General features: G+C 44.9%; 1 protein-coding gene and 1 long non-coding RNA gene across 7 annotated transcripts; both read right to left on the reverse strand.

Moving 5' to 3' along the window:
- Window positions 1–211: 211 nt before the first annotated feature.
- On the reverse strand, window positions 212–72,104 carry RCSD1 (RCSD domain containing 1). Of its 6 annotated transcripts, XM_070782360.1 has the most exons (8): window positions 71,860–72,104; window positions 29,198–29,352; window positions 20,984–21,085; window positions 19,788–19,877; window positions 15,293–15,364; window positions 10,576–10,779; window positions 7,311–7,949; window positions 212–2,090 (listed from the first exon to the last, which is right to left on the reverse strand). In XM_070782360.1, exons 2-8 carry the CDS (start codon window positions 29,231–29,233, stop codon window positions 2,058–2,060), a joined length of 1,176 nt encoding a protein of 391 aa, XP_070638461.1. In that variant the 5' UTR covers window positions 29,234–29,352; window positions 71,860–72,104; the 3' UTR covers window positions 212–2,057. The 6 variants fall into 6 exon arrangements, with proteins under 6 accessions (XP_070638461.1, XP_019841970.1, XP_019841972.1 ...); XM_019986411.2 differs by lacking the exon at window positions 29,198–29,352 and having other exon boundaries at window positions 71,860–72,059; XM_019986413.2 differs by lacking the exons at window positions 19,788–19,877; window positions 29,198–29,352 and having other exon boundaries at window positions 71,860–72,061.
- A 4,409-nt stretch (window positions 72,105–76,513) lies between these two features.
- On the reverse strand, window positions 76,514–80,996 carry LOC139180469 (uncharacterized). Its single transcript, XR_011564743.1, has 2 exons — window positions 77,898–80,996; window positions 76,514–77,497 (listed from the first exon to the last, which is right to left on the reverse strand). It is a non-coding gene; the product is annotated as an uncharacterized lncRNA (long non-coding RNA).
- Between the last annotated feature and the right edge of the window lie 53,108 nt (window positions 80,997–134,104).

The following is a 134,104-nucleotide window of genomic DNA, read 5'->3' on the forward strand; positions in this document are numbered from 1 at the left end:
GTCATTTTTATTGCTCCTTCATCTGCTACTGTAAGGTATGTAAGATAGAGTTTTATTTCTACATTCACATCCCATCTATTCCATTCCTTTTTCTAGTAAGGAAGAATGGCATATTTCCCCCTTTCACCACACACACCCACAGCCAAGCTCACATTCTCAAAACTTTTGCCTAAATAAGTGCATGCATATATAAACAACCCAAAGACATATATAAATAAATCCATGTATTGTTTAGGGGGTATACATCTCTGTGAAGAGATTAGATAGGTAGATAGACAGATAGTATATAGATCTCAAAATAACTGACACACATATCTCCCAAACTCTGCTAAAATACAAAACTTATTATAGTATCAGTCTTCACTAGATTACAAGATTTAGAAGCTACATTCAATTTAAAAATAGTTTTTGAAAAAATGTATATATCAAATATTCATACTATTCTGGAGTTAGAAAAACTGTAATGAGGTGATAAAAACTGAGGTACCAGTGGTGAGATAAGGCCTTTTAGTCTGGAAAACTACTTTTTGAAGTCAGAGTAGATAGAGTATGGTCTAAGAGACCTCCAGAAAAACGACTGCCGCAACTACCAAATCGTATGTTGAGATACTGAAATAAATCTGAATAAGAAGCAACTCTAAAGATTAAGATTTATTTGGACGAGTATCTTTCAGCAGGAGTGTGTGAAGGGGGGAGAGAGTATGTTAAGAAAGGGGTAGTCAGGCCCCCCCGTTCCTAGCGAAGCTTCCTGTACTCTCTCAACAGAACGTTTAAGCAAGAGCTATTCAAGGAGAACAGGCCAACGACCCACTCCATCCCTCCGGAGTCGGGGAGGAGACCCTGGGTTTCCATTCAAGTCAGGGAAGGATGTCCTTATTATGTAGGTTGCACATCATGATGCCCAGTGCACTTCCCAGGAGATATCTAATTCATGCTCGGGGCTCCCCTTCTGGAAGCACAAACGTTATCTTCCCAGGATAAACCAGAGGGCAGGCACTGCTCAGGTATCACTGCTCTGCTTTCAGGAAGAGGAAATGAAGTGCAGACCTGTGAAACCTCTTGATATTCTTCCTCCCCAAAGGAGTTGCTGCCTGCCTCTGCCTCCTTGTCCCCTGGCAGAAGGAGATGAGCTGAAAATTCCTAACTAGAGAATTACCAGATGGGAAAGCTCCTGGTAAATTACCAGATGGGATAGCTCCAGATGGGGAGCTTCCCTGGTGGCTCAGACAGTAAAATTGTCTGCTTGCAATGCTGGAGACCTGGTTTCAATATCTGGGTCAGGAAGATTCCTTGGAGAAGGAAAATCCTGGAAAATTCCACGGATGGAGGAACCTCACAGGCTACAGTCCATGGGGTCACAAAGAGTCTGACACGACTAAGCAAATTTGCTTTCACCTTCAAAGCTCCTGTCGCTGGAACAGACACATATTTTTAAATGTTTCAATAATTATCTCTTCTAGTCCAGTGTTTTCAAAATTGGTTGACCAGTCAAATTTGGACCAAGCTGAAAGGTTGTTTCAGGGTCTCCATACAATTTCAGGTCTTCTGTAACTTTACAGGATGTATATTTCCAGTGATACTACTTTGATTCTAGCCACCTGAAATGAGTTTTTACTTACATTTGAGAACTGTGAAAACTTAGGAGTAATAAAAAGGCTATCACTTTATATAAACTCAATCTGATTAGCTAAATGCCAGTCCAGTTCTGAGGTCAGCTGTAGGGATATATGGGTGTGGATCTGGGCCCCACAGGTTGACCAGTATCCCTGGGGAGTTGTCAACACAGCAAATTGTTTTAAATAAGTTTTCTTAAAAAAAAGAAAAAAAAAGTCCATCAAGTGACACAAACTCAAGCTGATCAAAGTCTTCTGCCCTCAGATCCACTCTCCATCTGCAACAGTGTGGAGGTTGGGAAATGGCACCCTGTGTCTTCAGGCTGACTTCAGACTCTCAGCCCATCGTGTCCTGCAATGGCTTCCTTTGCTGCTACTATGATCCTTGCTGCTACTTTCAAAGACATGGCTCCAGCAGCTTCATCACTAGAAGCAATGTGCTCTTCACATTTTAGTGTCCTGGACAGGGGTGTTGTCCTGAGAGCAAAAGAGGAAGGAATAAATTAGGAGGAGAGTAGGGAAATCTGGACACTCAGCTTGTCTTCCTGGGGATGCTAAGTCAGGTAACCATAGTAATAGTGATAATAATACTATGTGACTGACATAGTTTTTCATACTCATCAACACATTTATTCCTCACAAAAGCAGTATGAGTTTGGTACTTCTATTTACTCTGTTTTATAGGTGGGTTAATTAAGGCACAGAGAGGTCAAGTGACTTCCCCTAGGTCATAGAGCTAGCAAGTGGGGGAGTCAGGATTTAAACCCCGGGATCAGAGCTTGGGCTCTCAACAAGAACATTGCCTTTTCCTTGATGCTTGGCCTCCCATGTCCTCGCTGCCCTAGCTTCTCCCCTCATCACTCATTCCCTTTAATTTCATCATCCGGAAACACTGCTGAAGAATCAAAGAGAAAGAAGAAAAGTTCCTCATGAGCAGGAATGTATATGGGTAAAAAGGAGTTTCAGGTTCAGTTGAAAGTAACTGAAGAAACAAAGTAAGCAGCAGTCTGGTTTGGGGAGTGTGGAAGGAGGGGCTGCTGGGCCTGTGGGGCGCAGCTGGGACCATGTGAGAGCCTGGCTGGTGCTAAGCAGTCAGGAGAGGCCAGGAGGTGATGGGGAGGACCAGGTGCAGGCGTCATGATGCTGCCCAGAGGCCGAGAAGGGGCCAGGGCAGCCCAGCCAGCCAGAGGTCAAAGAATGGACGTGGTTTCTAGGGTGGGTTGCCAGCATCAGCTATTTCAGAGAGGTGAGGATGACAAGAGCAGAGACATGTCAGGTCTTTGGTGGATGGGAGGGCATGAATGAGCTTCAAAATCATTGGTAAGCGTGAGGGTCAGAGAGCAGAGTTGAGAGATTTATCTTTAGGATTAGAGATAAATGTTTGTAGGCAGAAAGGGGCGAGCTAGTGAGGTGCTAGAAATACAGACGGGTAACCGAACAGGAAAATCTTGGGCTAACCCCCTTGCTTAAAAGGCACACGTATGCTCTACAAATATCTTGTAGAAAAGTCCAGAAAACGATTGATACAGCAAACAAGAGGGGTAATCTTATCAAGGATAAAGGGCCTCTCCTCGGATTCACAGGGAAAAGAGACTCTTTGAGGGTGTGAGGCAGGTGACGAACAGGCCGGTCTTCCTTTTGGGTAAACAGGAGATGAGGTCATTTGCGAAGCAGGAGAGGAAGAGGCAGGCAGTGAGCTGGGGGGATGGGGATGAAAACAGGATGACAGAGAAGCAGTGAAGGGTGTCCCTGCAGAGGATGGACATGGTTCAGCCAGGTTGGCAAGAGTTTATAACAGATCCAGGCAGCATGGTTTTGTGCATTCCACCAATGACATTCAGGAGGTGGGTGTGAGAGTGACTGGACTTTGGGGATTAATACAGAAAACCAGAGCAGGTCCATGGTGAAACCAAGATTAAGGTGCAGAAGGACAACAAAAACATACAGAAGGACAGCTCATAAGTGACTGTCTCCAAGGGACAGGAATCATCCAAAGTCACAGAGCTCAAGTTGACACAAAGGATATCAGCTCTACTCATCAGAATAAACTGCTTCACAAAAGAACCTCTGTATAAATCCAGATAATTTATTTTGGTCTTCTCAAGCCTGGTCAAGGTTGGAACCAAAATACCTCAGGCAGTGGTGCCACAGGATTTCCCGGTGAGGACAATTACGATGTAGGCCCCTTGGGCACAGGCTTCCCCAGGGATACCATACCTGTCCCAGGTCTTTCCTGGATCAGGCAGAGGCAGCACACAATAAAGAAACACTGTTCCAGTACCACCCCCGCCCCTGACCTCCACATCTAACCCCCATCTTCTTTGATTGGTAGAAATATATTGATCAGATCAACTACATAAGAATATACTCAATGTCAAAGACTGTCAAGAGGAAGGGATAAGTGTATGCAGGAATTAAAAAAATATGTCCAAAATAACTGCAACTCAGCCCATCAAACCCAAATAGGACTGAAAATATGAACACTGAGTGATTTATGGTGATTATGTCTACTAGAAGAGAAGGCACAAAGAGAAAGATGAGGGCAGAGATTCAAAATTCATTCTCACAGATCACAAAAATTTACTGTATAGCACAAGGAACTATATTTGCTATCTTGTAATAACCTATAATAGAGAAGAATGAAAAAAAGAACACAGATGTATACACATATATATGTATAATCAAATCACTTTGCTGCACATCTGAAACTAGCACAATATTGTAAATCAATTTAAAAAAATCCATTCTCCATACTCCCATGTTGCTAGAATCTTGAAAATGAGAATTTATTCTGTGTACTATGTAATAAAAATTAGACAGCTTACCCAGTAATTTTAGATACAGGTCAGTTGGAAAATGATTCTAACATTTATTAATTTAGTTCATTAATTTATTAATTGACATTAATAAAATAGGCAAAGTAGGAGAAAGTCTTTGCTATGTCTTCCAGCTTCTATTTTACAATTACACTAGGAATCTGTAGACCATACCTTTTGTTTACCTGACCAAATTTTGCCAATTCTTAAAGAAGAGTAGATAAACTGAAAAGTCCCAGTGAATAGCATATTATTATTGGTTTGATTCAAGGGAAAAAGGGGAAGTTTGGATGAACAGTTTCTGGAAAAGACATTATTTTCCCCTGAGTCTTTTTGCTGTTCACTTGGCACCTCACACACATACCCGTATTTATCCCTGTATATTAAAGAATTTAACATACTAAATCCTCAAGAATTTTTTCAAGAAGTTATCATTCTTCAATTAAAATCTCCCTGGGAGTGGATGTGTGTTTGTTGCCAACACACACACACACACACACACACACACACACACACTGTAACTAGTACAGTGTTCTGCACATAGTGAGGATATGACACATGCAATTAAGTAAGAAATGAGATGCTGTTACGCTCTTGTAAAGAGGTAGCACCTCGCATTTAAGTAATAAAAAAATGAAAATCTTGAAAATCAAAAAATCAAAAATTTTAAAGTATTGCTATTGAGGAAAGAACATTCAAAAGTTACATTAGGACCTGAACACTAACAATTTGGAGTATAAAAACACAACCACAAAGAAGCGGGGCTGGAAGGGTGTACACACGCCAGGCCTTATGTAATCTGGGCACAGTCCTAAATGACAGCTCTCAGATGGCATTTGAGAGCTACAGGCTCTCAGTCTGTTCAACCAATTTTGTGCTTATAAATTACTTCACCTATTTGCTTCAAGGATCTAGATATTAACCACTGAAAAAACCAAACCAAACCAAAAACACTGGCAGGGTTGGGGTACAGCGAGGGTGAGAGTCAGGGAAAGCTTGGCAGGGGCCCCCATGCAGAGAAGGGCCTCACAGAGGGTTTGGAATCTGTGTTTTGAGTGCCCTGGAAGCCATGGAACAAGGGGGAGCAGAGGTGAGTGAGTTGTCTTCCTCCAAAGATATGTCCAATCCTAACCCCCAGTACGTGTGCATGTGACCTTATTTGGAAAGGGGATCTTTGTAGACATACTTAAGGATCTCAAGATGAGACCATTCTAGACTTAGGGTGGGCCGACATCCAATGACTGGGGTCCTTATAAGAGAGAGGAGAGGGAGTTTTGAGGCACACAGAGACAGACCATGAAGACAGAGTCAGAGGTTGGGGTGATAAGTCTTCAAACCTGGGAATGCCAAGAATTGCTGACAACCATCAGAAGCTGGAAAAGGCAAGACAGGATTCTCAGGGTTGCCAGCAGTCAGCAGAAGTTAGGAGAAAGGCATGGAGCAGACTCATCCTCCAAGCCTCCATAAGGAAGCAACCCAACCAACACCTTGCATTTGGAGTTCTGGCCTCCAGAACTGTGGGACAACACATTTGTATTGTTTTTAAGCTGCCAATTTGTGGTAATTTGTTATGGCAGCCCTAAAGACATGAGTAATTTTAGAAATTACTAAAATCTAGAGTAAACACACAAGCACACCTCTTTGGTTGCTGTACAGAGAATGGACTATGTAGGCGGAAAAAAAGGAAGCAGTAAGTCAGATAAGAGGCTAATGCAGTCGGAGGCTGATGGTGGCTTGAGTGAATGAATGAACTGATACAAAGGGAAGGGGAAAACACTGGAGGGTGACTTTGTTGATGAGATTGTCAGGGGTGGTGGTAGGGGATGGAACACAGAACTCTTCTTGTGGAAGGCTGGTCTTGCTCCTGAGGCATAGGTAGGTGAGGTTAAGGTACGCTTCCTGGGAGTGGTGGAAGGAGCTAGGTGAATAAATGCAGGCCCAGGAGGAAGGAAGGGACTGAGGCACTCCCCCTACCCATGTGCAGTAGGAATCTAACCCCTGTGCATGAACAGGTGGAACATAAAGTGTAGTAAAGCCGCTCAGTCGTGTCCGACTCTTTGCGACCCCATGGCCTGTAGCCTACCAGGCTCCTCCGTCCATGGGATTTTCCAGGCAAGAGTACTGGAGCGGGTTGCCATTTCCTTCTCCAGGGCATCTTCCCGACCCAGGGATCCAACCCAGGTCTCCTGCATTACAGGCAGACGCTTTTACTGTCTGAGCCATCAGGGAAGTCACATAGATGGAACATAAAGCCCCCTCTATTCATTTTGTGTGCTTTCTTTTTTAAAAATTATTTCATTTTATTTTTAATTGGAGTATAGCTTATATTAAAATTTTTTATTCTATTTTTTTATTGTAGTCACAAAACCTCCTTTAAAGGCCCAAATCAAAAGCTACCCTCACCCTGAAGCTCCACTGGCACTCTCCACATACAAATTGTTTTCCCCAACTTGTGCTCCAGGCTTCCCTAGGAGAAGCCCTGCCTTCTTTACTGCACCCTAAGGAATTGCTGGTCTCAGGTGCTAGACTGTGAGTTTGCTATGGAAGGAGAACCTCCTTTGCTCTTGGAATCCACCTCAGCAGGGAGCCCAGGCCCGGACACTACATCAGGAGGCCTTGATGTGTGGGTCTCAGTCATACCTAGAAAGATGCCAGGACTGCGAGGCAGTGAGAGGCAGAGCATAAGACACACTTCGCTTTCTGTTGCTCCCCATCAGTGACTGTCACTGATGTCTTATGTCTCAATCCAGCACCTGTGCTACTGCACACCTGGCTGACTGGTGACAGATATAAGGGGTAGGGCATGGGGAAAAGGGTGAGCTGGCCCTGCCCTGTCCTGGGGGTTGGGAGTGGGGTGGGAGGGACAAGCCGAGCTGCCCACCTCTGTCCTGGGGACCTCGCTGCTGGTGTCCGGCTGGGCGTGGGCTCCAGAGTTGGGGCTGCAGCCTGGCTTGAGGCTGGCCCCTTCATCTTGCTTTTCCTCGCTGGTCCCCTGCTCTGGGCTGTGGCCGCCCGCCCCTCCTCCTGGAGGGGGTTGAGGGGGCTCCTCCTCCACGGCTCCCTCCTCCAGCTCCTTTGTGTCTTGGCTGCTTTGTCTGGGCTCCTCCTCTTCACTGGCCACCCTCTCCTTCACCTCTGTAGGCTCTTCCGCCTGCTCTCCAGCCGGTCTCTCCTCTTTGGGGCTCCCACACCCATCCTCCGCCTCTGAGCTGGAGGCTCGGGCTGGATGCTGGCCAGCCCCCTCCTCAGAGCCCCCCGCAATCTTCTCCGGCTCCTGGGCTTCCCCCACGGCCCTGCTCTTCTCCTCCAGCTTCTCTGTCCTGCTGGACGTCCTCCTCAGAGGAGGGGATCCTGGGGCTTTGCTCTTGGCTGGGAACACCTCGTCCCCACTTTCCTCCTTGGCACCATTCTCCTGGGAAGGCTCCACGGCCCTGAACTCCCCCAGTTCCCCACAGTCTGACTGGGACCTTCGGAATCTCCGGGAGGGAGGGCGCCTTTTTATGGAGCCCCTTGTCCGCACCTGGAAGAAAGTGTTAAGGAATGGACATCTGTGAAAACGGCCAAGGCGAGGACGCATGTTCTTTCAATGCCAGTTTCACAAGCCCCACCTGAGGATCATTTGATTTTCCATGAGGATATAGCTATTTATTATAGGTAGAGCCCTATGGGATTATGGTATTATACGGTAACCTGCAGAATTTTTCGGAGAAGGCAATGGCACCCCACTCCAGTACTCTTGCCTGGAAAATCCCATGGATGGAGGAGCCTGGTAGGCTGTAGTCCATGGGGTCGCTAAGAGTCGGACACGACTGAGCGACTTCCCTTTCACTTTTCACTTTTATGCATTGGAGAAGGAAATGGCAACCCACTCCAGTGTTCTTGCCTGGAGAATCCCAGGGACGGTGTTCTTGCCTGGAGAATCCCAGGGACTGTGGAGCCTGATGGGCTGCCGTCTATGGGGTCACACAGATCGGACACGACCGAAGTGACTTAGCAGCAGCAGCAGCAGAATTTTTTCTGTGTGGATGAAGATAAAAATGCTTTCTATCCAATAAGAAAAGATACCCTAAGATTTTATTGGTCTGTAAAACATCAATCAGTTTGGTGTCTAACTTAGCAATTTTATTCTCACATTTGTTCTATTTAATTGCCTATAAATAACCAGTTCTTTGAATGAGCTTTACCACCTTATAGATTTCCTCATAAATTAACAAGTTGAACAAAATCTCTATTCATATTAGTCATGTTTTAACATTTTGAGGACGCTACTTTGACAAAGGTAAGTGGAAAGTGTGTGAGACTCAGAACTAGGCCTCACCTTCGTCCACTGGACTTCGTCAGAAGTTCAGTGGGCATGTTTATATCAGATGCCCTACTTTATTCACATGATCTGTCCTTTAAAAATTAATGTGCAAAGTAGGGACTTTTCTGATAACCCAGCAGTTAAGAGTGCCCCCTGTCAGTGATCCCTGGCTGGGAAACTAAGATGCCACACGCCACGTAACATTTTGCATTTGTCAATCCTAGTTTCGTCTCAGTGGTTTAGAATGCTATGCTATGCTATGCTAAGTCACTTCAGTCGTGTCCGACTCTGTGTGACCCCATAGACGGCAGCCCACCAGGCTCCCCTGTCCCTGGGATTCTCCAGGCAAGAACACTGGAGTGGGTTGCCATTTCCTTCTCCAACGCATGAAAGTGAAAAGTGAAAGTGAAGTCGCTCAGTCGTCACGGACTGCAGCCTACCAGGCTCCTCCGTCCATGGGATTTTCCAGGCAAGAGTACTGGAGTGGAGTGCCATTGCCTTCTCCAGGTTTAGAATGAGTGCTTGGTTTTAAAAGAGCTTCCCAGAAACTTTGCTGAGACCACAGAGAGGCTAGCCTCAGGCCTCAGTCTGAGCCATCAAGGCCTCAGTCCTCATGGCCTGCAGGGTTCAGAAATAATCCCATCTGCTCCCTCACTGCTGTCACAAGACCCAGTATTAGGGCTCTCCCCGGGGTTCCTCTCTGCCCCCAGGGGTCTCTCCATTGTTCTGGGCTGAAGGATCCCTATTCTGCCCCCAGCCAGCAGGCTCAAGCCCACCCCATCACCTCTTTGTTTCCTTGGGCTCTACCTGTTTCTGCATATTTGATCTCTTTTTCTTAGATGGATTTTCTGGAAGGGTCCAGAAGATCCTGGTCTCTCCATCCATAATTCTAAAGTCACATACATTTATTAATACCATTTCCTGGCATTGGAGCCCTTTAACTCTTAGCCTCTCCCTGGCTCTGGCCCAAATTTGCTGGGTGTATTGTTGGAATGTATTGGATTGTATGCACCTCTGATTCCCTGATTCTTACCTCCTTCCAGTAGGGCAGGGATCTGATGAAATTACACACTGAGTACCAGGCAGCATCCACAGAAACAAGCCTTGTTACACATCTTTTTGCAAAGGAAACAGTTTGGATGTGTGCTGGGGTGTGCGAGCAGGCTAAGTCGTTTCAGTCGTGTCTGACTCTTGTGACCCTATAGACTGTAGCCCTCCAGGCTCCTCTACCTATGGATTCTCCAGGCAACAATACTAGGGTGGCTTGCCATGTTCTCTTCCAGGGGATCTTCCTGACCTAGGGATCGATTCCGCATCTCTTACGTCTCCTGCATTGGCAAGCAGGTTCTTTACCACTAGCGTCACCTGGGAAGCCCTTTAACTAGGGCAAGATGTAGCAAAAATGATTTGAGCCTACTCGGGTCACTTGGGAGTATTCGAATCAAGTCAGGACAGGTCAACCTAGTGACCCTGTCCTCCTTTTTGCTGAGTCACTGCTTTTGACATATGTCTCAGCTGGGGTCAGTTGTGAATTCCCCCCTCTCTCTCCACAAAGGATGGAGAACTCGCTCCCTCCCCATGCCTGCCTTTCAGGTGAGGGGAGCAAGTTGCAGGGAGAGGGGATGAGAGAGACAGGCTAGGTAGAGGGTGATCTTAGTTCAGGGATCACTTGCCAGAAAGAGGAGACATATCTTTTGTTAAAAAGCACTCTGACCACAGCTAAGGTGTGTCCTCCTTTTTCCAGGACAACAGCAGGGTAGAGATAACTCAGGATTGCCCAGCACCCACGTTTCCACAGACATTATAAACAAAGACATTACAATACTTAGGACCCAGACAGTACCTTATTGTAACAGGGCAGATGACTGCCTTCAGGAGGCTGGTCAAAGCTGACGGGCACCTCCTCTGGTTCGCTGGGCCGAGATCGCACTCCAGGGCTGCTGGGGGTGGAAGGCGGGCTGTGAAATGGTGACACCATGGCCTTGAATCCAGGACTCTTGGGAGAGGCCCCAGGAAGCAGGGCTGCTGGATCAAAGACTAAATTGGCCTGTTGGGAAAGATGAGGAATTTCAGGTAAGGATAGAGAGAAGATGAAAGTTCCTACTCTAGCATGTTGATTTCCTGGCCTTAGAACTGACTGAGACTAGGTACCATGAGGCTTTTCTTACTTCCTAACCAATTATCCATTGTCACAGCACGTCCTGCTCCTGGAAGACCTGCTTACTCTCTCTACCTTTTGCTACCTGGCTTACTCCAGCCTGCGTTCCAGAATGCCCAGGAAGTACTGATTTGATCTAAGAAAAATGCATGGAACAGTCCCAATTTATAGACAAAGAGGCCAAAATAGCAACTGCCAGGACTTGCAGGCACCAGGATCTCACACTAAGTCAGCACCTTCACCATCCTTCTCATCAGAGTCAGGAGCAGTTACCACTTACAGGATGCCTCCTCTTTGCTGGGCATGTGCAGTTTCCCCCTCTACCCTACACATTCAGTTTTGTTCCCAAGGCACAAATTAGCCAAGTGTTTAAGGAATCTGCTCTGGGATTCAAGCCCGGTCTCGTTGTCCCTCAGCCTCCAAGTAAGTACAGGGTCTTCCTCAGTAGACAACCAGAATGATGGACAGAGCAGGCCACCAAGCCCCTCCAGGGCGAGCTGGCAGTGCAGATGCAAGTGTGTGCCCCAACCTGGGCATCACAGTGCAGTTGAAACCACACTACAATGAACCCTGAGGGCAAGCAAAGAGGAGGGGTTACCCAAAGGTAACCAGGGCCTAAGGGAGTCATGAGGTTGGTTGGGGGAGGAGGCAGGTGGTCCTAGATCTATCCGACTGCCTCAGAGAAAGTGCAGGAGGGATTGAATGTGAGTGCCCTGAGTCCTCTAGGATCATCTAGGGGAACGGCTCCTCCAGCTCTACCCTCTACGTTTCCAAATCATTGCCCAGCTGCATCGGCCACAGCAGGAAAGCCTGCAGCGAGGTCTGCTGGGAAGGGACCAGGCTTGAGGGCAGACGATGCTCTCCACGCAGACACATCTGACTCCAGATATCTACTCTTTCACCTGATAGCTGTGTGACCTACAGGGAGTTCAGTAGCATTTCCGTATCTTGGATTCTTTATTTGCTCAATTGACTGAGCCTGACCTTCAGAGTCTCTTATGCTCTGGTCCCATTACTCTCTCCTGTCATTATCTGACCCACACCCTCTCCCTCCAGACTTTCCTCGGTGTTACCCTCCTGTCAGCCAAGGCTCTGTCATCCTGAAGAGCTCCTACATGGTACTTTCGGACTTGCAAAGTATAGAACATTATACATGTTTAAGATGACATTAGTACTTCTATTGTGATTTTAAGGAAGAATTTATAATATAGACAAGATTGTGTCATGGTAAATTTAAAAATATAAAAGTTAAATAGTAACACTGTGAGCCCATGCCACGTCTAAAAGCAGGATATGGCAGGTACCAAGGGACAGGTTTGGACCCCACAGGCTGAGGGAGCTGATGTACTGGGACGGCTCGGAGGGCTTCCTGGCAGTGGGGAGGTTAACTGGGCATTAAAAGAGGTCTTCTTCCCCTTTCAACGTCAACCTGGGAAATTCTCTCTGTAAGACTGCTCACAGGCTTCGCTGGTGGCTCAGTGGTAAAGAATCCACCTGCCAATGCAGGAGACACAGATACGATCCCTGATCCAGGAAGATCCCATATGCCCGGGAGTAACTAAGTCCGTGCATCACAACTATTGAGCATGTGCTCTAGAGCTGGGCAATTGCAATTACTGAGCACAGCTAGCGGATCCTCAAGCCCTAGAGCCTGTGCTCCACAGCAAGAGAAGCCACCTTGAAGACCCAGCACAGCCAAAAATAAATCAATAAAATTATATATTAAAAAATACTGTTCACAAATAAAGTGGGTCTTCTAGCCAGTGGAAAAGTTCTTTTAAAAAAAAATATTTTATTTTTATTTAATTGGCTTCACTGGTTCTCAGTTGCAGCATGCAGAATCTTTAGTTGTAGCTTGCCAGATCTAGTTCTCTGAGCAGGGATCCCCTGCATTGGGAGTGCAGAGTCTTAGCCACTGGATCGCCAGGCAAGTCCCTTGAACTTTGAATTACGAACTTCTCCAATGAAGAAACATCATAGTTTCTATCTCATCCAATAGAATATTTAGAAGAAAAATTGAGCTGATGATGCATTTCTTAGTTCTTTTCCTACATAGTTCCAACAAAGTAAGGTTCCTAAGGGATTCGGCCAAATTATACACTGTTACTGACATTCTTCATAAGATTAAACCACTGGAGATCAAAACCTCATTCTCAGGTTTCCATGTTTCCCTAAGACACTTGTTAATGACCAGAAAAGGGGAATAAGACCAAAATTTCAAGGTACATAGTCTTCGTGATAATTTCTAGCAGTTGACTGAGGGCTGTGGTGGGCTGCAGGGAGGCGGAAGTAGGTGTCCTGCATTACACCCTTGACATCAAGGAGCGGGGTCTGAGTTGTGAGAGATCCCTGTGAGGTACATGAGAGCCCTGCAGCCTTCTATAGTGATGGGCAGCCCACCCCTTCCCTGCAACTGAGATGGAATCAGGGCTTTTCATGATGAGTTAAACTTCAGAAAGACTCTTTCTGATCCTTCACCAGGTAGGCTCATGACCCCAAACCAGAGGTGCTTTCCTTAACCCCAAATCAGGCTGGGGGCCAAATCTCTGGGCTCTCCCGTAGCTGGGAACTACAGAGGCTGTGACTACTTGTCCTGACACATCCCTAAGAATGGCTCCACAACAAGGTTGATGAACCAATTTCATTACTTGGACCCAGACAGGAGAATCCAGTGCAGGAGGGCCTTGCTGAGACTGCAGTGAAAGCTTGAGCATCTTCTACAGGCCTGACCCAGACATATTATGCTTGCTCCTCCTCTGCATTTCAGTTCACACTGTTCCCACACCAGGAGAACCTCCCTCCCTCCTTTCCAGCCACCCTTCTTAAGGACCAACTCAGGGAATAGGTGTTTCATAAAGCATTCATCAATTATTCCTGACCACTTGACTTTCTTCTTGCTCTATAATTCTAGAGCAGTGGATCTCACCTAAGGTTGGGGGCAGGGGGATGATTTTGCTCCCATGAGACATTTGGCAATATCTGGGGGCATTTTTCTTTGTCAGTTTATTGAGTGCTGCTGGCATCCAGTGAATAAGGACTGCTGCTAAAACACCTTGCAGTGTACAAGGCAGCTCCCTGAAACAAAATTACCCAGCCCAAATCATGCTGAGGTTAAAAAGTCCTGGTCTAGGGACTTCTTTGGTTGTCCAGGGGTTAAGAATCTGCCTTCCAAAGCAGGGAATGTAGGTTTGATCCCTAGTCAGGGAACTAAGATCCCACATGCCTCAGAGCAATTATGTCTATGAGCTGCAACTAGAGCAAGCCCATGCTGCAACGAAGACCCAGTGCAGCCAAATAATAATAATAAATTAAAAAAAGAAAAATCATACCAACTGTAAAAAAAAAAAAAAAAAAAAGTCCTGGTCTAAAGCAGTAGGAGTCGGATAGTTACCCACAATTTAGATCTCTGGTATTTACTCTCCCATATGTCTTTTATTGTATCATATGTGAAAATCTTGGCTCCCCTATTGGCTCAGATGGTAAAGAATCTGCCTGCAATGCAGGAGACCCAGGTTTGATCCCTGGGTGGGAAAGATTCCCTGTAGAAGGAAATAGCAACCCACTCCAGTATTCTTGCTTGGGAAATCCCATGGACAGAGGAGCCTGGTAGGCTAAAGTCCATGGAGCTGTAGAGAATCAGACACAACTGAGTGACTAACACTAACCCTTGAAAATCTTGTCTCCACAAGATTGTGAGATCAAGTGCAGTTATATGCCCCATTCACACTCCTAGGAAAGCCAGGGGGCACAGTGGTAAGGGCATGCCAGGTAACTGGCGACAAGGAAGGACAGGACGCTTTCCAAACAATGAATTTGGCCATAGTGGTGTGATGTCTAGCAACTGAATTTCAGCCCTGGATAAGGTTGAAGTGGTCTGTGGCTGCATTCACGCCTTGGAAAGGACTTGGCTATTCCTGGAGTGTTTCTTGCACTATCATGTCCTTTTCCCATAAGATATCCCATTCTCTTCAACCTCTGCTAGGTGCTGACATGAGTTCACATTTGATAGGGTCCTCATTTTAGTGTTTTGCCTTTAAGTAGAGCTTCCCATCGGAGAAGGCAATGGCACCCTACTCCAGTACTCTTGCCTGGAAAATCCCATGGACGGAGGAGCCTGGTAGGCTGCAGTCCATGGGGTCGCTAGGAGTCGGACATGACTGAGCGACTTCACTTTCACTTTCATGCGTTGGAGAAGGAAATGGCAACCCACTCCAGTGTTCTTGCCTGGAGAATCCCAGGGATGGAGGAGCCTGGTGGGCTGCCATCTATGGGGTCGCACAGAGTTGACACGCAGAGTCGACATGACTGAAGCGACTTAGCAGCAGCAGCAGCAGAGCTTCCCATCCTTCAGACATGCAAATGTTGGATAAGAGGTAGTGATAGGTAACCATTCTGGACTTACCTGAAGTTTCTCAATCAGAGGTGAGCTCTTCACTTTGACTTTAGGAGGGTGGTTTGCACTGGGCAGTGACTTCTATAAAAGCAAATGGACCAAAGCAACCAAATGAGTAAGGTGAAGGGAAGTGGGGTTCTGGTTGGAGCCCAGAAGCCACAATTGGAATGAGAACAAAAAGTTGGTTTCATCACTTCACCGCTTAGCTGCAGGAACTCACTTACCTCCTCGGGTACTAGGCACAGCAGGGGCCCCCTCCCCTCTCCCTCTTCTTGCCACTAACAAGACTACCTGACTCTATGCGCTGGAGCAAGCAGGACATCCAAACACAGGAGGCCTCCTGTTCCAGGAAGGATGCCTTCATGGTCATTATGAGGGAGCAGACTATGTCTGAGGGGGATAAGATCTTCAGCCCATGACCTTAACAATGTGGGAGAACAATTGGAGGGTTTTCAAAGGGCAAGTGACTATCCATTCGGTTTGACACAAATATCACAAGAAACCAGAGAGTTGGAGTGAAACCCGACAGAGGTATTATTGAAATCGTTTCCTTGAGCTAATAATATTTCGGGAAACCTCACCAATAGTGTTGTTTATAAACTATCATTTTCCAAAACATTGAATTTTCATTTTGATTAAGCAGACATTTATTGAGTACCCCCTACATTCTAGACATTGTGTTGGTTATATAAAAAAATGAACATGATTCTGTGAAAGTGAAAGTGTTAGTTGCTCAGTCATGTCCAACTTTTTGTGACTCTATGTACTGTATGTAGCCCACCAGGCTTCTCTGTCCAAGGGATTCTCCAGGCAAGAATACTGGAGTGGGTTGCCGTTGCCTTCTCCAGGGGATCTTCCCATCCCAGGGATTGAACCTGGGTCTTTGCACTGCAGGAAAATTCTTTACCGTTGGAGTGTACCTGCCCTCTAAAAGCGGTCGATGTCTGAGACATACATACACACGCACACACACACACACACACACACACACACATATATATATACACATATGAATATATTTTCATGCATTGAAGAAGGAAATGGCAACCCACTCTGGTGTTCTTGCTTTGAGAATCCCAGGGACGGGGGAGCCTGGTGGGCTGCCATCTATGGGGTCACACAGAGTTGGACACGACTGAAGCGACTTAGCAGCAGCAGCATGCTATTAGTTAGAGATATTTTTGTGATGAATATATGTCAGGTTTCTTGTCTGTTATTGGATTTTACATTATCTAAAAAGATTGACTCCTGTTTTGTGTAAAGTCCTTACAGCTTGATTCTCGTTCCACAGGTGTATTGATCTTCAACGTGCAGGAATGATGACAGTGATGATGATGATGGTGGTGACGAAGAAAAGGAAATTGATGACTTCCATATTGTTGGACAGAGGCCAGAGCAGAAAAAAACACACAGGATTTTCCTACATTTGGGGACATTGCTTCTTGGACCTATATTCTAATTTACTTGAATTATAAGAAGAATAATACTGACTTCTTATAAACCTGAGATATTTATTGAGGGAGATGACTTTAGTGATGGAAAGAGAGAGACTCACTCAACAGAACTCTCTGTGACCTTTTTTTTTAAGGCCCAGCACTGGGGGGCATGGTGCTGGAGTGGATCAGTCACTTGCTGGGACTCAGGAGGCCCCCTCCCAGCCCTTTCTGATGCTGGCTTTTTTCTGGGAGGGGAGCTGCACTGCAGGCAGGACCTTAGTTCCCTAACCAGGGATTGAACCCATGACCCCTGCACTGGGAGCTTGGAGTCTTAACCACTGGACCGCCCAAAAAGTCCCCAATTGGCTTTGACAGGAGCTAGATGGATGCCCTGGCCTCAGCCTTCCCAGCCAAGACCCAAGCAGGCAAGTGGGTTGGAATAAGCGATTCTAAGGCCTCCTGCAGCTCTCAGGTACCTCTGGCTCCATGAGTTTGCATCATCAGACGTACTTCCAGAGTGGTCAGTCTTTCAAGGAGCCTTGTGGCCACTGTGAGAACAGATTTGGTTGTTCTTAATTTCTGGGCTTTACAGTGAAAATTCACATGAGCCAGTGTTTTTGAAGATGCCGTTCTAGAAACTGCAGCAACAATTGTGCTAACAAAACTCACTTTATGTAATAACTCCTCTCTTCCATAACTGATCATTATCTTCTGAAGAGAGTGAAATTCAATAAACACCACCCCTTCCTCGTAGGACAGTGCTGGGAACCCAGCTCATGCCCTACAAAATCCTTATTGATTTGAATTGACTTACTAAACAGGAAGAACCCAGGAGCCACCAGTGCAGTTCCTAGGAACGGCAGCAAGTGGCAGCATTTCCTTTACTGTTTAACTAGCAGCTCCAGACAAGTAGCTGCCTCTCGCACAGTTGGAGGGATCAAGTCAACCTGACATTTCTCTATGTGTACGTATGTCCATATAGGACATTCTAACAGTGACTAGAATAATGACCAGGTTTTTCAGTCCTTCTCTGGGCAAGTGAGGCAGTGGCTGCATTAAAACACAGTATTGGGTGGGTCCTCCAGAGAGGGGTAACTCCAATACACCCTGGGGGCAGGGGCTGGCCTCACCATCTCAGGCTCCCGTAGGCATAGGGAGGGGGCAGGAATGAAGAAGAGATAGCAAGACCCCTTCAGCACTGTGCACTGGAAACCGGGAGGTAGCCTGACTGGGGCCTTCCCTGCAGGTCCCCCAGGCTCCCAGCATTAGGGCTTCTGCAGGCTGTACCACGGGAGTATGGAAGGATGATGGACAACAGCCTCCATCTAACCCAGCCAAACAAAGCTGGCTGCTTGTTTTATTTTTGTGTGAATTTCAAGGCGACAAAGAATCTTTGATATCTGGAAGCAATGTCCTTCACATATGCAAGCAGCCTGTCACCCCAGGACTTTCCTTCTAAGATCCAACCTCCCATTCATTCAGCCCTTGGCTGAACAGACCATAACTGCTGGTGGTGGCCCATGGAATGAAACATGTAAACTTATTTCTCCCAGAGCCACTAAACTAACCTGGCTCACTCCACTTTTATCCAGGGAATAAACATCCCCCCCAGCCCCCATGACTGGTTAGTGCTCTTGTCCCATTTTACAAAATAGGAAGCAAGCTCAGTGCAGTGCAGTGCCTTCTCCAAGGCCAAGTCCAGTCAGGGGGCAGCCTCACAGGAGGCTCCTAGTGGCCACAGCCTTGGCCTGTTGCCTAACACAGGCTCCAAGCCTAGAGGGCGGTCACGGGGAAGATGACCCTCAGCAAAGAGAAGTTGTTGATATGTATTTGGTCAGAATGTTGGCTGAGGAACCCACAAAGTCACAGAATCATAATGTGGGCATGTGAGGAGACCCCAAAAAAACTTAGTGTTTTTCAACTGTGCCTCTTGGGGATTTTCATCCCAGAAGATCTCTGTTCATTGTGTGTGTGTGGGGGGGGTGGTGGGGTGGGGGGGGGAGGGTAGTATTTCCAGAGCACATGGGGCTCTAGACACCACCCCCTTCTCCATTCCACTTGACAGGGAGCAGCTCTTTCTGATTTATCTGATGGGCTTCTGCTTATATGCCTTGGCTTGACAAAAAGGTTTGAACATCATTGATATACTCCAGATGTTTCACTTTATAGGTGAGGAAAATGCAGACAAGGAGAGGCTCACCCAAGTCCATGTGGCTACCGTGTCCATCTGTCATCAAGATGCTCACCCCCAAAAAAGACAGTGGGGAAAGAGGTGTCACAGTGGATATGGGGACTGGACTATCTTTGGGTGGCTTGCTCTATTTGGGGAATTGGCCTCCCAGGCTGGAGGATAGAACATGCAAATCTGTTTCTGGTGGGGACTGCAATTGCAGTGAAGGTTCATGGGCTCCTGGGAGGGTGTGGACAAGTTACTCTCACAGTTACAATTAGATAAATAAGGGTAGGTGAACATGCAGGCTGGGAATCCACTGCTGGCTATGATCTATGATACCAGAGCCTGTATTATGTTGGTAACATTGGCTATTTATAGCTGAGGGCAATGAGGCCTCCTGGGGGCTCTGGTTTTCTTCCAGTGATCTAGAATAATAGCCATCCTGTACAAGATACCACAGAAACACTCAATTATCTCATTGCAGTTCTACCTCATGTGAGTGCCGACTCTCTTTCCAGAAGCCTTGGGCACATGGAGGATCATGTAAGTTAGACCTGAGAATCAAACATGACTTTCATGAGTCCTAAATCTGATGTGATGTGGTAATACTCTATGGCCCATTCTCTTGGCTGAAATGCTCAGGCTGTAAAAATAGTGCTACTGTCCTTGAAAAATCATAAGGGAGGCTCGATAAGAGGGAATAGGAAGGGGCTTCATTTTCACAGTAAAGGAGCAGGAAACATCAAGAAAAGAAGGTTCATTCCTGAATCTGACAGGAGAAATTCCCTGCACAGCCTTTAAAGTCTAAAAATGTGAACTGAGTGCTTCTTTCCGTAAGAAGGAGAAAGCAAATCATAACCAGCATCTTTGGAGCCCCAGGGGCAGCAGCACTTACCTCCTCACCATTCTGGCCCAGCTCTACCTTGGAAGGGAACAGAGGGAGGGAGCAGGGCGGTTTCCTTCTGGTTGGTTTACTGGCGGGTGTCTAGAGGGCAGGGCGACAGACAGACACACAGAAAAAGAGAGAGAGCTAATCAGGCAACAGGGAGGAAGAGAAAGGAGTGGAAACTGGCTTTAGGAATGTTCAGGAATGTCTGATGGAGAAGAGAATGGAGGGAGGGTTGCACGTCTTTGCCAGTTAACTATCAAGTCACTCCAGTGAACTGTCTACCCATTCTGACTTTTAGCTCTACCCAGTGATCTCCTGCTGGCATCCTCTTTCACTTGAGATTCATCAGCCTGAAGCAACATTTCAAAATAACACTCGCATCCAGCTTCTGAGTACTGCCAGAGCCTTAGATCAGTACTCTCTCCTTCACCCTTTATAACATGCCTACTGCGTCTAGAAATTATGGATGGGTTTTTCAGATGGGAAAATAAAACCGCAAAACAACACATCTAAAAAAGCATTCTCATTCTCCCCAAGGGGCCATGATAAACCTCCCCCAACACTGGGGTGCCCTTTCCACATTCCACTTCTAAGGAGCTTCTCAGACTGTAGGACTAGAGAAAATCTGGCCCAGATTTCTTCAACATTACAAAGCCCCCTTTGACACTGTCCTCTCCACCAGGATTCTAGAATCCTCTGCTAACCAGATCCCTTCCCTTTCTGATCACTGCTTCCTATCTGAATGCACTTCCCTGTAAGTCCTTGCTTCCCAGTTCTCTGTTGGAATCTACCCTTGCTCTGAATTCCTAGCCTCAGGGGAAGAGCCTGGTGTGGGGACTTCTTTATTCTGCGCCAGCACAGGCCTGGCACAGCTGTGCAAGATCTAAATCTCCATCAGTGGGTGATGGAGCTGGATGAGCCCTGGGCTCCAGAGCCCCATCTCGGACAGCAGGCCTTTCAACGCTCAGCCGCACGTCTGCTCCCTCCTGGCCAAAGTATAAGCCTCACTCTGGTGAGGAAAGACCCTGCCCAGGCCCAGCAGCATGGCAACATTCCTTGCATTCAGAGAGACCCCTCTCTGACTTCGCTTCCTAATTTGGTAATCACTAAACCTCCTCCCTCCCCCTGCTCTGGGCCTGACCCAGACTTCCCCTTCCTCCAGCCCCCTCCCAGGAGAGGGGCTCTGATGCCGCCTGACTCACCTCCTTTGCAGCGGCTGCCTGCTCCCTGAACCGCCCAGCCAACTGGGCCACCGAGGGGGGTGCAGAGTCGTCCACAATGGCGTTGGTCTGTGCCGGCCTTTCCTGGCAAACCAAGGGGAAGCCAAAGTTAACCAGAAAATACACACCTGGCACTCTGAGCATCAGCACAAGGGGCCACGCGAGATGCCTGCTATGTGACAGTGAGGTCTTCTCCCAGCGTTTTGCAATTGGCTTCTGCATCAGAGACTTTAGAAACTCATTCATCAACTGCATTTTGTATGAATACTTACAATGTCCTCGGCCCAGGGTGTGGCTCTGTCGATCTGGAAAGGAATTAAAGTTGCCCTGGGGGTGGGCCGTGGAGGGCCCAGGGAGCTGGGAGGCAGGACAAGGCTGGGGTCCTCATTCTACAAAGACCTGGCCTGCAGAGGGCTCTATCAGAGACACTGTCTCCCCTTAGTCAAAGGGAGCTTTGAAAACTGGAGGCTGGCAAAATGCACTGGAGAGTCCAGTGCATGATTGTATCTACTAGGATGAGCAAATGCCCTGAATTGAACTTAAAATTTTTTTTTTTAATTTGTGGCTGTGGGGGGTCTTCGTTGCTCCATGAAGGATTTCTCTAGTTGCAGAGAGTGGAGGCTGTTTTTAATTGTGGAGAGCAGGGCTCCTCACTGTGGTGGCTTCTCTTATTGTGAAGCATGGGCTCTAGGGTGTGCAGACTCAGTAGTTGGGGTACAAGGGCTTAGTTGCCTTGAGGTATGTGAGATCTTCCTGTACCAGGGACCAAACCCATGTCCCCTGCATTGGCGGGCGTTTTCTTAACCAATGGGCCACCAGGGAAGTCCTGGATTGAACTTTTGACAAGTATTTTTGCATCTTATTTCTCCTACTTGATTGAGTGCTTGGTCGTAGAAACACTCAGAAAATATTTGTTGAACTAATAAACAACATGAGAGTCAAGTAGCATGGCAGATGAGAACCAGACTATCTGGATGTGACCACTGAGTTGCTCCATCTCCTTAGCTCAGTGACCTTGGGCAAATGACTTTCTCCTTCTGTACCTCGGTAGGGATAACACTAGCATGTTGTTCACTTGGTGGTTCTGCAGATCAAATGATTTACTATGTATCTAAAGTGTGGGGACAAGGCCTAGGACACAAGAGCTTCAGAAGCGTTGTTACTGCTACTTCTAAGAACCCTTGGCGATGACCTCAGTGAACCACGGTCACTGTTCACTCTCACGTGCCATTTGCCACCAAGGCTCATTCAATGAGTCAGCAAGCCCTGGAAACAGACACTTCGCTTCTGCTTTATTACATGCGGCCTACAAAATCACCTGACTTTCATAATTTTTTAAAAATGTCCAGTCTTGGAAACATTCAGCTTTGATTTTTGGTGACCACGATGATGGCATTTTGCACACAGGCTGCAAACCTCTCCACTCTACCTTCTCATGTCTAGCTTGAAACTGAGAGAATCTGGGTAGCAGTTGCCCAACAAAGACATCTCTGTCTTTCCATGGAGCTCATGGCCTACAAGCATGCTCCAGCTGCAAACTTGCATCCCTCCACACACACACCCATGTGCATATGCACACACACATACTCTCACATACATGTCCTACACCCTCCTTTTTGTGCTGAAAGTGTCCCTGAGCTTTCTTATTTGAGTGCTCCCTCTGAAGGAAATATCACTGGTAATACCATGACGTTGTCCCATTCGAGCAGGAGGGGCAACCACCTGCCCCACACTGACCTCAGGTGAAGTTGAGTAAGTGTGGGCAGAACTTTGAGAAGAGGGCTTTGCTTAGAGATAGGAAAGAACTGCTGGACACGGAGCTTCTGATCTGTGAACAGGCTGTTCTAGAGGAAAAGGCAGGTCCCTGCTGTAAGTCAAGTTTATCCCCATTTCAGCCTAAATATCAAATACTGATTTCAAAAAAAGATGTTAAAGGATTCACCTCTCTTCAAGATGCCAGAATTCCCCACAGCGCTGGAGAAGGGTGTGGGGAGCCTCAGTGCCCGCCCTGACGTGTGCCCCACACTGGCCATGCCAGGCCTGGTCAGAGGTGAACATCATGTCCTCCTGGAACAATGGAGAGGCTCCAGGGACAGAGCAATTTATTAATTGAGCTGCTCCTGGCAAACATGCTGGGCCGGTCCGTCTGTCTGTCTCTCTGTCCGTTGCTATTTATTGCTCGCGTCCTGCTGACAGTGCACTTTACCTCAGCCGCGAAGGCGCCAATCACCGGTGGTGCAGGAAGAAACATTCCAGATAAAAATAGAGCTGAAGGGGAATCAGAAACTCCGCCCTAACTTCCCTTCTTGAAACCAGGCTTGGCAAGGGGTGAGAGAACTACAAGCCTTCTGGAAGGACTTAGGACTTAAAAGCTAGGTTGAAGGAAAGATTGTGATATGTCTGAATTTGCTTTCCTGGAGCCCAGTGAATGGGTTTTCTTTAGAATGTCTATGGACTCCAGAGCTTGTTGAAGCCTGGCAAACCCACTCACCACCAGCACCTCTCCAGATGCTGCTTCTCGTTCTGTGTTGTGGAAGAGTGATTGATTGTTGCCTTCTCTCAGTTGGGCAGAAGTTCAGAGAGGGCAAGTAAATTAGCCCGAGTCACACAGGAGAGGCCAGACAGAATAATCTGAGAAACACTTGACTCCAATGCCTAATAATCCAACAGTGAACATCAGTTAAATAGCCTAATTTGTGAAGGTGCTTTGAAAACTGTAAAGTGATATATAAATCGTAAATCTACTATAAGCCACTGGGTTACACGGGTACGAAGGAGCAAGCATGGCTTTGGGGATGGTCGGGCACTGTGGTTTAGCCTGTTTGAGGCTTTGCCTGGATTTCTGCCTTGCACATCTGGCAGCTACCACTACTGACCTCTTCTAGTGGTTCAACATCATGCCACCTTGGCCCCAGGCAGGTGAGCAACATTTTTTCCCTCTCTCTCTCATCTCTCTCAGCCCTGAGGCTGGTTTGGGAAGGTCATGCTCCTACCTTGATTGTTCTTAGATCTGAGCATTACTTTAGTGTCTCTGCCTCGTCCCAAACTTTCCTGGGACCCCCCCACCCCACCCCCTAAGCAGCATTCTTTCTCTGTTCCAAAGTTATCCATTAAGTATTGAACACAGAGTCAGGAACACAGAAAGTCGTCCTCAAAGGGTGCCTTCTTCCCCACCTCCCATCCAACCCAGCTTGTGGTGTCAGGGTCTGGGCCCCTGCTCCCAGAGTCACTGACACCCTCAACTCCACCTGCACCCACCTCCAGGTCTTGGTCACGGTTTGGCCTCTGTGGATCCTTTCTTCCTGGGACCAATCTCCATGTCTTAAATCTATTTTCTGAACCCACTCCCACATGCGACCTGCTTTAGTTGACACTCATGCTTACAGATTGCAGCCCCCAACCCACCTTGCTGGGCCCAGAGCCTGCTGACCAAGCCCTTACTGCCACTGTTCCAGCCTGGCTCTGCCAGCAAGCTTGGAAACCACTCCTATGGTTCCCTCAACTTTGCTGAGGCCAGAAGAAAATCACCTCTGGAGTTTACTTTCTGTTTCTATGGGACTTTCTTCAGAGAACTGAGGAGCCCGTGTGTCTGGACAGCATGGAACTTCCCTCTCACTTTTGCCGTGATGAATAAATACAATCTGGATGCTGCCAACCATTCGCATAGTGGAAGCTTTGTGTACAGGACCAAGTCAGACTCTGCCCTGGCTGTGTCCATTTCCCCACCCTCCTCCTCGGCCCGGGTCTAAGTTTCTACCAGTCTGTGGTCCACGGTTTAGGGTCACAAGGCACCAGGGGAGGCCTCATCTACAGCGTGGGGGAGAATCAGTGAGGGGGTCTGCCTGGAGCCCGAGGAACCCCTGCTCTTAGCTAACAGGAAGGTTGTCTTGCTCACCAGAAACAGGACAGACAAGCCAGAGCCTCAAAACATAAGGTATGCTCGCTTCTTTGCTCTTTTAGAACTGCAGTGGATCTTAAGGTCACACCCGCTTCCAACTTACATCATTTTAAAAGGATCAACAGACAGTCTCTTTGGGAATGCCACAGTGATTCCTTCGTCTTTTTGTATGCTTACCTTACTTGAACTCTTCAATTCACCACCATGTTTAACCATTGCCATTCGGGAATGATGGAAAGGACAATGGACCAGGAACCAGGCTGGCCAGTTTGACGCACCTACCTTACTTAGAGCGGCTGCTACGTGGGAGGAACTGTTCTTATAGCACTTGATACGTTTTTCTCTCATTCTCACAACACCTCTTCTAGAACAGAAAGTGGCCCAGAATTGCTAACTCATTCTTCAAGTTAGTAAGTGCTGCATTATCTGGATTCCAAAGATCTCCTTCCACACAGACACGCTTTGTTAACTCTAGCCCTTCTCTTTAAGAGCTATCTCATCAGCAAACACCTCTGTCCTGAGCTCTGCGCTCAAGCAGTGAACAAGACCGAGTTCCTGCCCTTAAGGAGCGGCTACGCCAGCGAGGGGCGCAAACAGCAAACACAGAGCAGAGAAACAAGTAAGAGAACTTCAGTGCCATGAAGAAGAGAAGATAGGATGCTTTATCTATGGGGCTGTGAGCAGCCAGCTCTGAGGAGGAGTCATCTGAATTTCCAGCTGGGAAAAAGGTGGAAAGAAAACTGTTCTGAGCAGAAAGCACAGAGAGGAACAAAGGGTGAGGGACAGAGAAGTGAAGTGTGGCAGGGACCTATCACATCCAAAATATGAGGAGACATAAAGGATGAGAGGCAGTCTGGGCCCCACTGCATGAGGCCTTGAGGATCATAGCAAGCAGTTTGTATCAGTATTTTATTCTGAGTGAATGAAACACCATTTGGAGGGTTTTGAGGAGAGATGTGACCTGTATTACATATCAAAAGGCTGCCTGTAGAGAATGGATGACAGTGGAAGCAGAGGGGCCAGGAGGAAGGTTCTGGCAGCGGTAGAGCCGAGCAGTGATGGTGGAATGGACCAGGATTGTAGCAGCAGGTGGTAAAAGGGGTGGATCTGAAGGTAAGACAGCTGGGAATTATTGATGCACTGGGTGTGGGAAGTAAGAGAAAAAGGGCAATCAAGGAGAACTCCCAAGTGTTTGGCTTGGACAACAGAATGCAAGGGATATTTTTTCCTGGGTTGGGGAGGGTTTGTTGGAGTAAGATGTGGGTAGAGGTCAGTAGTTCTTTCTTGGTCATGAACGTTTGAAATGTCTATTAGATATCCATGTGTAGATGCAGGGTGGGAGTTACATATACACCCAAGTCTTAAATTCAGAGGAGGTTTCCAGGCTGGAAACAAAACTTTTGAGAGTCAGTAGATAGTGATGGTATCTGAAGTCACTGAACTAAATACAGTCAGAAGATATAGAGAAGAGGTCTAAATATAGAGAAGAGTCTCTGGAGAAGAGGTCCAGAGACTGAACTCCTTATTAGCACTGAGCTGCCTTTCATTCACAAAGGCGATGGGACTGCTCTTCTTATTCCAGGAGGAGCCTTGCAGACATTTTGGTGCAGACTGCAGACAGGCTGGGTGGCGGCCAGATTTCTCTGGCTTAGGTGAGAGAGGATCAGAAACCCTGAAATGCCATTGGAAGAGAAAGTCTTGTGTCCTGCATTCACGCAGCTGGGTCAAATATTCAGCACTTCTTGGGCATCTGAAGACACTGCATTGGAATAACAGTGACTGGGTAAGTGGGGGTTGGAGGGGTGGAGAGCAGGTGAAGAAGAACAACAACTAAACAAGCCAGAAGAGAAACAGGTACACATGAATGCTGATCCGCTATTTCACATTAAGGCCAAAAATATTCCAAATATTCCCTATCTCCCCACTTGTCAGCTTTAAGGTTTGAAAATGGCAAGTCCTTAGCCTCTGAAGTTCTATCCCAGGGAAAAACCCAGGTAGGATGCCCGGCTCACGCAAAGGATCCACAGGCCATTCCCCGGGGAGTGTGCCACTCCATGGGACCTCCAGGGCTTTCCCCTGCCTCCCAGGATGCGGTGCTACAGCCTAGGGGCCTGGACAGGGTTAAGCAACCCTGAGTCAGTGGACATCAGCCTGACTGCTTCAGTGGTCTTAGAAGCAGGGTAGCTCACAGTCCCCGGGGCCTGGCCAGCCACCCGGGTGGGGTCAGTGGTCTTGGTGGTGGTGGCACAGGCAGGGTTAGCCCAGGCACATTCCCAAGTAACAGCAAGGACAACAAAGCAATGGGAGGCAGCCATTCATCCTGAATGTCATGATGGTCTAGGACCTTATCAGTGCAATCTGGGAGATAATGTATGTGAAATTTCTCTGTGAAACCTGTCAATTGTTGTATAAGCATAAGGATAAAAATGCATTTTGAGTCTTGTGGGGTTGGGGATGTGCACGGATGATATGACAGGAACAGAAAGAACAGCTAATTCAGAGGTAAATCAAGTCTTGTCTCTGACACATACTGGGGGTAGATCTTTCCGAGCCTCAGGATCCTTGTTGGTAAGTGAGATTATTAACATCCACTGGCCTTTCCTCCAACCCAAAGTGCCATCAGTTGGCCATTGTGTGTGCATGCGTGCTAAGCTGCTTCAGTCGTGTCAGACTCTTTGCAACCATATGAACTGTAGCCTGCCGGGCTCCTCTGTCCGTGGAGATTCTCCAGTCAAGAATACTGGAGTGGGTTGCCATGTTTTCCTCCAGGGGATATTCCTGACCTAGGGATCGAACCCTCATCTCTTACATCTCCTGAATTGACAGGCAGGTTCTTTACCACTAGCGCCACCCGGGAAGCCCAGTTGGTCTTTTCTCCAAAGCAAACTGCAACATGTGCCTGATGTCTGGAGCCTGCACCACCCTCCTCCCACTAACAGCAGGAGGTAGCCAATATCCTCAGAGTCCCTGCAAGACTCACAATCAGCCCTGTATGCAAGAGGCAGAGTGTACAGATCACAGGTTATGGTGCTGTATGTGGGGCAGTACAGCATACAGCTCAGGCTTCGATCCAGATGGCCAGGGTTCAAATCCAGGCTCTGCATATACGGCCTTGAACAAGTTACCTAACTTCTTTGTGCCTCAGTTTCCATCTGTAAAATGGGGAGACTACACCGAGGGAAGTCCAGGGCTGTCATCTAGTCTACGCTTGCCCTTTCATTCTCTCTGGGGCACAGGTCTCCCAGAGGGAAGCCCAGCCAGCTAAGATATGCTCCTTGCTGCTTTCTGCCATTCTTAGTTCATAAATGGGCAGTCATGAGTCGGTCATTGGCAGTCTACACTTAACAGATACTTAACAAGACAGATGGTTAACAGACATTCCTTTCCTGAGTTTTCAAACCATCCCTGAGAAACGGATGTGCATACTAACTAGCAATTAAGAAAAAATAAAGCTGACTGTAATTTTATGGCTTTTAGGGTCATGACCTAGGTCATGTCCCCTCTTCCTTCTCTCCTGCTTCTTCTGATTATGATTATTGCTATTATTTTATATGCTCTCCTATGACCTTAGGCAGGGAGCTCTCAGAGGCTTGCCAGTAAGGACACACTAAGTCCTGAGTATGGTTTTGGAGCTGCCCTTGCTCAAGACACATGAGCTAGCGAAACCTCAGCTTCCTCATCTGTACAGTGGGAAGAGCACCTGCCTTGACCTCCTCTAGGGATAGTTGTGAGGCTCCCGGGATGGAGTGAATGACAGCACACTGGAGAAGAGAAACACAGAGATGCACAGGATGGATACTGTGCACACCCAGAGTTTATGGCCTACTAAGGGACAGGGGTGATTAAGCAAGTATTTAAACTATGATCAGGGTCAGGGACTTCCCTGCTGATCCAGTGGCTAAGATTGCACTTCCAGTGCAGAGGGCCCGAGTTCAATCCCTGGTCAGGGAACTAGATCCCACATGCTGCAACAAAGAGTTCACATACCATGACTAAGACCTGGTGCAATCAATAAATAAATGATTTTTTTTTTTTAAAGTATGATGGATCAGCCAGTGCAGAAGGCAGAATAGCCCCCAAAGATGTCTACATCCTAATCGTGGAATCTGTGATGATGTTAGGTTACATAGCAAAGGGTGCAGGTGGAATTAAAGTTGTTAGTCAGTTGACCTTAAAGTGGGGCACTCCCCTGGGTTATCTAAGTGGGCCCAATGCAATCCAAAGTGCTCTTAAAAGTAGGAGAGGAGGGCAGAGGAGTCAGCGTCAGAGTGATGGGATATGAGAAAGACTTGACCTACTATTGCTGGCTTTGATGATGGCGGAAGAGGCCACATGCCGGAATGCACGTAGCCTCTAGAAGCTGGGAAAGGCAAGTCTCCAGAAGAAAGGCAGCCCAGCCAACATCTTGATTCTAGTCCCAGTGAGATCTGTTTTGAACTTCTGACCTCCAGAACTATAAGATAATAAGTTTATATTGTTTTGGCTGCAAAGTTTGTGGTCATTCATTGCATCAGCTATACAAAAGTAAACCAGGCAGTAAGTACTTGCTGACCCACTGTGGGCTCTGAGGTCTGGGCACACGGTGCTGAAGAAGAGAGTCCTGAGTCCATACTCTTGCTGGAGTTCACATTCCAGGGGAGACAGGCAGTGACCCAGTAAGTGAGTGCATGTTGGTGCCCTGAGTGGTCGGTCACAGGAAGCCTACCCAAGGAGGAGCAGACGGAGGTGACATTGAGTTCAGGATGTTGTGACTGGAGAAGGACAGGGTGAAAAGCATAACAGGGGCACCCAGTCTGGCTAGAGGTATCCAGGAGGGCTTCTAGAAGGAAGCCCCAACCTGGACAAGCTTGAAGGGTGGGCAGAGTTAGTCACTCTTCTGCTGAGGGAGCCACATGCGAAGGATGCAAGGCTGGGGCTCCTCACTGAACTACCAGAGGTCCCTAAGCCTGGTTCACGGCATGTGGCCTGAGGGGAAGATGAGGCTGCAGAGGAAACAGAAGCCAGAGCGGACCCTGTTCTCAGGGCCATGCTAAGTCATTGGAAGGTTTTTAGAAAAAGAGTAAAACAGAGGGTCCACTAAAACAAATGGATTTATTTCGATGGTCCCTTTGGCTGCAGCGTGAGAAATGGATGGGCCATTGCCATCGTCATGAAAGGTACGTTTATTTATTTGACTGCACTGGGTCTTAGTTGTGGCACATGGGATCGATCTTTGTTGCAGCATTCAGGATCTTAATTGCAGCATCTGGGATCTAGTTCCCTGACCAAGGAGTGAACCCAGGGCCCCTGCTTTGGGAGACTAGAGTCTTAACTACTGGACCACCAGAGAAGGCCAGCCAAAAAGGTTTTGATGAATAGGAATCTCTGGTCACTGATTTACAATTGCTACCTGTGTTGTATCATTATGATCACTTCTTGCAAATCTGCAAATCTTCAGCAGAAGTTCTACTGAAAGCAGCAGCTTGTATTTCTGGGTGCTTTTTAAAGGCAGTAGAGTGAGAATCAAGCATCTATGGCCCACAGCTGGTAAAGAAATGCCTTCAAGAGGCAGAGTTTATTGATTCAAACACTAGTAGATAATGAGCCCTACACATGCCAGGGATTCACGGAGTGTTTAGGTCTCCTAGGTTTACAGGAAAATGGAGAGCAAGGATTCAGTAAAGGCAGAAAACTGGGACCAAGATCAGATAAGTTCATCTAGGAATTAATAACTCTCTCAAGGATGACTTAGACATAGGGTTGGAGTCAACACTGTAGATCTCAAGAGTATAAGACCAGACAGAATGGTGCCCTGAACTAGGGGAGGGTCCATGGAGATCGAGAACATTAATAGGAACTTAAAAGCAACTTAGGAAAAAGGACTGTCTGGAACTAGTGACTGACCAGGTAGATGCAGAGAGGAGTCAAGATGCTGCCCAGGCTTCTGGCTCTGTCTGCTGAGTGGACAGGGGTGCCATCCACAGAGATGGTGAGCCCCAGTGAGAGCAGGGCTAGGAGGAAAGAGGCAAGAGGTGGCTAGAGAAGGAAAAGGTGCCAGAAGGGGAGAGTGATCACAGCAGAGGGTCCAGGATGGATCCTTGAAAGCTTGGAATTTTTGGAGTCAGATGAACCTGGGTTTGAAACTTGGCTCCTGTTACAAAGTGATGGCTGAGCTCGAAGACAGGCTGGGTGAGTGGAGGCTAGAAAGGAGATGGAGAGGGTCCTGGGATGAAGAGGAGGAAGCAGTAACTTCGCGGTTCAGGCAGGGTGCCTGCACCACCAAAGTTGTCTTCTCCTTCCAACTGTAGGTGTGCAGAGGGGAAAATCAAATTCAACCTTGTGAGCCTGGCAGCCTCAGAGCAGTTGGCTTTTGTTTTTGTTTTTTCTTTTTAGGGGAAAGGGGAAGAGTGTGAAAGAAATGCTTACATAGCTAGCTTAGGGGATTCAGGGGATTCACAGCCTAGGCCAACAAGTAAATCTACAATCCATCTGCTCTTCAGAGAGAATTCAGAGACTCCTGTCATGTGGTCTCCATGCTGGTTAGTCCCCTAAGAAGCCTGATTTCGCTGAGAGTCCCTCTGACTCCTGGGGTTTGCTGCAGACACCTGGAGGCCTCCTAATAATATCCTTCATGGGGGACCATTTCTGCTTCCCAAGCAGGAGTGACGTGTGAGTGAATCCTGAGGCCTGGGACATTTGTCCTTCATGTCCCAACAGAAAGCCCAAGCATTCCTTCTAAGATTAGAACAAGTTGCTCAAGGACAAGGGCCTGCGTCCCAGTTAGCTGTAGCCTCTCCTATTACAGCGGCTCCTCTTCCTTCCCTCCCCTTCCCCCTTGCAGTCTGGAGCTGGACTCTTAGCAGGATGTCTCTTGGGATGCTCTGTGGGTTGGGTCACACTGGGCAGGGTGTAGTGCTGGGTTCTAGGCTTCTTTTTGTTTTGCCACATCTTGGATTCATTTATTCATTCATTTTTCCTGTACTCCAGGACGTGTGCCAGGATATACCAATGAACAAGATGATGCAGGTCTTTTCATAATGGAAATTGCAGTCTAATGAGGGCAACCGTTCAGCAACCATCATTATTTTTACTCCAGTTTATTGTTTCTTAGGGTGTACTCTTGCCTGGAAAATCCCATAGATGGAGGAGCCTGGTAGACTGCAGTCCATGGGATTGTGAAGAGTCGGACACAACTGAGCGACTTCACTTTCACTTTTCACTTTCCTGCATTGGAGAAGGAAATGGCAACCCACTCCAGTGTTCTTGCCTGGAGAATCCCAGGGACGGGGGAGCCTGGTGGGCTGCCGTCTGTGGGGTCGCACAGAGTCGGACACAACTGAAGCGACTTAGCAGCAAACACTGCAGAGGGAAAGGACTAGAAAAGCAAGTGATAAGGGGATCTGACCCAAAGATGTGATGTTTAAACAGAGGTCTAAAAGATAAGAAGTGATCCAAGCAGTGTGTGTGTGTGATAAGGAAGGGAGGGGTATAGCCAAGGGCATTCCAAGGAGAGTTTACCCAAAGGCCTGGAAATGAGAGGAGCAGGATGTGTTTGAGGAAATAAAAGAAGGCCAATGTCTAGAACTCAGTTCAGTTCAGTCGCTCAGTCATGTCCGACTCTGTGCGACCCCATGGACTGCATGTAGCACACCAGGCTTCCCTGTCCATCACCAACTCCTGGAGCTTATTCAAACTCACGTTCATCGAGTTGGTGATGCCATCCAACCATCTCATCCTCTGTCGTCTGCTTCTCCTCTTGTCTTCAATTTTTCCCAACATCAGGGTCTTTTCCAGTGAGTCAATTCTTTGCATCAGGTGGCCAAACTATTGAAATTTCAGCTTCAGCATCAGTCCTTCCAATGAATGTTCAGGACTGATTTCCTTTAGGATGGACTGGGTGGATCTCCTTGCAGTCCAAGGGACTCTCAAGAGTCTTCTCCAACACCACAGTTCAAAAGCATCAATTCTTCGGTGCTCAGCTTTCTTTATAGTCCAACTCTCATATCCATACATGACTACTGGAAAAACCATAGCTTTGACAAAACGGACCTTTGTCAGCAAAGTAGAATGTCTCTGCTTTTTAATATGCTGTCTAGTTTGGTCATAACTTTTCTTCCAAGGAGCAAGCATCTTTTAATTTCATGGCTGCAGTAATCATCTGCAGTGATTTTGGAGCCCCAAAAATTAAAGTCTCTCACTATTTCCACTCTTTTTCCATCTATTTGCCATGAAGTGATGGGACCTGATGCCATGATCTTAGTTTTTGAATGTTGAATTTTAAGCCAGCTTTTTCACTCTTTTTCACTTTCATCAAGAGGCTCTTTAGTTCTTCTTCACTTTCTGCCATAAGTGTGGTGTCATCTGCATATCTGAGGTTATTGGTATTTCTCCCAGCAATCTTGATTCCAGCTTATGCTTCATCCAGCCTGGCATTTCATATGATGTACTCTGCATATAAGTTAAATAAGCAGGGTGACAATATACAGACTTGACGTACTCTTTTCCCTATCTGGAACCAGTCCGTTGTTCCATGCTGTTATAACTGTTGCTTCTTGACCTGCATACAGATTTCTCAGGAGGCAGGTGAGGTGGCCTGGTATTCCCATCTCTTTAAGAATTTTCCACAGTTGTTGTGATCCACACAGTGCATCAAAAGGCTTATCAAATACCCACAGTTTTGCAAGCTTGTTTCTTTCTGCCATAAGCACAGAAACCGTGTGTTATTCATGTCCCCACCCCCTAGCCTATTACCATATTCAGTGCGCAATAAATAATGTCAAATGAATGAATGAATGATGCATCAGTAAACCAACACCAATGGGCTGACACTGTGAGGGCTTGATAAACATAGAACAGGGCCTCAAGGTAAAAATGGAAACAATGTGTCAGCCAGGGTTGGCTCTGGGCATACCAGGCTTGAATATTTTCATTAAGGTTCACTGAACTGAGCCAAGGTCACTGGAATAGTATAACTAGAGGGCAAAGAATGAGACCTTCCCTGATGAATCCACTACTTAAAAATCTGAGCCTCCAGTTTCTACTTGGAGCTAAGGAATGCATTATAATTTCATATTTCCCATCCCTGGGTATATCTGTCTTCTTTCAGACACATTTCATCAAGGAGCCACTGAGGCAGGGAAGGCATGGGTCTCCTATCAATGTAGAATGGTACCTGCCCAGGCTGTGAAATCCACATCTCTGCTCTGATCTGGATTTCACATAGCTGTAGCTGTGAAATTTCACATTTCTGTAGCTGTCCTCAGACACTAAGGCTGTCCTCCCCAACCTTGCTGCCCAGGGATGGTCCAGGCAGGAATCCATAATCTTTGGTATATCAAAGAGGCCCCATGCAAAGCACAAGAAAGGTTCTACCTGCCTTAGAAACTGACTCATTGGGATGAGGCCAAAAGGGTCCTGAAGCAGAGAGAAGAAAAGAAAACACCAGGCTGAGTTAAGTTGCTTTACTTGAAAAGTCTATTGGGTTTTATAGGGCAAAACAGCTGACTGGGAAAGGCCCGGGTGGGGTGTTGACATTCAGCTTGCAGATGGCCTGATCTCTCTCTTCCACCTGCTCTTCCCTCTGCCTGCTCCCTTTGGGCCTGGGACTGATTCATATTTGGGAGTGTCCCCTCCAGTCACTGACTGAGGGTCAAGGGTCAAGAGTCCCACAGGAGTCCAGACCTGCTGGGCTGCTCAGGCCCGCTCTGTTCAGCATCCTCCCCATACCGAGTGATTCTGTTTATACCTATTACCACTAATCAAATGGCTCTCTTTAGAAAGCCATTTCTAAAGAATTTTGAATTAGTTTGGTTTTGAATTAGTAATAGTAGTCTTTGTATTGTATTTTCTTAACAATAATAAAGCGGATAACTTATTGAAAGCTTATTGTGCTGAACATGAAAAGATGTTCACTAATTATTCGGAGAAGGCAATGGCACCCCACTCCAGTACTCTTGCCTGGAAATTAGAGAAATGCAAATCAAAACTATAATGAGACATCACCTCACACCAGTCAAAATGGCTCTCATCAAAACATCCATGAACAACAAATGCTGGAGAGGGTGTAGAGAGAAGGGAACCTCCTTACCTGTTGGTGGGAATGTCAACTGGTACAACCACTATGGAGAACAGTACAGAAATTCTTTGAAAAACTAAAAATAGAGCTACCATATGACCCTGAAATCCCACACCTGGGTATATAACCAAAGAAAAACATGGTTCAAAAGGATACATACAGCCTAATACTCACTGCAGCATTGTTTCAAATAGCCAAGACTGGAAGCAACCTAAATGTTCATCAAAAGAGGAACGAATAAAGATACACACACAATGGAATTTAACTGAGTCATCAAAAAGAATGAAATAATGTTCTTTGCAGCAACATGGTTGGACCTAGAAATTAGCATCCTGAAAGAAGTAAGTCAGACAGAGAGGCAGAAACAGCATGTGACATCCCTTACATGGGGAATCTAAAAAGACATGATACAAATGAACTTATTTACAGAACAGAAACTGACTCACAGACTTAGAGAATGAACTTATGGTTGTTGGGGGAAGAATGGGGGAAGAGATAGTTAGAGAGTTTGGGATGGACAGACACATACTGCTTTATTTAACTTTTTATTTTCTACTGGGAAATGGACAGAGGAGCCTGGTGGGCTACAGTCCATGGAGTCACAAAGAGCTGGTCACAACTGAGTAACTAAATAACAACAACATATACGATTAACAATGTTGTGATCGTTTCAGGTGGACAGCGAAAGGACCTAGCCATACAGATATATGCATCCATTCTCCTCCAAACTCCCCTCCCAGCAAGGCTGCCACATAACACTGAGCGAAGTTCCCCGTGCTATACAGCAGGTACTGGTTGGTTATCCAGGATGACTCCATGTACATAACACTCTTCAAAAGGCAAAGCTGTGATGACAGAAAGCAACTCACTGATCGCCTGAGACCAAAGATGGGGCAGGCGGTTGACTATAAAGGGTACGAGGGAACTTTTGAAGTGAAAGAAACAATCTATATTGTGATTGTGGTCTGTATCTGTCAATACTCATCAAATTGTCCTTTTAAAATAGGTGAATTTTATTGTGTGTAAATTTTATCTCATAAATGTGATAAACAGCTTTTGAAATAAAAAACACATGCTCAAAAAATAAAAGAAAAAAGGTTGAGGCACACTCCCCCCGCATGAGGTCTTCTTTCATTTGCCCTGGGGGTAGGGGGGTCGGCTCAGTTCCAGGGTGCCAGCCCCATGGACCTCAAAGCATTGGCAAGAAGGCACCAAGGCCACAGGAGGCTGGCAGCCTCTTGCAGCTGCGAGGAACAGGCCACATCCAGCCATTCCTGTCCCGGGGCAGCCACCAGCACTCTGGAAGCAAGAATGCTGATGAGAGCACAGAATCTGGCACTTGATGAGTTCAGGTATGAATATAATTTGTGGGTTGTTGGGTTGCAGGTAACTGACTTAACTACTCAGAGTCTCATCTGTAGAATGTGGCTAATAACACCCCCTACAGACTCATGACAATACTAAGAGATAGTGTTTGATAGTTTGGAAAGATCCTCTGGAGTAGGAAATGGCAGCCCACTCCAGTATTCTTACTTGAAAAATTCCATGGACAGAGGAGTCTGGTGGGCTACAGTCCATGGGGTCTCAAAGAGTTTGCCATGATTGAGCACACATGCAGTGTGGGTCCAAACCCAAATCCTGCCTCTTACTCTGTGTGTGATCTTAGGCAAGACTTAGCTTCACTGAGCCTCAGTTTCCCCACTCATAAAATAAGGCTTATAACAGCACTTATCTCATATGATTGTTATAAAGCCCAAATGAGATCATAAATGTGCATAAAGTCCCAGCACAGTGCCTGGTACATGGGAGCTTTCCCTCCCATCTTGGCTCTTGTTGTTACACCTAAGACACTGATTGCCACCCACTCAGTAGGTATTAGTTGGGACGTGGGCCCCCTTGCACGCCTTGTAGGGTCAGCAGGCTGCTGCCTGTTGGCCCTGAGTAACTGCAAGGGGGCAGTAGGGACCTGTTGCTAAGTCATTTTCATTCCCATTCTGTAGAACAAGTCTGCAGACCTGGTGGACTGGCATTGCATCTTAATGTCAGAGGAATTTACAAATAGGAATTTTCTGAACCATACTAAAGGGCAGGCTGGCTAACTGAAGTGAGATTCTAGGCTCCAGCCATAAGTAGCCTAACTTGCAGGGCCGTTCATGTGTGGGATTTTAGTTGGATGTTTCTGGTATGTGGAGTTGGGTAAGGAGAAGTAAGACCAGTCATCAAAGGGAAGCCTACTTCTGGCTTCTGCAGGTGAGGAGAGTCCTGCCTTTCACCCAGACCCCTGCACCAAGAGGAGGCAGGACTCAGCCTCATGGCCAGAGTTTGAGGGTTGTGCCTGCCCCTGTAGGTCCAAGCCTAATCAGGGACCCTCAGGGGCTGGTGGGTGCATGAACGGCTGGAAAAGCTCTCCAGGGAACATGCTTGGATTCAAAGGATGCAGGAAGTGGGAAGAAGAAATATGTCTGGGCAGACATGTTTTGTCCTGCAAAGTCAGAAGAGAAGATCCAGATGAGTCATTTCAAGAGAGGAGCATTCTAGGGGCAGGGGAGGCCGCTGACCCAGCAGTCCGGAGAGCTGTGTGAACTCTCCACCCCTCTCTGCCCTTCTGTCTCCTCATCCCTAGGATGAAGAGCTTACCCAGCATGCTTTCCAAGGCCCTTTGCAGCTGGCTAACTATTTTTTTTGACTTTAACATCACTAAGAGGAAATTGGGAACACTGAGGTTATCTTCCTCATGTGGATGAACGGAGGTGGATACCCGACTAAATTTAGGCAGAATCAGAGCAAACTCTGAAAGGAAGATCAGGAATCCCAAGTGATATTACAGTGATATTACACCCCTTCCCCCCACCATTTTGATACACAGCTCTATAAAGAACCCCATCCCTCTTTCTCTTGTCTCTTCCAAAGAAGATTCTAAGAATGGAACACTTCCTACTCTCAAACCAGGAACCAAATGGTAATCCGATATAATCCCTTCCTTCCATATTAGCAAACTAGGGTTGGTAATTCTCTTAAAGAGAAGAGTTTTAGGACAGAGAGATGACAGGGCTCAAATAGCCTCGGGGGCATTTAGAAGCCAATAAAGAGCAAAGTGGGGACTTTCCTGGTGGTCCAGTGGCTAAGAACCCCCCTTGCAATGCAGGGAACATGGGTTCGATCCCTGGTTAAGGAACTAAGATTGATCCCACATGCCACAGGGCAACTACAACAAAGACCCAGGCAGCCAAAATAAAAAGTAAATAAAATAAGAGGAAGGTGGGTGAGAAATCAGTAACAAAGAACAATACCAAGCACAATCAAGGGATAAGGGCCAAAAGAAGCATAAACTGTAAAGGGGAAACTATATTAGCAGAGTTCAGGTTTTTCTCCAGGTTCACTGCTGCCCAGCTGGGAAAACCATAACCCTCATTTTGGTTTCCTCTGAAAGTCATACAAAGAAGGAATGAGTACAGGGATTGTTTTCTTTCATTCACACCCTTTGGCCTATTGCTTTTTTGCTATCCACACACCAAGGGCTCACCTCCTTAGTCAGCTTCAGAGCCTCACAGTTCTGAAGCAAGAACTAGGGGCTCTAAGAATACAACAGGCCAGCAGGAACACATTTGGAGTAGACAGGGACCCCCTAAGGTGAGCGACTCTCTGGGGCCCTGAGGGGGAGGGGAGGGACTGTTTTTCTGGCAGGGGCTCCCAGGCTCTGAGCAGAAGTTCCTCACAGGAGACCCTAGAAAAATCCTCCTAGTATGGAACACAGAAATATGCAGGCCCCCAGCTCAAGAGACATGAGTACAAGGCCTAAGATACAAGTAAACCAACTTCCTCCTGCTCCCTCCTTATCAGCAATTGTACCGCCCGCCACCATATGCATGAAAAATCTCTCTCTGGACAACGGCCAAAGTGCTTCTCATGTAGAGATTTGAGCAGATAACTCACAAGATGGTTTGGTTTTCTTATGGACAGTCCAACAGTACTTCATCCCACCACTCCAGCACACCTATAAATTATACCTCTGAGCTACCTTTCAGCTGCCATGGCTCTTTCAGGAGAGGGGGCTCCACTCTTAGTGGCTCCCAGGCCACATCACACAGAGAAAATCTGGGATTGCAGAAAGCAGGGAACACAGATGGCGCTCATTTCCACGCCAGGATCAGCATGGGGCCGATAGACCAGACTGGCCACTCTGGCTTGTCTGCTATTATCTTGCCGTCCAAGCACAGGCTGTTGTGATGCAATTTCAGAGGACTCATAGTTCCAGATCCATCTCCTCTGGACTTCATTTCCTCCTCTATAAAATGGAAATGAGATCTACTACATAGGGTCATTATCATGATGAAGTGAAACATGCATGGGAAGTATCTTATCAGCCAATATTCATTGATCGATCATTCCTATTTAATACTTTCCATTGATTTCACCTAATGAGGCCAAGAACTATCTCACGTTAGAACTTGTTTGGTAGTCAGCACCTTAAGTTAAGCAGAGATTTTGGTGGGTCCATAGTTGTAGGTATTTTAAAGTCAAGTGAGATTTAGGAAGATTCAATATTCCTACAGAGTCTTGGTTAAACAATTTAGTGAAGGCAGAAGGAAGTTCAGAACTGGACATGGAATAATAGACTGAATCCAAATTGGAAAAGGAGTACATCAAGGCTGTATATTGTCACTCTGCTTATTTAATCTATATGCAGAATACATCATGTGAAATGCCAGGCTGGATGAAGCACAAGCTGGAATCAAGATTGCTGGGAGAAATACCAATAACCTCAGATATGCAGATGATACCACTCTTATGGTGGAAAGTGAAGAAGAACTAAAGAGCCTCATGATGAAAGTGGAAGAGGAGAGTGAAAAAATTGGCTTAAAACTCAACATTCAGAAAACTAAGATCATGGCATCAGGTCCCATCACTTCATGGCAAATAATAGATGGGGAAATAATGGAAACAGTGAGAGACTTTATTTTTGGGGGCTCCAAAATCACTGCAGATGATGACTGCAGCCGTGATAATTTCAAGATAATTCCAAGATGCTTGCTCCTTGGACGAAAAGCTATGACCAACCTACACAGCATATTAAAAAGCAGAGACATTACTCTGCCAACAAATGTCCATCTAGTCAAAGCTATGGTTTTTCCAGTAGTCATGTATGGATGTGAGAGTTGGACTATAAAGAAAGTTGAGTGCCAAAAAATTGATGCTTTTGAACTGTGGTGTTGGAGAAGACTCTTGAGAGTCCCTTGGACTGCAAGGAGATCCAACCAGTCCATCCTAAAGGAAATCAGTCCTGAACATTCATTGGAAGGACTGATGCTGAAGCTGAAACTTCAATATTTTGGCCACCTGTTGCGAAGAACTAACTCATTGGAAAAGACCCTGATGCTGGGAAAGATTGAAGGCAGGAGGAGAAGAGGACAGCAGAAGATGAAATGGTTGGATGGCATCACCAACTCAATGGACATGAGTTTGAGTAATCTTTGGGAGTTGGTGATGGACAGAGAGGCCTGGCGTTCTGCAGTCCATGGGGTCACAAAGAGTCGGATACAACTGAATGACAGAACTGAACTGAAGGAAGTTCCTGAAAAATGAAAAGCAATCAGGCAACAATTTTGGAGGAGGGGACAGTTATGGAGAAATTAAGTCATGGTCCCTGTTCTGTTGAAGCTGACAGTTCAGCTGGGGACATGAAGCAAAAGTGGATCAAACACAAAAGCAAGTTAAGCAGACAATGGCACAGAAGCTGTATGCATATAGGCATGATCGATGGCCCAGGGATCAGCACATGCTGTAAATGTGGATGTGTCAGAAGACCCAGGAAGGAGAAGTGGTGGAGTAAGAATGGGGGCGGGGGGACTGGATCAGAAGGTGCTTACAGACAGTGCTCCAGAGACAGAATGTTTGTTCATATCCTCACTCTGGTCCTTGGGCAGGTAACCAACCTCTGCAAATTTCAGGGGCCTCATCTGTAAAGTGAGGATAGCAGTATTTGCATCATAAGCTTGGGTAAGAATCAAGTGAGATATATAGTATTCAGTATAGTCTGGCACATAATAGTCCTCACTAAATGCAGTCTATTATTATATTTGAAGACAAGGTATTTGGAATTTATCCTGAAAGGGTAAATCCAGCAAGGAGTTTAAAGGAAAACATTTGTCCTGAGTTCTTCCCATGCAAACCAGAACTGCAAAGGGACAGTCAGGCAGTGATGAAGACAATCTTTTGGAGAGAGGGTTGGACATTAAAGGGAGGGTGGGGGACCCAGCTCAGATGGCAGGAAAGAACTCTGTGATCCTAGGAGGTCCTGCAGCAGGGATATGGAGAGTTCAGGAACATGTATCCCACCAGAAAGAAGGACAAAATATAGAAGAGTGCTGGGGAAATGGATGGAAAAACTTCTATTTAAGGAGCAAATGGGGGAGGGCACTGGTGGGGAAGGGAGGAGAAGACAGAGGCTAAGAGCTGAGGACAGAAAAATTCCAGGCTGGTATCAGCTATAGAATCTGGGCAGAGAATGCACACGTGGTCTTAGGGGAGCCTGTGATAACAATTTCCAGCATGCTTTGTTAATTTCCCACACCTGCCTCTGGGGTTCATTGTCATTGTGAAGGCAAACTGAGATTAGTTAGCTGAAACATAAGGTGTAACAGCAAAGTATAGGGTAAAGAGTGTTAAAATGAAACATTTCCCTTTTTAACTAAGAAGAAATCCCAGAGGCTGATATATATATATATATATATATATATATATATATATATATATGTGTGTGTGTGTGTGTGTGTGTGTGTGTGTGTGTGTATAAGTCCCTCTGCTAAAAACAAATCCTCAGGGGTAAAGAATTTTCCTGCCAATGCAGGAGATGCAAGAGACTGGGGTTTGATCCCTGGGTTGGGAAGATTCATTGACAGATCCTGGCAGGCTCACAGGGTCACAAAAGAGTTGGACACGACTGAGCATGCGTGTGTACACGCACTATAAACAAAAGAAAAACTTTTGTAATGGCAAAAATACTATAAATGAAGTAAAAAGAAAACAATAGACCCAAAAAATTATTTGTAACACAGATGAAAAGGAGATAATATCTGTTATATAAAATCCTCTCACAAAATGATGGGAACAATATATAAGAAAGGATATAAATAAGCAAGGAATTCCCTGGTAGCTCAGCTGGTGAAGAATCTGTCTGCAATGCAGGAGACCCAGGTTCAATTTCTGGGTCGGGAAACCCTGGAGAAGGTATAGGCTACCCACTCCAGTATTTTTGGGCTTCCCTGGTGGCTCAGATGGTAAAGAATCTGCCTGCACTGTAGGAGACCTGGGTTTGATCCCTGCGTTGGGAAGATCCCCTGGAGGAGGGCATGGCAACCCACTCCAGTATTCCTGGCTAGAGAATTCCATGGACAAAGGAACCTGGTGGGCTACAGTCCACAGGGTCCCAGAGAGTTGGGTATGACTGAGCGACTAAGCACAGCACAGCACAAATAAGCAATTCATAGAAAAGCAGATTTTAAAAGCCAATAAACATAAAAAGATGCTCAAACTTACAAGTTTTCAGGCAAATGCAAATTAAATTATTAATAGCACTAAGATTTCTCTTTATGCGTATCAGATAGGCAAGGAGAGGGGAGAGAGGAAAAAACAGCCATCGCTCTTTGGGAAATGGGAAAAGGAACCATCGCAGATTGCTGGAGGAAATTGAGCTGTATGGCCTTTTAGGAAAGTTATCTGGCAACATTTAGATTACACAAATCTTTTGACTCAGCCCCATGCTCCACAGACATATAAGCCCCAGTATATAAAGACATGGAGGTTGACTGCAACGCTGTTTATAGAAGCAAAACTCTGGAAACAAATTGAATACCCATAAAAGGGGAAATGTTTTGTGGTCCATTCACAGTAACAAGCTATTATGAAACCATTAAAAAGGATGAATTAGAGCATTCCAAACTTCCATGAAAAATTGTAAAGTGAGAACAGTAAGATGCAGAGAAATGTGTATAATATGATCCTGGTTTTATAAAGCAACAACTAAACAATCTATCCCCATCTGTGTCTATGTGTACATATACCTATTCATCATATGTGTGTATAATGTATATGTAATAATTTATATGCGGGCTTCCCTGGTGGCTCAGAGGTAAGGCATTTGCCTGCCAATGCAGGAGATGCAGGTTCGATCCCTGGGTTGGGAAGATCCCTTTAAGAAGGAAATGGCAACCCACTCCAGGATTCTTTCCTGGGAAATCCCATGGACAGAGGAGCCTGATGGGCTACAGTCCATGGGGTTGCAAAGAGCTGGACCTGACTTAGCAACTAAACAGAAACAACGACAATATGTATAGTTAAAGAATATGAAATATCCTACAGAAAGGTATATATGAGGTTTCTGGAAGCTGAGGTGACAGGGAGGAGAGCTGATTTGGAGGAGGCAAAGCAAAAGAAAAACACTGCCTGTAAAAACTCAGCATGCTTGCTATGATATCAGTCATGTAAAATGGTGTATGTATATTTGAAAGAGTACATTAGAATTAATTCATAGGGCTGTCCATGATTATGTTATCAAGGAAAAGAAACCAAGTTGCCAAGACAGTATGAAAACCATCAAATTAAATTTTTTTTTTAATTTTGAAATGAGAGTTTCAAGCTTACTCACCAAATCTTTTGGGGAAGTCTGGTGTGAACAAATACTTGGAAAAAACTTTGTAGCAAGTTGTCAGTATTCTCAAAATATCAAAACAAGGGCTTGGGCGTTGAGGGACAGGACACATATGCCGAGGGGGGAGAAGGACGAAGTGAAGTTCCTAATTCCATAAATATATCGTGCCACTAGTTTGAAAACATGACCCTAAAGCTGTTTTTAGGTTTACTAAAATTTAGACCAATTTGCCCCATTTGTAATAGCTCCCCAAACATTTTTAAATGTTCTCTTTTTGCTATTACAAACTGCTCTCTGCTCAAGGAAACGATCAATCTGAAGCCAAAATGTCCCCTTCCGTCTTAGCAGATACTCTGATTTTCTATAAAAGTCTTGGATGGCTCAGCATGGACTCATTTACTCCCTGGTGATAAGCAATGTCCCCTGGGGGCTTACGTATTCATTACTTTTGGAAAGGAAAAAGGGATCAGTAATCAATATTAATTGAGTGCTTACTATGTTCAGGGCATATCACAGACATAGCTCACTGAATTCTCAACAGTCTTGAGAAGTTAATATTATTAGCCCTATTTTACAAGGAAGCATAAAGTCACTTTTCCAGAGGCACATGCTGGTATACTGGAGTTGGGTTCACAACTTGGCCACTTTGACTTTTAGTATAACACAGACATCCTCCCTTCTTTGAAAGCTACTTCTACTCTAGATGTCAATGATGTAAATTCTGAGCAGGGGCTGCACTGTGAGAATGCAGCCTGACAGCTGGGAGTAATGACCTCTTTCGGAGTAGATGGAAAAGGGTGTAAGACCCATTAAGGTCCTGAGTGTACTTTGCAACCTGTTTCCACAACCCTCTCCCACATCATTTGGGATGGGCCTTGCAAACCCTAGAGCCTTCAGAGACCAGGCAGGAAATGTAAAGGAAGGGGTAGGGGTTTGGGAGAAAACCCCTGCCTTCCCAGATGGTCTTCAGGTCGAGCCCACTGCCTGCATGGGTCACACGGAGCTGTTTTTCAAAGGATAATTCAAGGTCCAGCATCACTAAATGATCTGGTTTATCAAGAGATTAAAATCCAGATTTTTAAGTACCATGTATTTTGTTTTTAACATCAGTTCAGATAAAAAAGAAACGAAAACCTCATGTGGCCCAGAAGGCTACCAGTTTGCCACTTCTGATTTATGGGAAGTATGTTTTTATCGTATTCTACCTGTTTTCCTGGATAATCCAAGGAAGTAACTTCTGGTTTAATATATAAATTTGTTTTTACTATTTGTACATCATTATACCATTGTTCTTAATAATAAAAAGTATCAGAGGTATTATTACCTTCTCATTGAATTCTAAGGGGGCTTAGAAAACAAAACTCCAGATAGAATGAAAAGAGTTCACGTACCGCTCCTGCCCATCAGCAGCTACTAGACTCCTTAACCCTCCTGAGCCTTAACCTCCTAGTCAACAAAACGGATCAGTAACAGCCAGCTCACAGAACAACTGGGATGATCCTAAAAGGCAATCTGTGTAAGAAAGCTCCTCAGTAAATGTCTGCTTCATTCCTTCTAAAAGACAGGTGTAAGGCTCCATAAATACTGTCAACCGAGAGAGACCATGCGCCTCACTAACGGTTTCTTCACTTGATAAAGGGATTTCTCATCATGTGCTTTTGTTGTGCATGAGACACATGATGATTTCCCTAAAATTTTAGTTTAGCATAACTTTTGGGGGATAAAAGCAGACAAGCACCTGCTCTGTGAGGCTGTCATAATTGGTTTGGAGATGGGAGAATTGTCCTACACGTGAGCAGTGAAGAGAAATTCTACTGGAGTTACCTAGCACCTCTGTCAATAAAGCCACAGTTGCTAGGCACTCAACAACCAGAGTTAACACTGAAAACCAAAGACTTCCTCTCCTCCTCTCTCCCCAACAGTTCTGCTTATCAGTTGGTCTTCAGAGAGAGTCCTGCCTTGCACCACAGGTGAGCGGTGGAGAACGCAGGGCCAATTATGCAAGAGGCCTATATTCACCCCACCTTGCCCATGGGGACCTGGATGTGGCGCATCCAGGCCAGAGTGGGCAGATTTTTTGGAAATCTCAGGAACAAAGCTGATTATGTCATGGCTCTACCCTTTCTGAGAGCAACACCACAGGAAACACCTGTAGACAGCAGGAAACTTGTGGAATTGAAAATATCTGACTGATCCCTAAAAAATAAATAAAAAAGGAAAGTAAAATGGTCTCTTATTTTCACAGGGAAAGCGAACAAGGTAATATCTGGTTTGAGCCATTTCTGCTCTGCAAAGCGCCTCCCTCCTACGGGCCACCCTCCCCAGGCAGACATAGGCCTGGACCACATGCTCTGATAGCCCAAGACATCTGGATGCCTAAGACTGTGTCAGTAGGGTTCAAGTTACCAGACTTGAGATTTCCTTTGTAGAAGGGAAGATTTGAGGAAGCTGAGCTCATTTCCTTGGGAGAGGGGTAGCCTCCGTCTAGTTTTGGACATAAAAGGCCCTTGTGCTCTTCCTCCACAGCCTTCCAAATCCCAGCAAGTCAGTTCCTCAGAGTCCTGAAGATCAAGGATGGCAGGCCCATTTGAAAAGGATATGATTGCTGAGCCTGCAGATTTAAAGGCGGTAGAGGAATTTCCCTGGTGGTACAGTGGACACAAATCCATCTGCCAGTGTAGGGACATGGGTTTGCTCCCTGGTCCAGAAAGATTCCACAGGCCTCAGAGCAACTAAGCCCTTGCACCAATGAGCCTGCGCTCTAGAGCTCGTGAACCTCACTGTGAAGCCTGTGCGCCCTGGAGTCAGCGCTCTCCTCCTGTTTCAGAAGCCACTGCAGTCAGAAGCCTGTGCACCACGACGAAGAGTAGCCCCTGCTCCCTGTAACTAGAGAAAGACCATGTGCGGCAATGAAGACCCAGCGCAACTAAAAACACATTTAAAAAGACCGGAAAGGTGGTAGAAGTAGGAAACCTCAGATCCTGCGCTCTCCCCTGCCTTATCACATCCAGTAAGTCACCAAGCCTCCTCATCTTTCTTCTAGCTCTGTTTCCAGCCTGGCCTCTTCACTTCCCTGTGGTCACTGCACTTAAGGACCCCTATCATCTTGCCCTTGATTGTGGTCTCTTTGCCTCTGCTTTTCTTTCTCTTGCCCATTCTCCCTTCTTCTGCCCAAACAATCTGTCTAAAATCTGTCTTTGCTTGGTCAACCTATATAGTACCTACTACACAATCAAGGGAGAAGGCAATGGCACCCCAGTCCAGTACTCTTGCCTGGAAAATCCCATGGACAGAGGAGCCTGGTGGGCTGCAGTCCATGGGGTCGCGAAGAGTCGGACACGACTGAGCGACTTCACTTTCACTTTTCACTTTCATGCATTGGAGAAGGAATTGGCAACCCACTCCAGTGTTCTTGCCTGGAGAATCCCAGGGACAGGGGAGCCTGCTGGGCTGCCGTCTATGGGGTCGCACAGAGTCGGACATGACTGAAGCGACTTAGCAGCAGCAGCAGCACACAATCAAAACATCTTAGTATGGGACTTTTCTGGTGGAGCGGTGGATAAGAATCCGCCTGCCAAGGCAGGGGACACGGGTTCGATCCCTGGTATGGGAAGATTCCACATGAAGTAAAGCAACTAAGCTCACGTGCCACGATGAGCCCTTGAGCCGCAGCTGCTGAGCCCACGTGCTGCACTGACTGAAGCTGGAGGGCCCAGAGCCTGTGCTCCACAGCAAGAGCAGCCCCCACTCACCGCAACTAAAGAAAACCCACAACCAGCAATGAAGACCCAGTGCAACCACAAATAATAAACAAAGGAATAATTTAAACGGAGTAGGAAGTGGCAACCCACTCCAGTATTCTTGCCTGGAAAATCTCATGGACAGAGGAGCCTGGTGGACTACAGTCCATAAGGTCGCAAAGAGCTGGACACAACTGAGCAACTGAGCATAAATAATTAAAAAATAAAATAAAAATATACTATCATTAAAAAAAAAAATCTAAGGCTCCTGTCCATCTTTCCTCCCTAAAAGATAAAACTTTTTCTCAATAAGAAAAGCCAATACTTAGTGAACATTTACTATGCACCAACTACTATACTTAGTGCGTAATAAAGATGATGTCATTGGATCTACCACCAACCAGCCAAGTGTTATGATTTTCACATTGTGGATGGAGGAATCTGAGCTTAAAGAGGCTAAATGACTTGCCCAAGGTGACAAAACTGTGTTAGACCCGGGATTCCAACCCTGGCAGTCCAGCTCCACATCACACTCTTACCTAGCGTGAATTTGTCTGCAGCCCTCTAAACACACTATGCTTTTGCATGTCTCTGTGTCTTTGCATATCCTGTGACTCCACCTCAGATTCCTTCATCCTTATTCTCTCTATCTGGATACCTCTTCTTCTCCATCCCAGGCCCAGAGTCTTGATCCCTCCTCCCAGAAGCTTTCATGGACTTCTCCCCAGGGTTCTGTCATCACAGCCAGCCACGCAAACCTCTCTCATAACACTTCCCTTGCTACTCTGAGCTGTCTGCCCCCCTCACCAGAGTATGAGCCCCTTGAAGGATGTACCACAGCCTTCATCTCAACTTCCCCCTATTCCTAGCAGAGTGGCTAACATACAGTAGGTGTACAATAAATATTTATTGGTTTAAAGACATCAGCCACTGGAAAAGATTGAGGTTTTGGTTTCTGGATCAAGTCCCTGGGCCTTGGGGTCTCCATCTGTTAGATAAGACCAGCAGTCTGCTCAGCTCCTCTCCTTTATTTCCAAAGGGGGCCCAGATTCTTTATCCACTGGACCACAGGGAAGTCCCTGAAGCAGTTTATTTTTGGTTTTTTGGCTATGCTGGTCTTTGTGGTAGCATGTGGGTTCAGTAGGTGCAGTGCGTGGGCTTCATTCTAGTTGCAGCACTCTGACTTAGTTGCCCCGTGGCATGTGACATCTTGGTCTTCTGATCAGAGATCAAAGCCACATCCACTGTATTGAAAGATGGATTCTTTACCACACTGGATCACCAAGGAAGTCCTCCAGGTTCTGTATTTTAGACACTCCATGTGACTCTAACATGTATCCATAGTTGAGAACCATGGCTTTGATCTAAAGAAGACTTAGTGGAGAGCCTTGCTAAGGGAAGTCACACCACATACTTATACATACTTATACATATGAAATCTGTGTAAAATAAACACCAGCAAACATCAAAGAAGATAAACTTCCAAAGCACGGAGAGAAAATACTGACTCAGAGTTATAATTTGGGAAGACACAAGACGTTGACAGTCAATTCCAAGATGTAAATTAACTTTAAGGTAACCATGCTGCTGCTACTGCTGCTAAATCGCTTCAGTCGTGTCCGACTCTGTGCGACCCCATAGACGGCAGCCCACCAGGCTCCCCCGTCCCTGGGATTCTCCAGGCAAGAATACTGGAGTGGGTTGCCATTTCCCTCTCCAATGCATGAAAGTGAAAAGTGGAAGTGAAGTTGCTCAGTCATGCCCAACTCTTAGCGACCTCTTGGACTGCAGCCCACCAGGCTCCCCTGTCCATGGGATTTTCCAGGAAAAAGTACTGGACTGGGTGACCATGCACACTATTAAACTGGCAAAATGTTACAATAACAAAAAGCCAGAGCTGCCAGGATTGTGGGGGAAATCGTCCCCTTAAAAACTGCTATTAACACTACCCATTATTAATCCTACCTTCTCTTGAGTCAATAATCTAGGACTATGTAACAAGAGGACTTCCCAAGTGGCACCAGTGTCAGAGAACCCACCTGGAAATGCAGGAGAGGTAAGAGCCACGGGTTCAGTCCCTGGGTTGGGAACATCCCCTGGAGGAGGGCATGGGAACCCCACTCCGTAATTCTTGCCTGGAGAATGCCATGGACAGAGGAGCCTGGTGGGCTACAGTCCATGGCATCACAATGGAACATGACTAAAGTAATTTAGGACAGATGGACAGATGTAACAAGATCTTGAAAATTCTTTATTCTATTTTTAGAATATATGCTGAGGAAATAAGAAATATGCAGCTTCTACAAAATCATCTATAGCATTGCTTTTCACATGAGGTGAAAACTTAAAAACCATCTGAATATTACAGTTCAGAGAATAGTTGAAGAAAATGATAGACTATAAAGGCAATAAAACAATGTTCCTGTTAAAAATGACAAATACTCAACCTTTCTAATACATGGGTATATGCATGGGACACAAAGAGAAAAAGAACTGAGAAATTCACAGTGTTTTGTACAAAAATGAGAGTCACACAAATACACTTTGACAAAAACTGGCAGTGAATTTGGAAAGACGGGGCAAAAAACATTGTTCATCAGCTCTGAATTTGTTCACAGTTTTTGTCATTAGAAAACGTGTGCTCCCAGCTGGGGTAGCAACTGGTCAGTCTCTTTTTATGGAGGGCAGGCCTGGTTCCATTCTGACAACTGCTTGTATCTTTACCTAGGCCTCTTGGCTGGAAAATACACTCCAGAATCTGGCCATGGTGAGGTTTCAACTTTAAAGAGGTTTCAGCTAAAAGGAACATGGTTCCTTTTCAGCTCATATCCTCTCCTGTCCAGATGATAAGGGGGGAAATCACTGCCTCCACGAGGAAGGGACAGTGAAGAGAGATAGGAGCAGGGGTGGGGAAAAACTCCTCCCGGGACCTCATAGCAGGGCACCAGCCTGCTGTGGGAAAAGGCGCTGGTGGCAGACTCTCCAGGGAGCGGGGAAAACTCCCGAGGCCCACGCCTCAGGCACGGGTGAATCTGGGGCTGACGGCAGCCCCAGGATAACTGGGAGAATGCCTGTCAGAGGCTCAGCCTCTTTTTGCTGACCCAGCGATCTCAGAATAGAGGGTTGACAGGGAGTTGGTGGGTCAGGACAGACAAGGGGCCCTGCCATGCCCCACCCCTTCGTCTTGGCTGTGCAGCCCTGGCCCCCTAAATGGACTAGTGGCTGGAGAGTAAAAGCCCCCGTAGGACAAAACTGGGGATTCCCTGGTGGCTTAGAGGGTAAAAGCATCCGCCCGCAATGCGGGAGACTTGGGTTCAATCCCTGAATCGGGAAGATCCCCTGGAGAAGGAAATGGCAACCCACTCCAGTACTCTTGCCTGGAAAATCCCATGGATGGAGGAGCCTGGGAGGCTGCAGTCCATGGGGTCACAAAGAGTCGGACACACGACTGAGCGACTTCACTTTCACTTCATGACAAAACTACTCTCAGGAGAACAGGGAAGAGCAGGGAGGTTCGGGGCAGAGGGGCCAGCAGGAGCAAAGCCCTACAGGACTGAGGATACCAAAAGCAGCTCAGAATGGCCAGAAAACTCAAGTGTGGAGTCCATCGCATTGTACTGTGTTGGCAGGAGAGGTGATATGAGTTTATCTACCCAGAAGGTGACGGAAGCTGTGCCTGGGGCCAAGGCAGAGCGCAAGAGTAGGAGAGCCAGGCAGCAACACTGCCCACAGCGGGGTGCTTCTTCCTAGGACATGGCTCCAGGGCAGGAGTGAGGGAAGTAGCCAGGCAGGGAGCAAAAGGGCATGCGCTGGGTCTTCAGAGAACTTCAAGTTCCATTTCCTTCCCTGTGGCTTGGTGACTTCTACTGCAATTTTTTCCATCCTCACCCACAGCTGGAAGTGAGGCTTTAGGTCTGGGGATGTTGTTATATATTGGATTGTGTCCCTCAAATTTATATGTTGATGTCCTAGACCCTAGTACCTCGGGATGAGATTGTACTCTAGAACTGTGAGAAAATAGATTTCTGGGTTTAAGCCCCCAGTCTGTGGTACATTGTTCTGGCAGCCCTAGCAAACGAATACAGGCACAGGCTCTGGCCTGCGGAGGCCGCCTCGGGGCTGCGCCCCCACGCCTCCCCAGCCTATCATACTGTATATACTCGTGTTCATAGCTGGCAAGGCAAAGGCACTTCGACTCCTTCCCTACTGTATCAAAACTGCTCAACTTCACATAAGCAGAGTGACTGGCTGGGGTGGATTCTGGCCCTTTCCCCTCTCTGCTCTGTTAATTAGTGCCTGTGCTTCTAAAATTCAAAATGCTTCACTGGACAGGGGGAGTCCCTGTAGCTCCTGAACGTTGCCCTTACTGTGGCTGGAACAGAGCTCTTAGATGGTGGGCCAAGGCGGCGGTCCTCCTGGCATGGACAGCAGGTCTTTCCTTAGGACGCAGGGCCTCCAGCAGGTTCCTCGGGTGTCAGGCCAGGGACGGACCCACACGCTAGAGTCAGGAAGTCCTGCCCACCCCGCTGGTTTCCTCTTTGTAGCTTGAAATGCAGCCTCTGCCTCTGAGCAGAGTGATCTGGGCAGGGCCCAGCCTGGCCTTTCTGTAACAGCTGCACTGAGCTTCAAAGAAAAACCACAGGAGAGGAGGAAGCAGAGGCCTAAGCACAAGCACACGCCCGCTGACCTCCCATCCTTACCCTGCCTCATACACTCCAGAGAGCAGGCTTCTCTTTGAGACACCAAGTTATTAACAGATATTTCCCTGTGGTTTTCAAAACACAGAGGTGACAACACCTTGCATCTGTCCATCCTTTATACCTCTTCTAAGTCCTTGACAATGAACACATTAACTCATTTAATCCTCCCAATAAGCCAGGCACGCAATAAGCCAGAATGATCATCCTGGTGAGGGCCCCAGATCTTCTGCCAATGATTTAAGACCCCACAGCAATTTCCACAGCAACAGAATTTGGTCCAGACTCCTGAACTCCTGTACCACCGTGCCTGGCTCCTTCCAGCTAGACTGTAAGACTCACTTGGTTCTCATCCAGCACACACACACACAATGTACCTGCACAGGCCCTGGGGACCGCACTGCCTTTTCCCTTAGTCTTCAGTTAGGACTCAGATGGAAAATTCTCAGCCTGTGAGGAAGGGTCACCCCTCAAGCTCCTCTTTCCCCCTCTGCCTCCGTGGTCCTTTCCAAACCCTACCTTGCCTGGTTGTTAGTCCAGATAACTGAATAGCCCCCAAAGGTCTCCACGTCATGCTCTCTCCAATCCATTCCCTGGGGACCATAGCCATAGTGAACTTTTTCAAATGTAAATCTGATCACCTAACTCCCTGTCCTCCACTGCATGGGGACTAAACCATGTGGCAATACAAAGTGTGGCTTTTGAGAGCTTGACCGTTCCCTGCAGTCTCAGCAGCCATGCCAAATACATGTCCAGTTTAAGTGTGCCTGCCCTCCAGATACAGCTTCAAAGCTGGCCCCTTAAGCTCTCCCTTTGCAACGGCACTGTGCCCCCAGAGGCTCTGCATGGAAATCCTGGTGCTTCCTGGATCAAGCCCTGGGGAGTCTTGGGCGGCACCCACTAAATCTAACTGCACTCCACGTTCTCCCTTCCCTCTTCAACACGGCCTCCAGCTGCAGCATCCTTCTCTCCTCTCTTCGGCTCTCCAGCTCTTCCTCATCCTTCCGACCACGCTCAGGCATCACCTCCTTTGGGAAGTCTTTCCATCCCCTGAGTCACACCCAGATCTGTCTGCTGAGCACAGATTTATCAGTATACTTGACCAAACTATTGTAATCATCTGTTCTTCTGACTTCCTTACTAGACTGCAAGCTCTCTGAGGAAGTATCCCAGTTTTATTCCCCTTTGAGTCCAGAATTCCCAGCATAGAACCTGACACAGTGGGCACACCTGAAATCTTTATTAAGCAAGGGAGTGAGTGGCGATTGCTTCTTCTTCCTAACCCAGACCATCCTTGCCCATGATGGCGAGGGATTTCCTAGGAGCAAGTCCAATCATTGCTTCCTAGAGGCCAGCTCAAACAGGCTACTCTGCCTCCATCCTTGATCTGTAGGTGAAGTTCTGAGTGTCCCCTGGCTCACTCTGCCCTGCCCCCCTCTTGCTGGTATGTAATTTCCCCCTATCTGCAGCTGCTCCAGTAGGAAGTCCAAATGGTTGCTTCATTTCCCACACCCCTTTCCTGCCCTCCCCTCCTCCCTGCTAGCAGGGGCGGCGGGACCCGCACGAGTGCAGTGGGAAGATGGGGCTCTGGACTGAACCAGACTCCATGGGGCATTGTCACCTCACGCTTCCTTCCGGGCACAGCTCGCTTAGCCTGCAATTTATACACTAGGTACAGTGAGCGTCTGCAGAAGGAAGGCAGCCCAGGCTAATATGGTAGCATTTATCAAGAACCGTAAAAACATTCATATTCTTTGGCCTAATCATTTCACTCCTGGGAATTGCTTCCAAAGAAATAATCCAAGAGAAGAAAAAAAAGATACATGTACTGTTTATAGCCATGTTATTTACAATACGGAGAAAAGGAAAGCAAATGCCTTGTCCCAAAATAGCAAAACGATTAAACAGATGATAGCACATTTGTGTAACAGACTACCATGCAGACGTTTTAAGTGAAAATATGACTATATAGAAAAAGAAATAACATTAGGTAAAAAGATAGAGTATAGAGTTGCATAGACACCGATTACAATTTTTTAAGATTTACATATATGGCTAGAAATATTAGACATGAAATTGGAAGCAGTTATATTAAGTTAAATTGTCTTTTTCTCCCAGTTTTTTTTTTTTTTAATGATAAAGGGGGTAAAATTGAGGATGAGAAGGGAGCAAGAAAAAAACATAGTTGTGTTAGAAGGAAAGTTTTAATAATTTTACCTTAAAATGTTTAATATTAGCTTAAAAATAAAGTAATCATTTTAAAACTAAAGAGAAACCCTTGAACACCAAGACCTAGGATTTTCTAAAAAAGACTTTTGTTGTTGTTGTTGATTGTGGCTTTATCATCATTTTAAAAATAATAATAAGAAAAGGCTTCTTTCAGACCTTTCCAGCATGAGGCTGTGGATGGGTCTATAAATTTTCTGATGTGAGACCTGTAACCTGATTGCCACTGAAAGCACTTAGAGGACCTTTACCTAATGGATTAATAATCCTGTTCCCTTTCCCCCCTTTCTCTGTACCTCAGGCACCACATCTGCACCTCCACGTTACAGCCTAAAGCACTGAGGCCCATTCCCTCAAGGCCTCCGTTCCTGGACTGAGAGAGAGCTCGGGGAAAGGAGATGGGACCGCACAGAGTCCCGGGAGGACACATGGGCAGGATAAAAAATTTCAAGTCCTATATTTGTGGGATACAGACATAAAGCCTGGGATTGAGTCTTTTCTTAAAAAAAAGAAAAAAGGACTAGGTTATGGGAAGCTTGTGATTAGCTAAGACTCCCAATACTTTGCACATGAACTGGCTCTTTGCTGTCATTAGCCATCCTGGGCTCCTCGAGCGCGAGGGACACCCACAGCGCCGTCCTTGGCCTGCTCCTCGCTTTGCCTTGGCCTCTCACTGTGCCAGCTGCAGAGACCAATCTGTGCAGAAGACCACTGAAGCTGTCTCAGCCTACCGCCTCTCCACGCGCCAGTTCTGAATTTCCAATTTGGAATGTCCTAGAAGACATCAACCTAAACACAGCCTCTCTCCTTCCCAAACCAGCACAATTCTTCTTTCTGAAAATGCAGTCACTCTGATCACTTTCTTTCTAACTCCCACCCCTATGGCAGTCTCCCAACAAATGCCAAATATGTGAATCTTTGCTTCAGTTTATTCTGCAGTTTCTTTGCTTTTCCAATCTCAAGGCCCTGTCTCACGGGTGTTTTAGCCTCTCAACTGGTATTCTGGCCTCTCCAGTCTCCCATCCATTCATCCTACACCCTGGGGCCAGATGAACAGACCTCCAGTGCTTCTTTGATCCCAGGAATCCCCCACTTTTCAAAGACCTTCAATACCACTGAAGAAAGCCCACGTTATCAACACTGTCTTTCTGGTCTGTGCACAGCCTGGTTGCATCCTCTCCCCACTCCCATGGGCACATACCCAGGCACATGAGTGTACACATATGCCCACTTGTCACTTAGGGTACTCATAGCTCCCCACTCCCCCAACGTGTCCCATTAGCTGACCACCACTGTTACTTCTTTCTCCTTCACTATAGCTACCTGCTGAAAAAGACAAGACAGAATTTTCCTGGTTTTCAGTGCACACTGTGAACCTCTCCCATGAAGCCTCCTCCAGCTGAGCATGATCTGTCTCTGAGAAAGTCTCCCAGCCCCATGGTCTTGTCACTTACATGACACTTCATATTGTGTACCTTGGGTTTATATAGATATGCATATCCCTTCCCCCAAACACTACCAAACCTTTAGCATTTTGAGATATCATGTTTATATCAGACTCCCTTTGAGGGTTCAGACAGCATCTTTCACACAGTGGTCCTGATAAATATACGTGGAATTGACTAAACAAACGAGTATTTCCAAGCCAGGTCTGTCCTACCCTGGTGCCTGACATTCCAAAGCTAAGCAGAGGACTTGAAGTTCATCCCTGTTTAATTTCATTATGTTGGTTTTGGCCTGGCATTCCAACCTATATAAATCATTTTGAACTTGAATATGTCATGTATCATATTAACTATCCCAGCTGTGGGTCATCTGGTTTCTTTCTATTTTTCATTCATTAACAAAATTGTTTAACAAGCCAGGGCCAATGACAGAGCCCAGTGGCCTGACCCTGGAGATGCCCCTTGGGAAAGACCTGGGATTCAAAGTGTACTGAAGCCCCACTACAGGTAAGGTAATTCAACCTGCTCTGAGTCCATGTTACAAAAAAAAAACACCACCCTCTGTAATACAAGTAATTATTTTGGCAGGATGAATTCAGAGAAGGTTGAGCAACCTTGACTATTTGAGAAATCAGAATACCCTTGTTGGTATATGTTGCTTAGTTGCTAAGTCATGTCTGACTCTTTGCTACCCTATGGACTGTGGCCTGCCAGGCTCCTCTGTCCATAGGATTTCCCAGGCAAGAGTACTGGAATGGGTTGCCATTTCTTTCTCCAGGGGATCTTCCCTACCCAGCGATCAAAACTGTGACTCCCACACTGGCAGGTGAATTCTGAACCGCTTCCCTGGTAGCTCAGATGGTAAAGCGTCTGCCTACAATGCGGGAGACCTGGGTTCAATCCCTGGGTTGGGAAGATCCCCTGGAGAAGGAAATGGCAACCCACTCCAGTATTCATGCCTGGAAAAACCCCATGGACCAAGGAGCCTGGTGGGCTACAGTCCATGGGGTTGCAAAGAGTCGGACACGACTGAGCAACTTCACCTCACTTCACAAGCCACCAGGGAAGCCCTTGTTGGTATATGAAGGCACTCAATTCCTTCAGCCCAGCAGAAAGCTCAGGATATATGTCAGCTAAGACTGACGTTAGCTGAGAAGGGCTCTGCATGGTTCCCTTCTCAGTCTCCAGTCCCTGCAGGTGTCTTTGCAATCATGGCATCCCACCCTGTTCAGCTCCCTAGCAGGGCCTCTCATGCAGGTGTGAAAGGTGAGGACAGGTCAGGCAAGAGGTGACTAGTGAAAGAAGGAGAAAGAGGAAGGGAAATCACACTTCAGTTGGACTGTCTTTTTCCTACCTCCTCATTTCACCTGCTGTACCAGAGTGAACCATAGAATACACTTGCTGTCTCCCTTTCTTTGAAATGCATTTATTGAGGTAATGATGCTTTCTGCTGGCAGGCCTTGGGTGCCTGTGAGCCTGCAGCTTGGATTTGCTATTCCATGCCTAAGGCTCCCACAGGGCTGTTACCTTGGGTCTAGTCTGGACTTACATGGGTGCTGTTAAAGCACTGCTTCCAAACACCAACTGCATACAGGAGTCTGGAGTGCACCACCAGGAGAGGTGGCGTGCATGTGCACTAACACCCCTCTACCCCCACGCTCTCAGGCTGGAGAACTTTGGGGGTTCTCTTGTCCATTCAGGGTGACAGTCAAAACCAAAAGAAGCCAATCTCTTATAGAAAGGCTGTTTATTCAAATGACAATCATTGCCCATAAAACATGTGCCAGGCACTGTTCTAAATGCTTTGCACAAGTACAGCTGGCCCTTCAATTCCACAGGTTCTGCATCCTTAGATTAAACCAACTGTGGATCAAAAATATTCAGAAAAAAAACTTCAGAAAGTTCCAAAGAGCAAAATTTGAACTTGCCAAGTGTCAGCAACTATTTACACAGCTTTTACATTGTATTAACTATTATAAGTAATCTAGAGATGATTTAAAGTATACAGGAGAATGTGCATAGATACAAAGAGTCGGACACAACTGACACGGCTGAATAATAACAACTACGCCATTTTATATACAGACTTGAGCATCCACAGAATCTGAGGGGCGGGGGTGGTTCCTGGAACCAATTTCCTGTGTATACTGAGGTATGATGTCATTAATTCACTTAGGCCTCGTAACAATCCAATCTAAACTAAAATGGACTAGAATGGGTGAATTTAACTAAGATGACCATTATATCTACTACTGTGAGCAAGAATCCCTTAGAAGAAATGGAGTAGCCATCATAGTTGACAAAAGAGTCCGAAATACAGTACTTGGATGCAATCTCAAAAGCGACAGAATGATCTCTGTTCGTTTCCAAGGCAAACCATTCAATATCACAGTAATCCAAGTCTATGCCCCAACCAGTAACGCTGAAGAAGCTGAAGTTGAATGGTTCTATGAAGACTTACAAGACCTTCTAGAACTAACACCCAAAAAAGATGTCCTTTCATTATAGGGGACTGAAATGCAAAAGTAGGAAGTCAAGAAACACCTGGAATAACAGGCAAATTTGACCTTGGAGTACAGAATGAAGCAGAACAAAGGCTATTAGAGTTTTGCCGAGAGAATGCACTTTTCATAGCAAACACCCTCTTCCAACAAGAGAAGACTCTACACATGGACATCACCAGCTGGTCAACATCGAAATCAGACTGACTATTTTCTTTGCAGCCAAAGATGGAGAAGCTCTATAGAGTCGGCAAAAACAAGACTGGGAGCTGACTGTAGCTCAGATGATGAACTCCTTATTGCCAAATTCAGACTTAAATTGAAGGAAGTAGGGAAAACCACTAGACCATTCAGGTATCAGTTCAGTTCAGTTCAGTCGCTCAGTCGTGTCTGACTCTTTTCGACCCCATGGACTGCAGCACCCCAGGCCTCCCTGTCCATTACCAACTCCTGGAGATTACTCAAACTGATGTCCATTGAGTCGGTGATGCCATCCAACTATCTCATCCTCTGTCATCCCCTTCTTCTCCTGCCCTCAATCTTTCCCAGCATCAAGGTCTTTTCAAATAAGTCAGTTCTTTACATCAGGTGGCCAAAGTACTGGAGTTTCAGCTTCAAATTCAGGCTTAAATTGAAGAAAGTACGGAAAACCACTAGACCATTCAGGTATGACCTAAATCAAATCCCTTACGATTATACAGTGGAAGTGAAAAATAGATTCAAGGGATTAGATCTGATAGACAGAGTGCCTGAAGAACTATGGACAGAGGTTCATGACATTGGATGGGAGACAGGGATCAAGACCATCCCCAAGAAAAAGAAATGCAAAAATGCAAAATGGTTGTCTGAGGAGGCCCTACATATAGCTGAGAAAATAAGAGAAGCAAAAAGCAAAGGAGAAAAGGAAAGATATACCCATTTGAATCCAGAGATCCAAAGAATACCAACGAGAGAAAAGAAAGTCTTCCTCAGTGATCAGTGCAAAGAAATAGAGGACAACAATAGAATAAGAAAGACTAGAGACCTCTTACAGAAAATTAGAAATACCAAGGGAACATTTCATGCAAAGATGGACACAATAAAGGACAGAAACGGTATGGATCTAACAGAAGCAGAAGATATTAAGAAGAGGTGGCAAAAATACACAGAACTGTACAAAAAAGATCTTCATGACCCAGATAACCACAATGGTGTGATCACTCACCTAGAGCCAGACATCCTGGAATGCTAAGTCAAGCGGGCCTTAGGAAGCATCACTATGAACAAAGCTAGTGGAGGTAACAGAATTCCAGTTGAGCTATTTCAAATCCTGAAAGATGATGCTGTGAAAGTGCTGCACTCAATATGCCAGCAAATTGGGAAAACTCAGCAATGGCCACAGGACTGGAAAAGGTCAGTTTTCATTTCAATCCCAAAGAAAGGCAATGCCAAAGAATGCTCAAACTACTGCACAATTGTACTCATCAAGCTAGTAAAGGAATGCTCAAAATTCTCCAAGCCAGGCTTTAACAGTACATGAACCATGAACTTCCAGATGTTCAAGCTGGTTTTAGAAAAGGCAGAGGAACCAGAGATCAAATTGCCAACATTCGTTGGGTCATCATAAAAGCAAGAGAGTTCCAGAAAAAACATCTATTTCTGCTTTGTTGACTATGTGAAAGCCTTTGACTGTGTGGATCACAACAAACTCTGTAAAATTCTGAAAGAGATGGGAATACCGGACCACCTGACCTGCCTCTTGAGAAATCTGTATGCAGGTCAGGAAGCAACAGTTAGAACTGGACATGGAACAACAGACTGGTTCCAAATAGGGAAAGGAGTACGTCAAGGCTGCATATTGTCACCCTGCTTATTTAACTTCTATGCAGAGTACATCATGAGAAATGCTGAGCTGGATGAAGCACAAGCAGGAAATCAAGATTGCTGGGAGAAATATCAATAACCTCAGATATGCAGAAGACACCACTCTTATGGCAGAAAGTGAAGAGGAACTAAAGAGCCTTTTGATGAAAGTGAAAGAAGAGAGTGAAAAAGTTGGCTTGAAACTCAACATTTAGAAAACGAAGATCATGGCATCCTGTCCCATCACTTCATGGCAAATAGATGGGGAAACAGTGGAAACAGTGTCAGACTTTATTTTGGGGGGTTCCACAATCACTGCAGATAGTGACTGCAGCCATGAAATTAAAAGACACTTGCTCCTTGGAAGAAAAGTTATGACCAACCTAGACAGCATATTAAAAAGCAGAGACATTACTTTGCCCACAAAGGTCTGTCTAGTCAAGGCTATGGTTTTTCCAGTGGTCATGTATGGATGTGAGAGCTGGACTATAAAGAAATATGTTTACCCATAGAAACAGGACATATATTCACCCCCTGACTTCTCTTTCAACTCTACCTGCCCCTCTTAATCATACCTCAGAGCATGAAAAACAACTAAAATCACTAAAAACATTTTTTTATGCTTGCAAAGCAGCTTTTGTTTTAATCAGGAAGAACATCTCTGACAAGAGTAGTGTAAGTCTCAAGTGAGCCCTGAGTGAGCACAGATTAATGCTTTCTTCCTCAGCCTTCACATCTTGGTCAACCTGAAAGACACAACAGTCTAACTTCCAGACTAGCTCAAAGGTCATCTGCTCTGTGAAGTCTTCTAAGATTTCCCCAGGACCTGAATGATGTTCACGCAACTTGTCAAGCTCTCTCATCACCTGAGGCATGCGGAAGGACTGCACTTCCTCCTCCCTGGGCTTGAGTTGAATGTGGTTAGTTCCAATCCTTTCAGGCCAGAGTCACAGCAAGGACAAGTCCTCCAGAACCCTCCCCCATCTGCTGTGACAACTGACAATGTGCTTTATGGTAGCTGCTCTGTCAACCAGGGTTCCCGGAGGAGAACAATAACATTAAGCAGAGCCCCCAGGCATCGCTTCACAGAGTGAGAAACAGCACTCACTCTTTTCAGCCACTAAGACCACGGAATTGTCTTATAGCGACACTAGCTGCCTGGACTGCTACAGTCACCTGTCCTCACCAGTCCCATCAGACTGCCTTTACACAGAGCCTTTACAGGGCCAATCACACTGTTCTGTAATCACTGCTTTTCTTTCACCCCAGACTGTGCAGATCTTGAGAGCAGGTACTGTGTCTTATAAACTCTCATCTGGTAACTGCTTAGTTGTGTTGTTTAGTTGCTGTCGTGTCCAGCTCTTTTGTAACTCCATGGACTGTGGCCCTCCAGGCTCCTCCATTCATGGGATTTCCCAGGCAAGAATACTGGAGTGGGTTGCCGCTTCCTTCTCCAGAGGCTCTTCCTGACCCAGCAACCAAACTTGCATCTCCTTCATTGGCAGGTGGATTCTTTTTTTTTTTTTTTTAACACTTTAATTAATTTTAGCTCATTTTATTTTTAATTTTATTTATTTATTTTTGGCTATGCTGGGTCTTTTTAAAGATTCTATTTATTTTTAATTGAAGGATAATTGCTTTACAATATTGTGTTGGTTTCTGTCATATATTAAGATGAATCAGCCGTAGGTATACATATGTCCCCTCCCTCCCACCTCCCACCCCATCCCACCTTTCTAGGTTGTCACAGAGCCCCAGTTTGAGTCCTACAGCAAACTTGCTATCTATTTTACATAAGGTAATATACATGTTTCTATATTATTCTCTCCATTCATTCCATCCTCTCCTACCCCACCCCCTGCCCACCCACAGTGTCCACAAATCTATTCTCTGTGTTTCCAAAACTGGCAGGCAGATTTTTTACCACTGAGCCACCAGGCAAGCTTAAATGAATCAATGGAAGAATGCATGAATAAGGTATTTGATAACCAAATATCAAATGAGAGCATATAAAATGTAATTCTATAATCTTGCTAGACACAATCCTCTCTGAAGGTAGAGATGATCCCAGATTATCTTAAGTAGCTCTTCTCAACCTGCTGACACCATAGTTATCCCATGGGAAAGGGACCAGAGCAGAGAGAGATGGCCCTCACGGCCCCGTGGAGAGGAGCCCCGGCCCTACAGACCCTCACGGCCCCGTGGAGAGGAGCCCCAGCCCTGCAGACCCTCATGGCCCCCTGGAGAGGAGCCCCGGCCCTGCATACCTGCTCTCCTGACTGTGGCTCTGAGCAGAGAAGGCTCTGGCTGTCCCTCATGCCAGTACAGTATATATATATGTGTGTGTGTGGGCTACCCTAGAGGCAGGAAATTAGTCTCACGACAAGAATCAATGAATTGGCTGTTCATGGCAACCCAGTCCAGTAAGCTTGCCTGCGAAATGCCCTGGACAGAGGAGACTGGTGGGCTACAGTGCATGGGGTCATAAGAGTCGGACATGACTTGGGGACTCCACCACCACTATTCACCCCTAGGACAGTAAGGAGAGGAGTGTCACAAGAGAGCCGAGCAATAAGCAAGGATTGATCTGCCAAGCCCGAAGTCTCCTTCCCTTATAATGAAGAGCGGGCTGACTGCTGTCATGAGCTAAATGGTGCCCCCCCAAATATGATCACTTCCCAATCTCTGGAACCTGGAATTGTTACCTTATTTCATAAAAGGATCTTTGCAGATGTAGTTAAGGATTCTGAGATGAGGAAATCATCCTGGTTTATCAGTGTAGGTCCTAAATCCAATGACACATGTCCTTAAGAAGAGACTCACAGAGTAGAAGGTAAAGGGAACATGAGGCAAAGATTACAGTGACCATAGCCAAGAAAGCTGGCAACCACAAGAAGTTCTAGAAGGTGTGGAATGGATTCTCCCCTAGGGTCTCCTGTGACACCTTGGTTTCAGGTATCTGGCCTCCAGAACTGTGAGAGAATAGATTTCTGAGACCGCATTTGTGGTCATATATTATGGCAGTCCTAGCAAACTCACGCATCTGCCAACTCCACTGGCTTTAGACAGTAACCCAGAGTACCAGCATCCCTCTGAGTCTTCCATTCATTCCACATGGGCTTGGAATCATCCTTGTTCTTGTCCTCCCAAGTACATCAATTTAGGCTTTTGTGAGGAGATTCAGGAATGACTAGGCAGCAGGGGCCAAAGACTCTTCCAGAAAGACCTTTTGAGGGCACCATAGAAAGGAGGGTTGGAGGACAGGTGGAGTTCTCTCCCTAGTGGGGTGGCACCCTCACGGACTTAGTTTAAGATCTCTTGGCACTTGTTGCTTAAGACAGTGATAATAATAGCTGTCCCTCTCTCTGCCCATCTCCCCCAACCCCTACCATCCCCCTATAACGGTGCTTGCCAGATAAAACCTAGAAACCAAGCACCATCGGTATGGACTTGGAAAGCCTCAAGAAGACTATACACAGACATGCAGAAGCAATAAAGTAATTATGAACTTATTTAGACACATGGATCACACATGCCCTGTAGAAGGGAGGTTCCTGTGCTGGGAGCCAGAAGACCTTCATCTTAGTTCTGACTTTGCCACTAACTGACTTGAAGTGTGACCATCAGTATATCACTTATGTCAGTTTCCTCATTTATTTGGTCATGCCATACATTTTGTGGGATCTTAGCTCCCCAAACAGAACCAGGAATTGAACCTAGCCCCTCAGCAGTGAAAACAAGGAGTCCTAATCGCTGGACCACCAGGGAAATCCCTCTTCATCTTTAGAATGAAGGGAATGAAAGAAACTGCTATTATTCCTTCTTGCTCTCAAAACTCTAAGCCATAAAAATGAATGTGTATTTAAACTTCCTTTGTGCCATAGATGTTGGCACTAGTTTCATTCAGAAACACAAGTGGAGCCTTTCAGAAGCCTATTAGATGTGTAGATGAGGACTCGGAGTAAATCTGTACCAGACCTCAGAGGCCCCGAGCCTTGAGCCGCTGGCCTCCCCAGTGGCCTTGGGCTGGAGGAGAACTGGCCAGGTCAAGGGGCATGTGGTCTCCCTGTCACACATGCTGTGGGCACTGTGTGGGCAGCCAGAGCCTCTCTACTACAGGAGGAAGAGAACGGGCCACAGGATCCCACCGAGTGGGGTGGGTTCAAATGTTGGAACTTCTGGTAATCACCTTCCAAACCTTGGGCATATAATTTAATCATATTGAATCCTCAGCATCCTCATCTAGAAAACAGATGGAATAGGACTTTATGAAGATTGAAAAGATTAACTTATGTAAAACATCTGTATATAGAAGGTGTTCAACAAGTGGATTACCATGACAGCAAGCTTCAGGTTTCTCCTACATGACATCAGTATCAGTTCAGTTCAGTCACTCAGTTGTATCCGACTCTTTGTGACCCCAAGGACCGCAGCACATCAGGCTTTCCTGTGTATCACCAACTCCTGGAGCTTGCTAAAACTCATGTCCATCGAGTCGGTGATGCCATCCAACCATCTCATCCTCTGTCACCCCCTTCTCCTCCTGTCTTCAATCTTTCCCAGCATCAAGGTCTTTTCCATTGAGTCAGCTCTTTGCATCAGGGGTCAAAGTAGTGGAGTTTCAGCTTCAGCATCAGTCTTCCCAATGAATATTCAGGACTGAATTATCAGTATGGATGTTGAGAAATGGATTTCGCACTATCCATCAAAACATATCTCGAAAGTAAGACAAGCGACGAATCTGAAGCTTGGCAATGTATTTCAGACATGGGGGGGCGGTGGAGGGGGTGGCCCCATCAAGGTAGGAGAACTGTCCATTTGACTCATGTGCTTGGAATAAATTATCACAGGTGAGGGTCTAGGGGTGAGGCCCCAAGGAAGCCAGAAGCCCTCTATGGCGCGTTGTGAGATGTAAATTCTCTGTGACCTCTGGTGTGGGTGCTTGGGTTGTATAATAGCAGTCACAAGTCTTGGCGTCTTGTTTCTGTCGCACTGTTTTCTGGACCCAGCCTGAGCTGAGGCACGTGGCTGGCTGCTGCTCCGGGGCTCACCTCGGCTTGTGCCTGTGCTGCCGTTGGACAAAGAGGAAGGCTTTTTGGAGCAGGCACAGGACGTGTGAGGAATGCAGGAGTGGGGCTGCAGGTGGAGGTGTGAACTGAAGGAGGGCTATGGGGGCGGCTTTGGTTGAGTTGACCACAGGCATTCCCTTGGGGCCCGGGGTCTATTTCAAATTGGATTTCCGCCTCAGAGCTTTTAGGCGCAGGCCCTGGGCTTGAGTATGCTAATCGTTGGGCTGAAATCCCCTGTTAGCTGTTCACCCCTGGGGCTGCCAGGGAGCCTGGGAAGAGCCCCACTTGTAGGGGAAATCCCCAGTAGAGGAAGCAAGTTTTCTCTAGCTCCCATTAGAGACGCTGACTCTGAATGCCCACACACCTGAGAACTTATCTTCAATCTTGTACTTTTTTTACGTTGTGTCCTATGTGTATATTTTGTTTCCCCAAATAGAACAGAGGTCCTTTTATGGTAGGAACTGTAACTTTTACTTCTCTATATCCCCCCTCTAGCTCCCCAACTTCAAATACCTTTACCTTGACTGACTCCAGACACGGACTGCTTGTCCTCACACGATGCTTCTAGCATCAGTGCTTTGCTTGCCACCCTCTAACTAGAAGGCACCTCCCCATTCTCTGCACTTGGTCAACTCCTCCCCATCCCTCCAGACTCCACGTAGAAGCCATCTCTCGCAGGAAGCCCGTCTGAACCCTAGGCTGGGTACGATGCCTCTCCTCTGTCCACGTGAATTCAAACCTCTTGCACATGCCTATAGGCGCTGGCCCGGCTCTTGGACGGGAGCTGTTCGGAGACCAGCAGGTGAGACATTCATCTTCCTCTCCCCACCACCTGGCAGCAGCGGGGCCTCAGTGTATGTCTGTTGGACCTAATTAAAGAACTATCGTGTGTTGTATGCTATGAATTATTATCGATTATTGAAGATCTAGCTTAGGAAAGAGTTGTGACTGCTATCCCAAGGCCAGGAAGGCGGCTCTGATACAGCGCAAGCACGTTCAAAATGAAGGGCTAGGGACACCTTGGCCGAAGAGAATGTCCAGCTCCAATGTCTAGAACTTCTCAGTGCTTCCAGCCTGGGGGCCCCAACACTCCCCATTGAGTATTCGCTCTGATGGCATCTCAGGAGGCTCATGATAGATGTAAAGACCCTGAAAGCCCATCTCACCTCTCCTAGGGAGGTCCTGGGCCCCAAATGCAGAGGCCCATTCCCTCAAGATAAGATTTGACTCAGGTAAGATGAATCTCATAAGCTCAGCAGTCATTTCCCACAATTCCCAGGAGATAGATATTCAGGAAACCTAAAAGGAAAAAGATGGAGAGCTCAATCCACAAAAGACAAGGGTATAAGGGCAGTGTCTGACTCAGGTAGATCCACTGGGTAGGTGAGCTCCTCTGCATCCCTAGAGCAATAATACTGATGCTGGTGACCAAACCTTGGTACTGTGTTAGCAGTTCCATTATATCTTCTGCACAGAGTGATTAAAAACATCTACCTGACTCTGAAGGCCAAAATGAGGTGGATATTTATTTTGTGATGAAACCAACCATTCTACCTCTTAAGGTTTAGGCTGAGAGAAAAACTAGGTGAGTGAAAAACTGCGGCTTTCCAAAGGTTCAGTGGTGCGTAATTCCCTAGGCAGCCTCAATCTCTGTGTCTTGTTTCCTCCTTCACTATATGGCAGTTGGAGATTGTTTCATTCCACCCAGAGCTCTGAGATGTTTAGATTCTAATGAATTGAGTCAAGCTGGTCAAGCTGATTCTGCAAACCTAAAACTATTACTGTAGGATGGCAGATTTGCCTTCAGATTTCTCTGGAACCAAAACGTTCTCTTGAGGCCTTGATAAGATTACCAGGCTGCTGAGCTTCCAGTGTTCAGATTTCCCACGGAACCGCACTCGCCAGCTTCTGGCTCCCCTGGCTGTCAGCAGATACGCTGTGGATTGGGCTCTGAAACCTGACTCTGCTCCGGGAATGTGTGCTCACCCCCTCCTGTGATAGCGCCTGGGCCCTTCCAGTCTGCCTGCTGGAACTTTCCCTGTCATTGTGGTCCTGGCAATGGAAGTGTCTATTAAGTGGAAGCCAGTGGTACTTTGAGGGTCCCACAGAGTGGGAGCCAGACAGGAATGTGGGGGGTACTTGGGCAGGCCTGCAAGTCCACTGAGCCAAAATCCAGCTTCCAGAGGCCAAGCAATCCCTTATTATGGCCCATCGGTCAGCAGCCAACATATGGCTCAGTGAGAGGGTGGGTCCAAAACCAGCAACGGCTGTTGGTGAAACTGTGGGAGAAAATATTTAATGAAGTATGGGAACTCCCTGGTGTCCAATGGTTAGGACTCCAAGCTTCCTGGCACAACATCCCCCCCGCCGCCCCGCAATATTAATGAAGTAAAAAGATATCATTGGAAAAAGTAGGTTACAAAATGAATACATTATATGTATCAGTATATACACATACACACATACCTTTCATTAGTAATACTGATAACCTGTGAGGATGACAAGATAGTCTGGGAGTATTTAACTGACATTCATCACTCAAGATCCAGTACATAATAAATGCCCAATAAATACTGAATAAATGGATGAATGACACTATCTAGAAAGGACTGTGGAGTTACCTCAGAGAAAAGGGCTCATTAACTCTGTCCATCTAAATTAGAAATTCATTACATGTTCAGTGGCAAAATTAAAAACGGTAGTACCTACAACTTATATTTAAGCAACTAAGAGTACTGGTGTTGGAGAAGACTCTTGAAAGTCCCTTGGACTGCAAGGAGATCCAACCAGTCCATCCTAAAGGAAACCAGTCCTGGGTGTTCATTGGAAGGACTGATGCTGAAGCTGAAACTCCAATACTTTGGCCACCTGATGCAAAGAGCTGACTCATTTGAAAAGACCCTGATGCTGGGAAAGATTGAGGGCAGGAGAAGGGGACGACAGAAGATGAGATGGTTGGATGGCATCACCGACTCAATGGACATGGGTTTGGGTGGACTCCAGGAGTTGGTGATGGACAGGGAGGCCTGGCGTACTGTGGTTCACGGGGTCGCAAAGAGTCGGACACGACTGAGCAAGTGAACTGAACTGAACTGAAGAGTACTGGTTTGATTTTGATGTGCAACGTCTCCAGCTCTTTCTTTACTATACACTTCTCCATTCTGAGTTCCTATCCAGAGTAACTTCACCTACCATCTCTTCTAGAGAAGAATCATATTTTCATCATAAAAGGCCTGTACTTCTCATGGGAGGCTGGACACTCCTGGTTAGAACAACCTAAACCAACATATCTAAACCTTGTTGTTGTTGTTTTAAATTGATTTTTTCCCATCTTCAACCATTTATTTACTCATTCAACAAGCATTTGAGTGCCATCAAGCACTAGATATATATGGCCCCTGTCCTTGAGGAATTTTCCAGGGAGAGAACCAGGTAAGCAGACAGTTACAGGTTTGTCTAGTACTCTAATTCAGTTTGAAAAAAGTGCCCTGAGTGTGCTGTAGAGTCTGAGGGCATCTGTACAGGCTTCCCGAGGTGGAGATATTTGAGCTGCAGACTGAGAGGGGAAGAGTTCTCTGTTTCTGTTAATTCATTTATCAAGCAAGCTCATCTCAAGGAATTATATGATTTAGGCACTGTGCAAACTTCTGGAGACCTAAAGACCAGTAAGAGAGTCGCTGCCTACAAAAGGCTTATTACAAACGTGTAAAAGCAGTACTGCCACTCTCCTTGGCATCTCAGAGAACCCTACTCACCTGTGCACCCTGACGAGCTCAAACACAGAAGTCATTTCCGGTTTCTTATGTAACACATGGTCTTTATTCTTCCATTTCTTTCATTCTTGCTCTCTCAAAGTCACAATATGCCTGGACTCTCAGAGTAGCTCTTGAGTCTGGTTTCCTTGTTCACTCTATACACTGGCATTTTTGCCATATCATCCCTGCTACAAGGTGGATGCCATCTTACTCAAGACCACTTAGAGTTTCTTACTGTCCAAGGAGCAGAATCCAGGGCCATCCACTATCTGGCTTTGAGGCCTGCAGCTAGCCTCTGTCTGAATCCGAAAAAGGCATCCCTTTGGGGTACAGCTAGGCAAGGAGACTTTTTACAAAGCAAAGTAACCCTTTCTTCCAGATGGCTTGAATTCCAGCTCCCACTCACCCACTTGGGCAGGATCCACTATATACTCAGAGGCCCTGTGGTTTTTATCTTATTACTTTCTTTTTTTTCTCTCTCTGCTTCTTCACCTTCCTTTCCAGCCAACTGGCTTACTTTTCTGCACAAAGCTGGCATGTTCTCCGTGCATCCATTTCTTATGACTTCTCCTCCTCACCACCCACCTTTCTTTTAAGACTTCTTTTGAGTCTTACACAGAAATGCAAGAAATACTGAAATACTATAGAATTTAGGGTCTGCAAATGCCATACCTTAAGGCACTTTTGCATTTGAAAATTAGGCACATGACAAGATTAGTCTTATTTTCCCTATTGGATTGTGAGCTTTTAAAAGACATCTTTTCTTGTTTATTCCAGAGGGCTTAAAGAGGGTTGAAGTAATGATCGATATTTTTGATAACAGTAAAGTAACTTAAAAAAAAAAAAGATTCCCCAAAGACTTCCAAAAGTTAAATGGGTTCTAGAGAATGAATGTTGAATAAATCTTACTGCTGCTGCTGCTGCTGCTAAGTCGCTTCAGTTGTGTCCGACTCTGTGCAACCCCATAGACTTACTGGCCTGGTATAAATTACTAGTACTGGGAAGTAATGTAGCTCCATTTCTCATCAAATATAGTGGCATGTCTCAAAAGTGGGTTTCACCTCTCAAAAGAGTTTTACTCTGAGATTTTTCAGAAATTCCCAAATCCCACTCCTGGATATCATGTCCCACCATGAAAAAGTTTACTTCCTGGCTAAAGAAATGTCACTTCTCCAGCCTCTTGGTTTCCTCTTCACTTCCTTTACCAGTGTTAGCTGTTGGAGTGCTTTTTTCAGGCATTTTGACAAAAGAACTTTAAAAGCAGTCACTGCCAACCCACAAATCCATGCCCTGTACAGACTCAGTGTGGACTGACACGCTTCCTGACTGGCCAGCAGTGCTCCTGTCTTGGCAGAATCCCCTATCAATGACTACACATATGTTTACAGACTAGGGGATCTTCTCTTTTCACCACTCACTTCTCTTTTCACCCCCTCCCCCGCCACCCCACTTTTCACTTCCACACAGGAAGTTGCTCAGGCAAGTTTCAGGGCCTCTGCCACACACTGTTCCTTCCTCAACTGAAGAAGAAAGTACCTTTGGAAGGATTCCCTTGTGTCTTCTGAGAACAAATTTGGCCCTCTAACAGTAAGCAATTTGCTTCAAAGCCTAAGAGCTTTGCTCTTATCTCCCATCCAGTTCTGCAAGAGATTAAAGAGGTCCTAAATTACACTGCACCTCTAGCTAAGGCCTGAGGCACCCTGTACTGTCAGAAGAGGAAACCAACTCTTAAAGCAACTTTGGGAACCTTCTTGTTCGTATGGGCATTCCCAGAGCCATCTGCCTTCTTGGTTCTGAAGCTGCAGCCAGGAAAGATCTTGTTGCTCTAGGCTATCTTTGAGTAGACTGGTAAACACCCACTGCTGGGTTTCCCTCTTACCCTTTCCCAACCCTAATCTGCCTGGAGTTTCCCCAGTTTACAGATGTTTCCAGAGGGCCCATCTTAGCCTCTGGCGGATCCCAGGGGCCCCTGCACTTTATAAAGACTCCCTGAAGCTGATCCCTGAAGACAACTGATAGAGCTGGACACTTGACTGCAACTGCCCAGGACAGACCTATTGCCCACACAGAGAAGTCCCAGCGCTTTGCAGGCAGTGAGGATTGCTTAGAAGAGCCAACCTGAGTTCTGGTGTAGAGCAGTGACAGGGAAGAGACCACAGCACTGGGAGCAGCAGTTCAGCTTTTGAAAACGGGAATCACCTTTGCTTTCCTTCTTTTTAAAAGCAAGCCTAAATCTAGCTAAAATAGGCTTAGGGCTAAATGTCAGGTCTATTTCAAGGGGAAAATCCATGGGAGCCTCAAAATATGTTAAAGGCAGGGAGGAGGGGAATATACCAGCCACTCCTCCAGTGGAGGGTGGTTCCTGGATCCCACTGGCTGGAATTGTCCCAGGAAAACCCCAGGCAGAGCAGTGGTGGGCCTCACCCTGGAGCCCCCCACAGATATGTAGCCAGCACACCCCAGTGCATGCAGGGACATACAGGAAAGTCTCAAGTTTGATCAGAAATAGTGCCATTTGCCCATGAGGGGAGCTTTCCAGAAAGTTCTGAAAGATGTGACAGACAAAAGTGGGACCTGAGAAGCAAGAGGGCAACCGGACTTTTAAAAGCTCAATCTTCATCGAAAAGGGAAGCCCATAGACGCTGTGCCTCAGGGTAACAGCTCTGTTTCTCTTTCAATATTCATCTCTGCAGATCCAGCGGCTTCTGATTTCTAAATCAGAAATTTTGCTCACACATTTGTCCATTTACAAAGTTTATAGCACCTAACTTTTTTTTTTTTCTGAAGCATTTGAGTCCCTAAGCAAAATAGCTGAACCTCTAGAAAGGCCCCTCCCCTCTCCCTGAGGTCCTCCCGGCCGACCCCCTGCCTGCCGGGAGGGGTCCCCTAGGAAAGGCCGGGGGCTAGCCTCCGGAGTGCCGCAGCGCTGAGCCTCGCTCGTGCTCCCTGCTCGGACCCTGCTTGCGCGCCGCGGGATTCTTTACCTCCATGTCCTCCAGGTGCCGACTCAGCGCCGCCAGCGCGCGTTCGCTCTGTCCCGGGCTCTCGATCCCCGCTCAGCGCTCTGCTCCCGTCTGGACCGGGTTCGGCTCCGGCGGGCACAGCGCAAGTGAGCGGCTGCACGCCCGGCTCGCCGGCTGCAGGGCTGACTGCGGGCCGCCCCAGCCCCGCGCTAGAGAACGAGGAAGGAGGAGGAGGAGGAGGGAGGGGAGGGGAGAGAGAGGAGGCGGGGAGGGTGGGGAGCTGGGGAAGGAGGCCGGCGATCAGGGTTTAAATTTAGACACAAATCTAAACAGATACTGTCCCCTCCCGGGGCAGGACTCAAGCGAGGGAGCCACGACTCCATTAATCTGCCCAAACATGGGGATGGGACAGTCGTGTGGCCCCTCTTTCTCGTGAAGTTCCTCCAGGACCCGGGTCTTTGCTCGGTGTCAGTCCTCAACCTCTCTCTCCTTTAACATCTCTTCTTTCTTTTCGCTTGCCCTAAAGGTCACAGTGGTTCTCTCATTCTTTTTATCTCCCCTCTTTTCTATTTACTTCTTTTATGTACCTCTCTACCCCCGTCTCTCCTCATTTAAAAAGAAATTGCATTCGCCGCATACCTGGTTTTCCCGGCGTTCCTGGGCGGAGAATGAGGACCCTCCCTGACGGATAAATGGTTCTCCCACTCCCCTCCTCCCCGTCCCTCAGAGACTGTTTAGGCAGTGCCTTCAACGCTTAAGTGTTGCAAACTCAAGTACCTCTCCGTCTGTCATCTCTCTTCCTCTCCACCTCTGAGTCGCACGTTTTCTGGAGACCTTTATCAGTCGATCCATCTCTCACCTGTATATCAGGTAGAGGAGGAGGAGAAAAGGAATCCAAGCGAAGTTTAACAGGCTCCCTGTAACAATCTGTCTTTGTCTCTCCCCAGTTGGGTTGATGCATTTGGATTTGTGGAATTTCATCTCCCACAAACTGCTTGTTGCTAAAGGGCCTTTTTGGTGTTCCTAAGTGGACTCTAAGAAATAGAGCAAAGGGCAAGATCCCGAACATCCGATTCCCATAGGCCCAACATAGCAATCTTCCCCCAGGGCCATCCCAGCTCCCTGAGCAGCACAGACGCTGAAGATAACAAAGCTGCAAGGAAGGGACAGGGGAACTGAAATCTGGAGCAGCTTCTCTCTCTGCTACCAGTTTACACACTGGTCACCAGCGCTAGGTGCCCCTTCTGGATCTGGACCCCTCCCAGAGAAGAAAAGGGGGAAGCCCTCAGAGACCTATGAGTGTGAAGAGGATTGGCCCCCAGGGAGGCCTCTGTGTCTTTCTGCAGTGTCCTTGTACCCCACCTCACCCCAAACCCTCACCCAACTCACCCTGGGAAAGAGACAGTGGGCCAGGTAATCATGAGCACTGTGAAGAGAGATATGTGGAAAAATGGGTAAAAGAATCCAGCTGAGAGTTTGCTCACACTACAAAGAACTGCCCTAATTCTGCTCTTTATCCCAGCACTCCCTGCAGACTTTCAGGCACTTAAAATTGTTGCTTTGGGTACCAGCCTTAGAAACATGGCCTCTTCCCTGCAGAATCTTCTAAGACTTGCCTTTCTGAAACACTGATAGCCCTAATGCCAGAGTGTTTTCTAGTTCATTTAACTTAGCCTAACCTTTATTTTTGGAGAAGGTAATGGGCACCCCACTCCAGTACTCTTGCCTGGAAAATCCCATGGATGGAGAAGCCTGGAAGGCTGCAGTCCATGGGGTTGCTGAGGGTCAGACACGACTGAGTGACTTCACTTTCACTTTTCACTTTCATGCATTGGAGAAGGAAATGGCAACCCACTCCAGTGTTCTTGCCTGGAGAATCCCAGGGACGGGGGAGCCTGGTGGGCTGCCGTCTATGGGGTCGCGCAGAGTCAGACACGACTGAAGCGACTTAGCAGCAGCAACAGCAGCAGCAGCAATCTTTATTTTAGAAGCAGATTGAAGGTTGAATTCCTGCTCTGCTAATTTCTAGCTGTGTTTTCCGAGACAAGTCACTTACTCAGTCTGATCCTCATTTGCCTCACCTGTACAGTTTAGTAGGCACTCTGAAAAAAGTATCTCCATCTTTTTTTTTTTTTTGAGTAGCTACTTTTATAATGCTTAGCCTCATGTACAAGCTCAAATAAATAGGGACCCAATATTTCTTTTTTCCCCAGGCATTCTAAGGTCCAGTGAATGGGATTCTACTCCCAGGAATTGATGGTCAGTCTCTTTCCATTCCAGCCACATAACTGCAGAAGTGAGAGTTCGAGAGCAGAGTTGGCAGCAGGAAAGGAAGTTTCTTGGTACCTTGCAGTGCATACTTGTGCATATAATTTTTTTTCCCCTTTTTTTTCAAATGTGCAGGACTGAGTTGGTGATGGGAGCAGAGTCTCTTCTCATATTTTCTAACTCTGATTCATAGGGCCTTTTCCTTTCTGCCTCCATCTAGTCCTCCTTTCTGCTCAGAATGGGGCTGCCCCAGCACAGGCTTCTGGTTCACAAACAGAAGGGCGGAAGTGCCTACCAAAGGAAACCGTTAGGCTTAGATAGCATCACAGTCACTCAAGGTGACTTGCTGCTGCAGCCCACGCCCTGCTTGGGCCTTGACTCAGTCACGTGAGAACCCATGACCACAATGCAGATAAACTTGGCCACCACCTTGCTCCCGGGTCTCAGAATGTGCAGCGTAGAATCCTACCCTCCATAGTTCTTTGGGCTAGGAAGAGGCATTTATGAGATGGAGCAGTGGAAATGAGGAGAGAGGGCTGAGGCCCAGAGCTGTTTCAGCAGTCCTGAGTAGGTAGGGGCTTGTGCTCACCTTTTCTTCCCCTGTCACCCCTCCTGAAGATCCCCAGAAGCCAGAATGGAAATAACCCAGGTGGTGAACTCCCTGTTTTTGATGGGTTCTCTGGGATTCTGACTTGGTGCTCGGTGTACTGTGAGAAGCTGACAACCCAAGGGGAAGGGAAAGTGGCTCTGATGGGGTCGTTCCTCCCTGTCTCGAGGGGACTGGTCATCTCACAAGGACTCACTTCCTTTACTCTCCCTGCTTCACACACCCTGGTAGCCTAAATCAGCCAAGCAGCAAATAGAGGCCAGTGCAGAATGAAAACCAAGAGACACCAGAGCAGCTTGAGTAGGAAAGCCCATATTACTATCAAATAAATACTACCAAATGCATGTTACTGTTTGGTGAATGAGTGAGTGGATAAATGAATGACTGAAGCAAATTAATAGGATTTTTGCCTTTAAATCAAAGGCAGAGCCTTTTTTCCATAGATGGGCCTTCAATGGGAGAAAAGACCTGGTGAGAGAAATGATCAAGAGAGATCGTGGAAGGGTACAAGTTATTTAGTAAACTCACTAGTTTTTAAGCAGAACTGCACAGAGCTGCAGTCAGGCCGTTCTCAGTGAGTGGCCGCACGGTGCTGCCGATTGTTGACTTTAAACACTGAGAGCGGGAAGCAAACGTCCTCTCGGAACTGTGAATACTCACTTCCAAATATATATACTTCAGCACTAAGTCCCGGGAATGTGGCAAAAATAAAACAAAACAACTCATTCTGCTGTGACTGTCAGTGAGGAACAGAACTGAATAAACTTAAATGAAAGCACCAAGGTTTGAGTGCTTTTATGAGTTCAAGGAATGGTAATGGAGAGTCTCCCAGAGGAAGATGGTGGCATGTGAAAGGTAAATTGAAGTGGAAGGTAGCAGGGTAACAGCTGCGCCACAGGGAGGATGTTGATGTGTGGAGAGGACAGCCAGCCCGGGTTGGTGATTTCATGAGGAAGTGTTTTGACTAGCCCTCTGGGAATTGGAAAATTGATTACATAGGGCAATTGAGCAAAGAAATTGACGTGTAGAAGCCAATGGGAGACAAGATTCTCAGTGATAGTGAAGGGAGATAGAAATATGCAAGGGGAGTGGGAACTGAAATGAACCCTATGGTACTGGATTGGAATGGGAGGTATTGGTGTGAACTCATGGTTTTCAATCTGTAGATACATATATGTGGATATAAATGTGTATACATACATACACACACATATTTCTTAGTTTGATCCACTGAGAGGACCAAGGAGAACTGATACCCCAGTAGGAATAAGTGAACAGAGCCCAGATCTTGGTTTCTAAATACCATTCTTCACTAAAGGAACCAAGGGTCCTTGGCTTGCAAGGCTGGGGCAGGTAAAGAACAAGACAAGCCTGAAACATTTTGTGCTAGAAAATATGGAAGTGCTCAATAAATGAAAAGAAGATGTTAAGAATACACAGAAACCAGATTGCAGGGGTGGCTAGGACAATATTGGGATGATATAAGGATCAAAATAAACAATGATAGCAATGCATTGTTGTTGTGGTTGTGTAGTCACTAAATCATGTCCAACTCTTTTGCGACCCCATCGACTTCTGCCAGGCTTCTCTGTTCATGGGGTTTCCCAGGCAAGAATACTAGAGTGGGTTGCCATTTCCTTCTCCAGGGGATCTTCCTGATCCAGGGATTGAACCCATGTCTCCTACAGTGAAAGACAGGTTCTTTACCACTGAGCCACCTGCAAAGCTCCAGAAATGCATTAGACCCTTTAAATAAAATAAGAGTTCATAAGTCCACACTGATATAAACAAATAAGTGGATAGATAAGTGGAAGGTTCTTACAGCACAATGCTAACAAAGGTAAAAAAAAATTGTCATATGACAACAATTATAGTTATAATAATTTTAGGTAGAAACATCAGTTCAGTTCAGTTCAGTCACTCAGTCTTGTCCAACTCTTTGCAACCCCATGAATCAGAGCAGGCCAGGCCTCCCTGTCCATCGCCAACTCCCGGAGTTCACTCAGACTCACGTCCATTGAGTCAGTGGTGCCATCCAGCCATCTCATCCTCTGTTGTCCCCTTCTCCCCCTGCCCCCAATCCCTCCCACCATCAGAGTCTTTTCCAATGAGTCAACTCTTCGCATGAGGTGGCCAAAGTACTGGAGTTTCAGCTTTAGCATTATTCCTTCCAAAGAAATTCCAGGGCTGATCTCCTTCAGAATGGACTGGTTGGATCTCCTTGCAGTCCAAGGGACTCTCAAGAGTCTTCTCCAACACCACAGTTCAAAAGCATCAATTCTTCGGCGCTCAGCTTTCTTTACAGTCCAACTCTCACATCAATGCAAAGAAATCGAGGAAAACAACAGAATGGGAAAGACTAGAGATCTCTTCAAGAAAATTAGAGATACCAAGGGAACATTTCATGCAAAGATGGGCTCGATAAAGGACAGAAATCGTATGGACCTAACAGAAGCAGAAGATATTAAGAAGAGGTGGCAAGAATACACAGAAGAACTGTACACAAAAGATCTTCACAACACAGATAATCACGATGGTGTCATCACTCACCTACAGCCAGATGTCCTGGAATGTGAAGTCAAGTCGGCCTTAGGAAGCATCACTATGAACAAAGCTAGTGGAGGTGATGGAATTCCAGTTGAGCTATTTCAAATCCTGAAAGATGATGCTGTGAAAGTGCTGCACTCAGTATGCCACCAAATTTGGAAAACTCAGCAGTGGCCACAGGACTGGAAAAGGTCAGCTTTCATTCCAATCCCAAAGAAACATCATTTGATGCTAAATCTAATGGGGTAAAAATGGGATGAGAAATAGGATTTTAATAATTTCAAATTATCTCCCTATAAATTACTCATTAATTACAAAGGGGAAAATGTAACTTTTTAGAGATAAGCCTGTATGTGTGCTCAGTCGCTTCAGCTGTGTCCAACTCTTTGCGACCCTGTGGACTGTAGCCTGCCAGGCTCCTCTGTCAATGGGATTCTCCAGGCAAGAATACTGGAGTGGGTTCCTATGCCCTCCTCCTGGGGATCGTCCTGGCCCAGGGATTGAAGTCATGTCTCCTGCATCACAGGCAGATTCTTTACCACTGAGCCACCCAGAGATAAGCCTAACAGATATCATATTAAGAAAGTGATCAAAGCAAACACCATCAGTGATGGGACAAATTGACATCACTTGTTACCTGATGGGATGCAATAAGAAGAGCACACCAGGACTTCCCTGTGCTCCAGTGGCTGAGACTCTTTCCCGCAGTGCAGGGCGCCTGGGTTTAATTGCTGGTCAGGGAACTAGATCCCACATGCTGCAACTAAGACCTGGCACAGTTAAATTAAATTAATTAATTAAATATTTTTTAAAAAAAGAAGAATAAGACATCATCCCTTCTGTGATACTCTGGCCCAAGGTGCATAACCTGAGTCTAATCATGAAGAAACACTGGACAAGTCAAATAGGAAGAACATTCCTCAAAGTGACTGGTCTGTGATCTCCAAAAGTGCCAGGATCAAGAAGGTCAAGGGCAGGCTGGGGAAGGATTCTAGTCTACAGAAGACTAGAGCCACATGACAACTGGGTTGACCATGTGCTTCTAGATTGGCTCCTTTTACTATAAAGTATTTTGAAGGAATTATACTTTATATATATTAATACATATATCAAATATACTTTAGGCGTCTTACAGTTTTGTCAGTCATATCTCGATAAAGCTGAAAAAAAGAGAAATCATTAGAATTGGCAAAACTCTAAGGGTCCTGGGTGAAGGATATATGGGAGTTTTTGGTACTAATCTTACAATTTTTTCAAAGTTTGGGATTATTTCAAACAAAAAAGTTAAGAAAAAAGGTGGTGGGGGTAAGAATTGAGCTCTTCTGTTTCTTTTTTCCAGACTGATTTGCTCCCCAGTCCCTTCATCATCTGTTCGTCCCCAGCCCACCCCCAGAGATCCACAGGATGGGCCAGGGGACTGTTGACAGTGGTGACAGAGAGAGAGAACAGGCAGAGAGAGACTAGCCTTTTGGAAAGACAGAGGATGGAGACATGACGTGGAAGATTATTCAAGGTTTTTTTGTACAGATCTCTTTGTGATGTCTCAGTGGTTGCAGCAGACACGTGGACTTTTAAAGTTTTGAAGGAGAGATTTTTTTTTGCCTGTGCCCTGAGGCTTGCCCATAGGATCTCAGTTCTCCGACAAGACCAGAGATTGAACCTGGGTCAAGTCAGTGAAAGCCCGGAACTCTAACCACTGGGCTGCTAGAGAAGTCCCTGGAGGAGAGATTTAACTTTAAAAAAAAAAAAAAGAAAAATAGGACTTCTTTGTTGATCTTTGGTGATCCAGTGGTTATGCCTCTGAGTTTCCACTGCAGAAAGATGGGTTCAATCCCTGGTCAGGAAACTAACATCCCACATTCCTTGTGGCAAGCCAATAAAAAGAAAAGAAAAATAACTGGTTTTTTTTCTAGAAAGAAAGTGGGGTGATATTTATAGAAATAAAGGTGGTTTTCATTAAGTCTTCATATCACAATTTCTTTGGGATATTTTTAGTAACGATGCAGTTTTGCCACAAGGACATTTACTAAAATGAATCAGTAGCTTGAATTGGACGGGAGCCTGTCCAAAGCTGGAGGTTACCCACATGGCCTTAAAATGAATATCTCTGATGATTCTACACTAATAAAGTGTGCTATATACTTTTAGCTCTGTAATATCCTGACATTACTCCCTGCAACCTCCCACCAATCACAGTCATTGCCAGCTTGCATTTGGATTAGAAAACTATTAGATATAGTTCATCTCCATAGTTCCTAATTATTGTCCTTGCCTCCAAGCTTGACTCATCATCTCCCTGCATCTGTTTTCCACTCTACAGGGAGTAATCTTTCTGAAGATTACTTTGGAGGGTGCAACTCACACTCCTAACATGACCAAGTTTTCCTCTCCAGCTTCTTCTCAACAGAGAACACCCAGGACCCCACACTTGAACTATCCTGATGTGCCTTCTGGTCCCCGAGAGAGCTCTTTTCTCTGTCTGGAACACATCCCTTGCTTTGCACAAAGCCCAGAGTTAACTCTTATTCATCTTCTGTTTCTCAGATAAGGCTTCCTCCAGGAAGATGGTCCTGACCATCACCACATATCCCCAGTTTCCCGCCACCTGGAATAGAGGTGCTTCCTGTGTATACCTCATGCCTGCACTATTCTTGTTCTTGCAAGGATTACTTTATACTTGCCTGCTTACTTTCTTTATCTTCCCAGAAAACATTAATCTTAAAGAAAGCACATTTCATTCTGTCTTGGTTAAAGTTCTAAGGTTGGTGCTGGGTTCAAATTTGGTGAGTTCACATGTTGGGTTCACATGTTGGATGAGTGAATGGATACTGGCTTCATGCAAAAAATATAGATAATCCATTTTGTAATCCAGTTCTTGAATGTCCACCTAAAAACACAGTATAAACATGAAAAGTTGTAACACAAAGGATAGCACAGAGATTTAAAGATTAGTGTGGAAACCAGACTTCCTGGGCCTACCTGTGACCTTGATCAAGTTACTTAATTTTGTTCCTGCTTCTCCATCTATAAAATGGGTTAATGATAGAATTTACCAAATACAGTTATAAGAATTGGATCAATACATGTGAAACGCTTAAAATAATGCTAGTAAAATAGTGTGATGAAGGCTGGGTTGTTATTGTCACGAAGTAATAGTGGCAGCAGCTTTTTATCATAAAGAAATGATTGTAATCGGAGAGAAGTCCCAAACACAGCTGCCTTCACAACATAATTCTATGTTCATCTCTCAACTCCAAGTTATCTACTTGTGATTTTCACCTACTTTTTTTTTTTTTGCCATATTACTCGACTTGTGGAATCTTCATTTCCCAGCCAAGGATTGAACCCGTTGGCCCTCAGCAGTAAAACTGCCAAGTCCTAAGCACTGGACCACCAGGGAATTCCCAATTTTCACCTACTTTTAATAAATTTGTCTGCTGGATGTAGCCTCACTTGGAGGAAAGATTCATCTCTGTCTTATTTCTTCTCAGCTGTACTTTTTCTGACCGTTTTAGGATATTTTAAGTTTAGATTCAGTTCTGCATTTTTTGCTTGTACATGACAAAAATTGAAAAAAAATGGTGGAAAGGGAATTCCTCACATCTCAATTCTGAATAAATTTCACTATCTTGAATGTGTTTCATTTTGGAAATCAGTTTTAAGTTCAGTTCAGTTCAGTCACTGAGTTGTGTCCAACTCGTTGCGACCCCATGAATCACAGTATACCAGGCCTCCCTGTCCATCACCAACTCCCGGAGTTCACCAAAACTCATATCAATCAAGTCGGTGATGCCATCCAGCCATCTCATCCTCTGTCGTCCCCTTCTCCTCTTGCCCCCAATCCCTCCCAGCATCAGAGTCTTTTCCAATGAGTCAACTCTTCGCATGAGGTGGCCAAAGTACTGGAGTTTCAGCTTTAGCATCATTCCTTCCAAAGAACACCCAGGACTGATCTCCTTTAGAATGGACTGGTTGGATCTCCTTGCAGTTCAAGGGACTCTCAACAGTCTTCTCCAACACCACAGTTCAAAAGCATCAATTCTTCGGCACTCAGCTTTCTTCACAGTCCAACTCTCACATCCATACATGACCACTGGAAAAACCATAGCCTTGACTAGATGGACCTTTGTTGGCAAAGTAATGTCTCTGCTTTTCAATATGCTATCTAGGTTGGTCATAACTTTCCTTCCAAGGAGTAAGCGTCTTTTAATTTCATGGCTTCAGTCACCATCTGCAGTGATTTTGGAGACCCAAAAAATAAAGTCTGACACTGTTTCCACTGTTTCCCCATCTATTTCCCATGAAGTGATGGGACCAGATGCCATGATCTTCATTTTCTGAATGTTGAGCTTTAAACCAACTTTTTCACTCTCCTCTTTCAACTAAATAGGCTCTTTAGTTCCTCTTCACTTTCTGCCATAAGGGTAGTGTCATCTGTATATCTGAGGTTATTGAGATTTCTCCCGGCAATCTTGATTCCAGCTTGTGCTTCTTCCAGCCCAGTGTTTCTCATGATGTACTCTTCATAGAAGTTAAATAAGCAGGGTGACAATATACAGCCGTGACATACTCCTTTCCCAATTTGGAACCAGTCTGTTGTTCCATGTCCTGTTCTAACTGTTGCTTCCTGACCTGCATACAGATTTCTCAAGAGGCAGGTCAGGTGGTCTGGTATTCCCATCTCTTTCAGAATTGTCCACAGTTTATTGTGATCCACACAGTCAAAGGCTTTGGCATAGTCAATAAAGCAGAAATAGATGTTTTTCTGGAACTCTCTTGCTTTTTCCATGATCCAGCGGATGTTGGCAATTTGATCTCTGGTTCCTCTGCCTTTTCTAAAACCAGCTTGAACACCTGGAAGTTCATGGTTCACATATTGCTGAAGCCTGGCTTGGAGAAATTTTGAGCATGACTTTACTAGTGTGTGAGATGAGTGCAATTGTGTGGTACTTTGAGCATTCTTTGGCATTGCCTTTCTTTGGGATTGGAATGAAAACTGACCTTTTCCAGTCCTGTGGCCACTGCTGAGTTTTCCAAATTTGCTGGCATACTGAGTGCAGCACTTTCAGAGCATCATCTTTCAGGATTTGAAATAGCTCAACTGGAATTCCATCACCTCCACTAGCTTTGTTCATAGTGATGCTTTCTAAGGCCCACTTGACTTCACATTCCAGGATGTCTGGCTCTAGGTGAGTGATCACACCATCGTGATTATCTGGGTCATGAAGATCTCTTTTTGTACAGTTCTTCTGTGTATTCTTGCCACCTCTTCTTAATATCTTCTGCTTCTGAATAGAGATCATTCTGTCGTTTTTGACATTGCATCCAAGTACCGTATTTCGGACTCTTTTGCTGACCATGATGGCTACTCCATTTCTTCTAAGGGATTCCTGCCCATAGTAGTAGATATAATGGTAATCTGAGTTTCGTGACATTGTCCAGGAGACAGGGATCAAGACCATCCCCATGGAAAAGAAATGCAAAAAAGCAAAATGGCTGTCTAGGGAGGCCTTACAAATAGCTGTGAAAAAAAGAGAAGTGAAAAGCAAAGGAGAAAAGGAAAGATATAAGCATCTGAATGCAGAGTTCCATAGAACAGCAAGGAGAGATAAGAAAGCCTTCCTCAGCGATCAATGCAAAGAAATCTAGGAAAACAACAGAATGGGAAAGACTAGAGATCTCTTCAAGAAAATTAGAGATACAAAGGAAACATTTCATGAAAAGATGGGCTTGATAAAGGACAGAAATCGTATGGACCTAACAGAAGCAGAAGACATTAAGAAGAGGTGGCAAGAATACTAGACAAAAAAGATCTTCACGACCCAGATAATCACGATGGTGTGATCACTCACCTAGAGCCAGACATTCTGGAATGTGAAGTCAAGTGGGCCTTAGAAAGCATCACTATGAACAAAGCTAGTGGAGGTGATGGAATTCCAGTTGAGCTATTTCAAATCCTGAAAGATGATGCTCTGAAAGTGCTGCACACAATATGCCAGCAAATTTGGAAAACTCAGCAGTGGCCACAGGACTGGAAAAGGTCAGTTTTCATTCCAATCCCAAAGAAAGTCAATGCCAAAGAATGCTCAAACTACCGCACAATTGCACTCATCTCACATGCTAGTAAAGTAATGCTCAAAATTCTCCAAGCCAGGCTTCAGCAATATGTGAACCATCAACTTCCTGATGTTCAAGCTGGTTTTAGAAAAGGCAGAGGAACCAGAGATCAAATTGCCAACATCCACTGGATCATGGAAAAAGCAAGAGAGTTCCAGAAAAACATCTATTTCTGCTTTATTGACTATGCCAAAGCCTTTGACTGTGTGGATCACGACAAACTGTGGACAATTCTGAAAGAGATAGGAGTACCAAACCACCTGACCTGCCTCTTGAGAAATCTGTATGCAGGTCAGGAAGCAACAGTTAGAACTGGACATGGAACAACAGACTGGTTCCAAATAGGAAAAGGAGTATGTCACGGCTGTATATTGTCACCCTGCTTATTTAACTTCTATGCAGAGTACATCATGAGAAACGCTGGACTGGAAGAAGCACAAGCTGGAATCAAGATTGCCGGGAGAAATCTCAATAACCTCAGATATGCAGATGATACCACCCTTATGGCAGAAAGTGAAGAGGAACTAAAAAGCCTCTTGAGGAAAGTGAAAGTGGAGAGTGAAAAAGTTGGTTTAAAGCTCAACATTCAGAAAACGAAGATCATGGCATCTGGTCCCATCACTTCATGGGAAATAGATGGGGAAACAGTGGAAACAGTGTCAGACTTTATTTTTGGGGTCTCCAAAATCACTGCAGATGGTGACTGAAGCCATGAAATTAAAAGACGCTTACTCCTTGGAAGGAAAGTTATGACCAACCTAGATAGCATATTGAAAAGCAGAGACATTACTTTGCCAACAAAGGTCCGTCTAGTCAGGGCTATGGTTTTTCCTGTGGTCATGTATGGATGTGAGAGTTGGACTGTGAAGAAGGCTGAGTGCCGAAGAATTGATGCTTTTGAACTGTGGTGTTGGAGAAGACTGTTGAGAGTCCCTTGGACTGCAAGGAGATCCAACCAGTCCATTCTGAAGGAGATCAGCCCTGGGATTTCTTTGGAGGGAATGATGCTAAAGCTGAAACTCCAGTACTTTGGCCACCTCATGTGAAGAGTTGACTCATTGGAAAAGACTCTGATGCTGGGAGGGATTGGGGGCAAGAGGAGAAGGGGACGACAGAGGATGAGATGGCTGGATGGCGTCACTGACTCAATGGACGTGAGTCTGAGTGAACTCCGGGAGTTGGTGATGGACAGGGAGGCCTGGCGTGCTCTGATTCATGGGGTCGCAAAGAGTCGGACACGACTGAGTGACTGAACTGAACTGAGTAAAATTCACCCATTCCAGTCCATTTTAGTTTGCTGATTCCTAGAATGTCGACGTTCACTCTTGCCATCTCCTGTTTGACCATTTCCAATTTGCCTTGATTCATGGACCTGACATTCCAGGTTCCTATGCAACATTGCTCTTTACAGCATCGGACCTTGCTTCTATCACCAGTCACATCCACAGCTGGGTATTGTTTTTGCTTTGGCTCCATCCCTTCATTCTTTCTGGAGTTATTTTCCATTGATCTCCAGTAGCATATTGGGCACCTACTGACCTGGAGAGTTCCTCTTTCAGTATCCTATCATTTTGCCTTTTCATACTGTTCATGGGGTTCTCAAGGAAGAGTACTGAAGTGGTTTGCCATTCCCTTCTCCAGTGGACCATATTCTGTCAGACCTCTCCACCATGACCCGCCCATCTTGGGTGGACCCACACAGCATGGGTTAGTTTCATTGAGTTAGACAAGGCTGTGGTCCGTGTGATCAGACTGACTAGTTTTCTGTGATTATGGCTTCAGTGTGTCTGCCCTCTGATGCCCTCTCGCAATACCTACCGTCTTACTTGGGTTTCTCTTACCTTTACGTGGGGTATCTCTTCACGGCCGCTCAAGCAAAGCACAACCGATGCTCCTTACCTTGGACTAGGGGTATCTCCTCACAGCCGGCCCTCCTGACCTTGAACATGGAGTAGCTTCTCTTGGCCCCACTGTGCCCGTGCAGCCTCCACTCCTTGGATGTAGCGTAGCCCCTCCCGGCCGCCGCCCCTGACCTTGGACGGGTGGTAGCTCCTCTTGGCCACTCCTGTGCCTACATACCCTGGCACTCTCGGTCGCTGCCCCTGAACTTGGGCGAGGGGTAGCTCCTCTCAGCCACGCTTCTGTGTGGTCCGTTGCAGCTGGTGCGCTTCTGTGTAAATTTTAAGTTCAGTTCAGTCTCTCAGTCGTGTCCAACTCTTTGCGACCCCATGAATCACAGCACGCCAGGCCTCCCTCTCCATCACCAACTCCCAGAGTTCACCCAGACTCACGTCCATTGAGTCAGTGATGCCATCCAGCCATCTCATCCTCTGTCGTCCCCTTCTCCTCTTGCCCCCAATCCCTCCCAGCATCAGAGTCTTTTCCAATGAGTCAACTCTTCACATGAGGTGGCCAAAGTACTGGAGTTTCAGCTTTAGCATCATTCCTTCCAAAGAAATTCCAGGGCTGATCTCCTTCAAAATGGACTGGTTGGATCTCCTTGCAGTCCAAGGGACTCTCAACAGTCTTCTCCAACACCACAGTTCAAAAGCATCAATTCTTCGGCACTCAGCCTTCTTCACAGTCCAACTCTCACATCCATATATGACCACAGGAAAAACCATAGCCTTGACTAGATGGACCTTTGTTGGCAAAGTAATGTCTCTGCTTTTCAATATGCTATCTAGGTTGGTCATAACTTTCCTTCCAAGGAGTAAGCGTCTTTTAATTTCATGACTGCAGTCACCATCTGCAGTGATTTTGGAGACCCAAAAAAATAAAGTCTGACACTGTTTCCACTGTTTCCCCATCTATTTCCCATGAAGTGATGGGACCAGATGTCAAGTTACACAGATGTAAATAATGCATACATTTAATGCACAGAAACTATGGTCTTTTTTCTGGTGTAGTCAAGGAGTTGATCTTTTTTCCTAACTCTTAACACTTACTGACTAGTCTACTTGCTCTCATCCTGTTGTACTACCTCGTAACTTCTGGTGCAGAAGCCTTTTTCACGACTTTACAGTTTTGGAGTACGTCGTTATTACATTTCCTATGCTCATACATCTACATTCAACTTTTCTGCTTTGTATAGTATTCGAGACTTTTTCATATTTTTCTCATCTTGGTGTCCCCAACATTATTCAGTCTGTGAAGCCCACACAGTATCCTATCTTATAACCTTGTCATTTATCTGAGAAGGCAATAATTAATAGACGCTTGAAGGCAATAATCAAATAGACCTTTGAATCAGCAGTGCTTGCTAAGTCACTTCAGTTGTATCTGACTCTTTGCAGCCCTTTGCGACCATATGGACTACAGCCGGCCAGGCTCCTCTGTCCATGAGATTCTCCAGGCAAGAATACTGGAGTGGGTTGTCATGCCCTTCTCCAGGGGATCTTCCCGACCCAGGGATCAAACCAGAGGCTCTTGTGTCTCCTGTGTTGGTAGGCAGGTTCTTTACCACTAGCACCACTTTGAGGCAAACTAAAGGCCAAATGTCCTGAAGCAGTGTAAAACTGGATTCTGTGAGGTCCTGAGGAAGGCCAAGAGGTCAAGGATGGAAGGTTCAAGGAGTGCCTTGGGGTATAGGAAGGTGCACTGACCTAAGTGTGCTTGGTGAGATAGAGTTGCTGGAGCTCTGGGTGCCTGGAAGGATCTCATGAGCAGAGGGCCCTTCGAGACTGAGGAGTGGCTGGAGAAGGACAAGAGGGTTTGTCAGGGGCCTGCTTTGACTGCTCTTCTCAGGTTTGCAGTGTCTGCTCCGACATGGTACACATTATCCCTTTAACTGGGTATTAAATTTAGAATCCATCCTGGCCTCCTCACAGGGAGACTGCTGCCCCTGGAATCTTATTCTGGGAATGTTTTGTGCTTGGTATTTGCCTCTGCAAAAATAGGTGATATTTGCATCTTGAAGATGACTGACCTGAGCACAGTCGCTTCTGGTTTATATTTTCTGTTTCTGTTTCCTTTATTGTACATGGTGGGGATTTTAGGCGGCAAGAAAAAGAAATGGGGTTAGAGTGAGTAGGGAAGAGACTTGACAACCACTTACCTATAAAGACTCTGTAGGCAGAGGGGCCAAGCTGAAGTCTGGGGACTCCAGAACCCTACCACCTGTGTGCTTTCTAAAGGGCAAAGTCATTTAACCATTCTCATTTTCTAACTTGGTGAAAATCCTCATTAGTTACCCAAGGATGCAGCAAGGAACTCCTAATCAAAAACAACCATAAATCTAAAGCCATAATGAAGTGGGTTTAGCACTCAATCTGGCCTTGCACAGATGAGTTGGCAATAAGGCAAAGGACGCAGGCAGCCCCTGCTGGAAGTCACACAGGGAGATGAATGTGTCTGCTGTGAAAGGCAGAATGGCGTGGGTGGTAGTGGTTGAGGAGTGGGGTGGGGGTGGAGTGGGGAAGGAATTTGCATCTCATGGCTTAATCAGATCTGAAAGCTAACATCCTGTTTTTCTGTAGGTTGGGCACATCAGTAGCTGAAAGCCTCTCTGACCACGACCAGGCTCAGGAAGTAAGTGTCAACAGCCTTGCAGATGGGAACCCAGCTCTGAATAACGGTTCCTGCAAAGGCGTTCTGCCTCGGTTCTGGCCAGGCCCCTGCACTCCCTCTACCCCAATTCTAGAACTCCAGACCTCACCCCTCCTCCCCAGAGACTTATCAACAGGAAGTTAAGTCAGCTGGAACACTCTGTTCCCTTGATAATTTTGTTTTAATTCTGCAGCTGTGTTTAAGTCTTCTAGAATTCTCTCTCTGGTTCTGTGTCTTGGTTCTGTTTGTTTGCCTGATGCTTTTTCTCTCACATCCATGTAACCATATTATGGTTACCATTAGGCTGGTAGACCAGAAAGAGAAGTAGGGTTGGTGAGAAGGAAATGAGGAGAGAGTGAAAGAAAGCACTTTAGGGACTGTAATACTAGCTGTTGATGAGCTAAGGAAGGTGACCAATTGCTCAGGAATCATTACTGAGGGGAAGCTGTAAATTCTGAGGAGGAATTCCTAAATCATGAATAATATGCACTGCCGGAGCCATTCCTTCTCATTGCTTCAGGGTGCTTATCTCTACTTCATATCAGAGTGAAGTGTGGGCATGTCTTCTCAATATTCCACAGTGCCTACTCAGCAGATGGCTTACCCACACTTATTTTCTCTTAGGAAGCGGTTGGTAAATAAACAAATGAAACTTCTCTCCTTCCTTTTATCCCAAGTTAGCTTAAAAAACCAAGACACAGAGTTCCCTGGTGGTCCAGTGGTTGGGAATCCTCCAGCAAATGCAGGCTATGTGGGTTTGATCCCTGGTCTGGGAAGATTCCACATGCCACCAGGCAACTAAGTCTGTCTGCCACAACTACTGTAGCCTTGGCCTCTAGAACCTGTGTTCTACAACAAAAGAAGCCCCTACTCACCACAACCAGAGAAAGCCCGTGCACAGCAGTGAAGTCCTCAGTTCAGTTCAGTCACTCAGTCGTGTCCGACTCTTTGCGACCCCATGAATCGCAGCACACCAGGCCTCCCTGTTCATCACCAACTCCCGGAGTTCACTCAGACTCACGTCCATCGAGTCAGTGATGCCATCCAGCCATCTCATCCTCTGTCATCCCCTTCTCCTCTTGCCCCCAATCCCTCCCAGCATCAGAGTCTTTTCCAATGAGTCAACTCTTCGCATGAGGTGGCCAAAGTACTGGAGTTTCAGCTGATCTCCTTCAGAATGGACTGGTTGGATCTCTTGCAGTCCAAGGGACTCTCAACAGTCTTCTCCAACACCACAGTTCAAAAGCATCAATTCTTCGGCACTCAGCCTTCTTCACAGTCCAACTCTCACATCCATACATGACCACTGGAAAAACCATAGATAGCCTTGACTAGACAGACCTTTGTTGGCAAAGTAATGTCTCTGCTTTTGAATATGCTATCTAGGTTGGTGGTAACTTTCCTTAGTCACCATCTGCAGTGATTTTGGAGCCCAAAAAAATAACGTCTGACACTGTTTCCACTGTTTCCCCATCTATTTCCCATGAAGTAAGGGGACCAGATGCCATGATCTTCATTTTCTGAATGTTGAGTTTTAAGCCAACTTTTTCACTCTCCTCTTTCACTGTCATCAAGAGGCTTTTTAGTTCCTCTTCACTTTCTGCTATAAGGGTGGTGTCATCTGCATATCTGAGGTTATTGATATTTCTCCCAGCAATCTTGAGACCAGCTTGTGCTTCTTCCAGCCCAGCGTTTCTCATGATGTACTCTGCATAGAAGTTAAATAAGCAGGGTGACAATATACAGCCTTGACGTACTCCTTTTCCTATTTGGAACCAGTCTGTTGTTCCATGGCCAGTTCTAACTGTTGCTTCCTGACCTGCATATAGGTTTCTCACGAGGCACGTCAGGTGTTCTGGTATTCCCATCTCTTTCAGAATTGTCCACAGTTTATTGTGATCCACACAGTCAAAGGCTTTGGCATAGTCATAAAGCAGAAATAGATGTTTTTCTGGAACTGTCTTGCTTTTTCCATGATCCAGCGGATGTTGGCAATTTGATCTCTGGTTCCTCTGCCTTTTCTAAAACCAGCTTGAACACCTGGAAGTTCATGGTTCACATATTGCTGAAGCCTGGCTTGGAGAATTTTGAGCATTACTTTACTAGCGTGTGTCTAGAAAATCCATATATAGATCTTCTTTTGCTAGTTGGTAATTATTTACAGTGAGCTATCATTTCAAATGCTTGCTAGTGTCTGCCCAAATTTCATATTTCAGAATTAGTCCAGGAATTCTGTATTTTAAGAAATGAACTATATGAAGCCTGCAATGAACATGATACTCAATAATAAAAAACATGAAACTTTCTAAGATCAGAAACTAGGCCATTTTGCCCACTTTTGCCACTTGTATTCTACATAGAGTACTAGAAGTTCTTGCCTGAACAATTAGGCAAGAAAAAGAAATAAAAGGAATCCAAATTGGAAAGGAAGAAGTAAAACTATCTTTGTTTGCAGATAATATGATCTTATATGTAGAAAACCCTAAAAATCCCCCCAGAACCTATTAGAACTAATAAACAAATTCAGCAAAGTTTCAAGATACAAAATCAACACACAAAAATCAGTTGCATTTCTGTAACTAACAATGAACAATCCAAGAAGGATATTAAGACAAGAATTCAGTTTAGAAAAGTATAAAAAGAATGAAAATTTGGGAGTAAGCTTGGCCAAGGAGGTGAAAGACCTCTAAACCTATAAAAGTCCTGAAAAAGACCTGAAAGCTATAAGACATTGCTAAAATAAACTACAGAAGACACAAATAAATGGAATGACATTATGTGTTCATGCATTGAAAGACAATATAATATCGCTAAAATGTTTATACTAACAAAGCTATCTACAGATTCAACATAATCCCTTTCAGAAACTCAATGATTTTTGTCAGGAACAGAAAAAGAATCCTAAAATCCATACAGAATTTCAAGGGGCCCTGAATTGCCAAAAAATCTAAAAAAAGGATGAAGTTGAAGGCCTCATACTTCATCGATTCAAAACATATTACAAAGCTACAGTGAGGCGCAGACGTAAAGACAGACACAGACCAATGGACCAGAACAGAAAACTCAGAAATAAACCTTTGTGTTTATGGTCAAATGGTCTTAAACAGGATGCCAAGACTATACAATGAGGAAAGAAGAGTCCCTTCAACAAATGGTGCTTGAATACTCACATGCAAAAGACTGATGTTAGACTCTTACCTTATACCATATACAAAAATTAACTCAAAATGGAATAAACAGCTAAATTTAAATCTATAAAACTCCTAGAAGAAAACACAGGAGAAAAGCGTCATGTCATTGAATTTGGCAATGATTTCTTGGATATGACACCAAAAGCACATGTAATAAAAGCAAAAATAGACTAATGGGGCTACATCACACTTTAAAACACTTTGGCACATTAAAGGAAACAATCAGCAGAGTGAAAAGGCAGTCTACGGAATGGCAGGGAAGAAAAGAAAATCATATATCTGATAAAGAGGTAACGTACAGAATATATAAAGAACTCCTATAACTCAACAACAAAAAAATCAAGTAACCCAATTTAAAAATAGGCAGAGGACAAGAATAGACATTTCTCAAAAAAGATATACAAATGGCCAACAAGCATTTGAAAAGATGCTTAACATCATTAATCATTAGAGAAATGCAAGTTGAAACCATAGTGAGACATCACATCATACCTATTAGGGTGGCCACTATGAAAAAAAAAAACAAACAAAAAATAACTAGTCTTGGCAAGGATATGGAAAAATTGGAACCCTTCTGCACCACTGGTAGGAAAGTAAAATGGTGAAGTCACTATGCAAAACAGTGTGGAGTTTCCTCAGAAAACTAAAAAAAGAATTGTCATCTGATCCAGCAATCCCAGAAGTATACACTTAAAAATAGTTCAGAGAAAAATAACAAAAAATAGAAAAAAAGACACAAAGCAAAAATGGTTAAACAGGAGGAATTTTATTGTGTGTGTGTGTGTGCTTCACCAGAATTAAAACTTAAAAAGAGAAAACAAAAAGGAAAAGAATGAATGCTTGAATAGTCCTAACCATAAATTACCTCCATCGACGCCACTCCTTTGGGTTGACTTAAAAGGCAGTCCTATGACTGAGTAAAAATTTCTTAAAAGTCAGATTTAGCATTAACAAAGACGCATCAACGTCTATAACAACTAACCTTCCAGCTGTGGTCTCCAGTAGCAAAGATCACGAGCCAATCTCAGGCAATCACTCTTGGGGATGTTATAAGGCATTCAAGTTCAGATAGGTTCAAACTGCTTGACTTTCTTAGTTTCCAGTGTGGAGATTTTTGGATTATAAACCGCAAAATTGGTCTGAGAAGTGGCAATGGGAGAGACAGAAGGCCCTGTGGCTTAAGCATTATCTCTCTGATTAGACCATGAGATTAACTGCTGAAGCCACAGACTGAAGCCCCGTTTGAGTGGATAAGGTATAAAATAGCTATAAGGTATCTAGCTATAAGGTGTAAGTTGTGTCTGGTGGGCTGGGGAGAGGGCAGATTCGTGCATTGAGGGAAGGGCAAGGAACAGATCTGGAAGCCAGTAAAGCCTTGGGAGGAGTGAGGGGGGGAGGGATGCTTAAGAGTTGGCAGCGCCACCAATCTTAGCACTTTTCGAAGTGGGGAACAAGATACGATGTGCCTCCTGATATGATGCAATAAAGAGGACACAGGGCTTTTCTCTTTTGCAAATTGCATCAGTCCCTGTTTAGCCAGCTGTTTTCCCCAGTAGCAATTAAAGAATCTGTTCTTCCTATTTTTTTCTTCTGAAAACATTCATGGCAAAATCCTTATCATTGCCAATTCAATATACTAAACTGAATGAAGCTGTCATGTACAGAAAATGAACATATAGCTTGCAAAGAAGAAATGGTTTGTTTTCCAAGAACTCATTCTGAGATAGGGAGGGCATGCAACTTCCGTTATCATCAATCCCGCATTTGGAAATTGGGCACGATTCTGCAGGGCTGACATGAGGATTAATGAGGTCGTTTGCACAGAGCAGCTAGTGAGCTCTTGTTGCTCAATAAATGGTGACTAAAATAGAAGAGAAGGAGGAAGCACCCACATGTTCAAGTTTCTTCTTTATATCTTTCTGCTTCTTTCTACTTACATCCCTTTTCTTCTTCACCTAACCTCCCAGTGCCTCAAGGGTCTCCAGAACCCTTCTGCTGTGGTCAGGACCCTGCTCAAGCACTCCATCTTGGATACTTCACTGCAGTCCCGAGGTGGGGAGTCATGGATGTGAGAAGTGCCTTCCAATGGGTACAGGGAGAGCTGGGGTGCTGGGGAGACTTCCCTGAGGAGTCAACACTGGCATTAAGGATGAAGACCCAAAGAAGACCTTTCCAGGCTGTGTGGTCAGCAGAAAAAAGTCAGAGGATACACAAACGAGTACATAGTCCGGAAGGAAAAGCAGAGTCCAGTGTGGTGGGATGGTGGAGAAAAACATGGGCTGGATTGAGACATGCTAAATATTTTGGACTTTAGTAGGGAAGGAAGCGACGTGGCACAGACGAACTATATAAAAAAGATCTTCGTGACCCAGATAACCAGAATGATGTGATCACTTACCCAGAGCCAGACATTCTGGAGTATGAAGTCAAGTGGGCCTTAGGAAGCATCACTGCTAACAAAGCTAGTGGAGGTGATGGAATTCTAGCCGAGCAGATCCTAAAAGATGATGCTGTGTAAGTGCTGCACTCAATATGCCAGCAAATTTGGAAAACTCAGCAGTGGCCACAGGATTGGAAAAGGTCAGTTTTCATTTCAATCCCAAAGAAAGGCAATGCCAAAGAAGGTTCAAACTAGTGCACAATTGCACTCATCTTGCATGCTAGCGAAATAATGCTCAAACTTCTCCAAGATAGGCTTCAAAAATATGTGAACTGTGAACTTCAACCATGAAATAAGACACTTATTCCTTGGAAAAAAAGTTATGACCAACCTAGACAGGAGACATACTTTGTCAACAGAGGTCTGTCTAGTCAAGGCTATGGTTTTTCCAGTAGTCTTGTATGGATGTGAGAGTTGGACTATAAAGAAAGCTGAGTGCTGAAGAATTGATGATTTTGAACTGTGGTGTTGGAGAAGACTCTTGAGAGTCCCTTGGACTGCAAGGAGATCCAACCAGTCCATCCTAAAGGAAATCAGTCCTGAATGTTCATTGGAAGGACTGATGTTGAAGCTGAAGCTCCAATACTTTGGCCAATACTTTGGCCACCTGATGAGAAGAGCTGACTCATTGGAAAAGACCCTGATGCTGGGAAAGATTGAAGGCAGGAGGAGAAGGGGATGACAGAGGACGAGATGGTTGGATGGCATCACTGACGCTATGGACATGAGTTTGAGCAAGCTCCGGGAGTTGGTGATGGACAGGGAGGCCTGGCATGCTGCAGTCCATGGGGTCGCAAAGAGTCAGATACGACTGAGCAACTCAACTGAACTGAACTGAGGAAAAGGAGCGACATAGCACAGGCTATTTTGTAGGGGTCAGAATTATATTTTATGAAGGTAACTCTGGCAGCAGAAGGAATCAGCGGCAATACGTTTGCAGAACAGCAAAGCAAGTCAGGAGATCCTGACCACATCAGCTGAGACACAGCAAAGACCTAAACTGGGGAGGAGGAAAGGGGTTGAAAAATATTACAAGGTTGATTTGCCAGGACTAGCAGGCAGGATAAATAGGAGGAGCTGAGAATAACAAATTTTCAGAGTAGGTTTGCCAGATTTATCAAACAAAGATACAGGAAAGATGTTCAGTGACATTTGAATTTCAGACCCATCAATGAATAATTTTTAGTATAAGTATGTCCCATGCAATAATTAATCTAACAGTTAAATTGAATTTCATCTGGCAACTCTGCACTTGTTAACAATTGAGCAATCGTATTTCTCATTTTCAACTGGACAATCAGCCTAGTGAAGAGCACCGTGTTTATTTCAGTGTCATGCATCACCTGTAGCACAGTTTATTCAATATGTTGTTTAGATCTGTACTAAATCCGCTCTTTAAATTTAGCATTATCCTATCTAGGAAATTGCCAGTTTAGTGGGTTTATTATTTTTTTCGATACTAACTAAAATAAAGGTATAGCTCTAAAATAATTTTTTATTCCCATACTACCTGAAACGTGCATACGTACTTTGGGAAATTCCAGTAAAGTAGAGAGAGCTAACCCTTGGCTGGTCTGACTCGTACCTGACCAGCCTTGAGCCACAATCTCTGTCTAGATGGGAGGAGGGTGGGCTGGCGTGCCTACAAACCTGCACTTGACTGTATTCGATTAGAAGGAGATGGACAGACTGTTGATAAGGAATGGGCAAGTGGAGACCGGAGCTCAGTCTACAGGAGTCCAGCAGGTCCCAGAGGCACATTTGTGGTTGAGGCCCCATTGCTTAAGAGTTGCATGGGGACAAGTCAGGGCTGAGAACTAAGCTGGAGGTTGTGTTGAGGAGTTACACACCCAGAGGAATGTCTCTTTAGAGGCTGTAAGCTGATATCCAAGAATGCTTGTTCTGGGATTTGGATAGAGACTGTTGATCCAGCTGCTTGTGCAATGTCTAATTGTTCCATATTTGTTAAGAAAGCTTCTCCTGATACTTGGTAGTGGTTCAGGTTGATGTCAGCTCCTGCGCCATCCAACAGAGAGGTTTTCCCAGGTTTCTTGGTGGAAACTGGAGCCACCAGAATTGGGGCATCCTGAACTCAAACCAAGCAGCCACTCTTGCCCAGGCACCTCTGACCCCAGATGTCGTGCTGAGAGCCCAGTGGCTCCCATCATGATTTCAGCCTTCAGCCACATCATGGCTGTTACGCTTCCCAAACACCGCAAGGCTCTCTTCCCTTCAGCTTTCACTAATCCACTCTACTCGTAAAACGACTTCTGGACTAAGCCAGTGTTGCTCTGGACTTTCTCTGGGATCGTCAACGTTCAGGCCCCTTGGGTAGGGCTGATGTTTCTCTGTGTGCTTTCCCACAGTGGGCTGGTGAGACACGAGATGGTACCCCGTCTAATGCTCATGTGTCACAAGGCTGTTTTGTGGGGGGCAAGGCCCAGGGGCTGGGCGGGAGACTGTACGGAATATCTGTTATGTGCCAAGTTTTGTGCTAAGCCAACCTTTACAGTGTTCCATGAGGCAGGTACCATCATCTTAATTTTACAGACAAGGAAACTCAGAGAGATTAACTTGTATAAGGCAGAAGAAGTAGAGGTAGAATTAGATCTCAGGCATGCTGATCTTAAGTTAGGTGCTCTTTGAATTATGCCACTTGAAATCATTTTTAGAAGAAGGGTAATCACTGTTTCAGTTTCAATACAATAAGAATTGGGAGGCACCTTCTGTATACCTAAGGGTGAGTGATTTACATCAGGTACAACCTACTGGTAACAAATCCTTCAGAAGGCTCTGCTTTAACTCCCAATGCTGTTTTTTGTTTTTTTAAATCACCCACAGACTTCTTTTTCATGACTACTGCTATTATTATTTTAAATATTTATTTATTTTACTGTGTCTGGTCTTAGTTGCGGCTCGTGGAATCTTTTGATATAGTGCACGAACACTGTAGCTGCATCGTCCCACAGCATGTGGGATCTTAGTTTCCCCAGTAGGGACTGAACCCACATCCCCTGCATTGCAAGGCAGATTCTTAACCACTGGGCCACCAGGAAGTCCCCTCAAGTCTACTGTTATTAGATATACATACCCACATTAGTTAAGAACTAGGCTGCATAACAAAGAACCCCAAAATATAATACTTACATTTAGGTTTATTTCTCTCTTATATAAAATTCCAGATGAATAGTTTAGAGGTGATAAACTCCAAAATGGTTTTCTCAACTCTCACCATCCTATTCTGCATCTTTGCCGTCAGGAAGCAGGAAAGCATGTGCTTTCGTTTTAAGGCACTGGCCCGGAAGAGTGAACGCATCACTTCTACTACGTCTCCTGGTGGCCCAAACATAATTACATGGATGATCACGGCTACACGGGAAACTGAGAAATGTAGTTTTCAGCTGAGTTGTCACCCACGCGATAAGAATTTCTATTGCTATAGGAAAAGAGAATAGATATTCGAGAGACGAGATAGATACCATCACAATAAGTTTAGGAAACTCTTGTATGAATTCATAGGTCATTATGTTTTCTTTAAGGAGTTTGGATTTAGAGTCAGATTACTTAGCTTAGAGCCACAACTCTGCCATTTAGGTATGGTCTTGGTTAGTTGTGTAACTTTTCTGAGTCTGTTTTCCCCTCTGTACAATTAGGAAATGATAGTTGGCTGAACTCACTGGTGTGCTGCGAGGTACAAAGAAACACATCTTCAAGAGCTTAGGCTTCAAGGTCACGTGAAAAGTGAAGTGCTACTACATTAGGACACCCAGATGTGGTTTTCTGTGTTTTTTTTTTTTTCAATTGTGAACACTTGGTGCTAGCTCCCAATCTTGGTTTAGGGCAAAAACCACATATCTGAAATGTCTGTTTTGTATTTCCACTCACAGGGGACTACTTGGCGTGTTTTATTTGCTTCCCCTGGTTAGCCTGGCCCTCCTTGACCTCTCCTCAGGCACCTGGACTTTCACCCGTCTCTGGGGAGAGAGTCGTTGCCTGCCTGCCCCACTGGCTCTTTCTGTGCTCTCATCACACGAGGTTGATGAAGGCCCCTGAAACTGACTCCTCACAAAGTGGATTTGGGTAGAAACCCTGGAACAGAACTGGGAGGAAGGAAACTAGCCAACAGCCCCCAGTGATGCCAGTCTGAACGGTTTCTCCCTGCCCTGTGTACAAGCCACAGAAGGCAGCCTTGGCGTTATCGGTATTCTGAGTTGACGTTGTATGTCAGTTTACAGTGTGTATCAGTTATAGCAGAACCTGTTCTTACCTATTAACCTCTAGACTCCAGGGTTCTGTCAAGAGCACACAATGGTCATAGCAAACACCCTCTTCCAAAAACAGAAGCTACAACTCTACACATGGACATCACCCGATGGTCAATACTAAAATCAGACTGATTATGTTCTTCACATCCAACGATGGAGAAGCTCTGTAAGACAGCAAAAACAAGACCTGGAGTTGACTGTGGCTCATATCATAAGCTCCTTATTGCAAAATTCAGGCTTAAACTGAAGAAAGTAGGGAAAACCACTTAGTCATTCAAGTAGACCTAACTCAAATTCCTTATGATTACACAGTGGAGGTGACAAATAGATTCAAGGGATTAAATCTGGTAGACAGAGTGCCTGAAGAACTATGGATGGAGATTCATAATACTGTACAGGAGGTGGTGATCAAACCATCCCCGAGAAAAAGAAATGCAAAAAGGCAAGATGGTTGTCTGAGGAGGCCTTACAAATAGCTGAGAAAAGAAGAGAAACAAAGGCAAAGGGGAAAGGGAAAGATGTACCCAACTGAATGCAGAGATCCAGAGAGTAGCAAGGAGAGTTAAGAAGACCTTAAATGAACAATGCAAAGAAATAAAGGAAAACAATAGAGTGGGAAAGACTAGAGATCTCTTCAAGGACATTGGAACTATCAAGGGACCATTTCATGCAAGGATAGGGACGAGAAAGGACAGAAATGGTAATGACTTAACAGAAGCAGAAGAGACTGAGAAGTGGCAAGAATACACAGAACTATACAGAAAAGGTCTTAATGACCCAAATAATCACGATGACGTGGTCACTCTTCTAGAGCCTGACATCCTGGAGTATGAAGTCAAGTGGGCCCTGGGAAGCATAACTATGAACAAAGCTAGTGGAGGTGATAGAATTCCAGCTGCACTGTTTAAAAATCCTAAAAGATGATGCTGTTAAAGTGCTGCACTTAATGTGTTAGCAAATTTGGAAAACTCAGCAGTGGCCACAAGACTGGAAAAGGTCAGTTTTCATTCCAATCCCAGAGAAAGGCAATGTCAAGGGATGTTTGAACTACCATACAATTGTGCTCATTTCACAAGCTAGTAAGGGTTTGCTCAAAATCCTTCAAGCTAGGCTTCAGCAGTACATGAACCAAGAACTCCCAGATATATAAACTAGATTTAGAAAAGGCAGAGGAACCAAAGATTAAATTGCCAACATCCTTTGAGTCACAGAAAAAGCAAGGAAATTCCAGAAAAACATCTACTTCTGCTTCACTGCCTGTGCTAAAACCTTTGACTGTTTTAACAAACTGTGGAAGATTCTTAAAGAAATGGGAATACCAGACCACCTTACTTGTCTCTTGAGAAATCTGTATGCAGGTCAAGAAGCAACAGTTAGAACTGGACATGGAACAACAGACTGGTTCAAAATTGGGAAAGGAGTACATCAAGGCTGTATATTGTTACCTGCTTATTTAACTTAAATTGCAGACTATATCAAGCAAAATACTGGGCCAGATGAGTCACAGACTGGAATCAAGATTGCCAGGAGAAATATCAAGAACCTCAGATATGCAGATGATGCCACTCTAATAGCAGAAAGAACAGGAACTAAAGAGCCTCTTGATGAGGGTGAAAGAGGAGAGTGAAAAAGCTGGCTTAAAACTCAACATTCAAAAAATGAAGATCATGGCATCTGGTCCTATCACTTCATGTCTAATAGATGGAGAAATAGTGGAAGTAGTGATAGACTTTATTTCCTGGGCTCCAAAATCACTGTGGATAGTGACTGCAGTCATAAAATTAAAAGACGCTTGCTCCTTGGAAGGAAAGTTATGACAAACCTAGACGGTGTATTAAAAAGCAGAGGCATCACTTTGTCAACAAGGGTCCGTATTCAAAGTTATGATTTTTCCAGCAGGCATGTACGGATGTGAGAACTGGACCATAAAGAAGGCTGAGTGCTGAAGAACTGATGTTTCTGAATTATGCTGCTGGAGAAGACTCTTGAGAGACCCTTGGACCGCAAGGAGATCAAACCAGTCCATCCTAAAGGAAATCAACCCTGAATATTCATTGGAAGGACTGATGCTGAAGCTGAAGCTGAAGCTTCAATACTTTCGCCACCTGATGCAAAGGGCTGACTCATTGGAAAAGATCCTGATACTGGGAAAGATTGAAGGCAAAAAGAAGGGGTGGCAGAGGATGAGATGGCTAGAAAGCATCAACAACTCAATGGACATGAATCTGAGCAAATTCCAGGAGTCAGTGAGGAACAGGGGAGCCAGTCCATGGGGTCACAAGAGATGGACCCAGAGACGGCTTAACAACTGAACAACAATTTCCTTATGCTCTTTAACGAAGGAAAGAAGGAAGGAAATCTTTCTTCAACGTCTATTATGTTACAGGTACATAGACAACTTGCCAGCATTTATTTCCCACTCAACCCCACTGCCCACAGATATTATGACTTCCTTACTGCTGGAGGTTGAAAATCTACCTTGCCTAGTAATAACACAGTTATCAAGTGGAAGAGGCAGAATTTGAAGACCCAAGACCTCTGATGCCAAGTCTGGCTCTCATTCTACCACACTGTGATTATTTTTATTATAGTTGAATGTGGAAGGGTAGAAGCCACTCCAGCAGTCATTGGGTCCTCCCTAGAGTATAAGCATGACTTTGAAACCATTTAACTCAGATTGGGACTTGAACCCATGTCCTGGGACTAGAACCCAGCCAAAACTCACAGTCTTCTAACTGAGATCACAGGTTTCAGGACCTAATGAAGCTCAGGTTCTTGATGTCACATCGTAGAAAGAATTCAGTGAGAGACAAAGTGATAGGTAAGAAGTGGACTTATTCAGTAAAAAACACACTCCACAGACAGAATGTGGGCTACGACAGAGGGTGAGTGCAGCCTCAAAATGTGGTGTTATTAGCTTTCATGGGCTGGGAAATTTCATAGGCTAATGAGTGGCAGGATCAGTCCAATTATTTTGGGGGAAAGGGCAGGATTTCCAGGTGTTTGGCCACTGTCCACTTTTCTCTGATGGTTGACCTTGGAACTGTCATGGCAGCTCTAACTGTGTCATTTAGCTTGCTGATATGTTACAATGAGCTTATGCTGAGTGTCAAGGGTTAGTCAAGTTGACTTGTCTGCCATCTTGGACCCGTTTGGTTCTAATCAGTTTATGCTGTGCCCTTGGGCTATGTCATTCTTTCAAAGGTTTTGTCCTGTCCCTTTTCCTCCTATTTCAATTTCATGCCCATAGTAGAGAACCAACCAGTTGGAATGAATGGCATTTTCACCATTTTATCTTCAGCAGTACACCACCTAGTACCTGACATGAGTTTATTGCATATACTTAAGTCATTGGATTGATTTTTTAAAGTTTTAATAGTTTACCTGAGATATAGTTCACATACATTTTACCCATTTAAAATGTACAATTCAATGGTTTTTAATATGTTCAGAGTGCAAGCACCACCACAATCTAGAATATTCTCATTACCCCAGAAAGAAACCTAGTGCCCATTAGTAATTACTCCCCATTTCCTCCTCCCCTCCTTGGATTGATATATTTAAAAGAAGCATAACTGAGTTGAAGGTAAAAAAAACCTTGCAAAGGCCCCACGGGAATAGGGTCTCTACACAGATAAAACAATCAAGCGAAGTCAAGGAAAGAGGTTTCCTGTACACAACTGTTCAGGCCTGGTTTCCTAGTAGAATCTGAGCAGGAGTTAACCAAAGTTCTACTGTGGCCAGTATGTGAGTTACAGTCACAGCCTTGAATCTGTGGCAAAAGCAGATGGCACTTCCAGCGGGCATTCCCCAGAGGAGCAATTTTCCATGAGGTATGTGCATGGCAACTAGCCATCCTGGGATTTCTGGCATGGTTCAGTTTCACGTCTTTTGTTCCAAAGTCCTTAGAATGGTACTTGTCCTGGTTGGGTAATGAGCCTTGTTTTTGTATATGGAAATTGCAGTTATTACAGGCACGTGGAAAGTGCCTTTTATTGCTTCCTGCTGGCAGATCAAAAGCAGAGGGGTTGGACCACCCCAGGGAAGCCTGTTTTATTCAGGGAAAGGGAGGGGCCTTGGGGCTCAGGAGTCATTTGTTATTCTGTGCAGGTCAGGAAACCCAGAGAGGCTGCTGATAGAGCCAACTGAGGCTACAGCCCGGCTGTGTCCTGAGAATTGGGTCCCAGAAAAGGCAAAGAAAATTGTAACAGGAAAGAAAAAAAGCAAAGACAGAAATTGCTCTTTTGTTGCACAAAGGAAGGAGATGACCCAAGGCCCCTTGTGACACAGGAAGAAGCATATTTGGAGAAGTGAGAGCCTCTTCTTACAGATCCCTTCAGATTAGAAGCCAATTATGGATTGCCTCGAGGAGCGCACGGCAACCCACTCCAGTATTATTGCCTGGAAAATCGCAAGGACAGAGGAGCCTGGCAGGCTACATACAGTGCATAGGGTTGCAAAGAGCCAGGCAGGACTGAGCCACTAAGCACAGCACAGCATGGGTTGCCCCAGGACAAACAAGAAGCTGTTTTGTGGTTCTGGTTCTTTCCTCACCTGGGTGAGGTCACTTGTGTAAAGGTGGCCTTCATAAGCATGTCAAAACCAAGCCCAAAGCCTATTTGTTTTCTAGGATCAGTCTATTAAGACCTGCCTCCCCATCCCCCGGGCCTCCCACCCTCCCAGCTGGTCAGGCAGGTCCCTAACGGTTAATTAAATCTTGAGTTAAGACTCAAGAGTCAGTCTCATCCTGCTTCCCTCATCAGCTCTGAAGCCCAGGGCACATCACTTCCCCTCTCTGATCTCTGCTTTCTCAAAAGAGGAGTAGAGAAGACTGACAGAAATATCTTATCCAGACAGACTGATTGCTCTGCCTTGAGGTGATTCAACTGATTCCACATTTAAAAACCTTGAAAATATTTGGATTCCTCAGTGCAGTAAAATCTTCATGATTCTGCACATTGCGTTCGTTAATTCACTCACTCAAACGCATATTAAGCATCACTATATGTCAGCCATGCTAAGCAACAAAGCGATAACTTCTGCTTATTGAATCCCTACTATGTGTTGCAAGTTGTCAGATACTTTAGATTGATCATCCCGTTTAATCTTCCCCACAACTCTATGAGTTAAACTTTCATCATTAGGCTAAAAGGAGGAGCCTGTAGTAGTTCAGATGGTAAAGAATCTGCCTGCAATGGAGAAGACATGGGTTTGAGCCCTTGGTCAGGAAGATCCCCTGGAGAAGGGAATGGCTACCCACTTCAGTATTTTTGCCTGGAAAATTCCATGGACAGGGGAGCCTGCTGGGCTATGATCCATGGGGTCTCAAAGAGTTGGACACGACTGAGCGACTAACACACTTATTAGTCTACCAAGAGTTTAGGCAACTTTTTCTGGTTCACACGTCTTTGATTCTAGACACTAATCCTGCCATTGCATAGATAAATGAGATGTAGTGGGTTCTGATTTCAAGGATATTCCAACCAGCAGCCCTGTGGCCAGCTAGCAGCCTCTGAAACCCTTGACATTGTTCACTTGGTACATGGGATTCTCTAGGCAAGAATACTGCAGTGGGTTGCCATGCCCTTCTCAGGGGATCTTCCAGACCCAGGGATCATCAAGCCTCTTACCTCTCCTGCATTGGCAGGCGCGTTCTTTACCACTAGCGCCACCTGGGAAGCCCTATGAGTTCCGCAGACCTAGTTTTCTTCCATAGGAATGGCCATATCATGAATATTATAAACTGAAGAAATAGCGCCCTCTTGTGTCAGGAGAATAACACATTCGCACTCAGGAGAAAGACATTTTGAACAATCTTAAACAGAAGGCACTCACTCCAGTACTCTTACCTGGAAAATCCCATGGATGGAGGATCCTGGTGGGCTGCAGTCCATGGGGTCGCTGGGAGTCGGATACGACTGAGCGACTTCACTTTCACTTTTCACTTTCATGCATTGGAGAAGGAAATGGCAACCCACTCCAGTGTTCTTGCCTGGAGAACAGGGGAGCCTGGTGGGCTGCCGTCTATGGGGTCGCCCAGAGTCAGACACGACTGAAGTGACTTAGCAGCAGCAGCAAACTATGAAAGAGTGAAAAAGTTGGCTTAAAGCTCAACATTCAGAAAACGAAGATCATGGCATCTGGTCCCATCACTTCATGGGAAATAGATGGGGAAACAGTGGAAACAGTGTCAGACTTTATTTTGGGGGGCTCCAAAATCACTGCAGATGGGGACTGAAACTAAAAGACGCTTACTCCTTGGAAGGAAAGTTATGACCAACCGCGATAGCATATTCAAAAGCGGAGACATTTCTTTGCCAACAAAGGTCCATCTAGTCAAGGCTATGGTTTTTCCAGTGGTCATGTATGGATGTGAGAGTTGGACCGTGAAGAAAGGTGAACGCCAAAGAATTGATGCCTTTGAACTGTGGTATTGGAGAATACTCTTGAGAGTTCCTTGGACTGCAAGGAGATCCAACCAGTCCATTCTGAAGGAGATCAGCCCTGGGTGTTCTTTGGAAGGAATGATGCTAAAGCTGAAGCTCCAGTACTTTGGCCACCTCATGCGAAGAGTTGACTCATTGGAAAAGACTCTGATGCTGGGAGGGATTGGGGGCAGGAGGAGAAGGGGACGACAGAGGATGAGATGGCTGGATGGCATCACTGACTGGATGGACCTAAGTTTGAGTGAACTCCGGGAGTTGGTGATGGACAGGGAGGCCTGGCCTGCTCTGATTCATGGGGTCCCAAAAAGTCGGACTGAGCTACTGAACTGAACTGAACTGAAACTATGAAACACTTGGGGTTTTGTTGTTTTTATTTTTGCCTTCTTTGACTTTGAAACATGCTACATAACTCTTTGTAAATTACTAAGTACAAGGATCAGCAGGACAGAATGAAGGGACATGATGTTGGAATACTCCTTTGCTGGGGGATCTGATTGTCCTACATTAGCCTGGAAAATCCAGAACTTCTGTTTCAATATGAATATGATCTTTCTTGACATGTTTACATTTTTCCTTCATGTTTTCCCCACCCCTCCCATTTCTTTTCTCTTTTTTCTATTTTTAACCTGCATTTGCTTTCCCCTGCTCCTTTCAACTCTCCCTACTGTTCTTAAAAATAGTTATATTTGCTTATAAACAATACCACCTTTATTCCTCTTTTTATGGGATTTAAAAATTTTATCTGTTCTGTTTTTGAGTGTGTGTTGGGGGTGCCAGAGGGTAGGTATACAAAGAAGGAAGCACTGATGTTATATCAGTGCTTTAAGATTTAGAAGATCTGGATTTGTCTCCATCCAGTCATCCCTTCCAGCTCTTTCCATAAAGGATTAGCAATCACTTATTAAACATATACGCGATATATAGTTTGGAGAATATGATGAAGGAAAATTTTTGTAATTATACAAGGTCAGGAGGAAGATCTGCACAAAGTAACATACACCATAGAATCCTGTTGCTGCTGCTAAGTTGCTTCAGTCGTGTCCGACTCTGTGTGACCCCATAGACGGCAGCCCACCAGGCTCCCCCGTCCCTGGGATTCTCCAGGCAAGAACACTGGAGTGGGTTGCCATTTCCTTCTCCAATGCATGCAGGTGAAAAGTGAAAGTGAAGTCGCTCAGTTGTATCCGACTCCCATCGACCCCATGGACTGCAGCCCACCAGGCTCCTCCATCCATGGGATTTTCCAGGCAAGAGTACTGGAGTGGGGTGCCATTGCCTTCTCCGATAGAATCCTGTATGTTTGCTCAAATTAGGTCACAAGATATCTTATCATGGAATCTCTCAGAAACCGAGGAAAAAATAATCAGTGATTGTATTCATCATACTCATTAGATAAAACAGACGAATTGCTCTTTGGAAGTATTGTGTTGTCCGGTATTGAGGCCTGACAAATTCTCCCATGGATCCTCATGAGGAAAGGACCGAGTTACAGTGGGAAACACCCCTACAGCAGCCCTGCAAGAGCTACAGGAACACGTTTCCTATCTTTGTTTCTCATAACAATGTTCAGCGGGAGGCTGGTAGCCTAACTCTAGAGCACAGTTCAGTACAAAGAAATCCAAACAAGGGAGGAAAATGATATAATCCAAGTAGGCAATTCTCTGCTACTCTGGTATATTTTAAGGGTAAAATTTAAAACAGCTGAAAAAAAAAAAAAAAAAGAGTGAACTGCATGTTCTTTTAGGAAATCCATCACAGATATGATTTCTCTTGACTGGGGTTTTTGTAAAACTGAACAGAATGTCAGGTTGTAATCTCCAGGAAGAACCTGTGTTGTTGATAAAAGGAAGATATTGTGATTTTAATAACTGAAAAGGAAAAAAATCAAGTCTTTTAAAGAGCATTTAGGAGTAGATCCAGACAAGTGACTGACAGATATCCACTCCATCTCAGCAGAGAATGAATTTAAGAAGTATCTAGAAGCTGAAGCCAAAATCTCTATTTAAAACAGTTTGGGGTCTACTCCAGCTTATGAAAGAAACAGAGAAGCATAAAAATAATTCTCATATTATGGTGTGCCTAGCACATACTAAGAATTTGTTTAGAATTCTAAACTAAGATATTTGTTTAGAATCTTTAGAATCCAAAGGTTTTGATTCCATTGTTCTAGTCTGGGCTAATGAATCTACATTTTAAACTCAAGAAACAACTGAGACAGAGACATCATCTTAAAGAGGCGTTATGATAATTCTAGTTGGGGGGACAACAACTCAAAGCAGATGCTATGGACTGCTTGCTTGGACAAAAATCTCTTAGTAAAACACCCTGACTTACAACTATTTCAAAACCATAACTTCCTAGTAAAATCTGTAGGACAAATTCGTTCCTAATTGTGTCCCCTGCCCTCCTTTCCCGGGAACTAAATGTTCTAACTTGCTGTTTAGAATGGCTCTGCTGCACTGTGCTTAGTCTCTCAGTCGTGTCTGAGTCTTTTCAACCCCATGGACTGTAGCCCACCAGGCTCCTCTGTCCATGGGGATTCTCCAGGCAAGAATACTGGAATGGGTTGCCATGCCCTCTTCCAGGGGATTTTCCCGACCCTGGTCAGTTATTACATCAGGTCAGTAACTAGATAAGTTAGGATAAGGTTTGGCTGCGTGTAATGGAAAAATCACAGTGTCTTAAACAACTTGAAAGCTTTCTTCTGTCTCTCAGAAATGAGTTTCAGAGGTTGGCAGTGCTGAACGTGCACCATCCTCTAGAATGCTGGGGACCGAGCTCCATACATTACTCTCATCTTTGGCACGTGGCCTTTACTTCATGCCCAGGATGGTTGCTGCTGCTCCCACATGGTTCTACATGACAGATGGCAGGAAAGAAGGGCAAAGATGGACGTAGTCCCTCCCTTTAGGAATTTTCTAGGTTGATACTCAATACATTTGCTTACATTTCAGTGATCAGAACTTGGCCTCATGGCCATATCTAGCTGCAAGGAGATGGGGATTTGGGAAAAGTAATCTTCATTTTGCATGGCCACATGTCCAGCTAAATTTAGGGGTTGATTACAAAAGGAAGAAAAATAAATGGATATTGTTTTTGCTATAGCCATTTGTTAATACAAATTAATACAAAGTTAATGTTATGAGCAATTCACATATGCATGGCCATTAGAAATATACAATAAAAGGAACAGAAGAGCTAAAGGGCCAAATTAAGACAAAGTCATTTCTCAATTTTGTCTGAAGCCAGGTCTACTGTCAGCCACAAAATTACTGGATACCACCCTTGTTTCTAAGAGGCACACTTTCTCCTTGGTGAATAGTCTGAGAGAGCAGGATCAGTCTCTGGGAGGAAGAGGACAGGAAAATTAACGCTTACTGGGCTCTTCCTTTGTGCTATGGTATTTATTTATCTCCTTTAATTCTTAAGCCTCAGAAGAACCTTTACCTGCCACTGTAAGAACCATTAAGAGAATTATTTCCCCACTAAACAAGAAACTGCTTTAAAGATTCCTGGATGATTATGGAGACTTTAACATCTCAGACTCCTTGTTTCTTCAGCATGGATCATCAGAGCATGGAGTCCTCTGACCAGATGAGAAAAGATAGAATCCTAGAGTCCAGTAAGGTATCCTTGCTTGAGGAGCTATATAGTAACTTATCTTCTACTATGAAGGCAATCTCTCTCTCCCAGCCTTAGCAGAATAAAGGATAAAAATAAAGTCTCTCTAACAGGTAAGGGAGAAGAACAAAATACACTGGCTAGAGCAAGGTAACTGGTGATAAATTCAACTAATTATACATAAATATGAATTAACATGCAAAGATGGCTATTAAACATGCAAAACTTCATTAAACTTTGTGGGAAATAAATGGGTAAACAGTGGAAACAGTGTCAAACTTTATTTTTCTGGGCTCCAAAATCACTGCAAATGGTGATTGCAGCCATGAAATTAAAAGACGCTTACTCCTTGGAAAGAAAGTTATGATCAATCTAGATAGCATATTGAAAAGCAGAGACATTACTTTGCCAACAAAGGTCCATCTAGTCAAGGCTATGTTTTTTCCAGTGGTCATGCACGGATGTGAGAGTTGGACTGTGAAGAAAGCTGAGCACCGAAGAATTGATGCTTTTGAACTGTGGTGTTGGAGAAGACTCTTGAGAGTCCCTTGGACTACAAGGAGATCCAACCAGTCCATTCTAAAGGAGATCAGTCTGCGTGTTCTTTGGAAGGACTGAGGCTAAAGCTGAAACTCCAATACTTTGGCCACCTCATGTGAAGAGTTGACTCATTGGAAAAGACTCTAATGCTGGGACGGATTGGGGGCAGGAGGAGAAGGGGACGACAGAGGATGAGATGGCTGGATGCATCACCAACTCGATGGACGTGAGTTTGAGTGAACTCCGGGAGTTGGTGATATAGACAGGGAGGCCGGGTGTGCTGCAATTCATGGGGTCACAAAGAGTTAGACATGACTGAGTGACTGAACTGAACTGAACTGATAGCCATTTGTGGACATCATTAGGTGAAAAGTTCAATTGTCAGTTGAAAGAAAGTGAAAGTGAAAGTTGCTCAGTTGTGTCTGACTCTTTGTCTATGGAATTCTCCAGGCCAGAATACTGGAGAGGGTAGCCTTTCCTTTCCCCAGGGGATCTTCCCAACCCAGGAATTGAACCAGGGTCTCCTGCATCGCAGACAGATTCTTTACCAACTGAGTTAGTAGGGAAGCCCATTGTCAGTTGCAGCAGTTCCTAAGTGTCAACATCAAAGCCATGTCGTCAGCCTCAGAAAAGAGCCTTTCCAATCTCAACACAGAGACTCATTCTTCCTCCTCATCTGAAAGAGAAAGCAATTCACATGATATACACTGTAAGAGTATGGATCAAAATCTCTGCTTACTTCCATCTGTCCTCTTTTGAAAATTGTACACATATAATATTAATATGTGCTTGTGCTAAACCCAAGCAGCATGGAAGAGTAAAAAGCTCAAGCTTCCTCCTGTTGCAACCCCCAGCCCCAATCCTACCAAGAGGTAGTCTTGGGTGTCATTTTGGGTATTTCTTTCTGAACAAGATTTATATCTCCATATCTCCTCCTCAAAATCGTTACCTGATTTATCAGGACACCATGTTTATCCTGACTTTTATCTTGCTTTGTTTCGTATCATTGTAGAGTTTACTGCTATTCATTGCAGTAATGCAGTGGGGGTCAGAGATGACAAATGTTAGAAGTTACAGGGGCTGGAGAAATCACAGTGTAATCCTTACAAGTTACTTCTTGTTTTGTGTTGAAATGTAAATAGGGCTGGGCTTGCTAATTTTTTCCCCACTGGACTTAAGGAATTGTCTTTAATTTTTAAAAATACTAAATTCATGTAAAAGTAAATATGTAACTTCTCTTGGGATCTTCGGTAATATAAACCAGGACATTCTCTTTTCTTGTGCTCTAGACAGTTTGAACTGTGGTGTTGGAGAAGACTCTTGAGAGTCCCTTGGACTGCAAGGGGATCCAACCAGTCCATTCTGAAGGAGATCAGCCCTGGGTGTTCTTTGGAGGGAATGATGCTAAAGCTGAAGCTCCAGTACTTTGGCCACCTCATGCGAACAGTTGACTCATTGCAAAAGACTCTGATGCTGGGAGGGATTGGGGGGCAGGAGGAAAAGGGGACGGCAGAGGATGAGATGGCTGGATGCATCACCAACTCGATGGATGTGAGTTTGAGTGAACTCCGGGAGTTGGTGGTGGACAGGGAGGCCTGGTGTGCTGCAATTCATGGGGTCGCAAAGAGTAGGACACGACTGAGCAAGTGAACTTAATTGAGACAGTTGGTGATTTTGCTGACAGTTATCCAGACAGTGTTTTCATAGGTAACATCTAAGAGAATATGAAACAAATAGAGGGAAAGTGAATCATCTTCCTTTTCTTTCTTATTATTTATTTATTTATTGGCTGTGCCTTGGAACTTGCAGGATCTTAGTTCCCCAACCAGGGATTGAACATGGGCTCCCAACAATGAAAGCCCAGAATTTAAAAAAAAATTTTTTTTTAATTTATAATTTTTAAAATTTTAATTGGAGGCTAATTACTTTACAATATTGTGGTGTTTTTTTGCCATACATTCACATGAATCAGCCATGGGTGTACATGTGTTCACCCATGAACCCCCACTCACCTCCCTCCCCATCCCATCCCTCAGGGTCATCCCAGTGCACCAGCCCTGAGCACCCTGTCTCATGCATTGAACCTGGACTGGCAATCTATTCCACATATGATAATATACATGTTTCAATGCTATTCTCTGAAATCATCCCACCCTCGCCTTCTCCCACAGAGTCCAACAGTCTATTCTTTATCTCTGTGTCTCTTTTGCTATCTCGCATATAGGGTCATTGTTACCATCTTTCTAAATTCCATATATATGTGTTAGTATACGGTATTGGTGCTTTTCTTTCTGACTTTCTTCACTCTATATATAGGCTCCAGTTTCATCCACCTCATTAGAACTGATTCAAATGCATTCTTTTTAATAGCTGAGTAATATTCCATTGTGTATATGTACCACAGCTTTGTTATCCATTCATCTGCTGATGGACATCTAGGTTGCTTCCATGTCCTGGCTATTATAAACAGTGCTGTGATGAACATTGGGGTACACGTGTCTCTTTCAATTCTGGTTTCCTTGGTGTGTATGCCCAGCAATGGGATTGCTGGGTTGTATGGCAGTTCTATTTCCAGTTTTTTAAGGAATCTCCACACTGTTCTCCATAGTGGCTGTACTAGTTTGCATTCCCACCAACAGTGTAAGAAGGTTCCCTTTCCTCCACACCCTCTCCAGCATTTATTGCTTGTAGACTTTTGGATAGCAGCCATTCTGACCGGTGTGAAATGGTACCTCATTGTGGTTTTGATTTGCATTTCTCTGATAATGAGTGATGTTGAGCATCTTTTCATGTGTTTGTTATCTATTTGTATGTCTTCTTTGGAGAAATGTCTGTTTAATTCTTTGGCCCACTTTTTGATTGGGTCTTTTATTTTTCTGGAATTGAGCTGCAGGAGTTGCTTGTATATTTTTGAGATTAATTCTTTGTCTATTGCTTCATTTGCTATTATTTTCTCCCATTCTGAAGGCTGTCTTTTCACCTTGCTTATAGTTTCCTTTGTTGTGCAAAAGCTTTTAAGTTTAATTAGGTCCCATTTGTTTAGTTTTGCTTTTATTTCCATTACTCTGGGTCATAGAGAATCCTGCTATTATGTCAGCGAGTGTTTTGCCTATGTTTTCCTCTAGGAGTTTTATAGTTTCTGGTCTTATACTTAGATCTTTAATCCATCTTGAGTTTATTTTTGTGTATGGTGTTAGGAAGTGTTCTAGTTTCATTCTTTTACAAGTGGTTGACCAGTTTTCCCAGCACCACTTGTTAAAGAGATTGTCTTTTCTCCACTGTATATTCTTGCTTCCTTTGTCAAAGATAAGGTGTCCATAGGTGCGTGGATTTATCTCTGAAAGCCTAGAAGCTTAACCACTGGACCGTGAGGGAATTTCCCATCCTCCTTTTCTATCACAGTTTGGAGGGGCTCCAGTGGCATAGAAGATGGCAGAAGTCTTCAGCTGGGAATTGTGGAGTCTCCCACCATGGTCGCTGCAGACACGTCTGAAGAGGTCACTCTTTGAAAAGACTGGGGTTTCTTGGGGAGAGTCCTAGCATGAAGGGCTCTAGCAGGAAGCAGGGTGGACTATGGCCAATGCAGTACAGTAATTACGTCAGGTTTAGTTCACGTGCCCTGACGCTTATCTGCTCTGTTCCACCTGCTTCTCCCCATCACCCCAACATTCTAGCCCCTTCTCACCCCAGGACCTTGGCTACCTGCTCAGTGGAGATCCTCCATGCTGCTACCGTCATCATCTCATGTCCGAACAGTGTCAGCTTCCTCAGCCTCCCCCAGGAGAGGGCTGGGTTTCGGCTTGGCTTCTATCATATCCATCAGAGTAGTAACAGAGTCTTGATTCTTCCCAAATGCACTCTAGTTCTGTAGATCCTTGCACACTTTTGCATCCAGGAGAAGATCACACTGGAGGGAAGAGGATCTGACTTTCCCAGCAACTTCCCAGAAGGTCTGTGTAACTCGGTCCAGAAGCGCAGGGGAATTAATGCCCCATGCAGTGAACTTCAGGGGCTTCCCTGGTAGTTCAGCTGGTAGAGAATCCGCCTACAATGCAGGAGACCCTGGTTTGATTCCTGGGTTGGGAAGATCCCCTGGATGAGGGCATGGCAACCACTCCAGTACTCTTGCCTGGAGAATGCCCATGGACAGAGGAGCCTGGTGGGCTACAACCCATGTGGTTGAAACAAATCAGACACGACTGAGCAACTGAGCACAGCACACAGCACAGCTGTGAACGTCCACAGTGGCAGCAGGAATGAAAGACCTGGCTGACATGTCCCTCTCCTCTCTTCCCCAGAGGCACAGTTCCGAGGCGCTGTGTTTCCACCTGGCTTGTCAGAGTGACAGTCTGCGTAATCAAGCAGCCGGCAGTCTTCCCTCATGCAGCGAGGGCAGCTAATCAGTGGCCACCTTGCATTTGCTTTCACTCCTTTCCTGCCCTTGTCTCCTGCCCAGGGACTTGCAATAAAGCTGCAGCATTGTTAGGTTTGCCTCCGGATTTTCTTCAAGGGAACATGGGCTAGGAGAGTAACTGATGATATTTGTTATGAGCATATGTGAGCAGTTCCCTGGAGGGACGGTTTAGAAATTTAGCAAAGAGATATAGTGTTGAATTCTGAAATACTGAATTCCAGGTAAAGAGTGACTTTTTTTTTTTTAGTGTAAGTGTCTCCCAAATATTGAATGGGACATACTTGTGCTAAAAGAATTATTCGCAGTTTCTCTGAAATTCACCTTTAAATCTGCATCTTGTGTTAACCCTGTGTGAAGACTCTGAGAAATTCCTGGGAAAGAGGCTTTGCTGGGTTTGAGGTAAGGGAACAGTGTAGGCAAAACTCTATGAAGCTGTACAGAGAGTGAAACCATATAGCGAGAGTGTAAAATGTGAAGAGGGGGTGCAATGGGAGTCAGAATTGTGACACAGTGAAGAATCTTGTTCTTAGTTGCTCAGTCTCAATCTCATGTCCAACTCTTTGCAACCCCATGGACAGCAGTATGGCAGGCCTCCTGCTCTGCGATATCTTCTGAAGCTTGTTCAAAATCATGTCCATTGAGTCAGTGATGCCATCCAACCGTCTCATCCTCTGTCACCTCCTTCTCTTGCCCCCAATCTTTTCCAACATCAGTGTCTTTTCCAATGAGGCAGCTCTTTGCCTCAGGTGCCCAAAATTTTGAACCTGCAGCTCCAGCATCAGTCCTTCCAATGAATATTCAGGCTTGATCTCCTTGCCGTCGGAGGGACTCTCAAGAGTCTTCTCCAGCACCACAGTTCAAAAGCATAAGTTCTTTGGGGCTCAGTATTCTTTATGGCCCAACTCTCACATCTTACATGACTGCTGGAAAACCATAGCTTTGACTATACAGACCTTTGTTGGCAAAGTGATGTCTCTGCTTTTTAATACACTGTCTAGGTTTGTTGTAACTTTCCTTCCAAGGAGCAAGCTGGCTGCAGTCACCATCTGCAGTGATTTTGGAGCCCAAGAAAATAAAATTTGTCACTGTTTCCACTTTCCCCCCTTCTATTTGTCGTGAAATGATGGGACCAGATGCCATGATCTTTGTTTTTGAATGTTGAGTTGTAAGCCGGCTTTTTCACTCCCCTCTTTCACCCTCATCAAAGGCTCTTTAGTTCCTGTTCTTTCTGCTATTGGAGTGGCACCATCTGCATATCTGAGGTTCTTGATATTTCTCCTGGCAATCTTGATTCCAGCTTGTAACTCCTCCAGCCCAGCATTTTGCATAACGTAGTTTGCATATAAGTTAAATAAGCAGGGTGACAATATATAGACTTGACATACTCCTTTTTCAATTTTGAACCAATCAATTGGTCCATGTCTAACTGTAACTGTTGTTTCTTGACCTGAATACAGATTTCTTGGGAAATAGGTAAGGTGGCCTAGTAATCTCATCTCTTTAAGAATCTTCCACAGTTTGTGGGAATCCACACAGGCAAAGGTTTTAACATAGGCAATGAAGCAAAAGTAGATGTTTTTCTGGAATTCCCTTGCTTTATCTATGATCTGACAGATGTTTGTAATTTGATGCTGGAGACCCAGGTTCAATCCCTGGGTCAGGAACATCCTCTGGAGAAGGAAACAGCAACCCACTCCAGGACTTTTGCTGGGGAAAATTCCATGGACGGAGTAACTTCGTAGGCTACAGTCAACGGGGTCACAAAGAGTTGGACACAACTGAGCAACTTCGCTTTGAATTTCTCTTTGAATGGTTTAGGAGGAGAAGGGGATGACAGAGGATGAGATGGTAGGATGGCATCATCAACTCAATGGACTTGAGTTTGAGCAAGCTCTGAGAGTTGGTGATGGACAGGGAAGCCTGGTGTGCTGCAGTTCATGGGGTCGTGAAGAATTGGACACGACTGAGCGACTGAACTGAACTGAACTGAACGGTTTAGTGGTTTTCCCTACTTTCTTCAATTTAAGCCTGAATTTTGCAATAAGGAGCTTATGATGTTAGCCACAGTCAGCTCCAGGTCTTGTTTTTGCTGACTATATAGAGCGTTTCCATCTTTGGCCTAAAAAAATATAATCAATCTGATTTCAGTATTGACCATATGGTGATGTCCACGTGTAGAGCCATCTCTTGTGTTGCTGGAAAACGGTAGTTGCTATGGTGCATGTGTTCTCTTGACAAAACTCTGTTAGCCTTTGACCTGCTTCATTTTGTACTCCAAGGCCAAACTTGCCAGTTACTCCAGGTATCTCTTGAATTCCTACTTTGGCATTCCAATCCCTATGATGAAAAGGGCATCTTTTTTTGGTGTTAGTTCTAGAAGGCATTATAGGTCTTCATAGAACCGTTCAACTTCAGCTTCTTCGGCATCAGTGGTCAGGGCATAGACTTGGATTACTGTGATTTGTGGTTTGCCTCAGAAATGAACTGAGACCTTTCTGTCATTTTTGAGACTGCACCCAAGTAATGCATTTTTGACTCTTGTTGACTCCGAGGGCTACTCCATATCTTCTAAGGGATTCTTGCCCACAGCAATAGATATAATGGGCATCTGAATTAAATTAGCCCTCTCCTGTCTATTTCAGTTCACTGATGCCTAAGATGTCAATGTTCACTCTTGCCATCTGCTGCTTAACCATGTCCAATTTAGCTTGACTCATGGACCTAACATTCCAGATTCTTATGCATTCTTGTTCTTTACAGCGCTAGACTTTACTTTCACCACCAGACCATTGTTTCTGCTTTGACCCAGCCACTTCATTCTTTCTGTAGCCATTAGTAATGGCCCTCCGCTCTTCCCCAGTAGCATACTGGACACCTTTGGATCTGAGGGGCTTATCTTCTAGTGTTGTATCCTTCTGCCTTTTCATACTATTCATGGGATACTTGCGGCAAGAATAGTGGAGTGGTTTACCATTCCTTCTTCCAGTGGACCACATTTTGTCAGACTCTTCACCATTACCCCTCCATCTTGGGTAGCCCTACATGGCATGGCTCATAGCTTCATTGAGTTATGCAAGTCCCTTTGCCATAATAAGTCTGTGATCCATTAAGGTGGATAAGGGTCAGGTATCCAGAATATATAAAGAACTCTTACATGCCAACTTTTAAAAATGTACAAAGGACTTGGTCAGATATTTCTCCAAAAATGACATGCAAAAGACCAGAAATCACATTAAGAGTTGCTCAGCATAATTAGCCATCAGAGAAATGCAGATGAAAACTTCAGTGAGATAGTATTTCATACCCATCAGGATGACAATAATCCAAAATATGGAAAACAACAAGTGTTAGTAAGGATGCAGAGAAGTTGAAACTCACCTACGTCATGGGGAATGTAAATGGTGAAGCTGTTATAAAATGGTGACACTGTCTGGGATGCCTCAAAAAGTTAAACATGGAATTTCCATGCCTGTGTTCATGTGCTCAGTGTGTCCAGCTCTTTGTGACCCCATGGGCTTTAGCCCACCATGCTCCTCTGTCCATGGAATTTTCCAGACAAGAATACTAGAGTGGGTTTGCCATTTTGTACTCTCGGGGATCTTCCTGACCCAGGGATTGAACCCATGTCTCTTGCATCTTCTGCATTGGCAGGCAGATTGTTTATCACTGGGCCACCTTCATATGGCCCAGAAATTCCACTCCTAGGTATACACCCAGAAGAACTGAAAACAGGTACTCAAATCCTTGTACAAGAATCTTCATAGCAGCATTATTCACAATAGTTTAAAGATGGAATCAACTCAAATGTTCATTAACAGATGAATGGATAAATGAATTGTAGTCATATACACATATACACAAGCTTCCCTTGTGGCTCAGCTGGTAAAGAATCCACCTGCAATGCGGGAAACCTGGGTTTGATCCCTGGGTTGGGAAGATCCCCTGGAGAAGGGAAAGGCTACCCACTCCAGTGTTCTGGCCCAGAGAACTCCATGGACCATTAGTCCATGGGGTTGCAAAGAGTCGGACATGACTGAGAGACTTTCACTTCACTTCACACATATAGACACACAGAGGAATATTATTCAGTCCTAAAAAAGAATGAAGCACTGATGCGTGCTACCATATGGACGGACCCTGGAAACACTTCTGCTAAGTGAAACAAGCAGTCACAAAAGGTCCTAGCTCATTGGATTTATATACAATATTCAGAATATGGAAATTCACTGAAACAAAACAGATTGAGAGTTGCCAGGGAGAAGAGGGAATGGGGAACCAAAGTTTAACAAGTACAGGATTCTATTTGGGGGCAATTAAATCATCTAAGAATCAGATAGATGCAGTGCCTGACAACATGGTGAATTTACTAAATGCCACTGAATTGTTCAGTTTAAATGGTTAATTTTATGTTACAAATTTCACCTCAATTAAGAAAAAAATTAGTCCATAGGCAATGGTAAATAACAAAAGGGTTTTAAAGCAGGCAAATACCCCAATTCCTTGTACTTATATAGATTGCTGCTTTTTTTTAGGAAATAGATTGTTGGCAATGGAGGCTGGAAGAGTAGAGATATTTAGTGGCAACTGCAATCATCCAAATGATGGTTGGCACCACCTTAACTCTTGTGCAAAGAATGGGATAGAGAGACAACTTGAGAGGAAGAACCAACATGACAAAGCGATAGATGAAGGAGCAGTCAGAGACAACTTGAGTTTTCAGGGTGACATGCTAACAGGGCACCATCTTACTGACTTACCAAATAGGAGCAAAGACAGATTGGGTGGTGAGTTTATTTTTTAGACTTAAAGTTGAGAGGTCTGTGAGACATCCAAGGGCAGTTACTAATTAGGAAGCTGGAAATACAGGGTTGAGAGTTTTTGCCCTCCTAATGAAGCTGTAGGAGAGGATGAGACTGCAAAGGGCAAGAGTCTAGAATGAGAAGGACAGAAAGCTTACAACAGAGCCTGAAGGAACTTCAAATGTAAGGTTAAATAGAAAAGGAGGAGTGGGCAGAAGAGACCAAGATGTGTCAAAAAATTGTGAAAAGCCAAGGAGAGCAAAAACAGGGGGTCAAATGGAGACACTGCTTTGAGAAGAATGAAGTGGTCAGTTGTCTTGAATGCTTCTGAGAAGTGATGTGTCTACCAGATTTAGCAGCATGGTAGTAACTGTCAACCTTTCCATGGAAGGGTGGGGATAAAATCAGAATCACTAATTTGGGGAGTAAGAATTTGACATCTTTACTCTCTTGACTTCCAGTTCACCGCAGGGTTGTTCTGGATTCTATTCTCCGGAATTATCTTGGTACGGAGTCCCGCCAATGCTGCCTAAAGAGTCTGTGTGATGCAGTCCCTATGTAGCACTGCTGCTGCTGCTAAGTCGCGTCAGTCGTGTCCGACTCTGTGCGACCCCATAGACGGCAGCCGGACAGGCTCCCCCGTCCCTGGGATTCTTCAGGCAAGAACACTGGAGTGGGTTGCCATTTCCTTCTCCACCTATGTAGCACAGCTGCTGAAGATTTTGCCTGTGATAACAAAATGTGTACTTCCTTTATGCTACCTCAGCTACTGATGTTGCTTCTTGATACTGACTTTCCTCATAGGTTCCAGTTTTCATGTCTGGAGAAAGCAGATTTAATGACAGTAGGATTGAGTTGCTAGGAAGATTTCCCACTCATCATTCCTCATTTCTTCCTGGATGACTTTCCTTATGACCCTCCCTCTTCTTAAAAGATAGCAGACACTTCCTATATTGGACATGGAAGCTATGGGCATTTTTGTCTGTGGTCCAAGGGTGCAATTGACCAGGAAACACATTAGCCTTATTTTCCACGTGGCATATGGTATGATTGTGGTTTCATTGCTAAATCATGTCCGACTCTTGTGACACCCCCGTGGACTGTAGCCTTCTAGGCTCCTCTGTCCCTGGGATTCTCTAGGCAAGAATTCTCTGGTTGCTGCCAGGGTCCAGCCCCGGCTGATCCAGGGTATTCGAAGGGGAGATGGCTTCGGCGACTATTTAAATATTCATCAAAGATATAAAGAGTAATAGAATGAGGATAGCTCAGTAGGAAAATTCAGTGGAGAAAAGAGGCTGAGTAGCTTGGTTTACGCGGGAGACCAATAAAACTTCAAGACAAGAAGCTTGCACCATTTACGTAGGCTGCAGGCGTCCTTCCGTTCTCCCAAAGGAGAGGAGACACTGAGGCCCCCCCGGTCGGATCTTAGAAGCCCAGGCATAATTAGTAAGCATGGTGGGTTCCGCGCTCCAGATGGAGACTCAGCCAGAGTGAGAGAGAGTGACATGGGGAGATCAGTCTTTCAAGGAACTGATCACAATTCTTTTTTTCCAGAGTCTGTTTTTATACACCGAGATGTTATATAAAAGTCACGCGGGGACAGCAGTCCTGACTTTTATTAAAGTCAGGTGCTTCACACAAATGTATACAGAGGTCTTAGGGGTGTTACATCATCTTCTGGCCAGGGGGGCCTGCTGACAATTTATGACCCTCTCCTTGTGACAGTGATCAGTCAACCAGACCACTTTTTTTCTCCAAGGGTGATTATTCTTAAAACAGACGTCAGTCAAATAAAGTTACATTCCTATAGGGTGAGGGTGTAGTGGGTTTTAGTTAAGGAAAGAATTTACTTGGCTTAAGGTCTAACGTGATTTATATCAAAGGTTAATACTTATTTCTTCTATATATTCATTAATGTGTGTAAGGGCAGGGGATGTGGAGACTTAGCAACAAACATTGGCTCAACAAATGAAAAACCCTTCACCAATACAATTTCTAATCAGCCCACTATACTTATACTAATAATTTTCTAACTTTTCTAAAGAACATGTTTTTAGAAGGTTTAAAGCATCTCATGCCTCTCACGGTTGGGAGGCTATGAGCAATCACATGTGGCCGGACAAGCCTGTCAGGCAGGCTAGAGAACCTTCAGAGGAGTTTGTAAGTTGAAACACTCCTGTCATGCCCAGGAATTATTATTAACTGGAGCTCTAAGTTAACTCCCTCTCCGAAAGAGGTGGTGGGGGACAGCCCCCCGTAAAGTCAGAGGTGTAGGTGAGAGCACAAAGTAGTAAAGTAGGCAGGCTCTGGTTATGGGGGTAGATGCTCGAGGATTTCCAGGGGGACTCCTGAGGTTCGATCCCGCCTTTGCGTATGTCGAGCCTCCTTTCTCATGACCTTTGCCACGGGCGGAGAGCCTCACTCTGGGCCCCAACAGGTTGCCATTTCCTTCTCCAGGGAATCTTCCTGATCCAGGGATCAAACCCAGGTCTCCTGCATTGTTTCCCATTCCCAAGTGCTAGGGAAAAGGCCACTATTCATTAAAAATCCCCATTAATGGAGAGATGATTTATAATAAGTTTTCTCTGGGGGAAAAAAACAAACAAACAAACCATGATTTATAGCATGTGCCAATTTCCATGGTGTAAATACTTCTACCACATCCAATTTCAAGCTGCTGCAAGGTCACTGAATTCAGAGATAAGAGATGTGCAGAGTCAGCTCTAAGTGGTTGGTACAAACTGGCTCAAACACCAACATCCCTCTTTCTAACTTTAAATGTCTTCCTGGAAACTGGTCATCTTTTTTTTTTTTGGTCATCTTTTTCGCCTAATTTACTTCCAGAATTTATCATCAGATTTGATTTAAGAAGTGCTTAGGTAGAAGCTCCTCAATAAGCATGTGTGGAATGAATGAAAGAATAAATGGAATCATCATTGCTTGCTTCACTGACCTCATTCTACAGTGAAGGCAAAGTAGTTTGTTTGAAAGATACCCTGAATTAGAAAGGGCACTGCACCTCAAGTCAGAAAATTTAGGTTCAAGACGTGGCTCTGTCTTGTAATATCTACCTTCCTTAAGACAAGTCCCTTAATGGCTCTGGGCTTCATTTGGATCATCTACAAATGAGGCTAAGAAGAATCTGCTACAGAGTTGTTGCAAGGATCAAATGCAATTGTACACAGTAAAAATTATATGGTGCTATTTTATTGGTATCACTGTACAGAAGAATTTGAAATTTATAAAAGCTATGAATCAGTTTGTAAGGATATGCATCAGAAAGTAAAGTTTAATAAATGGATCTATAAATACAGGATCTATAGATACGGGTTTGAAAACAGATTCTACTAATTTTCTCTGTGACCTGAGAAATCACATCAATAAAATGGAGATAATAATACCTACTCCAAAAGGTTTTCGCAAGAATTAAAATTAGATGATATATCAGTCAAAATAGGCTGTTATGCTGTGGCTTCAAACAATAAAGGTTCATTGTTATTTCCCAATCATAATACATACTCACTGTGTTCACTGACGATGACCGTGCGATAGCAGGGATCTGCCCTACAATGTCCAGGTGGATTGAGCAGCCACAATCTGGAATGCTATCAGCTGCCTAGGTAGAAGGAAAGAGAGTCTTAGACCAGTATGAAAATGATACACATCATTTCCACTTTGAGCCCCTTGGCCAGAACTAGTCAGATAACCCCACTAACCCCAAATTGGTCAGAAACTGTAGTTCTCCCTGAGATACTGCAGACAGACTGAGACCGTGAGTGGACAGCATAATGTATACTACAGAGGCGTACATGATACGCCTTGGCCCACTTAATGTTCCTCCCTGTCTTTTAGATATGAAGGAATAAGATGACTTCAATCAAAAAGCTTAAATTTATTGGCCTGGCATACATTGTGTGACAGAGTTCTCCTTTGCAGTTTTATGAATTTGGAGGGAGGGGGAAAAGAACCTACTAGTTTAAAAATGGGCCCCAGAATTTCTTTAGAAAAAATAGTGTATTTTATTTAACATAATGATTAAAAAGCCAATTTGGTTATGGGAAAATAGCCCCACAGCAGGGTGGCTGAACCTCAAACTAAATTACTGTTCATATTAAAGAGAAAAAAAATTAAAGTTTCTTGAAGCAGCCTGGGAAACTTTCTAGAAAAGAGGTTCAAATATTTAATTTAATATAATCTGCTGTGGTACATTGGAGAAGGCAATGGCAACCCACTCCAGTACTCTTGCCTGGAAAATCCCATGAACAGAGAAGCCTGGAAGGCTGCAGTCCATGGCGTGGCTGAGGGTCAGACACGACTCAGCGACTTCACTTTTACTTTTCACTTTCATGCATTGGAGAAGGAAATGGCAACCCACTCCAGGGTTCTTGCCTGGAGAATCCCAGGGGTGGGGGAGCCTGGTGGGCTGCCATCTATGGGGTCGCACAGAGTCGGACACGACTGAAGTGACTTAGCAGCAGCAGCTGTGGTACATAGCAATGTAACTTCACCCCCAAATCTTCAACAAAAACCTGCTACACTTTGGGTTAAGTAGAGTTTGTAATGGAGTGGAGGATTAAGAGAAAGTGTTTTTTGGGTAAATTTAGGACAAAAGGAAGAAAAAGTTTCAAGCTACATCAAAAACTTAGCACAAAACTGTTATGAGTAATACAATCCCCTGAGAATACTCAGTTATTCTGTGAGGAAATGCTGAGTTTCCCAGCCCAGCAAGTGAATTATTTTAATTTAAATATTAAAGGGAAAAGTAGTCCCACTAAGTTGACAGAGATGCTAAGATTAAAAAAAATAGTATAGACCTCCATTATGGGTGACTTTCTTTGAGGATGCCATTGGTTAACATTTAAAAAATCATAATTGAAGTTGATTTCTTCAAGAGATATCAACATCTTATTAAGACAGATCCAGCACATGAAGCATTGAAATGAGTCCCTGCAGTTCTGTTATGTTGCAGGAAGTCAGGAATGTTTCTCCTGGGCTGTGGCTGGGCGCCAGCTCTGCATGTGTCCTTTGTCCCCAGGCATCCCTCTGCCTTCCTAGCAGTTATTCCACAACTCACAGCCCCTCCTGGGCATTGGAGCCAGCCCCATGGAAGGGGGTTAATTTACCTCCACATGTCATGTATTTGCCTCCTGTCAAACAAAATTACATTTCCTGAAATACAAGTGGAATTTTGAGTCATAAATAAGCTTAGGTACGATGAACATGAGAAGACCAGATTTTTTTAGTATGAAAGGAAAATCAAAATGGAGCTGGTGTTGCTAAGAGAGCTCTCTAAAATGAGGCCATTAAGGAAGTGTGACTTATGCATGTCTCAGCTTGGATGGAATCTGACATTTTGACTTGATGATGTCATCCACAGCACCTGCCAGAAACTCAAGAAACTGAACTCTTAAATTTTTTGTGACATTTCAGCTTTTAAAAATATTTACCCATGCTTACCCAATGAAGTCCTAAGAGGATTTACTGAGAGTTAGAGCAGGCTTGTTAGTGGGAGCTGCTCCCCACAGATGCGTGGCCAGAGGAGCACTGGCAGGGGAAGAGGCTGCCTTGGCCTCCCCATCAGACCTTGAGAACATGGCCAAAGACTTTAGCCTCCTTCAGCACTTTTGTTTTTACTTTCAATAAAAAATAATTCTGACTTTTTATTTATTGTAAATAATCCTCAGAAAAAAATTCCTTAAATTATTGTCAGTGGCTAAAGAAAAACTTTCTTCTACTCACCACACTTCTGACATCAAAAGTGTGTGTATGGGTTTCCCACATCAACCGCTGGCACCAAATGAGAATCCTACAATTCAATTCTGTCCTTCAATTCTGACACCAATTACTCAGAGCTTGCTCAGACCCCAGAGGTTAGGGGCTCAGTCCCATAAGACTGCCCACCTCTTTAGATGCCAAATGCAATAGTGGATCCCCAGGTAACCGACACTTCTGTCCAACTTGGCTACAAATGGGAGGTTTCCGTGACTCCCTCAAGTGTGATACCTTGCTAGAGCAGCTCACAGAACTCAGGAGAACACTTACTTCTGTTTACCAGTTCATTGTTAGTGGTATAATAGAGGACAGAGATGAACACCCAGGTGAGGAGGTATGTAGGTCAAGAACGAGGTCTGGAGCACAGGAGCTTCTGTCCTTGTGGAATGTGGGAACCTCAAACCAACTTCATTGTTTAGGGTTTATGGAGACTTCATTCTATAGGCATGATTGATTAAATCATTGGTCATTGGTGATTAGTTAGTTCAGTCTCCAGCCTCTTTCCCATCCCAGAGATCAAGGTAGACGAGTCAGGGATTAAATCAAATAGTATAACAAAAGATGCTCCTTTCACCTAGTAAGTTACAAAGGTTTTGGAAGCTCTATGCCAGCAACCAGGTATGTATATGCTAAAAGTCACTTCAGTCATGTCCAACTCTGTACATACCAAAAGTCATTTCAGTTATGTCCAACTCTGTGGGACACCATGGACTGTAGCCCACCAGGCTCCTCTGTCCTTGGGATTCTCCAGGCAAGAATATTGGAGTGGGTTGCCATTTCCTCCTGCAGGGGATCTTCCTGACCCAGGGATTGAACCTGTGTCTCTTATGTCTCCTCTATTGGCAGGCGGGTTCTTTACCACTAGTGCCACTTGGGAATGGAATCAGGGCCAGAGACCAAATACATGTTTCTTGTTATATCACAATGGCCAAGAAATCACAAAGGAAATAAAGCAGAGAGGAAAATAACTGCAGGCTTCCTCCTCAACTCTTGAGGAGGCAAGAGACATAAAAATACCAAGGAGGGCATTCTCCCTGCTCACCCTTGACCTCTGGATGGAGAGAGGCAGTGCCCCTGCCTCCAGCCCGGGGCCTGAAGGAGAGCACCGCACCTAACTGGGTGCTGACCTGGTACTTGGGAATGACTTTCATAAAACCGTCGTCTGTTAGTCCTCTCACTAACTGCCACACCTTGGGCAAACTCCTTGACCCCATGCCCTCAGTTTCCTCAGTCATAAGATGGGGCTGATAAAAAGAGCTCATAATCCCTAAACCAAGAAACCTGGGGCTAGATAACTCATGGAATCCAGTTTGTTCAGAGCTGAGAAAGGAAATAAGGCGTATCTTATATAAGAGAGTGGTGCAGCAGTGTCTGGAGCAGGGCCCTGAAGACCCCTGGAAGCAAGCACACTGTGAAAGACACCGGAGGACTGAGGGGTTTCCCCGGAGCCCGCACAGTCCTGTGCCTCCGCAACACATGGCCTTAGTCCTCTGCTGCTGGGCACGTGGTGCGTAACTAATATTTGCCATATTGATTACACTGGGATGGCTCTATAACTAAGGAACTGTCACTTGGGGAGCTCGGTTTCACAGGTGCACAGAGTGATCACAGCTTAGGCTACACTGTGGGACAGGGCATCCTCTCATTCCTGCCACTGAGAAGTGGCAGGGAGTGAGCTTACAGCCACCCTGCACTCCAGCATCAGGCTCTCTGTTTGCAACAGAGTTACTATGTGTCTTTAACACTCAAAGTCTCTTGAGAGCAGTCTGTTTGTAGAGGGCTCTGGTTTCTCACTTTCAAGTTATTTGTTTTTGAATAGGGCAATAGGAACAGAATCAGCTCTATAGTTTGAAGAGTGACCCAGAATTTTTAGGGGTGTGAGGGCACAAAGAAGGAAAGAATAAGTTCTTCTGATAGAGGCATGGAAATGTACAGTGGCATGATCTTAAACTGTCCTCCCAGTTAAATACACTATAGAAGTAAACTCAGTTAAAAACATTTAAAATATTTCACGTGACTTAATCCTATATTTTCTAATTCATTTAACAGTCAGCACTTGAGCGCCTACTGTGGACCAGGCACTGTTCTGTGCCCTGGGGATGCAAGGTGGAACAAAACAGACGAGGTCCTTGCTGTGTTCTGAATGGTTATGTCCTCCCCAAATTCACATGTTGGAATCCTAACACCAATGTGATGATGTTAGAAGGTGAGGAGGGCTTACTTGGAGAGGTGATTGGATCATGAGAGCGGAGCCTTCATGACTAGGATTAGTGCTCTTATAAAAGAGATTGCAGAGCTCCCTTGCCCCTTCCATCATGTGAGGACACAGAAGTCTTTGATCTAGAAGAGGTCTCTTTTCTGATCATGCTGGTACCCTGATCTTGGACTTTCAGCCTCCAGAACTATCAGCAATAAATTTCTATTGTTTTTAAGCCACCCAGTCTGGTATTTTATATCAACAACCAAATGGACCAAGATAGTTCTCCTCTCTGAGAGTTTCCATTCTAGCAGAGAGAATGAAGTCATCTAATTATTCATTGTTGTAAGTAAGTGGTAGGAAGGCAATAAAGCAGACCGATGGTGCTAGAACTCACTGGAAATGACTGTGCTAGGTGGGGTGGTGAGGGAGAGTTCTGTGAAGTTATCTTTAACATTAGAGAAGAGTAAGAAGAAGCTGGCTTACAAACTGCTCACTTAGAAGTAAGTTCTTGGAGGAAGGAAGAGCAAGTATAAAGCCTTGAAGCTGAAAAAGGCTTGAGATGTTTGGAGACCAACAAGGAGACATGTAGCTGGAGCAGGGTGAATGAGGGGAGGAGCTGTGGTTTGAGAGGAAGGCAAGGAATAGCTCAGGTAGGACCTGCAGGCTGGGCAAAGCAATGTGGATATTAAATGCAATGAGTGGCCGTGGAGGGTGTGAGGAAAGAAATAACCTGCTGTAATTTATAACAGACTGGTTCCAAATTGGGAAAGCAGTACGTCAAGGCTGTATATTGTCACCCTGCTTATTTAACTTATATGTAGAGTATATCATGAGAAACGCTGGGCTGGAGGAAGCACAAGCTGGAATCAAGATTGCCGGGAGAAATATCAGTAACCTCAGATATACAGATGACACCACCTTTATGGCAGAAAGTGAAGAAGAACTAAAGAGCCTCTTGATGAAAGTGAAAGTGGAGAGTGAAAAAGTTGACTTAAAGCTCAGTATTCAGAAAACAAAGATCATAGCATCTGTTACCATTACTTCATGGCAAATAGATGGGGAAACAGTGGAAACAGTGTCAGACTTTATTTTTGCGGGCTCCAAAATCACTGCAGATGGTGATTGAAGCCATGAAATTAAAAGACGCTTACTCCTTGGAAGGAAAGTTATGACTAACTTAGACAGCATATTAAAAAGCAGAGATGTTACTTTGTCAACAAAGGTCCATTTAGTCAAGGCTATGGTTTTTCCAGTAGTCATGTATGGATGTGAGAGTTGGACTGTGAAGAAAGCTGAGTGCCGAAGAATTGATGCTTTTTAACTGTGGTGTTGGAGAAGACTCTTGAGAGTCCCTTGGACTGCAAGGAGATCCAAACAGTCCATCCTAAAGGAAATCAGTCCTGAGTGTTCATTGGAAGGACTGATGTTGAAGCTGAAACTCCAGTACATTGGCCACCTGATGCAAAGAGCTAACTCATTGGAAAAGACCCTGATGCTGGGAAAGATTGAGGGCAGGAGGAGAAGAGGATGACAGAAGATGAGATGGTTGGATGGCATCACTGATTCAATGGAATGAGTTTGAGTGAACTCCAGGAGTTGGTGATGGACAGGGAGGCCTGGTATGTTGTGGTTTGTGGGGTCGCAGAGAGTCAGACACGACTGAGTGACTGAACTGAACTGAACTGAATTTATAACTACTTAAGGAGCGTCAGAATTTTTTTTATAGTGTGCTCTGGTCTATGATTTTTCTTACATCGTTAATGGAATTTATAAGGAAAAACTTTTAAAAAATTTATTAAGGAGAAAATGGGATAAATGGAGGAAGTAGCATCAACATGTATACACTACCATGTATACCTGGTGAGAAGTTGCTATATAACACAGGGAGCCCAGCCTGGCACTCTGTGATGACCTAGATGGGTAGGATGAGGGGAGGGGAGGGAGGCTCAAGAGGAAGGTATAATTATGTCTGAGTTGCATTGTTGTATGGCAGAAACCAATACATTGTAAGGCAATTTTCCTCCACTTAAACTAAAATTTAAAAAAAATTTATTTTCTATATTTTTGGCTGTGCTGGGTCTTCTTTGCTCCACTTGGGCTTTCTCTCGAGTTGCAGTGGCTTCTCTAGGGTGCACTGGTTTCAGTAGCTGGGGCATGTGGGCTTAGTTACTCTGAGGCATGTAGAATCTTCCTGGACCAGAAATCAAACCTGTGTCTCCTGCAATGGCAGGCAGATTCTTATCCACAGTACCAACAGGGAAATCCAGGAAAAACTTTTAAAGGACTTTTAATACTCATTCCAGTTACTGAATCTATTATGCTAGTAGTCACCCAGGTTACTAACACTGCCTTCAGTCACAATTTAACTTCTAAAATCAAATCATCCCCCACATTATGAAACCTGTGATTGTTGGAAATAAGGCACTTGATCTAGAAAACGTGGATTTTGTACTGTGCAAAAATATCCTCACATTACATGAATAAGTATTTATCAAATATTGGTTTAAGTAACTGTGTATGGAGCAAAATTTAAATAAGATAAGCCCTATATGCAAGCCACATAGCATTATATATGTCACAACTTAACTTGCATTTCCCATACTGCTTTTAGGGAAAATCTACTAACAAACAGCCAGGTCACTTCTATCACCCCACACCACCCCACACCTCCCTGCATCACTCCTGCACTTTTTTTTTTTGGCCGAATGGCATGCAGAATCTTAGTTCTTCTACCCAGGATTGAACCTGCATTCCCTGGAATGGAAGTGTAGAGTCTTAATCACTGGACCCCCAGGGAAGTCGCAACTCCTACACTGTTTTGATAAGTGAAGATTTTGATTCCGAGCCTAAGCCTGTCAGTGACTCATTGCAGAAGCAACAAGAGGAACATAAGAATGGGTGTTCTGAATTCAGTGTAGCGCCTGCTACTTTAAGACCTCTGACCAAAGCCTACTCACTCACCACAAGAGAGCAAGCCAGTGATTTTCCTTTGTTCCTAATGAAATTTTACCTCCATAGGTAGCTTATGTTTGCCTAGGAGACAAACCAGGTCATGTTAACAGTAAACTCTAATTCTATGGCCCTCATCTCCACTCATGACAGTGGGACCTTTATTTCTCTCCAAGCTTCTCCCATCACCAAGATGTCTCTTGCAGGCTCACAAAGAAATGAACGCAAACTCCACTGCCTGCTGAGGCCACCGTTGCCTGCCCTGCTTCATGAGGGCCCTTCCTCTGTTGTCAGCACCATTAGCTGAGCCACTTGAAAACGGCCACCGTTGTGTCAGCTGCTCCACTGTTGCCAAATGTTGTTGCCACCATATGTACTTCCAGTTTATGTGGCTGAGTTTCTCTTTTAGTCACTTTTCCCCTTTTCATTGTGTTCCGTTTCTAGACTAAGGCATGAGACCAGAGGAGAGTACAGAGCTGGACTAGAGGATAAATATAACTTGTAGATGTTTTTCTAAATCCATAACTGAACACTAAGGTTATATAACTTCACCAACCCCAAACACCCGTCTTTCCCGGAACCTCTTGGTATTCAGGCTCTGTCTTAATTCCCCCTCTTTGTGTGATGCGATGACATGCCAAGATAATAAAAAAAAGTTATAAAAAAAGATTCTCGTTTCTATCTTGCTGGCCTTCTCCTTTTCTCCCTCATTTAGCTGCTTCAAGCGAAACCAGCTGCCCTGGTGTGAGCTGCCAATGGAGGGGCCCACATGGCAAGGACAGAGGGAGGCCTTTAGCCAGCTGCTGCTGCCGCCGCTAAGTCGCTTCAGTCGTGTCCGACTCTGTGTGACCCCATAGATAGCAAGCCCACCAGGCTCCCCCATTCCTGGGATTCTCCAGGCAAGAGCACTGGAGTGGGTTGCCATTTCCTTCTCCAATGCATGAAAATGAAAAGTGAAAGTGAACTCGCTCAGTTGTGTCTGACTTGCAGCGACCCCATGGAGTGCAGCCCACCAGGCTCCTCTGTCCATGGGGTTTTCCAGGCAAGAGTACTGGAGTAGGTGCCATTGCCTTCTCCACTTCAGCCAGGAGCCAGCAAGAAACTGAGGCCTGCCATCTAACAACAAAGGACTGAATCCTACCAACAACTGTGTGAGTGACCTTAGAAGGGGATCCGTTCCCAGTAGATCCCTGAGATGACTGCAGCCTGTGGAATAATCCATTTCCCCTACACAGCTGAACATGCCTGTCTCCCACCACGGGTTCTTCATGCTCCCTTCAACAACAGCTATCTTCCCAACACATCCTGTCTCTGTGCCCATGTACATTCTAGGTCCTCTGTATAAAACCCTCCCCTTCCTTCTCTCTCTCCTGCCTTCTCATTGTCTGCAAGCTTCCATTTATCCTTCAAGTTTCAACTCCGATATAAAGCCTTCACTTGATGTAGGCCTGAGTTCCTTCTTCTAGTTTCCTTTGCCCCTTGCATAGTTCTCTACATAGCACTAATGACACTGAATTAAAATTTTTTTTGTATTTGCTTATCTGTTAATTAACCAGGCAGAAATTTTCCTAAAAGGTAGGGACAATGTCTATTAATATTTGGTATCTTAACACTTATTACAGTGCCCCCAGGGCTTGACTGACTCACTCAATGCATGCATACTTATGTAATGTATAAATCTAATACACAAATGCATAAAGAGAGGGAATTTTAGCATCTGGCAGGCAAAGTGGATGTATATCTTATCTTGTTATACATACTCTCATTTGTACTCAAATTACTATGATAATGCTGTGAAAGGCTAACTTTTAGTACAAATTTTAATTTAATAATTTTCTTCTGACTTACAGATAACTTTCTTTTCCTATTTAATATTACTAAATCATTGAAATACTAGGAAGATTACTCTTCTAAAGCTTAGTTGATGTGCTTTTGATTAAAAACACTTAATTTAAAAGATGTTTGTTAATATGTCTTTTTATTTACCAAGCTCTATCTAGGCAGGTGGAAAACATGTCCTATAGATTGAGAAGCATCAATAATTATTTCCAAAATATCTGGGAAACCATTGTCAGTCAAATATAAGTGTGCATGAAAGAGTAAAATGTAAAACTTAAGGTAGTCAACAAAACGTTTGTATTACTGCTTTTTAAAGTCTTGGAATATCTGATTAAAGTGAGCGTAGATAATAAGTGTGGTAGAAAGGACATCTTCAGTTCAGTTCAGTCGCTCAGTCGTGTCCGACTGTTTGCCACCCCATGAGTTGCAGCACGCCAGGCCTCCCTGTCCATCACCAACTCCCAGAGTTCACTCACACTCACGTCCATAGAGTCGGTGATGCCATCCAGCCATCTCATCCTCTGTCGTCCCTTTCTCCTCCTGCCCCCAATCCCTCCCAGCATCAGAGTCTTTTCCAATGAGTCAACTCTTCGCATGAGGTGGCCAAAATATTGGAGTTTCAGCTTTAGCATCATTCCTTCCAAAGAACACCCAGGACTGATCTCCTTTAGAATGGACTGGTTGGATCTCCTTGCAGTCCAAGGGACTCTCAACAGTCTTTTCCAGCACCGCAGTTCAAAAGCATCAATTCTTCGGCACTCAGCTTTCTTCACAGTCCAACTCTCACATCCATACATGACCACAGGAAAAACCACAGCCTTGACTAGACGGACCTTTGTTGGCAAAGTAATGTCTCTGCTTTTCAATATGCTATCTATGTTGGTCATAACTTTCCTTCCAAGGAGTAAGTGTCTTTTAATGTCATGGCTGCAATCACCATCTGCAGTGATTTTGGAGCCCAGAAAAATAAAGTCTGACACTGTTTCCCCATCTATTTGCCATGAAGTAAGGGGACCAGATGCCATGATCTTCATTTTCTGAATGTTGAGCTTTTAAGCCAACTTTTCACTCTCCTCTTTCACTTTCATCAAGAGGCTTTTTAGTTCTTCTTCACTTTCTGCCATAAGGGTGGTGTCATCTGCATATCTGAGGTTATTGATATTTCTCCCAGCAATCTTGATTCCAGCTTGTGCTTCTTCCAGTCCAGTGTTTCTCATGATGTACTCTGCATAGAAGTTAAATAAGCAGGGTGACAATATACAGCCGTGACATACTCCTTTTCCTATTTGGAACCCGTCTGTTGTTCCATGTCCAGTTCTAACTGTTGCTTCCTGACCTGCATATAGGTTTCTCAGGAGGCAGGTCAGGTGGTCTGGTATTCCCCTCTCTTTGAGAATTGTCCACAGTTGATTGTGATCCACACAGTCAAAGGCTTTGGCATAGTCAATAAAGCAGAAATAGATGTTTTTCTGGAACTCTCTTGCTTTTTCAGTGATCCAGCAGATGTTGGAAATTTGATCTCTGGTTCCTCTACCTTTCCTAAAACCAGCTTGAACATCTGGAAGTTCACGGTTCACGTATTGCTGAAGCCTGGCTTGGAGAATTTTGAGCATTACTTTACTAGCGTGTGAGATGAGTGCAATTGTGTGGTAGTTTGAGCATTCTTTGGCATTGCCTTTCTTTGGGATTGGAATGAAAACTGACCTTTTCCAGTCCTGTGGCTTACTAATGAAAAATCACATGCATGGACATTTTCCTGCTGAAAGTAGAGATGGGCAATGAAATTTCTTAGTACCTGCTTGAGGAATTCCCATTTAGTAAAATTATTATTTTTTTCAGAAGGCATTAAAAGAAAACACCCAAAAACAGAAGCCAGTGGAAAGCATTAAATCTCAAAAAAGAAATTAAATGAAGCAAACTACAGATTTGCAGAAGAGAAAGTAGGAACAGAAAGAATGGAACAAAAGTAACAATCACTAAGATGACAATTAGGAATTACTGAGCATTTGTGATGTCTCAAGTACTATGCTGCGTATTTTCAATGTATTGTCTCATTTAATTTCCACAAAAACCCAGTGAGGTAGGAGCTATTATTCCCCCCTTTTAATGAGGAAGAACTCATCCTATCAAGGTCATAAACAGGTGGCTTACTCCAAAGCTAGCTCTTTTCACCACTTCACTAAGCAACCTAACATTTGAAATATGCATACTGCAAAGAAGAAAGTTCCTAAGCAATTGCAGATGGCCTGAGAACCTTCTACAGTTGGTATAGCTGTCCTGACACAATTCATTTGTCAACAGCATATCATGCGTGCCTGCTGGATGCCTGGCATTGTTCTCAGTGCTGGGATACTGCTCTTGAACTAGATGAAACTGGGACTGATAGTGACCCAGACAGATAGAGAAGGGTGACACCATGTAAAAGATGTTACACCTTTCACCAGGATGGAACCCAGATGAAAGGAGATTACTATTTCCCATTGGACCTATGGGAGGTGGGTATCAGTTCAGGCTGTTCAGAGATGGACAGAAAGTCCAGATGAGAAGCACTGGGATCCAGACACTCCTAACTAAGGGCTTTTCCTAATCCTCCAATGTGGAGAGTTTGATAATTAAGAGCTGAAGTACCTGTTGCTATTCAGTTGTCCTCATTTGCTAATTGTTGATTTATAAGGCTTTATCTGCAAAGCATTCCATCAAATATTGCTCATCAACTCGGTCATTCAAGACATATTTATTGAGTGCCTACACGGCCTTGAGGATATGGAAATGGACAAGATAGACAACATTCCTGCAGCTTTTATTCTAACGAGGGAGACAATGAACAAATAACCAGCTATTATTAAATAAACATGCTAGTTGCAGAGGGTTACAAATGCCTCGCTAAATAAATATGTTGTTGCAGAGTGTTATGATTGCTATTGTTGGGAGGGGACAATTTCCCCTTTCCTCTCTTGGTTCTTTTAACTAGTTGAATAATTAAAATGATATAAGCCAGGAGACATAAGGAGCTTCCCAAATGGCTCAGTGGTAAAGAATCCATCTATTAATGCAGGAGACACAGAAGATGCAGGTACAATACCTGGTCAGGAAGATCCCTTGGAAGAGGGAATGGCAACCCACTCCAGTATTCTTGCCTGGGAGATCCCATGCACAGTAGAGCCTGGTGGGCTATAGTCCATGGGGCTGCAAAGAGTTGGAGGGACTGAGTACACAAACACACACACACACACACACACATGACAGGAGAAAACTTTAAGTATTACTGGGAATCCACATAGCATGAAAGATTCCAAAAGCTGTCAGGCTAACTGAGATCTATGTCATCTTGGGCTCCAAAATCACTGCAGATGGTGACTGCAGCCATGAAATTAAAAGACACTTGCTCCTTGGAAGAAAAGCTATGGCTAACCTAGACAGCATATTAAAAAGCAGAGATATTACTTTGCTGACAAAGGTCCATTTAGTCAAAGCTATTGTTTTTCCAATAGTCATGTATGGATGTGAGAGTTGGACTATAAAGAAAGCTGAGCGCTGTAGAATCAATGCTTTTGAACTGTGGTGTTGGAGAAGACTCTTGAGAGTCCCTTGGACTGCAAGGAGGTCAAACCAGTCCATCCTAAAGGAGATCAGTCGTGAATATTTATTGGAAGGACTGATGCTGAAGCTGAAGCTCCAAAACTTTGGGTACCTGATACAAAGA

This window comes from Bos indicus, chromosome 3, assembly GCF_029378745.1.
Source record: "Bos indicus isolate NIAB-ARS_2022 breed Sahiwal x Tharparkar chromosome 3, NIAB-ARS_B.indTharparkar_mat_pri_1.0, whole genome shotgun sequence".
Lineage (NCBI taxonomy): Eukaryota > Metazoa > Chordata > Mammalia > Artiodactyla > Bovidae > Bos > Bos indicus.

Coding starts and splice junctions, on each gene's coding strand:
- RCSD1 (XM_070782360.1), bottom strand. CDS start 29,233: ATGTGGCCTCTTCCGCCATCATCAAAGCCAGCAATA. Junction 10,780..15,292: donor CTCTGATTGAGAAACTTCAG/GTAAGTCCAGAA, acceptor CTTTCCCAACAG/GCCAATTTAGTCTTTGATCC. Junction 2,091..7,310: donor GCGAGGTCCCCAGGACAGAG/GTGGGCAGCTCG, acceptor TTTTGCTCTCAG/GACAACACCCCTGTCCAGGA.